The 144117-nt window shown below is 38.2% G+C and overlaps 5 protein-coding genes and 1 long non-coding RNA gene across 13 annotated transcripts in view; 4 read left to right on the top strand and 2 right to left on the bottom strand.

Moving 5' to 3' along the window:
- Window positions 1-11660: 11660 nt before the first annotated feature.
- On the bottom strand, window positions 11661-18086 carry LOC149023287 (uncharacterized). The gene is made up of 3 exons (XR_016171513.1): window positions 16816-18086; window positions 15930-16015; window positions 11661-15725 (listed from the first exon to the last, which is right to left on the bottom strand). It is a non-coding gene; the product is annotated as an uncharacterized LOC149023287 (long non-coding RNA).
- A 15413-nt stretch (window positions 18087-33499) lies between these two features.
- LOC149023286 (large ribosomal subunit protein uL4) lies at window positions 33500-36143 on the top strand. Its single transcript, XM_089143844.1, has 2 exons — window positions 33500-34681; window positions 36027-36143. Exons 1-2 carry the CDS (start codon window positions 33578-33580, stop codon window positions 36138-36140), a joined length of 1218 nt encoding a protein of 405 aa, XP_088999970.1. The 5' UTR covers window positions 33500-33577; the 3' UTR covers window positions 36141-36143.
- A 3487-nt stretch (window positions 36144-39630) lies between these two features.
- On the top strand, window positions 39631-89301 carry LOC149023285 (DNA repair protein RAD51 homolog 2-like). The gene is made up of 13 exons (XM_089143843.1): window positions 39631-39805; window positions 40185-40298; window positions 40385-40537; window positions 41906-42009; window positions 42093-42156; window positions 42242-42297; window positions 60990-61070; window positions 76577-76642; window positions 76751-76842; window positions 77437-77556; window positions 83765-83908; window positions 85435-85490; window positions 88313-89301. Exons 1-12 carry the CDS (start codon window positions 39722-39724, stop codon window positions 85476-85478), a joined length of 1122 nt encoding a protein of 373 aa, XP_088999969.1. The 5' UTR covers window positions 39631-39721; the 3' UTR covers window positions 85479-85490; window positions 88313-89301.
- A 12081-nt stretch (window positions 89302-101382) lies between these two features.
- Window positions 101383-108247, top strand: LOC149023284 (ethylene-responsive transcription factor RAP2-7-like). Of its 2 annotated transcripts, XM_089143841.1 has the most exons (10): window positions 101383-102828; window positions 102934-102959; window positions 103064-103094; window positions 103227-103314; window positions 103418-103563; window positions 103794-103838; window positions 103951-104054; window positions 104175-104311; window positions 105207-105323; window positions 106666-108247. In XM_089143841.1, exons 1-10 carry the CDS (start codon window positions 102254-102256, stop codon window positions 106912-106914), a joined length of 1518 nt encoding a protein of 505 aa, XP_088999967.1. In that variant the 5' UTR covers window positions 101383-102253; the 3' UTR covers window positions 106915-108247. The 2 variants fall into 2 exon arrangements, with proteins under 2 accessions (XP_088999967.1, XP_088999968.1); XM_089143842.1 differs by lacking the exon at window positions 103794-103838.
- A 5737-nt stretch (window positions 108248-113984) lies between these two features.
- LOC149023283 (uncharacterized) lies at window positions 113985-123958 on the bottom strand. 5 transcript variants are annotated; one of them, XM_089143837.1, is made up of 14 exons: window positions 123847-123958; window positions 122891-123003; window positions 122516-122643; window positions 122221-122374; window positions 121976-122085; window positions 121448-121531; window positions 121314-121362; window positions 121109-121200; window positions 119906-120041; window positions 119660-119739; window positions 117919-119579; window positions 115956-116066; window positions 115094-115869; window positions 113985-114821 (listed from the first exon to the last, which is right to left on the bottom strand). In XM_089143837.1, the coding sequence occupies exons 2-13, from the start codon at window positions 122981-122983 to the stop codon at window positions 115313-115315; spliced, it is 3255 nt and encodes a 1084-aa protein (XP_088999963.1). In that variant the 5' UTR covers window positions 122984-123003; window positions 123847-123958; the 3' UTR covers window positions 113985-114821; window positions 115094-115312. The 5 variants fall into 5 exon arrangements, with proteins under 5 accessions (XP_088999963.1, XP_088999964.1, XP_088999962.1 ...); XM_089143838.1 differs by having other exon boundaries at window positions 113985-114837; window positions 122891-122990; XM_089143836.1 differs by having other exon boundaries at window positions 122891-122990.
- Window positions 123959-128551: 4593 nt separating this feature from the next.
- Window positions 128552-144117, top strand: part of LOC149023282 (protein RETARDED ROOT GROWTH-LIKE-like) — a 45056-nt gene continuing 29490 nt past the window's right edge. For all 3 annotated transcript variants that reach the window (XM_089143835.1, XM_089143834.1, XM_089143833.1), the window contains exons 1-3: window positions 128552-129340; window positions 129425-129536; window positions 131829-131988. In XM_089143835.1, the coding sequence (XP_088999961.1) occupies window positions 128952-129340; window positions 129425-129536; window positions 131829-131988 (661 nt within the window). In that variant the 5' untranslated portion in view covers window positions 128552-128951. The remainder of the gene's footprint in view (window positions 129341-129424; window positions 129537-131828; window positions 131989-144117) is intronic.

Genomic DNA, 144117 nt, shown 5'->3' with positions numbered 1-144117 from the left:
GGCTAGTAGAGGACTCCTTCGAGATAACCTTTAGGTTATGCGATGATTATCCCTTCGATAATGATTATCCGCGTAGTCAATTAAAGTCTGCCATCATTAGGATGATTACCTAATCCATAAGTAGGATTAGGGCACGCTGCGGCGAATAAGCTTTCTTCTTCAACAAGCCATCTTCGGATCCGGATTCGCTCGGGAGCAAGTCGGACTCTCTCCGTCTCGACCGAGGTCGAGGGTCGGACAGTGAACCCGGTCCAGTCATAATCTCTCCATATCACGAGCCCCCGACCAAGCGTTCGGTCGATCCCGAGGCTTGGTTTTTGCCTGGTTTGTCGTCGGGGGTGATAATCTCTCGTGCTTCATTAAATGTCATATCACATTGTGTGGTAGTCTTTCCTTAGGCGTTGTGAGGTGTAAGGCCACATATCTCCTTGTAGTTGATCTGTCGTGGCTCACGTCATCCAAGCGACGATTTCGAAGCCTATTTCGGATTCGTGAGTTCAAACTTTCAAAACGTCTTTCAATCTTGATCGCTGATTTTGAATCCAATCTCGATCGTTCAGATTCCCGAACACTAGTGCGGGATTTTAAAAACGATTCGTTGTCCTCGTAGGTTTCATTCTTCTTCTGGAATTTGAACCTTTGTTGTGCCCTTCGCCTTCACGCTCTCAAGCTTCCGCCTCCTTGAATCGGTAAGTTTTACTGGTCTTTTTTTTTTCTTTTTGTAGTTTCTTGAAACAAGTAATGGCGGACGATAGGGCTTCTCTAGTACCCGGTGTTGGTAATAAGATGATGCTTTGCTTCTCTGCTCACGAACAGTGGGATAGTGACAACAAAACCCTAAGCGTCCTCGGCGCGAGTTCGCTGAAGTTTCTCAAAAAGGTTTTGAAAGAAAAACCGAAACTTCTCTGTCCTTCTCGAGTCTGGATCTTCCAAGATTGTCGAGTCTTCTAGGCAGCCTCAAACTTCCGGGTCCAATGGTGGACCTGGCTCATTCCCCTCCATTTACGATGAGGGGAAACCCTTCTTTCAGTTGTCCAAGATTTTGATCTTCCTTCCTCATATCGGGGTTAGGGCTCCCCCACCTGATGAGAGGGTTGATTCATCCCTTTCGGGTGAATTTTCTCTGTATATAGATGCCTTGGAAGCGGGGTTCGCTTTCCCTTTTTTAATCCTTTGTTCTCCGCGATTCTGAATCATTGGAACATTTGTCCCGGAATGCTCCTCCCCAATAGCGGGCGTCTCATCGTCGACTTCTTGGGTTTGTGTTTTGAACTGGCATTACGCCATCTCTTTCTCTCTTTGTACATTTTCATGTTCTTTCTATCTCCCATCCTCCCGGATGGGTTTTTCTGTCCAAAACGCAATAAAAAGTTGAACTTGATTGGAGGGGCGGCATCCTTGTCAAAGGAACTTGCCCTTCTAACCACAAAAGATGGCGCGAGCGATACTTTTACTGTCGAGCGCCTCCATCAGATCTTAACTTCCCAACCACCTGGAGGAGGTGTACTTCTTCTTCCGAGAATAACCGAGGCCTTCCCTTATCCCGAGAGAAGGCGAGGTGGCCATCGGGAAGATCAAATCCATTCCGTGGTATCAAGAGATACATGGATTTGAAGTGGAGTATAACTCCATCCTTGATCTTGGGGCTTGGCTCATTGTGAGCTTCTAACCACCATCCTTTAATTTGAGTGAAGTGATATGTTTTGAATTCTGACTCTTGTCCTTCTTCTTTGCGGTGCCTCCAAGAATGAACCACGAAGCACACGGGTGAAGGCCGCCCGGGGGCCGTTGTGACAGCCAAGCAACGATCGCCCGAGTCTTGGCCGTAGATCAAGAGGCTTCTCTTCCCTCTCCCGACCCCCTCTTATAGGGGTATCCGGGAATCTCGGGCATGTGCTGATGCTTCGGGTAAAGGGAAGAAACCGATGGTGGAGAGGTCTAATGTCTCTTCCTCACGCCCGAACCAAGAGGAGGCATGACACAATTGATGCTCCCTCCAATAAAAAATCCAAAGCTTCAACGGATGGTGAGGAGGTCTTCACCCCCAGTGGACCACTGAAGGCGACCGACGGGGTGACTCGGGATCCCGAGAAAGGCTGCAGAATGGAGCTCCCTCGGTCTTGCTCCTTCGATCGCCGGGAATTTGAAGCCCTGGATGACACCTCCCTTGTTAGTCAATCTACAAGGTACCGGTCTTCTTGCTTAGTTATTTTTTCATAATTCCTTATGACTTCTTACTGATATTTTCCGCCTTCCCGGGAATCTTGTGTTGAGCTTTTATCAACACATGGAAGCGTGAGCCGGGTTAGTGCACCAGCTCCTTGCTTTGCAAACTGTGAAGAGAATTTGGCGAAAGCCAATTCTGAAATAGACCAGGTGACTGCAGCTGCCCGTGGAGCTGCGGAAAAAGCATGAGGAAGAAGTGATCTCCCTCAAGGAGGCCCTCGAAGCGTCGAAGATTCGTGCCTCTGCTGCCAGCGCGAGGCCGGGAAGCAAAAAGCAGTTTGCTACCACGTTGTTTGGTGACAGGCTTGAATTCAAAAGTAGGGAGCTTGAAGAACATCTGAAGTTGGCGATCCCTAGCAAGCCCGAGCATATAAAGCCGAGCTTCGGAAGGAGTGTGTTCGGAAATACACGAGCAGGCGTACCTTTCTCCGAGCTGCTAGGTATCTACAACCTTCAAGCTTATCGCCTGGGGCAGAACGACGTTTGGGAGCGAATCCTCGGATCAATCCCTGCCTTCAACACTGCTCCTTTTCGTGAGGTGTGCCACAAAGAGGTCTTCGGGAAAGTTGGTATGGATCTCCCGGACTGGGCTCAGGAAGAAGATGATCCTTTTCCAGCTGACCCTCAATATGAGGCATACCTGGCTGACGAGCCGGCACTTCCAGAGGAGAAATCACAAGCCGAGTCTCAAGTTGCTGCTGTAGAGGACTCGGCCGATGCCATTCTTGAGGAAGGCTCTTCTCATGATCCTGAGAAAAGTCCTCCCGACCAGGGTCCCTCGGGCAACAATGAAGAAAAGGCTTAGGGAGTTATCTTTTTGTACAGATTTACCCTCTATTTAATGAATAGACATTTCTTTCTCATGTTGGCCTTTATATTTCCCCGTCTCCTGCCGAAATCTTGCCTTGAACATCAAAGTATTAATGATAAAACTCATCACTTAACTTTACATTCCTCACCGAATAATAATCTTGTAGAAATATTGTGAAGATGCGTTTCGGGAAGATGCATTAGTCTTCCCCACTACTTCATTTATTGCAAAGTCCGCACGTTTCCCTTCTGCGAAGTTCAAACGTTTTCCTGCTTTTGTATACCATTCACTGTTTCCAATGAATCGAAAATACATCCGTTATTTTAATGGCGGTGCGACGATTGGAGGTATCTCTGCATCAGGTGCTCGCTTCCACATGTTTCCATGTGGCATCCCTCCGACCGTTGATCTTGCTTTTTGCGGATTTCGAAGCGTCATTTCGATCTAGGTCGTCGGTTGTCCTTAGCCTTCAACCGTCGTCTTAATACCTGAGGCTATTTAAAGCCTTCGTGGGTACTCTCCATCTATCCTGACTTCTGCAAGTTAGATTTGCTAAAGTGCTAAAGCGACCTTTCGTCCTTCGGCCTGCTTCCGTATTCCTCGTACTCCAACAACAGCTCTATCAACTTCCGAACAAGTGAGTTTTTTGATTACTCATCTCTTTCCCCACTTCCCCCCTGAGTAAACTGCACAGTAGTTATACTTGGGGTTTAGTTTTTTGTTTTGTCAGAAGTGATAGAAAACTAGGGTTTCCCCCTTGTTGTTGTCGTTTGTTTCTGTACTGATACGGCTTGTTTCTTTGCATAGTGGCTCCCAAGATCAACCCGAACTTTATCAGAGCAAAATCTTGCAAGAAAATCGTTCCGTCGGTGGTGGTTGGGGCCAGTGCGGTGGTTTCAGCTAGTGAATCCTCCAAGCGTAAGGCGACTGCTGCCGGTGAATCTTCAAGTCAGATTCCCGCAGTTTCTATTGATGCCGTCCCTGCGCCTCCTTTGCCCGAAGTGATCGCTCGTCTTTCCCAGGAAGATCTTGATCACTCCGTTGCCGATGGTGCTGCCGGCGCCCCTGCTGGTGAGCCTGTTGGTGCACCCCCGAAGGAGACTCTTCGGGCATCTGAGGCAACTATGTTGGCGTCTGATGAAGGTGTGGTCCCAGCAGGTGCTGCTCCTATTTCCAACTCTAGTGCTTGTTTGGCATCCTCCTCCTCTCCTTCCGAGTTGGAGGATTTTGCCACTAGGAAGCGCCGTCGGGTGACAAGTGATGCAGCTCATCCTTCTCTTGGTGTAGCTCATCCTTCTCATCCTTCGCCTGAATTAGTGTCAAACGAGTTTGACAGAGCGTTGGAATGGTGTATTGCTGCTCGAATGACTTCTGAGAGCGCAGTTCTTTCCAAACTTCCAGATGAAGTCTTTACGAAGTCACTGGTGATGTAAGTCTTTCTTCATTATCCTCTGATTCTGAAAAATTACTTTTCTGCTCCTCGTTAACTCGGAAGTTGTTTGCAGGAGTCTTGCTGGTAACTTCCACAACCAAGTGGAAGCAGTTTCTAGGCTCAATAGGTTGAGCAATGAAGTTTCCAGGCTTCGGGAAATCTCCAGAAGCTAAAGATGTTGAGATTGCTGCCTTCGGAATCTAGCTTGGGAGGTAGCGAGGAGAAAAAAATTCGATGATTGGTCGTCTTCGGTCGGACTTGGATGATGCCGGGGAGAAGATCCGGCGCTTGGAGCGAACAGTTGGAAAGTCAGGAGCCAAAGGATCTGAAACGTTACCTGAAAGGCAAGCTGTCGTTCCTTTGCCCGAATCCCTTCCAACTGATGTTCGCAGAGCCTGCGTCTTCAAGTATTTACACAGTAAGCCCTTTGTTGATATGTTGAATGCTTATAACTTGCAGGCGTACCGGGATGGTGAGAACGAAGTATGGGAATCAATATTAAGGAAGGATCCTCATTTTGATACGACTCCCTCAGTCTGTTTGCCATCCTGAAGTATTTACCGACCTGGGGTATTCCTCCTCCCGACTGGACCAAGGATAAGATTGATCCTCCACCTTCCGATCCAGATATTATGCATTATCTGGAAGATTCTCCTGTTTATTCTCCCCTGGAAGAAGTCAATTATGACGAGCTTGTACTGAATGCGAGTTTGGTCGAGGACCATACTTCTCCTGGACAAGCTGGACAAAGAGTATGAAATTGCGGAGGATTTTATGCATACCGAAATATTTTTGTAATCCTCATTTCTTCTCTTCTTTTCCTTGAATCCCCACTAATGGTTGACTCATATGTTTGTTCTAGTAAAGTCGCGTCGATCTTGTATAACTTCTTAGCAGTCACCTATGATGACTTTCTTTTTTGACCGAAGATTGTATCCAGCTCTTGTAATTGTTTTGATCTCTGGCCTCTTTGGATCTTTTGAAGAAATAAGAAATTAACTTTTTCTTGAACTTTGCTAGCCACTTGAATCATTGTTGCATTAGGTCTTAGTTGTTTGAAACAATGCCTTTACTTAAGGATTTCCGGAGAAATACAATAAGTGCGAGAAGAACTCACTCGGGTTTTAACCGTGCCTGCTTAAGGATAATTCAAAGTTAATAAGTCTCGAAGGAACTCACTCGGGTTTTAAACCGTGCCTTTACTTAAGGATTTCCGGAGAAATACAATAAGTCCGAGAAGGAACTCACTCGGATTTTAAACCGATGCCTTTACTTAAGGATAATTCAAAAAATTCAATAAGTCTCGAAGGAACTCACTCGGGTTTCAAACCGACGCCTTGCAAAAGGAACTCACTCGAATTTTCATCCAGATGCCGCTTAAGAAAGTTCGAAACCCAAAGTGTTGAAGGACCCCACAATATTTTCATCCGATGCCTTATAGTTGGATCTTGTTCTTGAATGTGGTGTATGATGCCCCCCAATCAAAGATAGTTTGTTGAAAGCCAAAAATTGCATTGATTGAGTTGAAAATGATTACATCGCGAACAAAATTGAAATCATCCTCGAGGATAAAACTTTTGAGATGCCTAGCATTCCCGCGAACGATCCAGCTCTTTCTGGGTATTGATGTTCTTCGCCTGTAAGCTCCCTGAACCGACCGGTTTCACAACCATATAAGGTCCTTCCCGGGGAAGGGTCCAATTTTCTTTGGTGACGCGGGTCGGAAGCTAGGGTGTTTCTCAACACCAAATCTCCGGCTAAGTCCGACGATTCTTCACTCAGAGTATTATAATGAGACGCTATCCTTCTTTGATAATGTTGAGTTCGTGCTATTGCCTTTGCCGAACTTCGTCCAACAAATCAAGACTATCAAGCAGTCCTTGTTCATTTGCTTTTTCCTCGAATTCACGATCCCGTAATGTCCCCGCCATTATCTCCACGGTGCCAATGCTTCGGATCCATATGCCAACCTGAATGGAGTTTCTCCTGTGGGTGTTCGAACCGTAGTTCTATAAGCCCCAAGTACATTATGAAGTTCTTCGACCCAGAAGCTTTGTTAGCTTCGGAGTCTTCTCTTTATTCCTTCCAGTAGCGTTCGGTTAGTAACCTCTACCTGTCCATTGCTTTAGGGGTATGCCACTGAGGACATACGATGCTCGATCATATATGTTCCACAGAATTGCTCAAATTGTGGACAATCGAACTGAGTACCATGGTCAGTGACAATAATCTTTGGAATCCCAAAGCGATATATGATTGATTCAAGCACAAATTTCTCCACTTTTTCTCAGTAATTGCCGCGGTGCACGCTTCTACCCATTTTGTGAAGTAATCAATTGCTACTATCAGATATTCACGTCCGCTTTGATGCCTTGGTGAATTTGCCCATGATATCAATTCCCCACATTGCAAAGGGAATGGGTTTAGAATTGAAGTCATAGTTTCCGCCGGGGCGCTTCGAAATCTTGTAGCATGAATTTGTGAGTTACCACATCGGCGAACGTATTCCATAGCAGCCTCTTGGACCTTAGGCCAATATAACCCAAGTCTCAGAAATTTGTGAGCCAGGGCTCGGCCACCCATGTGAGCTCCACAAATTCCTTCATGAACCTCAGCCAAAGCTGATTTTGCTCCTTCGGGGCCGATACATCTCATAAGGGGTCCAGCATAAGATCTTTTGTATAGTCTCCCATTCTGAATGACAAATCTAGCTGATCGAATCTTGATCAACCTTGCCTCTACTGGATCCTCAGGTAATTTGTCATCCCTTAGATACTCGATTATTGGATCCATCCAGCAACGTTCTGCTTCGATATAAGAAATTTCTTTCTCATGATAACTTGGAAAAGTTATCTCTTCAATGTAGACCGAAGGGTCTAGATTCTTTTCCTTGGCATTGGCTAGTCGAGATAGCTCATCTGCCACTGAATTTTCATTCCTCGAAATCTGAGATATCTTCAAATTCCGAAATTGGTTTTGAAATGCCTGCATTATCTCTTGATATTTCTGCAAGCGTGGTTCTTTAATACCATACTCCCCCTGGACTTGGTTGACTATAAGTTGAGAGTCACTATAAATAGTAACATCTGCAATAGATAATGCTTTTGACAACCGAAGTCCTGCTATCAGAGCCTCATATTCTGCTTCGTTATTACTTGCGTCAAATGCGAATCTCAAAGCATATCGAATAATAAATCCTGCTGGACTTTTTAATAGAATTCCAGCTCCTGCTCCATCTTTATTACTCAAACCATCCACATATATCTCCCAAGTGGTTGGTATAATGGGATCCTCAATGGTGGGTTCCACTGGTGTAGTAGTTTCTACTACAAAGTCGGCTAATGCATGAGCCTTGATTGCAGTTCTGGGCTTAAAGCTCACTTGGAACTCGCTAAGTTCAACCGACCAGGACACCATCCTTCCGGACAAATCGGGTTTGTTAAGAACTTTACTAAGAGGAAAAGTTGTAAATACCTCAATTGGATAAGCCTGAAAATATGGCCTTAGCTTCCTGGCGGCCATCATGAGAGCCAGAGCCTGCTTCTCAATCTGTGAATATCTTGTCTCCGCATCTAGCAACACGTGGCTTACATAGTAAATCGGCCACTGTTTTTTATCTTTTTCCCGAACAAGTACTGCACTGACCGCCGAAAGGGACGTCGCTAGATATAGCTGTAATATTTCCCCCTTCTCTGGTGCAGACGGGATCGGTGGTTGTCCAAGTGCTTCTTTTAATTCCTCGAAAGCTTTCTGGCACTCTTCGATCCACTTTGCTTCCTTCGCCCTTCGGGTCTTTAAGTGCCTTGAAGAAAGGCAAACATTTTTCTCCAGACTTGGAGATGAATCGATTTAAAGCAGCAACTCTCCCTGTTAAACACTGTACATCCCGAACGGTTTTGGGAGCCTCCATATTAATCAGAGCTTGTATTTTGGCAGGATTAGCCTCAATTCCCCTCTGTGATACCATGAAGCCCAAAAATTTGCTCGAGGAGACTCCAAAGGCACATTTTTCTGGGTTTAGCTTCATTTGATGTTTCCGAATCTTGAGAAAACCTCGGTCAAATCTGCAATATGATTTGCTTTTGTAAAGCTTTTCACTAGCATGTACGTCAACATAAGCTTTAACATTCTTTCCTATCAGCTCTTTGAAAATCTTGTTGACGGCCCTACGATATGTTACTCCTGCATTCTTCGAGGCCAAAAGGCATGACCTTGTAATAATAGCTCTCATGATCGGTCATGAAAGCCGTATACTTCTCATCCTCCTTATTCATAAGGATCCGATTATATCTGAGTAGGCATCCACGAAACTTAAAGTTTCATATCCTCTTGATCGCATCTATCAAGAGGTCAATCCGAGGCAACGGGTAGCAATCTTTTGGGCAAGCTTTGTTAAGATCTGTGTAGTCTGTACACATCCTCCCCTTCCCATTCGCCTTTTTTACCATTACCACGTTGGCCAACCAAGTTGGGCACTCAATTGGTTCTATGAAACCAGAATTCTTAAGTTTTTCAACTTCGCTTCGAACGGCTTCATACTTTTCAATGGAGAAATTTCTTCTTTTCGTATCCTTGGTTTCGCCTTAGGGTATATCCAGGAGTTTGTGCTCTGCAATGGCCCGATCGATTCCGGGCATGTCCTCAGCAGACCATGCGAATACATCTTTATTCCGTTGAAGAAATAACTTCAACTCATCTTTAAACTCTTCCATTGTTCGGACCCGATATAAGTAATCTTTTTCTCATCCTCGGTACACAGCTGGATTTGCTCCAGCTTCTCCATTGGTTCGGGTCTTTGCATCTCTGTCTCTTCCCGATCATCTCGAACTTCTATAGGCAGGGCAGTTACCTTCCTCGGGCCCTCCTTGTCTTTTAAATAGGCAACATAACACTGCCGAGAGATCTTCTGGTCGGAGGAGACTTGACCAATTCCCATATCAGTCGGGAATTTTATCTTCGAGTGCTTTGTCGAAACAATAGCACCTATCTTGGATAAAGATGGTCGCCCGAGGATCATATTATAAGCTGGCAGTTCCCGAACCACCAAAAAATTGATTCGGACAGTTGTTTCCTTAGGAAAACTTCCAATGGATAAATCCAACTGGACCGATCCTTCCGCCACTGCAGATGACCCTGCAAAGCCATATAGATGTGTGGATGAAGGTTTCATCAAGTCCGATCCACCTTCAATTTTTGATACACTTCGTAGGAAATTAGGTCAGCTGCAGACCCTGTATCAATCAAAACTCTATGCACTTCCCGTCGTGCAATCTCTACCTTGATGACTATAGCATCATCATGAGGTAAACAAACATCTCTTTCGTCTTCCTCGCTAAAGGTGATAGAATCTTCACCATTCGGCTTCTTCCGCTTCTGCGTCTCTCCGGTTCCAACAAATTTGGATTTTGTTTTCAGACTCCGGAGTGATTCGGGCTCTGGTCCCCCGAAGATGGTAAGGATCGGTGACCGAGTAGCTTCAATCACCTCCTTGCCTTTCTTAGACTTCGGGGCCTCCTTGATCGTTCCGAACTAACCGAACGATCCCTTTTCGGAGTAGCCGCATGTGGCTCACGTGGCTCCTCCCCCTTCTTCTCGCTAACGGACCGGACAGATGTCCACCGAGATATCAATCTCTCGATATCCGCCTTCGATGACGACGGTCATTAGTATAATGACCATAGTCCTTGTGGAATCGGCAATACTTTTCCCGATCCTGCTGCTCTCCGGGTTTCAAAAGAATTTTAGGCGGCCACTTTAAAATATTTTTTCTTTTGAGGATATTCAAAATATCAGCCCGAGGAGCATTCAATGGAGTGTATTCACTTTTACGGGGGACCTTTGGCGCCAATGCTTGAGATTTTCCAACCCGATCACGAACATTTTTCTTTGACTTCTGCCTTCGCTCGGGAGCCTTTTGTTCCTTATTGGAGACTTTATTATCCCCCGGCGCGCATCTAGAATCTCCATGACTTCAGCCGCTTTCGGCATCTCTCGTACCAATTCGGCATAAGTTGCGGGCATATCCTGTAGTAATAACTCCGAGGAGTTTCCGATTAGTGAGTCCCGTGAATAGAGCAGTTCTGGCTACTTGTTCATCCAAATTTTCTATCTCCATCGTCACTTTGTTGAATCTTTTCAGAAACTCTCTGATTGATTCGCTCTTTCCTTGTTTGATAGTAAACAAGGTTTCTTCCGTTTTCTTGACCTGTATTCCACTCTGGAATCGCCCTATGAATTGGCGCGCCAATTCGTCAAAGTTTATGATCCTTCCAGAGGGGAGGTTCGAAAACCACTTTGTGTCTTGCTCCGATTAGAGATGAACCAAAGACCCCGCATAAAATTTCATCGGAATTACTCGAAAGCGCCATGGTCCGTTGGTAATAACCGATGTGAGCTGTTGGATCTCCGGAGCCATCGAATGTTGAGAAGGTAGGCAAACGGAAGTTATGGGGAAACCGATATCCCGCAATTGGCTTGGCAAAGGGAGTCTTCCTAATGACTGAGTAAATATCCTCAGTTATTCTTCCCTTAGCCAACTGCCCTAATTTCTCATTAATGTTGGCCAATTCCTGACCAATCTGGGTCGGGTGATCTTCAGCAATATGATCACGACCTCGATTAACACGATCATCCCGTGCTACTCGATCATCACGAACAGCCCGTCCTTCCCGAGCATTCCTCTCGTCGCGAACTACTCGATCATCACGAACGGTTCTTCTGACAGTGGGTGAGTGAGTTCTTACCCCTGTATCCAACCTTGTGTTTGAATCAGTTGTACTCTCTTGCGGTTTGTCGAACCGATCGTCTCGCCCTGGTTGATCATCGATCCTCCTAAGTCCTCGGTCTCCTTCACGGAAATTCTGATCGATATTCCGGTCTTCAACCAATCTCTGGTCACGTGGCAATGCACGTCTCCCTGAATCGCGCTGATCAGGCTCTTGTGGTGAAACCACTCGTCTGGTGAGCATGCGGAGTGCTTGGCTCACCTCCAAGAGTTGAATCTTTACCTGATCCAATTGATCTTGGATTGTATCGGGGAGGAGGATTACGTCCTCCCCTGGCCACCATCTACCTCGATAGGATTTTGGCTTTCTGGGGAATATCTGGATTATTCACTCCGGGGATACGAACACCGGAATTGCGTTGTGCGGCGTGCTGCTGCCGCTGCTGATCTATTCACCATGGCTTTTCAAGTTGTTTCCCACAGACGGCGCCAACTGATGCGTCCAAAATCTGCTTAGCCCTTAGATCTCCTCGTGATGTCCTGCAAAACGAAAGCGTCAGATGTGGCCCGACCGCTGGGGTCGGGAGTCCACCTCCGAAGGCTAAGTCAGTTGATGAACTTAATCACAAACGGCTCTGCTAGAAGCGCAGAGCTAAGGAATGAAGAACTGGGAAAGGTGATCTAGATAGCAGATCGCTGATAGTTTAGGTCTATCAGTGTGTATCTGAACCTGAGTCTCAGATAGTATTCTTTTCCATCCCCCCACCTTGTATGGTAGTGAGGTTTATATAGAGTGTACCTTCGAATCTCCTTCGTTGGATGCACTTGAGCCTTCCTCGGGTAGTCGTTGGATCTTATCAGTTAGATCCATTGAGCAATAGACTTCTACTAGTTTGGGCTAGTAGAGGACTCCTGAGATAACCTTTAGGTTATGCGATGATTATCCCTTCGATAATGATTATCCGCAGCCGTCAATTCGAGTCTGCCATCATTAGGATGATTACCCTAATCCATAAGTAGGATTAGGGCACGCTTGCAACCGAATAAGCTTTCTTCTTCAGCAAGCCATCTTCCGGATCCGGTTCGCTCGGGAGCGAGTCGGATCTCTCCGTCTCGACCGGGGTCGAGGGTCGGACCAGGTATGAACCCGGTCTGATCATAATCTCTCCATATCAGTAACAATCGGAACAAGTAAACAGTTCACAGACGTCTGAGTAATTGAAGTTTGTTGAGTTCAATATACAAGTACTGGTATCCAAGTATAATATAATGGCCCTGTCCATATTCCGACGTTATCATGAGTAACACTCATAACAAGTAAACAGTTCACAGAAGTATCAAACTCTCAGTAATTGAAGTTTGCTGAGTTCAATGTCCAACTACCAGTATCCATGTATAATATGATGGCCCTGTCTATATATGTGGAGTGAGTACAATAGAGAGACAAACATGAGAGAGGGATATTGACTTTGGTTTCTCTTTAGCAATCGGTGGCAGTAAGACCTACGTAAGAGCAATTTCCTTCTTCAAAGCTTTAAACTTCGGTGCTACATGAAATCTCCATACAACAATATGGACCAAAGCATGATTGGGATCTTTAAGATTAAAGAAGTTTGATGTTCCAGAGGGCTTTTGAGGGGGGGGGGAGAGAAGAAAAAGTAAGTCTCATTCAGATTGATGTGAAGCAACCCCCAAAAGAAAGAATCCAAATTCTTAAACCCCCGCTGGTTCTCAATAAGGGAAGCATCTTCAAGGCACTCAACAAGGGACTGAACACTGTCAACTCAATATTCCAAAAGCAATCTCTCCAAGTTCAAGCTTATTCGGGTATCTGACAAATAATAACACACCTCAATAGGCTTCATATTGGAGAACAAAATGTAAGAAACCTATCATGAGGGTAGTCTCACGACCCTCACCCATCAAATGTCCTCCCAAAACCAGGTCCTATAGCCCTTCCATAAATCACACCTGGTAAACTGAAGAAGGGAAGAAGGAAGCAACTAATGGATATTTTTTCAAGGCGCCTTAGAGATCTTCCTAGAGGGGTGTTGGAATCCACCAGCCAAAGTCATGCCAATTTTATCACAATAAACCAAAGGACTTCATCTTTTGAAAGCAAATATAATATTACATTTTCTTAGACTACATGCCCTGCATAGCAATCAGAACGAAATCATCTCTAACTCAACACTTTCACTAGTCCCACTACGGCAAACTGCAATAACAAGCAATACCCATGGTTTCAAGGATTTTGAGTAATTCGCCAGATCAAAAAATGTTAGTAGTCACCAATTGATGCAGGTGAGAAGACAAAGACTTATTCCAACCAAGAAAACGGGCATTAGGTACCCCTTTGAAGGCCCAGATAGGAGTCCAGCCCAGTCTGAAGGCTTATTAGTTTGTAATTACTTGAGTTTTTAAATTATTATTATTAATTTTTTTTTATTTCCTAGTTAAACTACTTTAAAAGAAATAATTAGAGGGTTTAGTTGGTCTATACAGAATAGAAGTAGATTGTCTTCTTCCCTATGTCAATGTCTTCTTTCCTATATCAACTTTGTAAGAGCCAAGGTCCTAGCGACTTGTTGAATTGAAGAATGAAGTTTTGCTCTGCAATACTTGAGAGAATCATCAAGGCATGAAACTATTCAGGTGGAAGCAATCTGATCCGATTGGGGGAGAGACCAGAGTTCTCTATAAATGTTCTCATACTCTGTTTTATTTACTCCAGGTACTGATTTCTTCTTCCTATCAATTACAAATCTCACCTTGGAATCAATTCAAATTTTCTCTTATGCACTATCAGCATCCTCTTGCTTTTATTTGACCCCTCTCATTAGAATCCTCTCAATGGGAATCTTATCCTGTTATTTTTAAAACTCTTCACCTCTTCTTTGTTAACTGGTGGCACCCCTGTTATTGGTTGATATTTCAGTCTAAACTCTTTGGAACACAGGCTGTCCTGTATATCAAAATAAGACCAACTTTTGGGGTTTTCAAGGGTTTCCTAGGAGTAGAACTCACTCCAAGTTTTAAGTAATTCTGAGGTACTCTTCTTCCAGTTTAAAATCTTATATTTCTGCAACTTCTTCATTTCAGATTTGAAAAATTTTAGATTATTCTGAATCCAGCCATTTGTTGATCCATATTTTTTTCTTTTTTTTTTGGGACGGGGAGCGGGGTACAACTTAGACTGCTGAACTGAGATCCGATCCAAGTTTCAATTTGTTCTATTGGTTTTATCATATTTAATTTGAGTTCCATTGAGTTCTGGTTTTCTAAAATCTTCTAATTATATCAAATCAACCTGTGAATCCAATCCCACCTTTTGACGGCCCCTGTACTCTGTATCTGTGATTGACTCATAGAATTTGAGCCTCATCTAATAGGGTTGAATTTCTGTTGATTTATCGAGTTGAGTTAGCTTAGGTCTTAACTGGTTAGTTATATCAACACCAGACTAGAAGAAATTAGCCAATACTAATTGATATCAGTAAGATATCAAAAAAATTGTCCAAACGATATCAGGATTTGCAGCCGCAAACCCAGCCTTCGATTGAAAAGGATGTACCTAATGCACGAGGCTCCTGCTTTTGCAGTTCTAAGGACAAGTCATTACATAGCATGCATGCAGCCTTACCCTTACTTTCATAAAGAGGCCCTGATCACTTAGTCACAATGGAGCAACCTTTAAAGTTGCAACAAGACCCAACCTCTTATAGCCGTTAAATAGTTGGATACTCCTCAATACTTAAAACAGTCCACTAGATCAAATGTTTTCTAATGAATTAGAGTCCAAGAGAAGAAGAAAAAATGAGAGCAAAATAATTGAAGCATATTGAAAAAGGCATATCTTAGTAAGCACCATGGAAAAAGTACATATATATACAATTGTCCCGCTGACGAATATACCTTACTCCCAACTACAGAAAACAAAGTTTGGAAGCGCAAGCTGATTTAGTTCACACAATCAAAACGAGGAAGAAGCCATCAACATAAACCTGTTGAGAATGTAAGTAATTAACTTTTTTCAATGAATTGATATGAAAAAATGGGCAAGCCCATTGTGCTTAATGGTTAAGTTTCGCCAATTACAACTGTCGGTTGCGCCTTTAAAATTTGGGAACAGCCTCCCCTACAAAGAAGGAGTATGGCAAACCCAACAGTAGCAGAAGTCTCATGCACCAGAATGTTCTTTAATGAATTGAGATTGAGATATAAAGCATACTGCAAAATATTGGTCAATTAAAGGCTCAAAGCAGTACAATTTATAGGAGATGTGGGCTGAGAAGAGTTAAACAGTAGAAAAAGGAAATAAAATCAAGAAACATAAAAAATAATGAGAACTAAAAGCCCGATACTGAAAGTGAGTGGTGAGACTTGGTGACCAAGTGTAAAACAAACTAGGAGATGTCTCTGTAAAATTCAAAATAACATACCATTTTTTGACCTCAAGACTGCAAATTGGGAGGTGGAAATCATGGAGCATGGCTGCTTTTGGAGAATACCATCTAACATTCCTCCTGTTTCTAGAATATAAAAAGAAAATTAACGCACTAAATGCCCATAAAAAAATTTAAAAAATAATTTGAAAACTTTGTATCTTTTTTATTGGACTAACCAGATTATAATCTTAAACTGCCAGGAGAGAAATTAGTAACTACATTCTTTAAGTTATAATTTTCTAAACATAAATAAAACAAATAAGTCTTCAGTAAATGAAAGAGAAAGACCTCATACAGTTATTGGTGCCTGGAAAATTTGAAAGCTGTAAGGTTGCATCCCTTAAGCAAGCACTATAGCTCTTTAGAGAACACATCTGTGAGACCAGTCAAGAGCGGTGTTAAATGAGATCCAACTACAGTATTCTGTGAAAACCAAACATAACAATAAGATAGTATTATAATAGAAATAACAATACAACTCTAGAGACATAGAAAGAATAATAATAAGGAACTCAGTTGCTTTAAATCCAAAGGCTTTAGGGCTTTACATGTGCTTCCTACAATTGAATTTTCTGAGAAAATTTCCCTCTTAAGTGACTAGCAAGAACTAAGAAGAAAAAGAAGAATGACTTATAAAATAGATAATTGAATCTCCATTAATTAAATTGAGAAAGATGAAACAAACAATCAAGCAAGCGGTGGTTGTGGAGTTCGAGCAAGTCTATGCATCATTGAGGTGGTGTGCCATAAAACAGAGAAGCCAGCCATGTCGATGTGAAAGAGCATTAAGTTTCCACGAGGATATCCAATTTGATAAGGTCAAACTATGGAAGGACAACTAAACTACAGAACTACCATTTAAGGATTGCAACTTAGAAGAAGAAGCCAGAGGATCTTCAGGATATTCATTTTATAGGTACAACATATATAAGCAGAGAAACTACACCGGATAATGACTTGCAAAGAGCACCAGTAACTCCAAACCAACAAAAGAGAAGCATTTGTAAAGCCATTTTTCCTTATGAAATGTGCCATCTTCAGATACTAAATAGCAGGGTGAGGAAATCTTATCATAAAACTTTAAATTCTTGCAGCATTGCAAGACCAAGTACCAAGTATGGAAAGACATTTCTGAATGGCTTGCAGCTAGAGGCAATAATAAGAGAAAAGATACCTGCAATCTGTTCCATTTTCGAGATCTCATTTACCATTTCAACGCATGAATTGTTCCATCCGACCTCAGCAGGTAAAACGAAAGACGAAATAAGGAATTGTAACTAATATTCTGATACAAACTTGAAAATATAAGAAATTGCAGGTGGAAATCAGAAGTGGAATGGTTGAATGAAACAACCAAAAAACAATCAGACTGATTTCTTCTAGCTGTTAAAAATTAAAAAGAATGACACTAATATTATCCAACGTCAAGTATATAGATACTGGAATTTCCTGTGACAAACTGAATTCAAGCTTAAACCGATTACGGTAAGAAGAGGATCAGAGATTAGAAATTATATAAAATTTAAGATTGAAGCAAATGAAATTTTTTTTCCGAAGATAGAATCTGAAAAATGAGAATAACAACCACCAATTTCATAATACTTCAGGAGAAGAGTTGGAAGTTGGAACTTACCTTAAGGAGTTCAGCACTGAAGCCTCCTCGGCAGCGAAAACCCTTAAGATATTTGTGCTGTATTCGTTTCGTTGACCGTTGAGTGTCACAGTCAAATGATTTAAAAAAGTTTATCTAGTTCATTTCGCATCTATTTTATGATGTATCCCAACATCACATTACCAGTCACATCATCACATCATTTAAAATGGTTGATTTGACTTATAAATAGATTTTAATCATTTGATATGATGTTGGAACACATATACCAGTTTTACAATAAAATAATAGTCATTTCGTTGACAAAAATAGATGAGATAATGGTCCAATGATTAAATAACGAAAGGGTTTTCATTTGAAAACTAAACAATACATCTTTCTTGTGAAATTTGGTTTCTTAACAAGGTCACGCACTTTTAACCACATGGCGGATTTGGATTAGCCGCTAAAATATGCACTTTAACCACGTAGCGGATTTGAATTAGCCACTATAAATTATAACTTTGTGAAATTGCGTTGTGAAATTGCGTATGAGCCATCAAAGCTCCCTCTGAGGATGTAATAGTGGTGCGCGCAAGCTGGCTTGGATGAACCTTAGACATACACACACACACACAAAAAGTGTCTGAGTTGTACGTGTAACATATGTCTGATTACAGAATATAACGAAAATTATCTTTCACTACAACCAAACCAAATATGTGGATGTGCTAAATGTGCTTTTAGCACAGCTGTAGCGGCCTCCTAGATAAAGGCATTAAATCCAAGGATGTGATGGATTTAAACCTCTTTCCTACCAAACTTTTTTCCTTCCCTTGAATGATTGGTGGATGATAATCAAAATAAAAAGAGCAAATTGCACTAGCACCCCAAAATGGAGGTCTTAAAGTATTGACACCCCACTTTATATTTAAAAAACACAGAGACCTTAAAATTGGATTTTTATTAGATATATTTATCAAATTTATCACTAAAAACAGTTAAATTACTGTTTATTTTAAAAAATATCCCAATAATAAACAATGTCGGAAAAGTTTTCAGTGAAAAATTGAACAAATATATCCAATGAAAATCTAATTTTGGAGTTTATATGCTTTTTAAATATAAAGTGGGGTGTCAATGCTTTAAGGCCTCCATTTTGGGGTGCTAGTGCAATTTGCTCAAATAAAAAATAACCCTACCCAATATTCACTCGAGCTTCTCTATTCATATTTTCACATTTAGTTCCAAAGATGAAATCTTTATCTCTTTCTCCCCCGTTATATTTTTAAATACCTAAATTACCCTCTATTTCAATTTTTTTAAAATTTTAATTAAGACTCTTAATTTGTACATTCTTTTTTTTCTTTTTTCTTTTTTTGTTGATATTTATTGTCCATTGTTGAGTGGGTTCACATTCTCTGCGGCCCAGCAGAGGGCGGCAATCGGGCGGCACTCAATTCGTGTTTTTTTCATCACCATGCCCATTTAAAGATTGGTAGCCTCCTGCTTCCCTGCCTTGTTTTTCTCTTGCAACTGTAAGCTTCAAATTCTCTGGAGTTTGGAACCTGAAATCAGATTTCAGCAGATGATTGGAGGGCTGAACTGTTTTAAGGAGCTTACAGTTGATCCATTCTTGGAGTCCATATTACTGCTGGATTGCTAGACACTCTCAGACCCACTATTTGGTGTCCACTTCATATTGCATCCATTAGCAATCAGGATTGGTTGCCTCCTGCTTGCTGGTTTGGTTTCCACGCACTAAATTCTACTTTCACCGTATTTTCTTATTGATGCAACCTAAATAGTAAAATAGGATTGAGTGCCAGTGGCTGGATCTCTAATCATCAGAACCAACTGAAATTGGGTAGAAACAGGGAATTCTTGAAATTTTGGTTAGGGCATTTAGGGCTGAAAACATGATCTTGAACAGGGGTCTGGAAGGTCTGTTGATATAGCTGATGGTCCCTACTTCCTTAAGGACGGTTCGTAGGTGTGGTGCATGCTCACCAAATTGTTGCTGCAGATGAGATTATCATTCAGGTACTGATGCAGCCCTGGTTTACAGGGCCAATAGGAAGATCTTTTCTAAGAAAACAGCAGGCTGTCTAGGGTTCAATTCCTTGCTGTTTGGGGTCAAATCTCAATGGATGACAGCAGTTTAGGGCTTGACATGTTGCTGTTCAAGTCCAGAATTCAAGGACAGCAGCTATATTGTACTTAAAACTCATAAGGAAACCCTACGGCGGCAAGGTCTGATTAGAATTAAGTCTGAAATTAAGAGGAAATATTCTGTTTTCAATGGGACTGTAACTGTGGAACTTTTACAAGCTAGGGTTTATAATTTTTTGGGGTTTTGAACTAGGTTAGGGTAGGGGTGGGGTTTGACGGTAGAGGGTGAATGGGGTGCTAGTCCTAAAAGGGTTTAGAATTGGGTTAAGGGTTAGAGATACAGGGGTTTTAGTGAAGTTGGGTTTAGGGTTTCTAGAGGAAGAAGATGAAATGCAGAAAAATTCTGCAACTACTGGGGATGGAGTTGTGTTAGGTATTAGTAGGAGAAGAGAGATGAGAGATGAGAGAGGTGCGAGTCTAGGGGATGGTTAGTAGGGGAAAGGGGTGGATTTATCTAGAGTTTTGAGTTTTTTTTTTTTTTTTTTTGGGGGGGGGGGGGGGGGGGGCTGCTGCTGCGTTAAGGAAGATGAAAGGCGGAGGCCTGCAATTAGGGTAGCTAGGGGGAAATGACTTTGGGAAAGAGGTGGGGGCTCCTTAGTGGATTAGGGGTGCTTCTTCGCTTCTCCTGCTGCAACTACCTCTCATCTATTTTAAAGGTCAAGGCTCACCAGAGAGAGCCAGGTGCTTTGATGAATGAATGTGGTAAACAAAAAAAAATATTAGTTATATATCGGGGACAAAAGAAGCGACGCGCTACACTATGGCCCGGGTGTAGTGATAAGTGGCCAAGGGTTAGCTAGGGCGTCCCCTGTAAGCGACGCGTCGCATTGGCGCCCGGATGCGGTGATAAGTAGGCAAGGGTTCCCGCGCCGTGGACAAGTGCGGGTAAAGAAACTAGTCCATAAGCATAGGATTAGATTGGCATCTTGGAACATAAGATCTTTAACTGGTAAGAACTTAGAATTGATTGATGTTATGAGGAGAAGAAGGATTAATGTAGCTTGCATCCAAGAGACTAGATGGAGGGGTAAAAAGCCAAAGAGTTGGATGACTTTAAACTTTGGTATACTGGCGATAAAACAAATAAAAATGGAGTGGGTATAATAGTGGATAAAGATTTAAAAAATGATGTGGTGGATGTTAAAAGAGTGGGTGATAGGATTATTGCTATCAAGCTGGTAATGGAAGAAGAATGCATAAATATAATTTGTGCATATGCACCTCAAGTAGGATTAGATGAAAGTCTAAAGCTAGAATTTTGGGAAAGTATGGATGGATTAATGCAAGGAATTCGTCAAGGAGAAAAGATTATCATAGGAGGTGATTTAAATGGACATATTGGAAAAGATCAAAGAGGATATGAGAGTGTTCATGGAGGATATGGTTTTGGAGAAAGGAATGAGGAGGGGATTTCAATTTTGGATTTTGCTACTGCTTTTGATCTATCTATATTAAATACTTACTTCAAAAAGAGAGATGAACATTTAATTACTTTCAAAAGTGGACAGCATAGAAGCCAAATAGATTTCTTCCTAACTAGAAGGACCGATAGATTGTTGTGCAAGGATTGCAAGGTGATACCGGGGGAAAGCTTAACTATACAACATAGACTTGTGGTTTTGGATATGTGCTTAGTCCCAATAACACATAAAAGGTCTAAGGTAAACTATCCCAGAATAAGATGGTGGAATTTGAAAGGAGAGTACTCTAAATCCTTCATTAATGAAGTAGTCAAACAAGGAAAATGGGATTTTAAAGGGGATACCAATGCAATGTGGAATGAGATGGCTATGTGTATTAAGAAGGTGGCTAAAGATGTTCTAGGTGAATCAAAAGGAAAGACTCATTCTTATAGAGAGACGTGGTGGTGGGATAGTGAGGTTCAAGTTGCCATTAGGAAAAAAAAAGCTAGTTTTAAGGCATGGCAAAGAACTAAAGATGTTGAGGATCTTCATAGGTATAGGTTGGATAGAAATGAAGCTAAGAAAATTGCAGGAAAAGCAAGGGAAAGGAAATATGAAGAGTTGTATAATAAATTGGGCACAAAGGAAGGGGAAAAATCTATTTATAAGATAGCTAAGATGAGGGATAGGAAGAGTAGAGATCTTGACCATGTTAGATGTATTAAAAATGGAGATGGTAAAGTATTAGTTTGTGAGGAGGATATTAAGAAAAGATGGGAAACCTATTTCTCTAGTTTACTAAATGAGCATTCTTCAAGCACTTATGTTTCGGACGATTACACTTTTCACCAAGGCACCAAGGTCCGAACTTATATACGTAGAATTTCGATGTCCGAAGTAAAAGAAGCTTTAAGGAGGATGAAACTCGGCAAGACACAAGGTCCTGATGAAATCCCAATTGAAGTATGGAAGAGCTTAGGAACCCATGGACTAGTTTGGTTGACTAAGTTGTTTAATAAGATTATGAGCACAGGGAAAATGCCAGATGATTAGAGGAGAAGTGTTGTGGTTCCAATTTACAAAAATAAAGGAGATATTCAAAGTTGTAATAACTATAGGGGCATTAAATTGATGAGCCATACGATGAAATTATGGGAGAGAATAATTGAAACCCGTTTGAGACACTTAACTACAATTACGGAGAACCAATTTGGGTTTATGCCGGGAAGATCTACAACGGAGGCTATTTACTTAATTAGGAGACTTATGGAAAGGTATAGAGAATGTAGGAAAGATCTTCATATGGTATTTATTGACCTAGAAAAAGCTTATGATAGAGTCCCTAGAGCGTTAATTTGGCAAGTACTAGAGAAAAGAAGTGTTGCAAGTAAATATATAGATATAGTTAAGGATATGTATGATGGTTCGGTGACTAGTGTTAGAACAGTGGGGGGACAAAGTAATGAATTCCCGATAACAGTTGGGCTACATCAAGGGTCAACTTTAAGCCCATATCTATTTGCACTGGTAATGGATGAATTAACCAAAGACATTCAAGATGAGGTCCCTGGTGTATGCTTTTTGCGGATGATATTGTGTTGATTGATGAGACCCAAGTGGGGATTAATACCAAATTAGAATCATGGAGATTAGCTTTGGAATCAAAAGGCTTTAAACTTAGTAGATCGAAGATAGAATATTTAGTTTGTAACTTTAGTCATGATCGGCCAGATGATGAGGTGGTGATACTTGACGATAAAGAGATTTCTCAGAGTGGTTGTTTTAGGTACCTAGGTTCAATCATAAGTAAAAGAGGTGATTTGGAAGATGAGGTTTCCCAAAGAATTAAAATAGGGTGGATGAAGTGGAGAGGTGCGTCCGGGGTCTTATGTGATCGGCGTATTCCATTAAAGCTTAAAGGAAAATTTTATAGGACCGTTGTTCGACCAGCTATGATGTACGGTGCAGAGTGTTGGGCTGTTAAAAAGAATCATATAGATAAATTCAGTGTAGCAGAAATGAGGATGCTAAGATGGATGAGTGGCAAAACTAGGATGGATAAGATAAGAAACGATCATATTAGAGTTGGGCTGGGAGTTGCTCCCATAAGTGATAAGCTTAGAGAAAGTCGTTTGAGGTGGCACGGCCACGTTCAACGGAGACCTATAAATGCTCCTGTACGGAGAAGTGATATAATCCATATTGAAGGAACTAGAAGAGCTAGGGGTAGACCTAAGATAACCTTAGGAGAAGTGGTGAGAAAGGATATGTATAGCTTAGGCCTTGTATCTAGCATGGCCTCGAACAGAACTGATTGGAGGGCAAGAATCCATGTAGCCGACCCCATTTAGTTGGGACAAGGCTTATTGTTGTTGTTGTTGTTGTTGTATCGGGGACAAGGAACCAGCCTAGTCAACTAGATTTCCCCTTATTTGTTGATTGCAGTCCCATGGACTTTATAAGTGTTTAGCGAGCAGTGGTCGGCTTATCCTTTCGAAGACATTGTGCGATTGATGGGTGAACCTTCTGCCGGTGTCGTGGAAGCTAGTCTCAGTTCACCTCTGTCTTTCGGACCTCCTTTATACCTCTAGGTCTGAGTCCTTGGTTGTCTTTAGCTTGGTACAACTCTTAAGAAAAGTATTGGTTGCACTAAAGACCCTAAGCCCATAGGGGTGTCAACAAGGGACGCTATGGCATTTGAGGAAGACCTGACCCCTAGGAATTGGTTTACTTGTGTGTAAGCCTTTTTTGAAGCATATACGCACATCCCATTCACTCGGTTATCTTCATACAGTCAAAACAAGGCGTAAAGTGTTCAACATTGTACTTGCTGAGGAGTGGATTGGTTCAGTCTAGAGGTGCTATTGTAGGAGAGGTCACGAGACTCGAAGAAGAAGGAAGTTCCATAAGCTTCAATCACCCAAATTGTTGAGTTCCTCCTTGGAACCCACAACTCCAAATATCCTTAGAATCACTCTTCAAATTTTATTAATCTAGTTTGCATTGTTTGCAAGGTGTGAGGGACTTTTTTTATAGTAGGTTCAAGTTCTCACTCTCGAGGGCAACCTTCCCCTTGAGAAAAAGCAAGATCTCACTTGAGATCTAGTATTTTTTTCTATGGCCAACTCAAATGAACTCGGAGGGCCCATCTCGGGGGAATTTAAGGGTCAGGTGGGCTCAAATTGGTTGCCTTATATTCTTAATAATACAACCCTTTGTATGAATTCTAACTTGACCCTAGGTTTGAAACCCAAAAGTTGTAGGAGTGAACATACAAGTTTATAAAACATGAATATAGAAGCATTTTGACATATAAATGAAAAGCAAGTGAGAAGATACATCAAATAACCTAAATACCAACAGAACTCCATCCATATGAATTTTGTACAACATCACATTCTTGACTTTGGAAATAGAATAATAGAACCATAACACGTTCATAACAAAAATGTTTTGTAAGGCTCATGTTCCACATTCTGTTGCTGACAACCTTCCGCTCGACACACATGGGATCCTGCTCAAATTTTGTGGGTAGGAAACAAAGAGGTTACATGGAAGATGTTTGAGGAGGAGTTCGATCGAAAATACTTCCCCCATGTGTAAAGAGACAAAAGACTATGGAGTATATGAATTTAAAGCAAGGATCTATGTTTGCAGTTGAGCATAAGAGAAACTTCTTGAGGTATGCACGATACATGGTGAGTATAAAAGAGATGAAAGCTTAAGAGTTTAAGCAAGGCCTAAGAGAGGACATTCAGAGATCTGTTTCTGTACTTCAGATGAAGTCTTATATAGAAGTACTTGACTGCTCCCAAATTTTCCTATAAAGACCTTATATCACTTTGGGCCTTAGGATTCCCTTTGCCCTTTGGGCTTGGGCCCATAAATAACTATTCTTGCTGAGGGAAACTGTTGATGAGAGGAGGCGACAATCTGGCAAAAAATGAACTTGAAAAACTGTCTCAACTTGTCTCGCACGACACATGGGTTTTAAAAGAATTGGTGGACCGAGATCTCGATTGAGATTTTGCATTTAGTGAGACTCGCCTAAGATCTCGTCTAGGGACCTCACAAAAGTGAGATCTGAGCAAGATCTCACAAGATCTTGAACCATATTTTAATCTTATTACATTGAAGGAATATACGACCATAATTTAATCTTATTACATTAAAGGACTATACATAGGGCTCTCTATAAGAAACCAACTTGACTCAACTTAGGAAACCTGTCACATCCACCCAATCGGTATTAAAGCTACCCGAATACCTAAGGGAGTGATCCACAGTCACAAGATTAGATTTATGTTTTATTATTTTCACACACCACACCACATAATAACATAATAATGAGCAAAAATCAATAAAAGAATCAAGTGTTCAAACTCTATTAAGAATCAAGAATGATCAAGGATCAAATGGATCTCAAAATAACGCGGAAACGAAGTCAAAACTGATATAACATCGGTCCAAAAATGGAAAGTAAAACTAAAAGAAAATCAAACTCCTAAGGTCTACATCAAGTATGTGTCTTTAATTAAATGGCATATATGAAACTCAAAGGACTCAGTTTCTCAGATAGTCTCCGTCTTCCTAAGCATAGGACTAATTTTTATGAACAATCAAGACATGCACACGTGTTACCGTGCACGTCGTCACTTCAGTAATCTGGTATGACGTACACATAGGTTGTTGGCGTCTTGTAATCTTGAAGTGTCGAGGCATCTTGATCTATAATGAAATTTAAAACAACATATCATGAGGGATGAGTTCAAAAGAACTCAGCGAGTAATTCAAGTATATATATTCACCATTCAAACATGTGAAAACTTAGGATAATATGATATGATATGCAATATAATGAGGTAATGCTCCTATAAGAACCAAGTCTCTATCTAGGTAGACACACATTAAGATACAACACCAACCTCCTCTGGGTAGTCTCACATAGACCCCAACGGCTCCGACCAAATTGGGCGTCCCGAAGTACTAGCTTGTGTCAGGGTAATACATAGCCCAATGCAAATCATCTAGTTAATCATGTCAGTCTAGGTTCAGATACCTCACCCTTGGCACCATACACTCGATTCAGTATCCTTCCTTATCTAATGTCAACTTATCCTATAGCCCCAACCGACTTGGACTATTCCTCTTAACCCTATTGGTCATCCACATATGATAGGGGCGAAAGCTCTCATGTCCTCTCACGGGTTGGTTACGGGTCTTGAGGGCCCACCACCCCCACACTGCTGCCACGAATCACTCTGCATTCGTACCCTCGCTGATAGGGTAATGACATGATGGGGTTACCTAACCATGTTCATCTAGACATGCATCCTAGAGACATCCTAGAAGTGCATCCTAAGCTATATATCCATACTAGGTTTCCTAGGGCAACGGTTATACCACAAACCTTGGTCGAGTTCATTTTTATTTCAACTAAATCACACCAATTTACAAATCAGAAAAGCAATAGTCGAACATGATTCTAGCAATTTCAGAATATTAAACAAATGCAAAAGCTATAAAACAGCAGTAGACAAATCAATATGCAAGTCTGACATCATTTTAGAATTTATAGATAAACATATATAAATGAATGTCCTCCCCTTTTAAGTAGTCTATAACCTTTTCAAAGTGAAATGAAAGACGGCTTAACACGTCCCCAATAGTCTTGTTTACACACTAGTTCAATGTTAAAATAACCCTAGAAGTCAAACATCGAAAGTAGAATCGAAAACCAGAATAACAGGGGGATGGGTTGCTCGAAAGGGGGTTGCTCGAGTGACCCTTGCCAATTGACCCTAGGGTAGGGTCACTTAGGCAGTGCAAGGGTGGGTCGCTTGGGAGACCCATGTATGATTGCGAACAACAACCGATAAAGTACTGAGATAGGTTTGAATTTTCTATTCCCAACAACTTCTAGAATGAAAAGGATTTTCTAAAAACTTTCTAAGGACAAGATCTAATCACAACAAACATTCAAAAACTCAAATCTAAACAATATTCTATCGAACCACAATTTAGGTCTCTCCAAAACCTATCTGTGAAGAAATTGGTTAATTAGAGTGATTGTAGAATCACTTCAGAGCCAAAAAAAAGAAAAAAAGAAAAAAAAAAAAGAGTAATTATGGATCTTTCCACAAGGTTCTACTTTCGGCAAAGAATCAAACAAAGATGAGCTATACTAATGAAGGAGTTAACTAACCTTAGAATTTGCGGTTGGTATATGGATAACTCTCTAGACGATCTCTACAATGTTCTCCTTCTTGACGTTATCTGACATTCTCTGACGGCTGAGCAGCATAATAATGTGTATTAGGTCGAAAATCTCATTAAATAGAGGTCAGAAACACTGAATCCCAAAGTACCCTTTTTTTACTAGCGGGCACCTAGATTGGTTGCCCGAGTAGGGTCGCTTGAGAGACTCATACCCAATAGACCCTTCCCTTGGAAGTTACTCCAGCCTCCAAGAGTGAGCTTCAAGGGCAATTTACCCGAGGCTCTTCATCAACACTAAACCCACATGTTAGGGGGTTCTTACCTGATCTTTGGAACCTTCTAAAAGTGCCAACAATGAACTCTTAATCCATTTTCCCTGTCCATTAGCGTTCGAGTCAGTTCTTCTTCCAAAACTTAGTAAAATTCCAGATTCATCATCCTCACCATCCACTTCCATCAGTTCAAATTCTAATCCAACGGTCTCTGGCCCACAGCTGTCTTTTACTCGCATTGTAGGTTCTTCGACCTACAGGGTTAGGATCATAGGGGATTTCACAAAACCTACTTGACTCAATTTAGGGAACCAATTACAACTCAACTACCTAAAAAAAGGCTCTCAACACAACTAGAAAAGGAGTCTTCTAGAGAACTCTTAAACAAAGATGACTTGCAAAATATGCAACCAACTTTTAGAAGAATCCTACTTGAAAATTTGGACAAGTACTCTTCAGTAACTAGACCAAAACACAACCAAATTTAAAAATAAAAATAGATGTAGACTCCTAACAGCATTCTAGCCCTATTGGGGCTCCAAAAGAGGGGCTAAATTGACCAAAATATCCCTAGTCAGATTCTGCCAGCCCTTAATGCTGCATGTTCTGGGGGCTGTTTTGGGTTCAAAAGTTGAAGTTTTCTATGCTTGCTGACCCTGGTTACATCAAGTACACCACAAACTTATCAAGGTAGGGATGGAAGATCTTGTTTATAAGAATGTAAAATGTGACATATACATTGGTTAGGCCAAATGGCATTACTTGGAACTCATAGGAATCATGTTGTGTAACTCATGTTGTCTTAGGATCATCTTCTTTTGGGATGTGCACATGGAATTAGATTGACCATAAGTCCAGCTTTTAGATGTACCTAGCTCTTCCAAGTCATTTCAAGCAATTGTCTATCAAAGGAATGGGGTACTTATTCTTGATTGTAACCTTGTTAAACACTTGGTAGTCAATGCATTACCATAGTGGTTCGACGTGCTTCTTTTGGAACAAAACCAGGGTGTGATGCCATTTTGGAGGAATCGAGTGTTTTAAAGAGATGGTGTATCAGAATTTGGGGCCAATTTAGTATTAGGAAATGGGTTCCTTGAGACCATACATGTGAGATCTTGCTCTCAAGCCAGATCTCACCTAGCCAAAAAACTGAGATCTGGTACAAAATTCTTGCTCAACTTGAGTGAACTTGAGGGCCCATCTTGGTGGGTTTTAGGGCCCAGGTTTGATGTGAACCAAATTCTAGGGTTTAGTTGTTGGGATAGTACCTTAGAATTGGGCTCATTCCAGTATCTTCTCTCTTCGGATCCAGCAGTCTTCTATAAGTGCCTTGTTTGAAGGGTTTTTGAAGAGTTTCAAGTTAGTGTTACGCCTAGAAGATTTTGCCCAGGCTTAGGATTTGAAAACCCTAGAGTTTAGATTCAAAGCAATGCTGCATTTCGAGTTTCAGATCTGGAATTTAGGTTTAGGGTTAGGATTATGGGTTTTAGGGTTGAGTTAAAGAGGTTTAGAGTTCGGCTGCTGCTGTTATGATATTTCAGAACTGAAAATTGAAGTTGGGGTTTAGGGTTTCACTTAGGCTAGAGAACGGGCTGTGGTTATTGTTTTTATAATTTCAGGGTGGTCCTAGGGGCTTCGTGATTGGTCCGAAGTATCCTACTTGGGTTAGGATTCTTAATGAAGTTGACTAGGGTTAGCGGAAGGTAGAATGGGGATGGGAGATGATAATCCTAAAAGGGTTTGAAATTAGGTTGAGAAATTTGGGAGTTATAGGGCTCTAGAGTTTAAAGATGAAATGCATAAAATTTTAAAACCTAATGGATGAAGCTCTTTTGATGAAACTAAAAGTAGGGCTAGTGGGTAGGGGTAAGTGTGATGCTATTGGGAAGGGGAGGGGTGAATTGGGGATGGGAAGTTAGGAGTTTAGAGGGTATAGGGTTTGCTGTAGGCATAGTATGAAATTTCAGCAAAACTTGCGGAAATTTCTGTCTCTTGACATATGGCGAAACAAAACCACAAGCGAAATCGAAATGTTGAAAGTTTCTCCAAAATTTTTCGAAATCTCACTAAAATTTCGCAGTAGTCTTTACCCTTGCTAAATAAAGGTTGAATCTGAATAAAAGATTCCAACATTTTGGCAAAATTTCCGTGAAATATTGTTGAAATTTCAGGGTTTTGGTAGTTTTGCTGGGCATCGGAACCCCTAGTTTCGGAGAAGTTTCGCACCTTGGCCCCAGATCCTCTACGTCATTTAGCTAACTCCAAGTTGTCAAGAATAGCATCCCCCACATGAGGAGTGGCAGCATGGTATCCAAGAGTCATTTAAAAAACAGATAATTTTCCATAAATGAAAATAGTTTTTTTAATATTTTAATTGAATTTATTAATTCTGAAATAAATAAATAAATAGCAACAATCATGAAAAAAAAAATGCTGACTACATGAGGTTGTAGCCTCTTCCAATGGTAGTACAATCATTTTCAAAATATAAATATTTTTCATTTTCTTTTAATTTTAATTTCTCACAAAATATATTTCTTTAATTTATAAAATTCAAAAATCAAATTAATACTAGAAAAATAATATTTTTCCATGAAATTGTAGATCAAGCAAACACATTCAGCATACAGTTAATCCACACTCAAACATCGAGTCTAACATATTATCTGAAAACAAATGAAATTGGGAAAGAAAACTCATTTTCCTTGAAGAATGGCTTGAAAATCTTTTGAATATTGTTGACTAATTTTTGTAGATGATCCAACTAGGATGTTGATGCAATATAGGTGAAGATCTGGCAGTTTTCTGACAAAAAATTTGGCCAAAAAGCAAGTAGCAGCAAGCAGGGGAAGAGTTGGGGTTGAGACAAACCGAGAGGAGTTGAATCGAGACTCGATGAGAGAGTGCATTTATTGAGGAATTCGAACCGAGATCTTGGCCGAGATTTTAAATTCTTCAGATTTCGCAGCCTAGCTTGTCTCGAGACTTCAATTTTCAACTGAGATCTCATGATACCTCAAACCATGCTAGAAACATGTAGAGTTTTAGGGTGTAGGGACAGAAAAACTAGCTGGTAGATTTCCAAGAATCGACTGACTGAATTTGGATGAAACTTGTATATCAACTAGAGTAGGGTATATGGGGATGTTCTGACGTTTGGAAGATCCAATGTGTGGATGGATTTTGATCCACTTTCTTGATTATGGAGTTGTTGTCTTTACATTTAAGGAAGCCTGTAACTTGGGTTTTGCTGGAGGGAATGGGTTGCTACCAGGATCAAATTTAACGGAAAAGAAACAAAGAAGAGGTTTTTTTTAACGAATTTTGAACATAAACTGATGGTTAAAATTATGGGAATTTAGGTTTTAATTTTAATGTTAGGTCGGCTCAGTGGAATTTCCTGGACTAAGAAAACAAAAAATTAGAGGGAAAAAATGGGGGATTGAGTGCTGGATCTCCTTACCTGATTGTGGTCTTCTGAAGGCAGCAGTCCTGTTGGGCACATCTGGTTCCGAAGGCTGATTCCATAACCAATAATTACAGTGGGGACTTTAAGCACCCAACACTAGAACTCCTGCTCCACTATAACCAACAGGGAAACAGCACTTGGACATGAAACACCCACAAATCAGTAATCTGGACTTTAAAGACCAAAAACAAACCGTCACAGAGGAGTCACAAACTTTTTCATATGATCCACTCTTGTCAGTTTTATGTGAATTAGGAAACTTTTAGATGATAATTTCACTGCCCAGCCAACTTTATCCCAAGGTGGATGAGAATCCCATCTCGTGCATTAAAATTTCAATCTCCATTTATATTTTTAGGTTCAGATGCCAAGTATTCTTCAATGTATCTGGTCCTTGGTTATAACAATTGATCTCGAGATGCTTGAGGAGTTAATGCATGTCTTGAAGTTAATGCTCCACAACTTTCATGGGAACCTCCTCCTAGAGGAGTTGTTAAAGTGAATTCAGATGCAGCTTTGAAGGACAACAAGGGAGGCTTGGGCATCATTTTGAGGGATCACTCAGGAGGTTTACTTGCTGCTGTCTCAATTCCTTCTTTCACTTCACCAATGGTTGGAGAGGCTCTTGGTATTCGAGAAGGCCTTCTACTTGCAGCTGCGGAGGGGATAGATTACATATTAGTAGAAAGTGATTGCCAAGAGTTGATCAAGATTCTAAAGTCTGAAGTCTCATCCCCTTTTGATTTGAGGAATATTGTGGATGATGTTAATCACCTTTCCTTGTATTTTTTGTCTGGTAATTTCTCTTTTATCCCTAGGGAATGTAACTCTGTTGCTCATTCTCTAACTGGGAAGGCAGTTACCTTGGCAGGAAGGACTAACTGGCCACTTTCCACCTCTTGGTTGTTGGATTTGTGTAAGTCTGACTCCATGTTTTCTTCCTGTCCCTTGGAATGAAACTTGTTTCACCCAAAAAAAAAAGATTTGATGAAACTAAGTTATTACATGGCATATAGATATATCTGTTGCAGAACTTCGCCATATGTTGAATTGTAGATCCTAAGGTAGTCTTTGTTACATTGCTGATCCCAACATATAATTATCGTACATGTTGAACTCATCTTGGAAATAATTGCCTTGATCACAATTTTGTGGTTTGTCTTCATTTTGAACTGTTTTGCTAAATGTCTTGTTATTGCTCTTCTGTAGTGTTGCAATGACACTACACAACACACAGAGCACACATATTTGGTATTCAATATATTAAACATTTCACTCATACGTAATGGAATAATTGAGATGAAAAAAATGATGAACTGAATCTGTAAGTTCTTTCATATATATTTCTTGCCAAATTTCATATTTTTGACCTCTGATATGTCAAATTTGTACATTCAGGCACAACAAATGAATGCTTCTGGTTATGAGAAAGCCCCTGTACGCGTACATGAAGATAACATGGCAAAGCTAAACAAGTTGTTGCAAGAACTGGAGATAGTTGAAGAAGCAAGCCGAAATTTCGAACGTGGAATTGTGAGGGAGAATTGAAGATCTAAAGAGAATAATACAAGAATTATCATAAAGTTTTACATTATTAGGGTCAATAGCAACATAAATCTCGTACATATGCAGGTGAATTTTTACTAGTACATATACATACATACATATATACGAAACCCTAAAGCACAAACTCAACTGGAACTTGAGATCTACAATCTGAAATTTTAAAATTTTATCAAAAGAAATGTTCTTCTTTCTCTCAATGTTAACTTCATGAATGATAAGCTGAATCGAACCTACCTACTTCAACAGTGTTAGTTACCTACAAGATTTAAAAATATAGACAATGCCCTATCATTGTTTCTAAGGTACTTAGTTTTCTTCACTACAGGATCATGAATAATTCATGATTTTGCTTGCATTGTTGACAGGAAAGATGACTTGTCAACAGTCTGGATTTGCTTTGATGGATTAATTTGATTGTTTAATTAATATTATCCAGCCTGCAGATATGGATTGACATGAACTTTACAGTGTCCTCCATGAAGGTGCACTACTTTAAATCGTTCCATTTTTGCTACTTGATTTCGAAAGTATAAGTAGGCCAAACAAACGGCTTGTAGATTCTCAATATTGGTAATGTTGGATTTGTTTATTTGGCAATGTACTCTGTTCTTCAATTGTTCTGTATTATTTACAAATATTTTGAAAAGAAGCCTGCCCATTTTGCGAAAAGCATGCGTTCATTCTGTTATTATTTCAACAGCAAAAAATGAGAATTAGGTCAATGCAAGGTTGGTAGAATGGTAAGATTCATACTTCTCAGTAAAAAGGTCATGGTTCGATACTTGTTGAGGATGTTATCAAGGTGCGCGTACGGATGAAATATTCTCGTTCATTATGACAATAAACCTTATTGATTTCCTAACCAGGGTGATGTCACTAATATATTTCCCCCCTACGAGGGTTTTAGGTAACTTAAGGGTGGGCCCCGAAAATTTTCCTTAATTGATGGTTTATGAGTTTGGTCAAAATTCGAAAATAAGATATAAAATAAGGGGTATATTAGCCATTACAGTATCTCAGGGACACATTGGTCATATTGATTTTTTTTCTCTCTCTTCAATGCCAAATGATAAAATATAAACCTGAAAACCCTTGATTACCAAAAAAAAAAAAAAACCTGAAAACCCTAGGAGGGTTTGTGCGTTCCATATATATATTTCATAATACGCCTTAGATCACTCTTACCCTCTTCTGCCTTCTTCTTTCCATCCTCTGCATTCCTCAACCTCCGTTCACCACCAATGGCCGCCGCCGCTAGACCTCTCGTCAGCGTCCAGCCATTAGAAGGCGACATGGCCACCGACGGTGGCAACAACCTTCCTCTCCCTGATGTCATGAAAGCTTCAATCCGTCCTGACATCGTTAACTTCGTCCACGCCAATATCTCCAATAACAGCCGCCAACCTTACGCCGTCAGCAAGAAGGCCGGTCATCAAACCTCCGCCGAATCCTGGGGTACTGGACGTGCCGTTTCTCGTATTCCTCGTGTTCCCGGCGGTGGTACTCACCGTGCAGGTCAGGGTGCTTTCGGTAACATGTGTCGTGGTGGTCGCATGTTTGCTCCCACCAAGATCTGGCGCCGCTGGCACCGGAAAATCAATGTTAACCAGAAGCGTTTCGCAATCGCTTCTGCCCTAGCCGCTTCTGCTGTTCCTTCTATTGTTCTCGCCCGTGGTCACCGTATCGAAAATGTTCCCGAGATTCCTCTTGTCATTGGTGACTCTGCTGAGGCCGTGGAGAAGACATCGAATGCTATCAAGATCCTTGAGCAGGTGGGTGCTTTCCCTGATGCTCAGAAAGCTAAGGACAGCCATGCCATTCGTCCTGGAAAGGGTAAGATGAGGAACCGTAGGTACATTTCTCGGAAAGGTCCTCTGATTGTTTATGGGACTGAAGGTTCCAAGATTGTTAAGGCTTTCCGGAATATTCCTGGAGTTGAGGTTGCTAACGTTGAGAGGCTTAATCTGCTCAAGCTCGCTCCTGGTGGTCATCTTGGGCGATTCATTGTTTGGACGAAATCAGCTTTTGAGAAGTTGGATTCGATTTATGGGACTTTTGATAAGCCATCGGAGAAGAAGAAGGGTTACGTTCTGCCTCGATCTAAGATGGTGAATGCTGATCTTACTAGGATTATTAACTCTGATGAGATTCAGTCTGTGGTCAGACCTATCAAGACTGATGTTAAGAGGGCTCAGCTCAAGAAGAACCCATTGAAGAATTTGAACACTCTTCTGAAGCTCAACCCGTATGCTAAGACTGCCAGGAGGATGGCGCTTTTGGCTGAGGCTCAACGCGTCAAGGCAAAGAAAGAAAAGCTTGACAAGAAGAGGAAGCCTGTTTCAAAGGTATATATTCTTCTTTGTATTGTTTATGATTATATATTTATTATTTTCATGTTATGGTTTTTTTCCCATGTAGAGCCCATTTTTGTTAGTTTGTGACTTTACAGTGAATTATGTTATATACTGTGAATGTACATCTATTCGTGTTGTTTGCTTCTATGCTTGTTTAATTGTGCCTGTTGATCATACAAAGCACACAAGTAAGCCCTTGACGGCATATTAGTAATGTCCTCAGAATTGGGTTGACTTTCAAATAAGTTATAGATACTGGTGATAGAATATGTGCATTTACAGTTTGTTAACCTCATGAAACAATGATGCGTTGCCATTTGTATCATCTGTGGTACCATCGATTGTGTTCTTCTCGCTGGTGTGTTTTATCCATCTTGTATCAGAGCATCATTGGATTGCTAATTTGGCTTAATTTACTCTGTCACTGGTTCCCCTGCAAGGCTAATTTCTGTGTCACTGTTATCCATTGTAACCTATATTATTTTCTACTTGTTCTTTTGTTAATCAGGAAACTGTAATGCAGTATACATCGCATTTCATTACTAAAATATTATTTCAATGAAACTGTAGTTGTTCATTCTCACATTAATTGATTGATGTTGGCAAGATAAATTACCTTGTATGTGAAATGTCTTGAGGAGTGTAATACGGATTAGTCCTTAATCTGTGCAGTAATTTTTATGTTATATTGGAGGATGCTTATCATTGTTGTTTGTGATGTACTGTTGTATTTGTTTAGTATTTCCTTTCTTTGGCTCTTTTGGGGCGATCCCCTCACTGGCATGTGCTGGTCTTTTGCGGTACCATGATTTTCATTTCTCATTCACACATTCTGTATTGTTCCTTACATAAAGTTAATATATGATTTGGGTCTTAGGATTACTGTCATTAGATTATTATTTACTTCTCTGTTTGGAACAAAGAGGGGGAAAAAATTTCACAGCAACTTCTACCAGATTATTTATTGACCATTGCATTTGCCTCTCACATGTCTACTTGTATACATTTTCATAATCGATATTTCATTTCTTTTCATAAAAAACTCTCTCTCTATCTTCCGTTTTTGCTGTTGGATTGTCATGTACCAAGTATGACCATAAATGGAGCTTACTTGGAGAGCGAGGGTCCGTGTGGCTTACTCTTTGTAGCTTGGTTAAGGCATGAGCAGTATTTATTTATTTTTGGGTGGTCCAGAGGAATTGCATCATAGTTGCCAAGCATTATAAGTTTATATTCACATATATAATATATAAAATTAGTATTTGTGGCTGTTCTGTTTGTTCAATCTGCATTTTGGTGGATTATATGTTTATTAAATATTCATTCCTTTTACTAGGAGGAGGCTACTGCCATTAAGGCTGCTGGCAAGGCATGGTACCAGACGATGATCTCAGACAGTGACTACACCGAGTTTGACAATTTCACAAAATGGCTAGGCGTATCACAGTAATGAGTGTTCTGTTGTTAGGTGGAAGCATTTGGAAGTCTCTGTTAGAACTGCGTTCTGTTTTAATTTTGGATTGCATCGTAAGTTTTCAATTTTTTTCTTATATTAGAACTTGCCCATTAGCGAGGATGGTTGAAGGCCAGAATAATTATATGATTCTTGGTATATTGGCTTTGCTCCTCCCGCTTTTTTGGTTGTCATTTTTGGTTGGAGAGGTCTTTATTTTATAGAAATGCACCTTAAAACAGTTTAGGAATCAGTAAGGCTTATCTTTTCATTCAAAATATCTCATTTACTGAAATTGGAAATCTGCACATCCCCCATTATACCATCATAATGTTTATTGCTAAAATTCCAGTATCTTTAATGTGTGATTGGTATCAGTATCTTTCATATTGGACTAGTTCATACTATTGCCTTATATTTATTAGAGGAATTGTTTGATGTTCCATGGCAAATTTGAAACAATAGAAGTCCATTCTCCTATTGTATTTGGTACTCCAAATTTCATGGCATATCTGATCCTTTCTCACCATCAGTAGACCAGATGCATGCTTCTTCTTGTCCTCAAATGGGTTGGACTCTATAGTCCTTCCGTGCCCTAAGCTTAGATATGATTTGTATTGGATATGGAGGTGGAGTGGGAATCAGTGAGTTGTGTGATGATTTTTTTCCCTGGATGGTAGTAGTTCTTGAACTGTTCTTGTCAATCATTCATCCATGTGCAGTTGCAAAATCCCTCTTGTTCGTTTCCTCTCGTTTTCCGTTGTCTTTCAGCCTTTGCTGGCACCTATCCTTCTATTGCCATTCCACAGAGATTACAAATACAAGTTGGATATTTGTTTCTTTTCTTTGGCAGAATGTACAAATTAGTTTTTATCACTCTATAGTTCTGCTAGTACGAAGCTATGATCGTTTTGGGTGATGGTAGAATTTGATCAACTTGAGTTTCATGTAACCTCATCGGTCAGTATCTTTCATGGTTTACTTTTGTAATTACCAAATCCTTAGTTTCATGTGAGAATCGTTCAATACTGGTAAAATGTCATTGATGTTTTAACAGTTTTGTCAACTGGGGATTGTTTGAATGGAGGGGCTGGGTGCAGTTTGTTAAATACAGGTCAAATCTAAGTCTGAATTCAAAGTTGCTTTGGGTTAAGTCAATCTTTTTCTTGTGAGTGATAAATTGTGAATCAAACTTTTGTACGAAATTGAAAATTAATTAAATGTCATAAATATATACTCTTTGTTTTTTTGGTAATAAATGTCTTAAATCTTTACACTTGTTGTGGGAGGATCAATCTTCCTCGCACTGGTTTAGGTTCATTTTAGATTCGGTTTTCCTGCAATCAAAAGAGAGGTGAGAGTGGGCTGTCTCTTAGGAAGGGAAATCACCTCTAATGATTATGTCAGTCTTCGAAGAAGAAACTGTGAATCATTCCTAGAGGAATAAATGCTCAAGGAGGATGTGGGAGAATAATGGAAAGAATGTTCTTGGTGGATTGGAAAACCTCCCTCTTTACTTGCGTAATCACTTGCTACTTATACCGCAAGCCCATATCCCTAGAGATCCCAAGATTTGTTTTTGGCCCTGCGATTGGGAATGTGGCTGTGATGAGCTGAAGTAGCCTTAGGAGGTGGCATGCGAAGCTCTCATATGACTTAGCCGTCGGAATGTCTTGTCAGCGAATGGCAGGCCCATCTTGTCTTACCGTTGACGTGACCAAAGCCTATAAAGGGGGGTCAATTTAACCACCGGCTCGGGAGAGAAGCCTTGAGTGTGTCAGACGTTTCTTTCATCCGCAGGAGAATAATGGAGATCCTGGGTGCATTTAATGCTGACCCTCCACGTGAGGACCTTTAATCTCTGTCAAGTCCCATGTTATCAAGAGGAAGTTTCATTAGTTCTTCATGCAGCTTCTCGGAAGAAGGGACCTCGTCGAGTATCCAAGCAGGGAAGTGCCCGATCTAGTCGCAATCTGCAAGGTTGATTCAGAAGCCCATCCTTTGGTCCATGAATAGTTGACTAAAATGCCGATAACAACACTGTACCCAGTTTCAGTCCGGACGAAATTTATCCACAAACCAAGTGTTATACTTTCACATTGTTCGTGGTCTCGTGTGACAACCAAAGTTAGAGGTTTGCTTCATCTCTATTCATTCGTGAGCAGCTTGTCAATAGACTCAGTACTGAACTTCAAGTTTGTTTGTCACTTAAAAATATAGTCTCCAACTTGTGGGGGTTTGTTAGAGATGAATTTTTAACTTAATCAAATCCTGAATTCAATAATATAAAATTGTAATTTGTATGAGTGCGAGTTCGATCAATCGTAATCTTATTGTAATCGTTTCAGTGTTAGGTAGATTATAAATCAAACTCGTAATTCAAAATCATGTTTTTTCCCTTTTTTTATTTATTTTTTATATCCAGATTGAGGGTGAGCAATATTCATCTAAAGAGACTTTTACAAACTTTTAAATCATAGATATCTTAATCATATTATTAATTCTCTTTTCGAGGAGTGTTTGCTACTGTTATCCAATCGTGTGCAATAAAAATTGGAGACTTGTCTGCAATAAAAGTAGTGTGGCTAATTGTATGTTGAAATTAGTTCACTAAGGGAACATAATGCTATGGTCATGTAAAAAAAATTGGACTTCCAACATTAAATAGGGATCCATTTATATTATTAAAATGGAGATAAAGTCTATAACATGACTCTATATTTATTTGTAAAAATGAAAGTTTCCTTGATTGCGATTCACAAATATGTTTTAAGAAGTATAAAACAGTCACTGGAGATTGAGAATATGAAGAATCAAATAATCCTATTTGTTAGGGTTGAAGAAGCAATGAATTAAAGAATTCTATCAAAGCATGGGATGTAACAACTTTCTCAAGTTTAGAATGTTGAATTCCATGAATACTCCTCTCTAAAGCTATTTCATTTCAATCCAATTAGCTAACTTTTGTTCTGAAAAACAGTTGTAGTTGCATCAATAGTGTTTTTTGAAGCACAAATTTTCATAAATTTTAATTTATGTGTAAAATAGTTTATCAAATGTATTTTAACAAATTTTTCTATTCCACACCAAAAATTGTTTTTCGGTGAGTTTATCATTTGAGTCTAGGTTTTTGTTTTTTTCAAATTCAGATTTTCTACTCTTATGGAGATAAATTAATCTACATAGATGGATAGTTGGATACTTAACAATTGTATTTTTTTAAAAACATAACCCTATTTTTTTAGGAAATTAACAAAAATAGATTATATCTTCATTAAGAAAAATGACTTCTTGAGTATACTAGTTATGATTTTTTTTTTTAAATATCCTGTAAAATAGGATTATTTAAAAAATAAAAAAATGACACTTGTCAATATAAATTAGTTTTCTTGTGCCAAGTGCACACTTAATTTGTACACACGTTTTTTTTGGGTTTTTATGACTTATATTTATTTACTTGTATGAGTTAGCCGGGAAAGAACGTAAATAAGCTTTGGAATTGGGCGGGAGGGAGCAGAGCAACCAAACAACTGTTTACGTCTTTGAATAATCGGAAGTGTGTTCGCATGCTTTAGAGAATGGCGAACAAGCTCATCAGCCAGATGGGACTTCCAAAACCAATTGCTAACATTTTTGCAGCTCGTAACATCTCAACCGCGAAGGTAGTCTTACCCATCTAACTTGTTTCTTTCTGCATATTTCGATACTTATTGAAGTTCATTTAGTTCAATGTTCGACCAATTTACATTTACTTCGTCTGGTGAAAATCCTAGCAGTTTATAGTGAATCAGGAGTGGAATATGAGCTGTAGTGAAGTTTCCAGTGATCTTTATTTACACATACGTAGCTGGAACCAATTTGATCTGATTGTAAAGGTTTTTAGAATCTTGGATACAATTTAGCTGATTTCAAATGCCTAATTGCAAAAATTAATTTATTTGGAGGCAAAAATGGCTTGAATAGAGTTGGGGTTATTGTTTTTCTTGGTAGTAATTGATGATAGTTCTGATATGATGTCCTTGACGATTGGGTTACATTCAGGATGCGTTATCTCTCACTGAATTTGAGCTAATGGAGTTGTTGGATGTGGGTTTGGCTGAAGTAACAACTGCAGTGGCGCACATCAGTGAAATGACATGTCCACCGTATCAGACAGTAAACCCTATGCGACTTTCCTTTATTGTAGGATCAACGTTCAATCCATTTGACTCCTTTGATGATGTTGTTTGGGCTGTGTGCAGGCTCTTTCCCTGCTGGAGGAACGAGTCCGAAAGGAATGCTTGTCTGGACACTTCCCCACACGTCTGAAGGGGCTTGACAATGCCTTATGTGGAGGAATACCGTTTGGTACTTTGACTGAGTTAGTTGGCCCAGCAGGTATTGGAAAAACACAGGTATGAAACTTTATTTTTTCCAGTTCATGATCTCATAGACTTTTATCTAAATCGAGTTGTGATATTCGTTAGTGTGTTTATTTAGAAGTTTTAACTTGGGAAGTCTACTCAGCCTCTTTTCTTAAATGGTTTACAGATATTTGTTTTGTTACTTCTGTTAGTTTATCTTAGAAATGGTTCTATTCAGAGCTAAAGATGTGTTTAATACTTCGCCTAATTATGTGGATTAAAACCACTTTAGTTATATAAAGAATAAAATGCAATTATACTTTGCCTATTTTCATGCCCTTTCATGTCTAGGCAAAGAGCCATGTGAACCATGTGACTTTAAGTTTCTTTTGCTCGAGACTGTTAACTTAATGAGTACGCTCCCTGTTAAAAGTTGACTATAAGAAAAATACCTTTGCCAGCCCTTTTTAAATAGAATGCCATGGTCAACTAGGCAATTTCTGAGAGACTGCCTTGCACCATGACAACCATGCAACGAACCCTTCTTATTGATTGAAGAGCTTCAAAATCAAAAGACATAGGGAAGAATTAATATAAGGTTGTCATGGGGAAATCAAGAAAGTCAATCAAATGATACTGAAGTGAAATTGGCTTAAAAAAATTAGTGGCATTTGGTTATAACACCTTTTCCTTTTTCAATTAAGGAGGTCATAGAAGTGGTTACTGGGTTAGTTTAATTTTTTGGTTACCACACAAACTACACACCAATCCCAAAAGATGAACCAAATATGAGGAATTTCATCAAGGTTTGTAAACTCTTCTCAAACAGTATCCGTGACCAGGTTGAAGTTCTCGAATCTTGACAACTTTGTGAATAGTTGTTTTTTTTTGGGGGTGGGGTGTGGTCTTGGAAAAATGCTTCGGTGTCATAGTTGGCTTCAAAACTATAAGGAAACTTGTTTTAGGCTTAATAGACTTATTTTAAATTCAAAATGTTTTAAAAGAAATCTAATTTGGTGATTTGCTTTTTTGTCCTTGGTTAGTAGTAAACGTCGAACCTCGAAGATAAAATTGCCTACTCTACGCGTGTTTGAGTGCTATTGGACATAATTATGCAATAAATATTATAAGACACATAATTAGTTAAGAAATAGTTGAAGACTTTAAGATCTTTGATAAACCAAGTGTTCACAGTGCACATTTAGGCACCCAATCCAAGTACAATGAATGATACATCAGTTATAGACACCTTACTTCCCTAGTCTTCCACTTCTCATTTCCCAATTCAACAATACAATACTCAAAAAGTACAAATATGCATGCATACATACGCACATATGTATGCATGAGTATGAATTTCTGATTCTAATCTAATTTATTAGATTTTCTCAAGCATGTGTTTTTTCAATCGTATTGCAGTTCTGTCTGAAGCTCTCATTATTGGCTGCTCTTCCTGCAAGTTATGGGGGTTTAGATGGTCATGTGATATATATCGACATTGAATCTAAATTTAGTTCGAGAAGGTACTTGGAATGTCTTTATGATATCCATTGCTTTATATGATTTGAGATGGAGAAACATTGTTGATATCAAATTTTCATGGCAGGTTGATTGAGATTGGAGTAAATAGTTACCCTGAGATATTCCATGTAGCTGGAATGGCACAGAAGGTTCACAGATTGTGTACTCATTTTTTCCATACTTGGTCTGAAAACAATTTTGTGTGTTTCAAATGTTTTGTCATTAGTTTTGCAGATGGCTGGTAGGATCGTGGTTTTGCAGCCAGCTTCATTGGCTGAATTCACTGAGAGGTGGACATTTCATACTTGGATTTGAGTAGTACATAACCCAGAAAGTTGAGAAATGCTTAGACCTTCCCTTGCTTGTTTAGGTTTTTTCTGATAGTGTTGCATGGATTTTTACTGCTTAATCAATCTAATATGTATGTTTCTCCATTCTGCATTATGCATGATTAGTCTGATAAAAACAAGAAAATCTGGGAAACTTACTTTTTCCTGGAAGATACTTTCAGGATTTGGAATTGTTTGTATTTGTGAAATATGTGCAGAACTGTTTCTACTCTATATAACTTCAGTTCATTTTGGACTCACTGACAAGGAACATGTACATATCGAGTCATGAAGTAGTGATGCATGGCAAACAAATGCCAGTTTTCAGCTTCTATACAGAGTGTTTATCCCTTTATTTGTCAAAACATGATTTCACCTTCATATTTATAATCACTGCCCATTCTTGAATCAAGGAAAAGAATTGTTATCAAAAGCAATTATAAACAATCTAGTCCTTGCACTGGAAATCGCTAAGTCAAGCTAGACTGAGGTTCAAACCGGACTTCCAAATCACACAAATATCAAGCCAAATGGGCATGCATTGACCCTTTAAACTTTAACTTTTCAGTATTATTAACTTACAAATTCAATTCCATGACAAATTCACTACTAAAATTTGTTTATACACTGAAAACTGGTTTTTTTCTATATGAAAGATACAAAATACAAAAGTTAGGCCATTACAAAGGTCAACAGGAACTTCTTGGGTTACAACTGGGTAGAGTTTCCTGTTGTAAAGTCCAAGATGACCAAATTTACCACATAGATCATACATGGGGTATTAGCGGTCACACAAAAAGAGGCTCTAAAGAAAGACATGGAGATGTCCATAAAAAATGGGACCAAATGGAAGGTCCATGGTCGCACAGGTTGGGGTAACCAGTGAAGCAGCTCATTACAATCAGAGTACATAAAATCCACCCCACATTGACAAATTAATGACTGTTGAGCAATAAAAAGACCAGAGATTAGGGTGTCCAGAAAGCCCCTGCGAAGTATGCCAAACTGTTGGAGCATGCAATGACCATTAGTAACGAAAAACCCACCCACCATCATACATATTGTCTTTAGAAAAGCCTGCAAATAGGAGGGCAGAATGAGAAAAGTATTCCACTGTGGAACAGAAATAGAGAATTTAGGCAAACAGAGTCAAAGGAGGCATTAGAAAGATTGGTTGAAAAACAAGTGTCTTCATCGTTACTAAGGGTCAACATTAAGAAACTTGAGCCAATAATTCATAGAGAGTATCTGCAAGAGTTGGATTCAGATTTTGATAGGGCAGCTTCCCAAATGTAATAGCAGGGAAGAATGAAGACTGAAAAATTCCAATTCAGTAATCTTGAATCCCACTGAAAACTGGTTTTTAATAGAAGGAAGTTTCTTGTAAGCTAGTAGATCTCTGTGACTGGTCAACACAACCTCATGATCCACAATCAGTGTTTGCTCATGTACTCTCTTAGTGACTGATTGATACAGGTCAACATGGTGTCTTGCTGTTGAAGGTGTGCCACTCTCGTTTTGGTGACCATGGTTGTATGACAAGAAGGAACAACATTAAGGGCACTAAAACACCAATTTCTTCGAACTTGGTGGTTTTGAGCTGACGTTTCTTACCGCGAAGGGTCTTCCAACCATCAAGTTGAAGTGGACCACAGGATCATTCCATCTCCAGCGATTTAACTCAAATGTTATCCAGGCCCCTGGCCAAACTTGATGGAGTTGACTTGTTTCTAGGGAGGAGAGTTGATGTAGTGGCATCGACATGATTGGACCGGCAGAACTCACTGTAGAAGCACACAAAAATGACAAAATCAGTCCAATCCAACTGAAGTTTCTCTTCACTGTAGTGAGGTACATGAAGATATAAAGTTCTTCCTCTTTCTTTCTCTCATTCCACTTTCTTAGGTGTGACATACTACCCCCTGTTCCGTGGTCATTCTTCTCTCTTCTCCTTTCTTTCTTTCCTTGTTCTTCTTCCCTCTCTTTTACCGTTATACCATATTCTGTTCATATCGTCTGCTGCATTATCCCCCCCCCCCCCAACAATATATATATATATATATATATATATATATATATATATATATATATATATATATATATATATATATATATATATATATATATATAAAATAAAAACCTGACTGGAGTATGTTGACTGATGTCTCTGATTTGTGAAATCAAGATCCAAAATGGTTCATGTTCTACTGCCTTAAATGATTTCAAGAATTGAATACTGTTTGTTTAGCTGAGGGTGGGAAACTGCTGTTGGCAGGATTTGAGAGAACTTTTGGTTAGCTATCTAATCCTTAAAGCTCGAGTCATTTGGTTCTATGTTGATTGAACTCTCTCCATTGAAACCAGTGAAGGTTGCCACTGGCTTGTCATTCTAGCGTGAGTGAAGGTTGAACAAGATGGTGATGATATTTTGACACAAATCTTCTCTTTTATTATTAGTTTATTACCCCACTCATATTTTCTTTATCTTAAATAACTATGATGAACTCTTAATTCTGAGGTGCTTATCCTCAAATTTGTTGTCCTTACTCCTTATTTTAATTTGCTTCAAGTTTACCCTTGCTCAGTTACTCTCAAAACCCATTTATGCCTTTTTGTATTTGCCACGTAACCCCTTAATAAATCTCGTTGGTTACCTAATTGAGTTGAAAGCTAAAGGGTCTTACTGAGAACAAAGAGAGATGGCGCAAGAAGGTTGAAGATGGAAGAGAACAAGAAAGGAGGAGATAGTGGATTGTTGTCTGGTGAGTATCTTCATAACATTTCCATATATTACTCACTTTACAACTTAGTACGAGAGTTCTCAATATCTTGCTTTTTCCAAATAGCGAGAGTAAGGAACAAATTTTGACTGAAACAGGAATTTCGACCTTGCATAAGGCCAAAATTTCTATGTTTCGGTCGAAATCGGACACTTTTTTTGGGGAATTTGGAACTTCAATTCCGGGTCTCATATGGACTCAAAATGATTTGGATTCTTGCATACTACCTATTTCAAGTATAATAAACACTATAGAACTACTAGTTTACCAAAAAAACCATTGAAAATGTAACATCCAACTATCCAAGTATATACTACATATGAGAAGAAGCGAGAATGTTACCCAATACCAATTACATGTCTACTTTATTCCATGTCTCCCTCTTCCATTTGCACCCCATACAAATGACAATACAAGTCCCATGATGTTTGCCCCATATAGTTGTCAACATAGTCAGTAATTGCAGCTCTGTACGTGGCCTCGTCCACATGCTTAAGATTTCCTGACGGTGGGAAGTTGTGAATCTCCGAATAAGGAACTAGCTCAACTGCATATAGAAAGGCTGGTTGTGGTTGTGATATAGAGGGGAAGATTTGCTCAACAAATGAAGGAGCACCCTGGTTGTCAGCATAAGGTCCATAATGACAATAAGGTTCCTCTAGCTGACTTCAATAGGTAACAGTGGGAGGGACACCATAAGCTCCATTACCATAAGGCTCCACAAGTGGCTGACCCTGAGCCTGATAGCCAGGAGGGACACCATATGGTCGATAACCATAAGCTCCATAAGTCGACCTAGTTGAACCAATACTCTCCACAACAGTATCATATGAGGACTTTGCAGGCCTATGCCATCCGGATTCTCTCTAGAGGTGGAGGAGTCTCTAGAATCATCAATGCTCATCGATCCCGCCAAGCTCTCGGCATCAGCTAGACAGTAGGACCCATATAATGGCGTGTCCTCTGTGGTATGATTGTGTTGTCTCCCCTTCCCCTCCCTCGAATATGTAGAGGAAACATTTTGGCCTCGAGATGCAGCTTCAGGATGGTCTGAATCCTGTGTCACGTGGATGAATTGACTCTCGCCTGTGAATCTCGGTGGTTGTCCTCCCACCTTGACTCTCACATATTGCTAGTATTGGTGGTGGTCTGTCCTTAGGATCAACTGAATCTTGATCACGAGTTCCAACACCCTCCTCATTCCCTCCATCATCATCATCATCATCATCACCATCGTCGTCATCGCGAAGGCCTGAGTCACATCATCCTCAGTGTCGAACCAGACAATCAAATCCTCACTCTAGGTGGATGCATTACGATGTGGCACGAAGGGACGGGCAGGCACTGCATGTGCACTCTCCTCCTGAGCCATGAAGTCCTCCACATCAGCCCCCATCTCCTCTGCAATTTGTCTACTGGGACGACCTCCCTCCTCGTCTAGCAATGTCTCTCCACTGTCCTTGATCTAGTCAAGTACTGGGTTATCATCATCATCATCCATCCATCTCAAATATGTTGGCCAACTCGATATTAGTTTCTCTATCCATCCCCTGTCTAATATGATCCTCCCTCAGTCTCATATTATAGTGTATGTAGACAAGGTCCTCTAGACGCTTCACACCCAATCAGTTGTGACTCTTTAAGTGAATGAAGTTGAAGGTGCTCCAATTTCACTCATAACCAGTGGCAGAACATGTCTAGGAGAGCACTTTGTTTGCAATCGCACTCAAATGGGGTGAGTCATGTCCAAATTGCAATTACCACTCAACTACAACAAGCATAGACTCCAAGTCATTTCAAAATTTCAATACTTAAATAACTAAATTAAAGATAAAATATAATAATTAAATATATAATGAAATAAATGAATGAACTTACCCCCATGGGCGAATTCCCGTCCTGATATGGCCACGGAATGACTGAAGCTCTCAATGGCATCCCTAAATGTCTTTATCTAATATATATAAAAAAAAAAAAAAACAATAACTAGTTACTAGGTTAATGACTTAGTATAAAACTATGAATTGTGAATATCAAATGATTCAAATCACTATCTCACCTCTATAAGGATGATTGCTTGTTTAGATGGATCTAGTTCCAACTTTTCCATTACAGTTTGGACGACATCCATCAAATCTTGCCTCATCCTATGTAAAAGTTTTATCAAGAGCACGAGATCACAGTGTGAAAGCAGGAACTTCTAGGCGTGTTACTACAATCGCTGTCCTTAAGACGTAACTCGCCCTCACTAAAATGCTATGAGGTACCGGCAAACCGTCTCCCAGGATACAAAGAAGCCCACTTCAAGTTGTTTTTCCCAAGTTTTGCAAAGCACAAACAAGACTTAAGAACAGAGAAAACTTCGGAATTTTCTTATCATTTGCTGTTGAGAAGCTAAAGGGTATTTATAGGCATTGAGGTGCCTCTACTGAACAGTTTATGACTCTATTCGTAAGGGTGCACCTCTCTGTAGGGATACAAATGCCTACGTTCAGATCATCCGGCCGCACAATCCAACGGTCCAAATTGAACCATCAAATAGATATTTATGGATCTACTTCCATCGCCCTAGATCTGCCGTCGATCAAAATACACAGTTCAGATCTGATCTCTCTCGGAGTGATGCAAGCATGCAAAGTGCTAAGTGCGTGCGCCAAAAGCACCTAAACAGCCCACTGCCCATTGCCCACACCACACGTGAGCGAGCACGCTCGGACGGTACACCGTCCTCGCTCGTACACTGCACATGCATTGGCATGTCTAATTATTATAAATCAAAGTTAATAGGCAGTACCTAATAATTAACTTGGATTCTAACATCTCGGTTTCCAATGTGGGACTATATAAAAAGCACTTTCCTAAAATAAATAAAGGAAAGTTTTCCACACTTATAAATCCAATAAAATGAAACATTTATTATTTTATTATATTAAAAATAATACAACATTCCCCCACTATTTTCAATATAATGAAAATAAGTACACAACAACTGGGAACCGAATGCTTAAATGGTAGGTGTACTTAGACTTGAACCTCCACTTAGTGAAATCCATCAAGGCTAATCAGAACTTATAATTCTATGATGACAAGTCTTTGAACTTATAATTCTATGATGACAAGCTGGACGTATCTCACACACTTGAATTCTTCTCCGAATACTCTCCAATAAGCGGACACTGATAAGGCCATATGTCTCTATCCCAGTATCACGAGTGCCTTAGAGTCTAAGCCCACACTCAAAAGAAGCGGTCTCACTTAATGCACTCACTTAGGTAGATCTATCATAGGTGTCCTGTAATAAACACCTCAACAAGAACTGTTATAGATATATTAAGAATACACAGCTCATCCTCCATCTACATTACAAGAACGAAGCACTCTTCTATGAGATGGTAGATAATTAGTGCTTGCAGACCACACCATACAAAGTACTTTACTCATTGAACTCAAATTTGATATCTTAACTATTGAGACGAGTTTCCTCTGTTGGTGATCTTAGGAAATGGGCTTAAGACACTCTTGCAGTATTTTTGACCAAATCCCTTGTAAGACCTTTTGTCAATGGATTTGCCAAATTTTGACTTGATCTTACAAAGTCGATGGTAATCACTCCATTAACTATCAATTGCCTCACAAAACTGTGTCTAAGTCCAATATGTCTTGACTTTCCATTGTAAATCTGGCTATATGCTCTAGCCAAGGTTGCTTCACTATCACAATGAAGCGATATTGGTGGCATGGGTTTTGGCCATATTGGAATTTCTATCAATAAATTCCTAAGCCATTCTACTTCTTTACTACCAGAAGCTAACGCCACGAACTCTGCTGCCATAGTAGAATCAACAATACAGGTCTGCTTCTTTGAACCCCAAGATATTGCACCCCCACCAAGAGTGAATATCCAACCACTTGTGGATGAGTGGTCTTCGCTGTCCGTTATCCAACTACCATTTGTGAGCCCTTCAAGAACAGTAGGATACCCACTGTATTGTAAGCCATAACTAGTTGTTCCCTTCAAGTATCTAAAAATCCTAAAGACAACTTTCTAGTGTAGGTTACTAGTGTACCTACTAAGTTTTCCTACAGCATATGCTATGTTTGGTCTTGTACTGGTCATTGCATACATTAGACAACCAATAGCACTAGCATAGTCTATTTGAGACACAACTCTTCCATCATTTGGTACTAACTTAACACTAGAGTCAAAAGGTGTACTAACAAGTGAACAATCTAAATGGTTGAATTTCTTTAACACTTTCTCAATGTAATGAGATTGTGTCAGCATTAATTCTTCACCATGTTTGATTATTCTAATGCCCAAAATGACATCAGCTTCACCTATATCTTTCATATCGAAACTAGCAAACAAATACTTTTTAGTAATTTTTACTTGTTCTAAATCAGTACCAAATATAAGCATTTCGTCAACATATAAACAAATTATCACTCCTTTTCCTCCAGAAAACTTGCTATACACACATTTGTCGGACTTATGTATTCTAAACCCATTTGACAAAATACTTTGGCAAACTTCTCGTGCCACTTTTTTGGTGCTTGTTTGAGTCCATATAGTGACTTCATTAACTTATAGGCCTTGTGCTCCTATCCCTTCACAACAAATCCTTAAGGTTGTTGCATATAAATTTCTTCATCTAATTCACCATTTAGAAATGTTGTTTTGACATCCATTTGGTGAATGACAAATTTATATATAGATGTCAATGCAACTAAGACTCGAACAGTAGCAATCCTAGCCACTAGAGCATAAGTATCAAAGTAATCTATGCCCTCCTTTTGTGTGAAACCTTTTGCCACTAACTTTACCTTAAATTTATCAATGGTTCCATCAACCTTTAATTTTCTTTTGAAAATCCACTTACACCCTATTGTTTTAGAGCCAGGGGTAAATCAACTAATTTCCAAGTATTATTTCCCATGATGGAGTCCATTTCATCCTTTATGGCCTCTTTCCAAAAAGCAAGCATCCGAGACGTCATAGCTTCCTCATATGTTTTTGGAGTTGTCTCTACATTTAAAGCTAATAAGGTTTGATTACTCTAAATTTCTCTAGTATCTTCAACTAAATACATAAAGAAATCTTGCCCAAAAGACTTTTCAGTCCTTTTCCTTTTGCTCCTTGGTTCTGCACTAGGCGTTTGAGACTCTTCATTCATATCTCTCATGGTTAAAGAACTTGTGGTCCTAGGAATGGAAGAGAGTCTGGTTTCATAAAAAATGGCATCTCTTGACTCAATAATAGTGTTCAACTCTATTGAGTCATTAGGTTCAATAACAATGAACCGATATGCTTTGCTATCCTAAGAAAATGCACTCAATGCCTCTTTCACCTAGTTTCTTCCTTTTTGGTTCTGGACTTTTCACAATAGCTCTACAGCCCCAAATCCTAAGGTATGCCAAATTTGGTTTTCGTTTCCTCCAAAATCCATATGGGGTCTTTGGGCTCTTCTTGAAAGGAACTCTGTTTAGTATATAATAGGCTGTTAATAATGCTTCACCCCAGAAACCACTACTTAAACCAGAATATGACATCATAGCATTCACCATTTCCATTAAAGTCCTATTTTTTCTTCCTGCCACGCCATTTTGCTGAGGGGAACAAGGTGTTGTAACCTCATGTACTATGCCCACAGTTTCAAAGTATTCAGGGTCATAGTATTCCCCACCCCTGTCACTCCTAAGACATTTGATGGTTGTCCTACAAAAATCTCAGACTCACTTTTAAAAATTTAAAATATTTAAAAACTTCATCTTTAGCATTCAAGAGATATACATAACAGAATCTGGAACAATCATCAATAAATGTTACAAAGTATTTCTTTCCTCCTTGAGTAGGGGTACTATGGAGGTCACAAACATCACTATGTACCAAATCTAAAATATTAGAATCTCTGTTCACATTAGGAAAAGGCTTCCTAGTAATCTTAGTCAGCATGCATGTTTTGCAATTATCTACATTATGGTTAACTTTAGGAATCAAGTCTTGTTTAACCATATCATTCATTTTACGAAAATTCATGTCCTAATTGACCATGCCATAAAGAAAATGAACCAAGCATGTAAGCAGAATTATTCACTTTATTCATTGAAACAAGAACAATATTTAACTTAAACATGCCTTCATACAAATATCCTTTCCCCACAAAGAAGCCACCTTTAGTCAGAATAAATTTATTTGACTCAAACACAAGTTTGAACCCAAATTTACTTAACAAAATTGTAAACACAAGGTTCTTCCTAACTTCTGGGACATGGTAAACATCTGTCAGAGTGAGGGTTTTTCCAGAAGTGAACTCAAGTTGCACTTTCCCTTTTCCTTTCACTATAGCAGTGGAAGCGTTTCCCATATAGAGAATACTCCTGTCTTTTGATTTATACTCAGAAAAGAGACTTTTGTCATTACAGACATGTCTGGTTGCACCAGAGTCAACCCACCAAGAAGTGTCAACACCAAGGACATTAGCTTTACAAATCATAGCCACTAGGTTCTCCTTATGGTTGTTCTTTTCATCTGATTTCTTTTTCAGAAGTCGACATTCGTTCTTGATATGACCCATCTTGCCATAGTGATAACAGGGACCCTTTTTCTTCTGATCATACTTCTGTTTCTTGTTGGGATTAGAGCTCGAGTTCCCCTTCCTTTTCATTTTACCTTTTTTATAATCTTTCTTCTCTTTAGGATATTTGCCTGCCTCCACTACAAGAAGGATTTTGTACTCTTCTTCAATTTGCATATCACTCTCTAATTCTGCAAGAGTGACATCTTCCTTCTTGTGTTTCAGACTTTTCCTGTAGTCTTTCCAGGAGGGAGGCAGCTTGTCTAAAATGGCTGAGACAACAATGCTTTCATCCATTTTCATAACATGTTGGGAGAATTGGTTGAGGATTTGTTTGATTTCAAAAAACTGCTCCATCACTTTTCTACTATCTACCATAGTGTATCGGAAAAACTTACTTGCAAGGAACTTCTTTCTCGTCGCATCTTCCCCTAGGTAGGTGTTCTGCAGAGCATCCCATATCTCTTTTGTAGACTGCTTCTCATGGTGCATGTCAAATAGAGTGTCAGACAAAGAATTGCAAATATGACATTTGCAGTAATAGTCATTAGTCTCCCACTTTTGCCTATTTCGTGTCTCTGTGACTGTTTCGTTCTCCTTTTCTTCTGGCTTGGGTGTCGTCAATACATACACCATGCTTAGTTGACTCAATAGGAAATGCATCTTCTTCTGTCAGCGCTTGAAGTTAGTTCCATCAAAACGATTCAATTTGATGATGCCCATGGCAAGTTGCTTCAGTGATTAAGCCGTCTCGAAAAGTAATTACATCTTAAGATTGTACAAGTTTTATCAAGAGCACGAGATCACAATGTGAAAGCAGGAACTTCTAGGCGCGTTACTACAGTTGCTATCCTTAAGACGTAATTCGCCCTCAATATAAAGTGCTATGAGGTACCGGCGAACCGTCTCCCAGGATACAAAGAAGCCCAACTCAAAGTTGTTTTTCCCAAGTTTTGCAAAGCACAAACAAAACTCAAGAACAGAGAAAACTTTGGAATTTTCTTATCACTTGCTGTTGAGAAGCTAGAGGGTATTTATAGGCATTGAGGTGCCTCTACTAAATAGTTTATGACTCTGTTCGTATCGGGGCTCCTCTCTGTAGGGATACAAATGCCTACATTCAAATCTGAGCTGTCAGATCGTTCGACTGCACGATCTAATGGTCCAAATTGAACTATCGAATAGATATTTATGGATCTACTCCCATCGCCCTAGATTTGCCGTCGATCAAAATATACAGTTTAGATCTGATCTCTCTCGAAGCGATGCAAGCGTGCAAAGTGCTAAGTGCGTGCGCCAAAAGCACCTAAACAGCCCGCTGCCCACGCCGCGCGTGCACGAGCGAGCTCGGACGGTACACCGTACTCGCTCATACACTGCACACACATTGGCGTGTCTTATTATTATAAATCAAAGTTAATAGGCAGTACCTATTAATCAACTTGAATTCCGACGTCTCAGTTTCCAATGTGTGACTATATAAAAAGCACTTTCCTAAAATAAATAAAGGAAAGTTTTCCGCACTTATAAATCCAATAAAATATAACATTTATTATTTTATTATATTTAAAATAATACAACATTCTAAGATTGTCCTTTGTAATGGTACTTGGGATTTAAATAGTATGTTGTGTAAGAAAAAGTATGTCATAAAAGGAATAGTTAATGCTTAATAGTGTGATAACATAATGAAAATTAAATTGAATACTAGACTTAACAACTCACCAACCTTGTGTAGTGGATTTTGCAACATAGACTGCCATCGAACTTGGATGATTTCGAGGACTTTCTTGTTGCCGTGTGGGTGGACCTGAGCAACTTGCTGCTTCATCCTCTCTACTGCAGCAAATATGTGTGGTAGAGTAGGTTTTCTCTGTTGATCTACCATCCTCAACACATGTACCACAAGCTCAAGCATCTTCACCACTATCCTCACATTATGCCAGAAAATCTCATCGAGTATGGTTAACTGTGCTCTCATTATTCCCACGGATGAAGAACCCTTCCAACTAAACCACTGCTTTGATGCAAATATGCTCTTAAGGCCAATCTTCCTACTCTCAAAGCTCTACAATGTATCCAATTAGTAGCAAATCTGGTTATGCTTAGCCTCACTAAGTCACCTTGACACTTGTCCCTCATCATCTTTACATATATGTGGTTATAGATGAAAGTGCTAACTTGTCGGGCTTGCTCCACAGTTTTCTTCACAAACTTGACCTTTCCGATGTCCTTTAACATTAAGTCAATGCAATGAGCAGCACATGGAGTCCAAAAGAGCTTATATCTGTCCATCCATCAAGGCATCAATACAAAGTCATAAAGTGTACATGTAATGTAAATATATGTATTTAAAAATGAAAATTAATACTATATGTTCTAATACCTGGAGTTCCCCTACATCTTCAACCCAACTTTCTTGTAGTTGAAGCCATTATCAGTCACAATTTGGATCACATTTTTCACTCCAACCTCCTTCACCACTTGCTTTAATAATTTATAAATATATTTTGCATCCTTCTTATCACCGGATGCATCTACTGACTTGAGGAACATTGTCCTCCCATCACAATTCAACATGAAATTGATATGGGACTGCTTAGTGGGACCAGTCCAACCATCAGCCGTCACAGTCACTCCATAATAAGCCCATATGAGCTTTAATCCATTAATATTCTCATTTAAGTCCTCCTTATGCTTAGGCAAATAGACATTATATATCTCATATGGAGTGGGTCCCTGTACACCACTCCCAACCTTGCCTATCTCCTCAACCATATCCCTATAGTAGGGCCATTGGGTTGTATATGCTGAAATACTATGGTAATAAGCCCATTTGGAGAAAACCATCCCCACTTTTTCCTTCACACTCCCCCATAAATGCTTCAACTTTCTCGGCGTATGCTTAGGCCTCATAAATAGGGCCGGATCATTGCGAAGAATCTCCAGATCTGGATCTGTAGGATATGCTGACGAAACTCGACCCCTTATAGGGGCCCGTGGGATATGAACCTCCTGCCTCACACTCAAACTCCTCCTCATAGGGACTTGGGAGCTGCCTGTGCCTCCCATACCTGCTGGCTCTCTAAAGGACCCACAACCCGGAGACCTCTGTTGCCTACTCATGTCATCAACCCTCTGTTGCTCCCTACTCATCATCATCGCCGTTCTGATCTGTTCGGCCTCTGGGTCAAGGTCACATCCATACTCTCCTGGCTCATCTAGACCATAATCCTCGGGATTTGGAAGGTCATCTAAGCATGCATCCTCGAACTCCTCCCTCTGTGTTCTCTTCTCTTTCCTCTTTTGCTTTCCCCCACTAATATATGAGGCCATTGCCTTCTTGACCTCTACGGGCACCTTTTGGTACTCTACTACGTCCCTGTTTCCACCAGCTAGATGCACCTTCAGTCTAGTGGCCCCACCTCCTCCTATTTGTTTCTTGCAGTAATTACACTCGCTCTTCCTCCTATCAGCTGTCAGTGGCCTCCTATATATATATATATATATATATATATATATATATATATATATATATAATAATTTAAAAATATATAAAATACACACTATCTATCTTAAAAAGCTCCACAACATGCTCCAAAAATTGCATACATGCTTCCACTAATACTCTCCTACTTTTAAATTTAAAATAGAAAATAATTATTTTTTTATAATATTCAAATATATATAAATACAGTAAAATTACATAATTAACAGAAAAAAAAATTGATTCAACACAATCACAGCAATATGGTCTCAACTCTCACATACATTAATTTGAAGCTCATACATCTACTATACATATACATCTTTAGCAATATACATAATTTACAAAATAATTTTTAATAACAGAAAAATAAAAAAATAGTAGGAAGAATAAAAAATTAATTTTGACACTACAAATTCATATGTCAACACTTTGAAGTAAACATACTTAAATTTGGAAGCAATCCAAGAAGATTTAAGGCACAAACAAAACAAAAAATAAAAAATGTGGAAGTCGGTTACTCACCTTGCAAGATTTGAGAAAATGCATAAATGGAGGAGTAAATCTACGGTTTGAATGAAATGGAGTTGTAGAAATTAGGTGAAAAGAGGGATGAAAACAAGAGAAATAAAAAAATAAAAAATTCAAATAGGGTCGAAACTATAAGGGTGATATTGCTAAAAATGGCCGAAAATGACGATTGGTCGAAAAACAACTCGAAAATGGACATTTTATAACTTACCATTGTGTTGTTTCGGCTCGATACTGTTTCGGTCAAAATATCATATCGTATCGACCGATATATTTCGGTCGATACGATACGATATGGTACATTTCGTGTGCCTATCCTTGTATTTCTTTTTTCTTTAGAAAAGTGCAGACATTTAGATAGAAATTTCGTTAATTTTGGTCAAATTTTGTTCCATGAGCGAGACGAGATGAAGGTGATACAAATGACAGCTGAAGTAGACTGAGATCTCAGTCAGGTCGAGAGTTTGGTTTGACTGAGACTGCATACCAACTTGATCCAATCTAGGATTTAAAAGGTCTTTAACTCAATCATAGTCCAGGTTTCGATCAAAACCTGAGTTTCGAACTCCGAAAAACTGAGACTTTGGTGGTCTCGACTAAAATTTCGGGGAAACTTAGTACTTCTTTCCTGCAAGTTTCAACATCAAGTTTCGACGGGTGTTTCAAGGTATTTTAGGGTGGGACTCTCTATATAGGCTAATTAAAGAATAAATAGCACATTGGCACATGCATTTTGCTAAAAAATCAATGTTGTCATTCGAAGTCATAGGATATGTTAAGAGGTTTCTGACAAATACACTATAAACAAAACATTCAATATATAACTTCTTAGTTCAAAACTTCAAATACAAAGTAACTAATTTTTAGCCTAAACACACATTACTTATAACCTACGGTATTCCCAAACTTTGCGATTTCTTTGCTAATTAAAGATATTTTTTATAATTAAATATTAATTATTAGTAATTATTAAATACATGAAACCAAAATGAAACAACCTAAGATTAATTTGGACACCATCATACATCAAAACAAAGCCAATACATTATGTATATATAAGTTAATTTTGAAAAATATAATTTTGCAGGTAATTTTTAACATCAGAAAAATAAAGAAATACTAGCACAGTTCAAAAATTAAATCTAACAACATACATTTGTAGATCTAACTACTAGAGAGTAGAGACAACATATATTAAATTCAAAAGAATCCAACATCATTTGAGGATGAAACAAAGAAAAAAATAAAAAATTTGGGAAATTTATGTTACCTTGCAAAAAACCATGAAATGGCCACCAAGAACTGTCAAAATCACCAAAGAAGGGAAGGAAATGGTTAAAAAATCACCTGAATTGGGCTCACAAAGCTAAAATCATAGGGGAAACAAATTGTCGAAACTTGGGGTTTTGCCTGGGTTCTATTGAAGCTCTGCAAAATGCAGAGTGTTGATCGAAATTCATGACTGAGTGAAAAAACCTGGTTGAACTGGTTGACCCAGGTTTAGACCAAGTTTCGACGAAATTTCGCAAGTGCCAATTAAAAGTTGTTATTTCATTTCGGTGTCCCCATGTTTCGTTTTGACCTTTTCAAAATGCGAAATTTCAACCGAAATTTGACATGTTTCGATCAAATTTTATACTATGAACTCAATCAAGTCGAGATATCTCTACTCAATCTCTTTGAGACAAAGAGTTTTCACACCAGAACACTTACCTTTGCTTGCTTCAACTTTGCTTCACTTATGAATGGATGGTCAGTTGTGATGATGGGATTATCATTTGAACTATGAACATGTGTATTGTGTAAGACTTGTGTGAACTTCGAACATTATTGTTAAAGTATACGTAAATTTGGAGTTTACTGTTCACGTTACTGTTCACGTGAACAGTGTTTTTTGGAGAGCACTAGCAATGTTCCTCTACAGGTTTATCAGCGAAGACATAAGTTGCCAGAACATATTGTGGATAGTAGAGTTCCTCCTAACAATATTAGCGGCTCTCCTTTAGTGGAGCCTGAAGCTGGCCCTACGGATGTTCCTTCTTCATCCTCTCCACTGGCGGATTCTTCTAGTGGAGATCCCACTCTGCCTTCAGATGACTTACCAATTGCTTTAAGGAAAGGTACTCGTACTTGCACTTTACACTCTAACATTGTTTATCCTGTTTCCAATTTTGTTTCTACCTCTCATCTCCCTCCTAGCTTTCGTTGCCTTGCTTTGTCTATGTCTGCCGTTCATATTCCAACCCATCATACCGAAGCTCTCAAAATTCCTGGCTGGAAAGCCGCTATGGATGTGGAAATGGATGCTTTACATTCTCGTCATACATGGTCCTTAGTCAACTTACCTCCTGGGGAAAGATGTGGTCCATTTGTCGGTGGGTGTATACAATTAAGTACCATTACGATGGTACGGTTGAAAGGCTTAAGGCCCACTTGGTGGCTAACGGCTATACACAAACATATGGTGTAGATTATTTTGAGACTTTTTCTCCTGTGGCAAGACTTAATTCTGTCCGTGTCTTGATATCTTTGGCTGTGAATTATGATTGGACTCTTTTTCAGCTTGACATAAAAAATGCATTCTTATATGGTGATCTTCATGAAGAAGTTTACATGGAGCAACCTCAGGGTATGTTGCTCGGGGGGAGGGCCAGTGTTCGTGTTTCGCAGGCTTCATAAAGCGATTTATGGACTCAATCGGTCTCCACGGGCTTGGTTTGAGAAATTTAGCAAGACTATGGAGTCTTTTGGTTTTGCACGGTGTTATTCGATCACTCTATGTTTGTTAGACGGCGGGGTGATTATGTTGTCATTATGGCAGTTTATGTTGATGATATTGTCCTTTCAGGCAATGATGTTGATGCCATCCATACAGTTAAGGCACACTTACAAAAATCTTTCCAAACCAAAGATTTAGGTGATCTATAATATTTCTTGGGGATTGAAGTGATCCGCAGTAAAAAAGGAGTAAGTTTGTCACAGACTCACAAAGAAAGTATGTGTTAGATCTTTTGACTGAGACTGGCATGCTTGCTTCTAAACCTAGTGACATTCCCATGGATCCTCAGTTGAAGTTAGGACGTGATGATGGTGACTTGTTAGATGATGTCCATCGTTACGGGAGTCTTATTGGGAAACTTATTTATCTTACTGTTACTCGTCCTGATATTTCTTATTCTGTTGGTGTGTTGAGTCAGTTTATGCAGTCTCTTAGGAAGGCTCATTGGGATGCAGCGATGAGAGTGCTTCGGTACCTCAAGAGTGCGCCCGGAAAAGGGCTCATCTATCGACCAAATCGGAGTATGGACTTGGTTGCCTTTTCTGATGCAGATTGGGCTGGATCCGTCATTGATTGCCAGTCAACCACAGGTTATTGTACTTTTCTTGGTGGAAATCTTGTGACTTGGAAGAGTAAGAAACAGTCCACCATTGCTTGATCTAGTGCTGAAGCTGAGTATAGGGCTATGGCCCACACCACTGCTGAATTGATGTGGCTTCGTTCATTGTTAGAGGAAATAGGATTTCCAGTTTCTACCCTATGAAAATGTTTTGTGCTAATCAGGCAGCCACTTACATTGCTAGTAATCTAGTGTTCCATGAGAGAACAAAGCATATAGAGGTAGATTGTCATTTTGTGCGTGATGCAGTGAAGAAGAAGCTTATAGCAACTCCTTTTGTGAGCTCTACTGACCAACTAGCTGATTTGTTCACCAAAGCTCTGTTCAGACCAAGTTTTCAGTCTATCTATTGCAAGCTGGGCATGGGAGATCTGTATGCTCCAGCTTGAGGGGGAGTGTTAAAGTATACGTAAATTTGGAGTTTACTGTTCACGTTACTGTTCACGTGAACCGTATTTTGCTGTTGTTTTGATTATATTTTCTATTTCTAATGTGGGAATCTTGCTACATAAGTTTTGGGAGTTTTTTAGAAAGTATAGTTTCTATTTTGGTGGTAGTTTCTATTTTCAGAACTTTATATTTTAGGAGTTAGGAAGTTACTAAAGCTGTAATATTTTGTTTCCTTCTTCTAGAGGACAATTACTTGTCTCTCAAGTTGTATTAGATTCATTAGAAGCTATAAATAAAAGTGCTCTGTGATTCTAGACTCTTTAGCTAAGAATCACAGGTCTTTTCTACTAGTTCTTCATCTCTCTTCTCTTCTTCTTCTTCTCTCTTTTCTTTGTTCAAGTTCAACTGCTATTTTGATTGTTTAAAGCTTGTTTTCTAAGAATTATTATATGAGTATATGATGTATTTATGCAATGTTGTGTACAATAGGCCATTTTAGGGTTTCAATTCAGCGTAGTGGTTTCCAACTTGGCCTTCAAAGTGAATGTCGCATTTACATTTTCTTTTCAAATGTGGGGTGTTAGTGTGTTTATAAGACCCTTAATACGCTGGACAGCAAGTTTCAGTCCGAAATGATCCCTGATACCCTTTGAGATGAAGCCTCGAGGGAAAAAAATCAACGGGCTCATCGAGATCTGGAGTCATCTTTCTGTTTTGTGATGGCGAGACTGACCCCAAGAGCAAGTTGTCAAAGTATGATTTACAAGAAAGAGACAACATACTTTCCCTCTCTATGCTAATATAAGACAGCTAAGGAAGGTAAAAGGTAAAAAGTTAAACAACACTATGTCTAGTTACAAGATGTTAGGCATGTCCTGAAAATATCTGTAGAAACACTTTAACAGATTGCCCCTACTATTACACGTTGACCTGCTTAGGCAGTTTGGTGGGCTTATCGCAAATCTAAAATGAGTCTTTGGACACAGGTTTGCATTAGTTGAGTAAATGTAGATTTGTCTCAATAAATGGTGGGTTACAATCTATTCAAAACAGTTATTCATGGACATCTGAACTTATCTCATTTAATGATTTCTCTCTTGCATCAATTTGGAAACTAAGTTCAGAACTAGGAAGTCTGAGCTGCCTGCTCAAGAAGTCCAACTGCATGGCATGGCATGGCAATATTGATTGTGCAATTTTCCTTTTATCCCCCATTTGATGTGAGATCAAATGTTTGTATTTTCATGGTCTTTCATTTATTATATTTTTGAAACACTTTGTTATATTATGAAGTATTAATAGTTTCAAGTGAAAGTATTTTTTGTTGGATACATAGTATGGTACCTTTCTCCAAAACTTGGATAATTGGCAAAAAGCCTTATTCAACAATTCTTCAAACCAGTTTCTAGTTCCTGTTCTAATAGCTATTGCATGCTTTATTGAGTATCTGAAGGAAAAGGCTTGTTAATGATTGACTTTTTATTTCTGCCAGTTTGCAGCAAATCAAATTGTCAATCCTCCAACATCAGGTGAAATTGCTCATCATTGACAGCATGGCTGCCCTTGTTTCAGGGTAGATATATCTGGCACTCTAAAACATTCACTATTGAAATAGACTGGGTGATATGATTTATTTATATTTATATTGAATGTTTGGTATTGTGAATTGCAAGTATGGCTCTCACTGGTGGAGGCTGTGGAGCTGATCCCATTTAGTTGTGATGATGCTTAGTTGAGCTGCATAAAGAATCCCTTGTGATTGAGATGAGGGAGTGTTTTAAAACCAGCATTTAGCCTCACACAAAACAGAGACCTTGATGCTGTAAGGCCTATTGACCCAGGTCCATGAGAAAATTGAAAAATCCTTAAAGAACCCATCCCATATGTTAAATATGAATAAGTCGTCAAGTTGATAATTTTGAAAATATTATGGTTCTATTTTTTTTATTTAATTTTTACTTCTCTTCCTGTTAGGTTGTATTGAGTGTTATGTTTTCCTTTCTAGGAGGTAGTTTTTCTTGCATCCTTGAAGCATAGTTGGCATGGCACCAAGGCAATTCAAGGTGTGTTTGGGCAGTAAAGTGCTTAGGTGGTAAGTTGCCAGCGAAGGCAGTGTTGAGGTGCTTATGCCGGTCTAAGTGTACATCCTCCCCCCCCCCCCCTTCCTAACTTAAATACATCATAATTTGGTTTGAATTTTTATCCTTTCGGATTTTTGCTTGAAATAGGGGACATTTTCTTATCTATGAATAATCCTTAAATAAATAAAAAATCTAAATAATATTTGGTATAAATAAGTGCCATAACCTGGTCTGATACCAATTAAACCAGTGTAGGGCACCCTACAATAAGGCAGTAGCTATCGAGGCTCCTACAAATCAGCCTGGACAACTAAGCAGTCCCTTGACAACTATGCTTGAATGTATGCACTCCATTTTTTATTTTTTTATTCCAAAATAAAAACTAGGTGATTTCCAAAATGAGCATGGACCAAAATAGCCTGATTCAGGTATCCTATGAAAAGCATGGGAAGTCTCCCGATGGAGGTGGAGCTGGGGTTGGGTTGGTAGAAGTTCAGCGTAAGCTTGAATTTAATAGAGAATGCTGCACACATACACTATTTAGAATTAAAAAAAAGAAAAAGACAGATGATACATTTCCACCCGTACTTATCACCTACTTTCAATTCTCAACTTTTCTTAATTATCTTATACAGTATAGCAAGAAAAAGCCAACTTTTTTCCCCTTCTTAGAGCTAAACTAGGTTGACAACTCTTATTGCAGGTAAGTAGCAAAAGATGGAAACTTCGAAGTAGTTTATGAGGGAAATTAGGTACAGTACAGGTTGAAAAGGGCTTTTACACAAAGAAAAGAGCACGACTTCGACTTCTATTTCAGTCAGAAGCTGCTTTAACGCGCGTTCTAGATCTAACAAGATGGGCATTGACTTGGTTAGGAGGCTCTTCTGTCTTATGCAATTGGTAAAGCTTAGTTTGGGATCCCCCTTCCATCTTTCAGTTCCCCTTTTGATTGGATTTATCAAATGCCTGTCTCAGGAAATGCGGCTAGAAGCCCCTTTGTTTACTTTATTTGAAGTTTAGCTTAATTCATTTGGCAAGTGGATCTGATCTATCTTCTTCATATGTGTGTGTGTATATATATATACACACACGTGTGAAGAAGATAGAGACACGATAATATACAATGTTCTTTTTAACAGTATAAGAGGAAGCCTAGCCAATTAGTATGTAAGAAGCCTGCCTTTAAGTTAAGGCTTGAGATTGCCCTTTTCATAACATTTGATTCTGCCTAGAACACCTAGCGACTATGGAATCCTCGAATAAGAAAGGTAGGTCTTTCGTACTTGAACTCATCTTCTTCTGCTTCAGTTGATCTTTCAGCAGATCTTTTTTAACTTCCTATCTGGGATTTTTACATGAATTCCTTTGCTTTGCCCCCTCTTTTGGATTATGCCCTATCTGCATTTCCTGGGAAAGCAGCCCTTTCTTGATGCTGTGGGCGAATCTTTTGATTTCCTGCCCCCTGGTTATCTCGGTTCATTTGCTTCTATTTATTTTATCTGCCTGCTTTTTCTTCATCCAATATGGTATACTTTTCTTTGGATTTAAATTGAGATGGTGAGTTGAGAGCCTTTCCCTAACCAAAAGCAAGGGGAAGGTCAGACTGCACGGCTTTTCAGATGCAAATGTGTGCCCCTTTGGCTGCTTCTCTGATTCCAAAAAAAAAAAAGACTAGCCGGAAACAGAAATGGGTCCTGTCGTTTTCTTTTTGGTTGAATATACAGGTCCTGTCTTTGTTTGTGTGCTAAGCCCAAAAGCCCTTATAGTTTGATTTTTATGCCATTATAGAATGCATGATTTTGGCTCACCCTTGCTTCTTTGGATGCCTCTCTTTCTTCAGCAGATTCTCCTTTTGCTATGGATGAAGATTTGGATACAGGACATCTGTCTATCATAAAAATGCTTGATTATGACCCCACTGGCAAAAAATGAGGCTAGAGTTATGAGTCTTCTCTTGAAGATCAGTCTAGCTGTATGAAATCCTTGTTTACGATCTTTACATCCAGAGTGTACCAGAGTGAGCACTAAATGTGTTGATTGAGTTCTATTAGGAGTTCAATTCTAGGAGTTTTAGTTCATGTAGTTTTCTATTTTTTGTTACCCAAGTAAGGGTATTTATGTAATAGTCTTCTTTCCACTTAATTATAAATAGAGGGCTTGGGATCACATTGATCCATTCAAGCCATTCTACCACAATCAATTTTTCTCAACATGGCATCAAAGCCAAAAATCAATTAGGGAAGAAACAAAAGAAGAACAAAAAGGAAAGAAGGGGAAAAGAAGAACATCTCGCCGATCTCTTGACGAAGACCTACATCCACCACCACTGCAATACATCTCTCTCTCTCTCTCTCTCTCTCTCTCTCTCTCTCTCTCTCTCTCTCTCTCTACATCTCACCTCTCTCTCTCTCTCTCTCTCTCTCTCTCTCTCTCTCTCTCTCTCTCTCTCTCTCATTGATGAAGACCACTGCCGCTGCAACCCAACATCTCTACAACTACTCTAAAATCTATTGCCGGCTGCCTGTAGATAGCCAACCGAACCACCATCGCCTCCTCCATCATCTCCTTATCACCATAGTTGTCACGGCGACGAGGCGATGCAAGGCGGTTTAGGCTAATTAAGGCGATGAGTCGACGAGGCGCCCTCCGAGGCGCTTTTGAGGCGGTTGAGGCGTTTTAAGTGAAATTTTTAGTGTACATCTCATTCACTCTATATCTATCATATCTTATATAATAAAAAAACTAATATCAGACTACCTCAAGTCATCCAACATACTACAAACCACACATAATAGGTCCTAAATAAAAAGTCGCAAGAAAAAAGGAAGAGAAGAAGTTGCTTGTCATTGACCACGCTTGGTCGGAGTGTCACTGCGGGAATGGAAGAGAAGAAGAGAGGAAGAGAGAAAGAGATTAGGGATTAGAGTAAGAGTGAGAGTGTGAGACTTGAGTCAAGAACTTAATCTCTTTCAATTTTGTTTGTTTTTATTTTTATTTTAACATTTGATCACATGTAGCGTCATTATACATATGCATATAGGTTTAAACAATAGATACTTTACAATCGGAATCTAATAAGTATTTCAATATATGCCTTCAATTAGGCATCTTTCTCGTGATTTAAAAAAGAAAGAAAAAAAAGCGGACGCCTTATTGCCTAAAAATAAGGCGACGCCAATTTAAGGCGCTCCAAAGGAGCCCAGAGGCCGAGGCGACGATTAAGCGGGCGACACCTTGACAACTATGCTTATCACTAGACTATCACTGCCTGAAAACCAACCAGAACCACCACTTGCCTGCAGAAAGCCAACCAGAACCTCCATCGCCTTCTCCATCATCTCCTTATCGCTAGAACCACCACCCGAAGGAAAAAGAACGCAGTCGAAGGAGGAAGAGAGGTGTTTTTATAAACCTAGACCTGACCGATTGAATCATGCGTCCTATGAAGATTTTTTTTTTTTGGGCCTTATAAGCCCCTCTTTTAACCTATAGTAACACATTGGCCCTTCAGTTTCTATTTTTTGCATTCTACCTTACCACTCAAAAAAAAAGAAGAAAAAAAAAAAAAAAAAGAAGGGCTGATGATGTCACGTACCCTATGAACCCTTAGAATCCTATTACTCCCTAGATTTGTTTGGGTGGTCCAACTATTCCATTCTGCAACGTTTCAGTTGTTTTGAAAGGGTGAAGACTGAAGAACTGCTGACAGTATTTTGACATGGCAACCACTGGTGGTAATGCTGCTCCCACTGGTTCTGAACATTACCCCACTTTTCCTTCTCTTTCAGTAAGATTTGATAGAACAAATTATTTGATATGGTCTTGATTTGCATACCTCATTATTGTTGGAAGAGGACTTGTTGGACACACTATAGGCACCTCTATCAAACCTACCACCACATGTGTTTCTCAAGATAAATGGATCTTGAATTGACTCCCTTATCATGTCTCCTTTTGAATTTCATGCATCCAAATATTGTCCTTAGATACGTATTACTCAATATTGCAACCCAAATCTAGAAGGCTACTACAGAAACATATGGACAATTGGGGGATATGCACAGGTTTATGAGCTACAGAAGAAGCTTCATGAAACTACCCAAAGCCCAGTATTATGCTAAATTGCAATCTCTTTGGCTGGAGTTGGATCATTATGGGAATTATCGCCTCACTAATTCAGATGATATGGCTACTTATAGGAAGCATGTTGATAAGATTTGGGTATATGACTTTTTGGTTGGCTTGAATGTGGAATATGATTAGTTCAGGACACAAGTATTGAGTTGTTCTCCCTTCACCACACTAGAGCAGTCTTATGCCCTTGTTCAATGTGAGAAAAGTTGTCGGTTAACCATGTTTCATGCTCCCATTGTGGAGAAATCAACCCTACAATCTGTTAGCACCAAATTTGATTCGACCAAGGAAATTGTCAAGTGTGAACACTGTCACAAACCATTCATACCAAGGCCAATTGTTGGAAGCTCCATGAGAAGCCTACTAATTGTGAACACAAAAGGGCACAAAGAAGGGGAAAATCGAAGGCTAACCTTTCTAAGACTATTCCTATAACATCCTCTGTAGACATTGGTTTTTCACAGGAGGAATTAACTACTCTGCGACATATTTTGCAGTCTTCTATTATTAGTGTAGCCTCTACCACTACTTCCTTTATTGCCCATACCACCTCCTACCTTGCTACTTCTAGTAAAATTTTTACAGGCTTCTATATTTTGTAGGTTTCTACTCATTAGATCATTGATACAATCGCTACAGATCATATGAAAAGTTCATCCTCCTTTTTCTTACATTATTCTCCGACTTCAGGAAAAGATAAAAGTTCGAATTGTTGATGGCTCTTATTTTGCTAGAAAAGGGACCATTCAGCATTCTCCATCATTTTCTTTGTCTAAAGTTTTGCATGTATTTCCTTCTCTACTAATTTACTTTCTATCAGTAGTCTTACCCATGACTTAAATTGTAAAGTGACATTTTTTCCATCCTACTGTGTCTTCCAAAATCTGGTAACGAGGAAGTAGATTGGACATGGTAAACTAGACAATGGACTTTATTTGTTGGAGCCAATTGGAGGATCTACTTTTGCTTTGGCTGCATCTTCTTATTAGGTCCATTCGGTAATGTCAGACATTCATCAATGACATCGTAGGCTCGGTCACCCCCTCTAGGAACTCTTAAGAAAGTATTTCCTGATTTAGTTTGTTTTGTAATAATGAAGATTTTTTTCTGAAGCCTGCATTTTTGTGAAGCAGACTTGTTCTAGTTATTTACCTTCTCTTCATAATAGAAACTTATTTCTTTTGTGTTAATTCATATTGATGTCTGGGGACCATGTTGATGTGTGTCTATTATTGTTGGCCATAGATACTTTGTTACTTTTATTGATTGTCACTCTCATTCTACGTGGATTTATCCTTTAAAACGAAAAAAATGAGGTTTTCTGATGTTTTTGTGATTTTCATCATATAACTAAAACTTAGTTCAATGTCACTGTGAAGATCCTTCTTAGTGACAATGGCACGGAGTATATTAATGGTGAATTTCAGAAATATCTTTCTAATGTTGGCATAATACACCAAACTAATTGTGTTGATATGGTTGCTAGAATGGGGTTGCTGAAAGGAAGAACCGGCATCTATTAGAGATAGCTCGTTCTATTATGATTGCTATAAGTGTCCTTGACGAATACTGAAGTGATGCCATACTCATTGCCTCTTACCTTTTGAATAGGACGCCTAGTAGGATACTTGATTTTAAATGTCCTAATGAAATTCTCCGAGGAGACTTTTCCTTTTTTATTCCCCTAAAGGTTTTTTGTTGTGTGTGTTATGCTAGAATCACAACCCACCAAAGTAAGCTAGCTCCCCAGCCTACGTTGCATATTTCTAGGGTATTCTACTACTCAAAAAGGGTACAAATGTTATCATCCTTCTTCCAGAAAAACTATTATGTCTATGGATGTAATTTTTAATGAATCTTACCCTTACTATACACCTCTCCAAGGGGAGAGTTCTAGAGGAGAGGTGTTCTTTCCAACTCTGGACCTTCATACCACACACATAAACTCCACACACCTCCACAACACAACTTAAGAGCTCAGGAAGAGTTTGACCTGGGTAGACTTCGGCCAGTTACCAAAGGATTTTAATTCTCCCCCTCCGTTTTTTGAACCATGTGAAGAACTTGGTCAGGGGGAGACCACTCCTATGAGGCACACTATTGAGGTCTTTCAAAACAAGTTTGATTAGAATAAGGAGATGCAAACTTATCAAAAGAAGAATTACAATTGGCCAAAGCAGGTGAAGAAAGATGACATGTTACCACTTCAATCTCTTGCTCCATAATCATATTCTACTATTCCCCCTGAGGTATCTTCTTCTGAGATTCCTATTGCTATTATAAAAGTAGTTAGATCTTGTACTTAGCAACCCATAACGAAGTATGTTCTTGTGTTGAAACTCTTTGTCTGACTCTCACCACGCTTTTATATCCTCTCTATCATTTGTTTATGTTCTTAGAAGTTGGTAGGAAGCCTATGCTGATAAGAGATGGAAGGTAGCTATGGTAGAGGAAATATAGGCAATGAAGAAAAATGATATTTAGGAGCTGGTTACACTTCCTCCAGGAAAAAAACCCATGGCTGTAAATGGGTGTTTGTAGTTAAACAGAATATTGATGGATCGATCAACAGGTTGAAGGCTAAACTAGTTCCAAATGGGTTTATCCAAACCTATGGGATTGAGTATCAAAAGAGTTTTGCCCCTGTTGTGAAACTAAACACTATCAGAGTTATGTTATATATGATTGTGATCAAAGATTGGAACCTGCACCAACTAGATGTAAAGAATGCCTTTTTGCATGGAGAGTTTGAGGAGGAAGTCTATATAGAGACCCCACATGGTTTTTTTTTATGACAATACTGCAGGAAAAGTTTGTCAGTTGAAGAAGTCAATTTATAGGTTGAAACAGTCTCCCAGATGCTAGTTTGGACGCCTCCAAAAGGCAGTGACCAATAAAAAAAGTAATGTTGGTTACACATTGTTTGTCAAGAAGTCAGTTAGCAATATCACACTTCTTATTTATGTGGATGATATTGTCATCATAGGGAATAATGGTGAGGAAATACAAAGATTGAAGGACTTTCTTAGCAAAGAGTTTGAGATTGAAGATCTATGGAAGTTACAGTACTTCTTAGAAATTGAGGTGGCTCGATTAAAAAAGGGTATATACCTATCCCAGAGGAAGTATGTTCTAAATTTATTATTAGAAGTGGGAATGTTATGGTGTAAAGCAGTTGATACCCCTATTGAGGTTGGATCTAAACTTAAAGAGAAAGAGGGAGAGGACAAAAGAAGATATCAAAGACTGGTAGGGAAGCTTATTTGCTTATCCTACACTAGGCCAGACATTACTTATGTCGTAGGAATAGTAAGCCAGCTCATGCATGATCCATGTTCAACCCATGTGAAGGTTGTTACTAGAATAATGTAGTACTTGAAGGGAACTCCTGGAAAAGGAATACTTTGTCACCCACTGATAATCTAAGGGTAGAAGCTTACACTGATGTAGATTGGGCTGGGTCTCTTGACAGGAAGTCAATTTTATGTTACTGTACCTTTGTTGGAGGTAATCTAATTACTTGGAGGAGTAAGAAACAGAATGTGGTAGCTTTATCTAGTATAGAAGCTAAATATAGAGCTATGGTTCATGGAGTTTGTGAGCTACTATGGTTGAAAGAGCTGCTAAAAGATATTCGAGTCCAAGTCCCAAACCCTATAATGCTATATTGTGACAATTAGGCTGCCATTAGTATTGGCAAATGCCGATAATCCTGTGCAACATAATCGAACTAAGCACATTGAAATTGACAGGTTTTTTGTCAAAGGAAAGCTTGAACAAGGGATCATATGCTTGCCTTTTGTGAGGTCCGGAGACCAAGTGTCAAATATTTTCACTAAGGGTTTGAAGGAAGGAGATTTCCTTCCTATTGTAGCCAAGTTGTGCATGACTAATATCTATGCCTTAACTTGAGGGGGGAGTGTTAGTTGAGTTCTATTATGAGTTCAATTCTAAGAGTTTAGTTCATGTAGTTTTCTATTTTTGTTACTTAAGTAAGGGTATTTATGTAATAGTCTTCTTTCCTCTTTATTATAAATAGAGGGCTTATGATCACACTGATCCATTCAAGCCATTCTACCACAATCGATTTTTCTCAACAAAATGAAAGGATTTAATCCACATTTTATGATTGTGGACGTTCATTCACATGCGAATTGCATCTTATTTAAGTGTTGTGCAATTCTGTTGTTCGCCTTCATATTGAAACCTACCTGGACTAGATCTTCCCACTCTCCCTTAAAGATGGATTGACGGGTTTCAAAGGAGATTGGCTTTCTCCTTACCTAGAGGCTTCCTAGCGCGCAGGAGTACGCTGAAATTTTCGCTAAGACAATGGAAGGCAACGTATGTACAGTCAAGGAGAGCTAGGGGGGTCTCCCTACTTCCTACTGGACAAGGAAATTCTTGCCCTGATTCTTATCAGATGGCTCGTGGGCAAAGCTGAATCAAGTCCATTCTCTCTATCCCGATATTACACGAGCTTAGGTTTCCGAATGCCTTACATAGGCAGAGGATCAGTCTGCAAGGAAGGCCTACTTATTTTATCCATGGGTTCATTTGCTTAAGACGGCTGTGCAGGTTTCTCGCAAGGGATGCAATCAGTATCACCTCTAAAGTTTTTTAGATGTTCCTTTCCCTGATTGGTTTTGTGTCAAGTGAATAGCAGAACTTCTTCCTATCAGGCAGAGCTTTGCCAAGTGTTCAATCTTTAGGTTGGTACTTATATGGAGTGAGAGGCAATTCACTCAGTAACCTACCAGACAGATAGAACAGACAGATGCATGAAGGAAATGGCGGGGAAAGTCTTGCACAGGTGTATGGTCACCGTTAGACCGCTTGGACTTCCTTTTTGGGAACTCCTTTGCTCAAGACTCCTAACAATTGCTAACTCTTCTCAAAGAGGAGTCATGTCGGCTAATAAGAAAAAAGAAAGAACAAGACAACCAAGGGCAAAGAATTGCGAGAAAAGGTTTGTGCGGACTGCAAGTACTGCAAGAAGAGAAAGAAAACATTTTTGTGCAGCTTTCACTTCTCCCATGAATACTTGCCGCATTCCAGGTCCACACAGCTACCTAATTGATCAATACGATCATCTAGTTATGATTAGTACGATTAGGTCAAGGTTGGGGGGGGGGGGGTGCACTTATTTATTCATGCGAGAGAGCTGTACCTATCAGCAATACTATTAGTGTGAAGACTTCCGTGGCATGAGGCGCTCACGTTTGCTAATCTTCCCCCTCAGATTTTCCTTTCTTTGCTCTACTCTTTCTTCTCCTTCTAAAACCATGTGTCTTATCAAGTGGGGGACACCTCTGAAAGCCAATGGGGCTCACATCCGCAGTGGAATTGAATCCAAGCAAAGAAAGCGTGGAAGACTTAAGCCATGCGACCTACCGGTCTCCTCATTTTGTTTTTGTTGCTCAAGCGGCTAAAGGTGAAAGCTTTCTTGCTAATGAGCTCTCTGAACTTGACTCCAGCTGGAGCCTCACTTCTAATGGAACTTATCATCTCCTTAAATTTATTATCTTGTGGGAATCACCATATTGCCCATCCCAACTTCCAATTGTTTGAGCTGTTGCTTGATAGAGCTCCGTTTCCACTAGAATGATGACTATGGAAGTATGATGGTATGCTATGTACCTAATAGGGCCCACTTGGTATGTGGGCACTAGATTGGTCCAGCTTAGTATAGGATAGGTTAAAGGGCTTGATTTAACATGTTCCATCAACTTCAGAGCTTTTAGGACATTGGTCAAATGCCTAACAATTATTTACTGAAGTTGTTGATGATTATCTCTTGGGTGAAGTTCTCTTTCAATGTTATCTGGTGATTGTTCTTGTTCCTTATGCTCAAGCTTGATCTGGTTGTTAGTATCTGAATTGTTATTACAATACAACTTAAGCCCCCACTTGGGGGGGGGGGGTGTCAAATGTTATTGATTAAGGGCTTAAAGCACTGTTCACATGAATGGTAACTCATGGACAATAATTTTGTTCTTTGTGTTATATTTCCTTTTTCCACTTTTAGCAGTTTCTACTTTTATGTTCCTTGCTTTTTTGAAGGTTTCTACTACTGTTTTCTGACTCCCCACGGGCACACTTTTTCAATATGAATTGTGGGAGGGAGAGCTGCAAATGAGCTGTGCCTCTCTAGTTCGTAACTGCTATTTGTCACAGTAACCTTACCCAGATCTTATTTCTAACAATTTGGTCACTTTGGTGACTTATCTGCATCATTGATTCAGTCCCTCACTTTATATTTACCAGATCAAGATGCAAAAAGAAAAATTCTGAAGATGGAAGCCTGAAAGGAATGCCTCCCTGCCGTGTATCACGTTTTCTTACAACTATGCTTTGTATTGGATTGGTTAACAATGTCAAGAAAAGCAATGGCATGATTTCGGTTTGTCAATGTTTGGTGAATAAAGCCTCTAGGAAGACAGCAAAAATATTATCTATTGCAGTCAATCTTGTGATTTTAGAATAATTTCATATCAAAATCCCCAAGGACTACTCTGAAGAAGTAATATTGACTATGGCAATTGTTGGATTCTATTAGGAGTCTAATAAGAGTTTGTATAGGAGTTAAATTAGAGTTTGCATTCATGTAAACTTCTATTCCTTGTAATAGTCTACTTTCCACTTTATTATAAATTGATGTACCCATGTGGTACATAAACATTGTAGACCCATGGTGCGCTCTTAAGTCTTAAACAAATACAGTTGGATTCTATTAAGAGTCTAATAAGAGTTTTTATTGGAGTTAAATTAGAGTTTGCATTCATGTAAACTTCTATTCCTTGTAATAGTCTACTTTCCATTTTATTATAAATAAAGGGCTTGAGATCATGGATCAATAAGCCATTCTACTACAATCATTCCTTTCAACATGGTATCAGAGCCTAAATTCGATTAGGATCTTTTTCTTCTCTTTCCTTTTTTTTTTTTTTTTTTTCTCTGCACTATCTTTTTTCGTCTTCATTACTGCTGCAAATTCGATTGGGTTTTTTTTTTTTTCCCTTCTCGTTCTTCACGCACTATCTTTTCTGTTTCAAGAAAACCACAAGAAGAAAAAAATATCGAAGAAGAGAAGAACCATCACTGCTGGTTCTAACCCATCGACCTTCTTTTCTTTCTTCTTTTCTGGCAGTTCCGTCCTTTTTTCTCTCTTTGTTCTTTGTTCCGCTGCACTACATAGGTTCGATTAGGGAAGGCCAAGAAAAAAAAAAAAAAAAGGGGAAAGAAGAAGAACAAGAACCGATTCACGGACTGCTTCCTACTGTTTCGCTGCTGCTTGCTACTTCTTTTGATTAGAAGAGAAATCACATCGCACACTGTTGAAGCTCCTAATTTTTTCAATACCATTGCCTCTGCCATCGAACCAGGTAAGTCTTCAATTTTTTCAGGTGTGAGCGTGTGAGGAAGAAGATATCGTTGGTTATTTTATTTGGTTGGTTTTTTGGGTTCAACCTCTGGTTCGGGTTTTTAGCTTGGTTTGGTTCAGTTCTTGGTTCATTATCCAAAATAGACAAACCATATTTTTCCTTTTTTGTCTCCGGTTCTATTAGCCAAAAACCAGTAGACCAGACCAGATTTTTTTTCTCTAGTTAAGCGACCAAGCGCAAAAAAAAAAAAAAAGAAGGAGAAAAATTACGAGTTGTTTGGCTATTGCATTCCCGCAACGTTTCGTTACTTGAAAGGGTGAAGGCGAAGAACTATGGGATAATTTTGTCAACATGACAACTATTGATGATACTCATGCCTCCCCACTGGATCCGAATATTTTTCCACTTTTCATTCTCTTTCGGGAAGATTTGACGGCACAAATTACTTGATCCGGTCTCGATCTGCTCCCGACTATTGTATTGAAGAGGACTAGTTGGATACATTATGGGCACTACTATCAAACCCACTACCGCGGTGTTTACTTTGAGATAAATGGATATCAAACGACTCTCTTATTATGTCATTCCTTTTGAATTTCATGCATCCAAATATTGTCCGGGTTACCTATTACTTAAATCTGCAGCCCCAAATCGGAAGGCTACTCTTGAAACATATGGACAATTTGGGAATGATGCACAGGTTTATGAGCTACGAAAGAAGCTTCATGAGACTACCCAAAAGGAACTAACTGTGGCCCACTATTATGCTGAGTTGCGATCTCTTTGGCAAGAGTTGGATCATTATGGGGATTATCAACCCACTAATCCAGGATGATGTGGCGACATATAAGAAGTACATTGATAAGATTCGAGTATATGACTTCTTCGGCGGGGTTTGAACGTGGAGTACGATCGGATCGAGTGCAAGTCTTAAGTCATTCTCCCTTTCTGCACTTTAGCAGTCTTATGCTCTTGTTCGGTGTGAGGAAAGTCGTCGATTAGTCATGCTTCATACTCCTATTATGGAGAAATCAGTTTTACAGTCTATTCGCACTAAATTTGATCCGGCTAAGGAGATTGTCAAGTGTGAGCACTGTCACAAACCATATCATACCAAGGAAAATTGCTGGAAACTGCATGGGAAGCCTGCTGAGTTTGAGCAAAAAGGAGCACAAAGACAGGGAAAACCAAAGACTAATCTTTCTGAGACAGTTTCCACCACACCCTCTGCGGACGTTGGTTTTTCACGGGGAGGAGTTCGCTACTCTGCGACGTATCTGCGTCTTCTCTGCCGCGGTACAGCCTCGACCATTGCTTCCTCTACTACCCCTACCAACTCCTACCTAGCTACTTCAGGATCTGGGGAAGGAGATTGGTCGTGGTAAATGGACTTTATTTGCTCAAGCCGATTGGAGGATCTACTTCTGCTTTGACTACATCTTCTAATCCGGTCCATTCGGTAATATCAGACCTTCATTAGAGGCACCGTAGGCTCGGTCAACCCCCTTTCAAATTTTGTCATTTTCTCTAGATTTGTTTTCCTGATACTTTTATCTTACCATTACAATTTCTTCCTTTCCAAGTTTCCCCATTGGAATTTCCTTTGTTATTATCTTCCCACGTGTAACGCTACGGGTGGGGGAGATTGAAGATGTCTACAATTCAAAGCCTTTCATGTAGACTTCCTTATGTAGAATTTGATCTTTGTTACCTTTGAAAGTTTGTCCCTTACCTTCGCAATCTTCCACTTTGGAGATCTAACATTGCTATAGAGCTATCTTTTTGACTGTGCAGAATTTGATCTCTGTTAACCCTGGAGATTTGCCCCTTAACTTGACATCTTCCCTTCGGAGATCTAACCTTGCAAAAGACTTGTCGTTTGACCTTTGCAGAACTTGATCTCTATTACCTTTGGAGATTGTCACTTATCTTGACAAATTTTCCCCTACCTTTGGAGATTGTCCCTTGGCAAACTTTCCCTTTAAAGATCTAACATTGCTACAAATAATCAAAATTTTCACTTTGGCTGTTTTACCCTAGCTATTGTTACCCCAAAAATATATTTTCCCTCAGATTTGTGCAGAAATTTAGTCTTCTCAACATTTGAAGATTCTACTTTTTTACTTGGGCGTTCTTCCTTGGAGACATAAAGTTGCAGTAAAGATGAGGACAAATCAAATGGAAGTCTATAAGGCAGACGTAATCTATAAATTTGAAGATCAAATTGCAGATGTTTACACGACCGGATGTTTTATACTTTTTTGGTCAAGTTGGACATGTGTGATATCCATGCCTGAACTTGAGGGGGAGTGTTGGATTCTATTAGGAGTCTAATAAGAGTTTGTATAGGAGTTAAATTAGAGTTTGCATTCATGTAAACTTCTATTCCTTGTAATAGTCTACTTTCCACTTTATTATAAATTGATGTACCCATGTGGTACATAAACATTGTAGACCCATGGTGCGCTCTTAAGTCTTAACAAATACTGTTGGATTCTATTAGGAGTCTAATAAGAGTTTGTATAGGAGTTAAATTAGAGTTTGCATTCATGTAAACTTCTATTCCTTGTAATAGTCTACTTTCCACTTTATTATAAATAAAGGGCTTGAGATCATGGATCAATAAGCCATTCTACTACAATCGTTTCTTTCAACAGCAATAGTTTTCAACCTCAAAGTTTTACCTTCACGATCATAGAGTATAAAATTCTCTGGTTTAAACATTCTTTAATGAAAATTTCAGCTTACTCTCTCACTAGGTGCGCATAAAAGAATATTATGTATAGCAAATGAAGCAATCATGTTTACTCTATATATAGAAGGCTTACCTAGTGCACGAGGCTTTTGCCATTATGGGGTCTGGAGAGGGTCATAACAGAAACAGCCTAACCCGCTTGACAGAGAGGCTGTTTCCTGATTCAATGGAGCAACCTTTCTGTTCCAACAAGGTCTGCCCTCTCAGGTTACCCCACATATGTTGTCTGACGTGAAGATTCCGAGAAAAATACAGCATTGTGTTTTCCAACTAAAAATAATCAAAATATTTACTCGCAAATTTGATTGCATCTGTCTCTGTTGAATTTGATTCTGATTATGGCCTGAAATCCTGGAGTAAGAGGAAGATAGATTTTAGCATAGTAGTCAGTTTTTTTTTTTTTTTTTATTTTTTTTTTTTAATTTTTTATGAGAGGTTGTATTTCCCACCCCTTTTTTCCGTGGGGGTGGGGGGTGGGGATGGTCTATCTAAGGTGGTTGTGCTGCAATTTTACATAGCTAAACACCATTTAGCATTTATTTGTGCAACAAAATTCTGTTATTGTATCAACAAATGTTTCTGTCAAAATGTTGTGTTTGGCTTCTTAGTATCATGCTTCTTATACCATTGTCACTGGCAATGTATGAAAACAGGGATATATAATACATTTTACTCCTCCTCGTCATGTTATTCAAGGAATGATGCATCTTAATATTATGATCAGGGAAAATGAGAGGGACTTTGGAGCATCCAGACAACATTCATTGGGTTGGCACATTTCTTCTATCAAGTAAGAAACATTATGAGGACCTTTTGATTATTTCTTGTAACCTTTTTACCTTAATGACTGCCTTTTTCATTTTGATTGTAACTTCTTTTTTTTAAATTACATTTCTAGGTCACTTGCAGAGTTTTCACGAATTCCTGTTGTGGTGACCAACCAAGTGAGAACTCGAAGTAGTGATGGATCTCACCAGTACCCCTTCCAAGGTTTAATACTGTTGGACTTTGCAGATTTTAGAGCAGTCCTTTTGTGGATAGGCATATTTAATCACAAATAAAATGTATCATGCTAATTATTATGGATATCTTTGCACAATAATCCTCGTGGAGAAGAAACAAATTTTAATTGATTTGAGTATAAATAACTGTATTGTATTGATCGGGTCGTAAGTTTTCCATTTTTATGCGTTATAGAAACCTATAGACATTGAGAAAAATATTTAAATTGTCAATAAAAAATTTGTGAACTAAAGGATGAATAAAAGTTTGCAATTTAGAAGGTGCCCTTAAATTGCCCAATCAATTTCAATTGAAGTTAGGGGATCCCTTATTAATTGCCTCTGTTGTCACATTATGGTGCTTCAAATCATTGAAGAGACACATTTAGGAACAATAGGATGACGGCAAAATTTTCAGAAAAAATACTCGTAGTCTTTTTTTTTATTTCAATTTTGGAGATCTCTTCCAAAAATCTTCATCCACTAGAGTTCATTATCCAGTGAAGAACCAGTATGAGAATTGAATTGCAGATATTACTGTTACTAATAAAAAACTATCTCTAACATGTCTCTTCTTCTGCAGCTCAAAACAAAGAAGAGAGTATGAAAGACCATGGAAGAGTTGAGTCTCATCTTGTTGCTGCTTTAGGAATCTTCTGGTCTCATGCTGTGACCATTCGTCTTGTCCTTGAGGCTAATTTAGGTTGGAATTTAACTTCTTATTTGTATGTGGGTTTACCATTTTATTGTACTTGAAACCAAATATAATAGGGTACTATCACTGTACATCCTTGAGAAACTACATAGTCGCTTTGTATTGTCTGATGTGTGCTTCAAACGTTGTCAGTACTATATGGAGTTGCATGACATTAAACTTTGGTTCACTTGGGATAAAAATAATAAAAGTGGAGTGTGTATAATAGTGGATATAGATTTATAGAACGATCTGGTGGATGTTAAAAGATTAAGCCACATGGTTAATTTATAAAGCTTGTGATGGAGAAAGCAATCATAAATGTAACCTCAAATAGGATTGGATGAAGTAGTGAGTTATGATTTGGGAACAAATGGATGGATTAGTTAAAGGAATTTGTCAAAGAGAAATTATTATTATAGGGGGTGATCAAAATGTACATATTGGGAAAGATCAAAGAGGCTATGAAAGTGTATATGGAGAATATGGCTTTCAATAGAGGAATGAGGAAGGGATCTCAGTTTTGGACTTTGTTGTTGCTTTCATATTGTCTATCATAAATACTTAAAAGAGAGAGAAGCATTTGATTACCTTTATGCATAGAAGCCAAATCGATTTATTCCTAACTAGAAGGTTTAATAGATTGTTGTGTACAGATTGCGAAGTCATATAAGGGGAAAACTTAACCGCCCAACATAGACTACTAGTCTTCTATGTCGTCTGTCTTGCTCCATAAACTCATAAAAGGTGTAAGGTTATCTACCCTAGGATAAGGTGGTGGAGCTTAAAAAGAGATCAAATGAAGTATTTCACTAATGAAGTAGTCAAATAAGGAAAGTGGGAATTTCAAGAGGCCATTAATATGATGTGGAATGAGATGGCTGTGTATATTAGTAAGGTGGATAAAGATGTCATTGGTGAATTGAAAGGAAAAAACACCATTCCTATATAGACTTGGTGGTGGGATGGTAAGGTTCAAGACTTCAAGTGGTCAGTAAGAATAAGAAAGCTAGTTATCAAATATGGCGAAGGACCTACTGACCTAGAAAGGTATAAGTTGGCTAGAAAAGAAGCTAAGAAATTATAGGAAAAGCAAGGGAGAAAAAATATAAAAATCTACTTAATAAGCTACGGATAAAGGAAGGGGGGGGGGAAACTATTTATAAGATAGCTGAAATAAGAGACAATAAGAGTAGAGATCTCCACAATGTTAAATGTATTAGAAGTGAAGATGCTAAAATGCTAGTACGTGATGAGGGGCTGGGAAGTTATTCTCCAACTTACTAAAGGATCTTAGGAGTTGGTAACCCGTTCCCTGTCTTTCTTTCTATTGCATTCTATCTTATTGTGAATGGCTCTTCAAGAGGTTCCAAGGCCGATGGCCTATCTATTCGGCTTCACGCCTTCTCTCTCCCCTTTTGGTGTATTGACCCCCATTCTAGTTGATTACCATTCAACTCTTGCTATCTCGACCTTTTACCTCGCCCCTTAGCTTCTATACTTCAAGTATTTGTCACTTGGAACGTTACACTATTTGCCATGGCACTAATTTTCAAACATATATATAGAGAATTATGATGTCCGAAGTAAAATAGGCAAGGCACAATGTCCTAATGAAATCCCAATAGAAGTATGGAAGAGCTTAGGAACCTGTGGGCTAGCTTGGCTAATCAAGTTGTTTATCGAGTTTATAAGCACAAGGAAGGTGCTAGATGAATGTAGGGGAAGCATAAAGATCCCAATTTACAAAAATAAAAAGATATAAAAACTAGAGGCATTAAACTGATGAGTTATACTATAAAATTAAGAGAGAGAGAGAGAGTACTTGAATCCCATTTGAGATTAAAAAAAAACAGTATTACAGAGAACCCATTTGGTTTCATGCCGCGAAGATTTACAATGGAAGTTATTTGAAAAGGTATGGAGAATGTAAGGAAGATCTCCATATGGTCTTTATTGGCCTAGAAAAGCTTATGATGGAGTCCCCAAAGTGTTAATTTGGCAAGGACCAAAGGACAAATGTTGCAGGGAAATATGTGGACATGGTTAAAGATTTGTATGATGGTTCAATGACAAGTGTGAGAATAGTGGGAGGGACAACATGGTGAATTACCAACTATATTTGGGCTTCATTGAAGATCAACATCAAGCCCATATTTATTTGCACTTCACATGATTTAACCAAAGACACACAAGACAAGGCTCCTTGGTGTATGCTTTTTACTGATGATATTGTTTTGGTAGACGTGTCACAAGCAAGGATTAATACCATCTTAGAATCATAGAGAGCAACTTTGGAACCAAAAGCTTTAAACTAAGTAGAATGAAGACGCAATATCTAATATGTGACTTTGGTCGTAATTGGACAAATGATGAGAAGGAGACTCCACAAAGTAGTTATTTTGTATCAATCATAAATAAAGAAGTTAATATACATGATGATGTTTCAGAGAATTAAAATAGGATGAATAAAGTGGAGGGGTGCATCCTGGGTTTTGTGTGATGAATGTATTCCTTTAAATGTCCAAAGGAAAATCTATAGGACCATTGTATGACTAGCTATGGTGTATGGTGGTGATGAATGTATTCCTTTAAATGTCCAAAGGAAATCTATAGGACTGTTGTATGACTAGCTATGGTGTATGGTGCAGACAAAGACAGAGGCGGACCTACACTTGGGCTCCCCCCCCCCCCCCCCAAAAAAAAAATTGTGTGAAAAAATTATTAAAATAAGCCTATTTTGGGTTTTTTTTGTTGCTATTTTTCGTCTTTGAACCCTCTTCTAGTGTGAAATATCAGCACTTGCCCGCCCCCCCAAACCCATATTGGGAAAACTTTTAAAGGTAAAAGCAATGGGTAAAAATGTCACTATGCCCCCCCCCCCAAATGTTGAATCCTGGTTCCGCCACTAGATATAGAGTGTTGGGCAATTAAGAAATATTATATAGATAAACTCAATGTAGCAAAAATGAGGATGCTAAGATAGATGAGTGGTACAACTAGGAAGGATAAGGTTAGGAATGATCATATTAGATTTGCTTTAGGAGTAGCTCTTGTAAATTAGGTGGCACAGCCATGTTCAACTGAGGCCTATAAATACCCCTCTATGAAGAAGTGATTTAATCCATATAGAAGGAACTAGAGGCGCTAGGGATAGACCTAAAATAACCTTTGGAGAAGTGGTTAGAAAAGATATGTCTGGCTTAGGCCTTCTATCTAGTATGGCCTCAAATAGAGTTGATTGGAAGGCAATGATCCATGTATCATACACCATTTAGTTGGGATAAGGATTGTTTGTGTTGTTGTTGTTGTTGTTGTTGTTATTGTTATTGTTGTTAATACATAAATATCAGACAAACTTATTACTCTTGGTATTCTTTCCATGGAGTTTGATTCAAGATTTGATACACAATTTACTCTGACCAACATATATAATTGAGTAGTTCATCTCATCCGTAAATGTCCTTCATAGATTTATTGGGGCTTTATTTTGCCAACGCCATCAAAAATATGAGATCATCCTTCAGTGCTTTTTGACAGAATGAAGTTAATCCTAGGATTTGAAGGAATAAATCATTTATGGGTCTCTTGTCTTTTCTGTGCTGACTATATAGAATTATCTGTTCATAAGATCAAAAGTTGTAGTTAAAAACGTAAGATAACTTTCCTAGACTTAATTAAATGAAGGTGACATATGTAGTAGCCTTTGCCAAATGAATTCTCATGTTCACTTGGCAAATATTGTTTTTTTTTTTTTTTGGGCATAAAAATGTTGCCATAGGCCGTGGTTTGTGGCCTGTGCCTCTGTAGGAGAGATTTTTGAAGATGATGTGAAGTACTCCGTAGAGTTTGTAATGATTTTGACAAGTACTGACTGGCTGTTCTCGTGTAAGAAATTTATTGGCTTAAACAGGAATGATAATATTTCAAGAAAGGATTCAAACTTCAATGATTTTGACAAGTGTTGACTTGTCGTTCACCTGTAAGAAACATTTTGGGTTAAATAGGGATGATTATATCTTCAGGAGGGATTGCTTGCTTCTTGATAACAATTTTCTGTTTGCAGTTTTTGGTGGTGTGTTTTGGATATATTACAAACTGTAACTATCCTTCTTTCCCAATGAAATGAAATGTTACTGCTGATAGAAAAATAAGCAGAGCTCTGAAACTATTACCATGTCAGTTCTTAATCTATTTGAAGTGACTTATTTGACTATCTCAATCTCTTTATTGATGAATGCCTCTTTTGCTAATGGATTTTGAAAAGCCTGAAGCAAAATATTACCGTCCTGAGTTTCTGTACTTTAGTCTGTACATGTGACTCAGCATGTGCTTTCCGTCATAAATAATGAGTTATTGAGTCCAGAGCTTGCTGTAGGTGTCAACAATGCCTATTCACTTCACTGAATTGGCTATCAAATTACCTGAAATACTGCAGTTTGGAGATGCTTTTTCAGGTTGGGGCATTCATGTATCCAAGCTTCATAATCCTTTAACCTATGATTCTCATAACTCATGAGAGCATTCCTGATTCTTTGAAGAGTATTGATTCGTTAACCTTTTCTTGACATAAGGAATACCATCATTAGCAGGATTTTTCGAGGTTGGATGCATGATTTTTGACCTGGTGTTCCTATCTTTCTTTAGCTTATGGTTTAAATGCATACATAAGGGTTCCGATTGCAATTAAAAATAAGGGTTCATGAGACTACATAACTATTGGAAATTTAACCTTATCAGATACCAGTATCATATTCGGATGTATTAAGAAAATATGCTCACTTCTTGCCTGAAGACCTTGTTGGTCATGTATAACTTGTGTATAATGTCTTCTATTAGTTTTATGGTGCTTCTGTTGTTTCTTCAGGATATGGCAATAGATTATCCATTTGGAAATAGAAGTTCCTTGAAGTAATGGACCTGAAAGGAAACTGCTGGTGATGTGTAAATTCTGAGCCACTAAACTTTCAAAGAATTTGACCAACATATATAAAATAAATTATAAAATAGATGTAAATTATTTTAGAATCCTTGAATTTGAAATTTATGTCAATTAGATAAAATAAATGTTTCATTATTATTCTTTCTATATAATGGCACCCACACCCCACACCAGACCTAGGTTTTTGACAACCTGGACCAACCACCCCTTGTAGGCTGCCTCGTAAATAGACAGGACCCATGGATCTTCACGGGGATATTGAACAATGCTTCAAATGGGTTGGGTCTTGTATTGGCTAAAGTCTGCGCCATGCATTGCTGCTGCTATCCCTAGATGTAAAGTTTCTCTTGTTGTGATCCTCTTTTTTTCTTTTAGTGGAGTGGTTTATGCTGTTATGATGTTGTGGAGTTGATGCTTTTTCATGTTAATTCAGATTTCAGAGAAAGAAAATTTTTACCAATTAGGTGCTTCGCATTTCTAATTTCTTTTAATGGCTTCGAATCTGTTTGTTTATGTTGTGTCATCCATTTCTTAGAAAATCTATATTACATCAGGGAAAGGCTGAGTATGCTAGTGGAATACTATATCCTAGCCAATGTGCGAAATTTCGCTGTCGCCATTTCACTACCCACTCTCAGTACCATACATGTAGTCAAGTATGCTATATTCTAGCAATGTGCGAAATTTTGCTGTCACCATTTCGCTACCCACTCTCAATACCATACATGTAGTCAAGTATATATAATTTATATCATGTAAAACAGTCAACAGTACAAGTGTAGGCAAGTAAATAGTGATCCCATCATCTCAATATCTACTATTGCCCTGTTTCAGCAAAATACTGCCCTGTTTGGCAAAATATAGCATTGTTTCGGCGAAATATTTCCCTGTTTGGGCGAAATATCGCCCTGTTTCAGTGATATATCCCTGACATTTTGTAATTTTGTTTTCACCAGGGGGTTTCATGTCGCTACTTACCAAAACACTGAGATATCACCAAGTTCGGCGATATTTCTACAACATTTCTTACCATGATTCTAGCACCCTATGTAGATTTCTCTCTTCCTCTGAAATGACTGCCTTACACTTTTAAAAGGGGGAAGGAGAGAGACAGACAAATAGGATGCTGTATACTATATACTTCTGGCATGCCCATCCCTTTCCTGTAACTTATTATGTCTTGGACCTCTTGGTACTAATGGAATGAAGTCGAGGTATGTACGACATGTCAGTTTATTCAACCCTGTTCATGTTTGTTTTATTTTCTGTGTGCAGGTCAGAGGTTCATAAAGGTGGCAAAATCTCCATTATCTCCACCTCTTGCATTTCCTTTTGTTGTGACTTCATCAGGCATTTCATTACTTAGTGATGATGGAATAGAAGTAATGGGGCCGGAGATATGCACAATCCATTGTGAAGGTCTGTTGAGATGCAGCCATGCTTATGACTCTTTCTTGCTTTTTTTCCACTCTTTGTGACTGATATTCGGAGGGAATTCCTTGAACCACAGTGAGTGAATAGAATTGTATGATAACCCCCATGGAGGAACATGCAGGGGAATGTCACACTGTATCCGCCATGGTAGCGCCTATGCTAGTCTTCCGTGTAAAACACCCACATCTACATCAAAGATTTAGTAGTTTTGAACAGCCTAGATGGTATTAGAGATGTCCATGTTCCACAACTCGAAGATCAATATAAAGAGAGTTATGATTACTGGGAACTTTGGCATATAATGCACAAGGGCAGGAGGTATGAACTAGTCATCTACGATGGAGGATGTACAAACCACCTAACCTGTTTTAGTTCAACTGTCTAAAAAGGGGGGGGGGGGGATTCATATTGTACATTTTAATTAATTAACTTATCTGATATGTGGCTCCTACACTTCTCTGTGTGAAGTTAAAGAGTCCACATTTCTTAGTCGTACTGTAAGTATTGAACCCACCACCATGATCTTTTGCACGACCAATTTACACAGTTCTTCCTGTTTATCTGGAAATAACCAGTTTACTAGGTGGGTGTGTTAGGGTTGGGATAGTCACGCAACTGAAAAATTCATCATGTTTAAGTTGGGTTTTATTTCACAGGATATGAATCTGGTGTGAAGCAACAAGACCTCTTACCACTTCTAGGTAGCATTATGTTTAATGGAAGTTTCTAGACATCAGGTCCTAACGCATGCATATGCTATCATGTTTTGTTTTTGTTATTTCCTTCATCAGAAATGTTATGTTTTGTAATTTAATAGGCAGGCAGCTTGTTTGTTTAAATTTTCTCATTATGATCACTAAATCTTAGTAACTTATTACAGACGCCTCTGTATTTTGTTTATATTTTATAGGACAGTTATATGACCAGCAATAATGTATGAAGCTGAACGTTGAGCAGTGAAATAACAATTTCCAAGCATATTGTAGTTTAGAACTATGATATTGAGATAGATGAGTATGGCCTTGTATTTAGTATGGCTTAAAATAGAGCTGATTGGAAGGCAAGAATCCATGTAATCGACCCCATTTAGTTGGGACAAGGTTTTCTGTTGTTGCTGTATGTTGAGATGATTGAGTGTTAAAGAAGAAATGTACAACTTGGAACTATTCAAAGAGTAGCTTTGATACATAACAAATTGCAAGAAAGCTATTTTGAGGCGGCATGGAGTCGTCTCATGTGTGACACTGGCCTTGGAAGTGATCTAGTGTGGAGAGATAATGTGCTTCATGCTAAGAAATCTAAAAGAGCCTAGGATAGGGATAATGGCTCTAGGAGAAATAATGAGAAAAGACATGCAAGCAGACGAAAGCGGGAAGGAGGAGAGGGCCAGGCGCATTGGGAGAGGAAATTTTTTCCTTTCTCCCCTTTTCCCCCCCCCCCAGCGAGTACTAGAATCATGAATATCCTTGGAATTGAAGGATATTCACAAGTTTATTTGGTGATAAATGCAGGACACAGTGATGTCATTGACTTCAAAGATGAGAGGTTGCCATGACTCTGTCGAGAGGTAAGCTCTATTAATCAGCTTCTGGTAATTGGACAGGCATCCTATGTCAGTTATCTAAGCTTTTTCTTTAAGTTCCTTGGTGCCCAAGTTGAAATGAAAGTTCTATAGTCAGTCTCCACTTTTGGTTTACATATGTTTTCTTTTTCATGTTCGAACAGAAAATGCTTTCTTATTTGAGTTAGTGCCCTTTCTATTCACATAACTATTCCAATTAACTGGCATTGTAGTTTGGTGGTAATAGTAGCAAATTTGGGGTGTTAAGTGCCCCCTTCCTATTAATTTGAACAAAACTTGGCATACAGTTCTTGATCATGGTAGAAGGAGGTTTCCACTCTTACTCTGGACTAGATAAGATATAATATTTTGTAACTCATTGGCTTACTCACCAGAGTGGAGGGTATATATGATAGTCACCTTGCACCCTACATGCACATGCCAAGCTTCAGCACTAAATCATGCCCATATGTTGTTTTCATTGTGATTCAAGAAAAACCAATGGAGATCAATTATTTGAGCTTTATTTAGACCATGAACAAGCAACATGAATGGGAAGTGGCTTGCCTATATGCACTGAGACCACCTCAAAGATGGTGGGAATATAGGTGGAACATATAGGCTCATGCTGTCAGCTATGGAACGTGGTGATGTAAAATAAGAAAATCTGAGCTCTTAGTACTATAAAACAATGTCAAGTGGAAAAGAGATAGGTGTTGGTCCACTTCTGATAAGAAGTTGGGCGAAATACAGAGTGGCATATAAAGTAGTTCTCTAAGAATTGAAAATATCAGCCTTCAACATAAGGAATATAGATGAGATTTAGGTTCCACTGAAGTCAGTACTGCCATGCAAAGCACAACCTGTTGAATGGATAGCATACATTTGCTTCCGTGATTCATATCTATTTTGACAGTGGGTCAGTATAGGTTTTATGTCCTTTGATTCCTTTTCAGAGATTGGGTTCAAAGGTCTTTCTTTTTCTTTATCTCTCCTTTTCTTTGGGGAGGTGGGGAGGGGGGGGGTGAGGGGGTGGTTTTGGGGGGGTTGTGCGGAGGAGTGTTGCGCTCTGACTTAGGGTGTTGTTTCCAAGAATATCTGTTGATTTTCCTGTTTTTGTCTCAAATAATGAGTTATTGAGTCCAGAGCTTGCTGTAGGTGTCAACAATGCCTATTCACTTCACTGACTTGTCTATCAAATTACCTGAAATTCTGCAGTTTGGAGATGCTTTTTCAGGTTGGGGCATTCATGTACCTAAGCTTTATAATCCTTTAACCTATGATTCTCATGACTCATGAGAGCATTTCTAATTCTTTGAGGAGTATTGATGCTTTAACCTTTTCTTGACATAAGGAATACCATCATTAGCAGAATTTTTCGAGGTCGGATGCATGATTTTGACCTGGTGTTCCTATCTTTCTTTATCTTCTGGTTTAAATGCATGCATAAGGGTTTCCTATTGCAATTAAAAATAAGGGTTCATGAGACTACATAACTATTGGAAATTTAGCCTTATCAGATACCAATATCATATTCGGATGTGTTAAGCAAATATGCTCACTTCTTGCCTGAAGACCTTGCTGGTCATGTATATCTTGTTTATCATGTCTTCTATTATGGTGCTTCTGTTATTTCTTCAGGATATGACAATAGATTATCCATTTGGAAATAGAAGTTCCTTGAAGTAATGGACCTGAAAGGAAACTGTTGGTGATGTGTAAATTCTAAGCCACTTATCTTTCAAAGAATTTGACCAACCTATATAAAATTAATTACAAAATAAATGTAAATTATTTTAGAATTCCTTGAATTTGAAATCTTATGTCAATTAGAGAAAATAAATGTTTCGTTATTATTCTTTCTATATAATGGCACCCACACCTCACACCAGACCTAGGTTTTTGATAACCTGGACCAACCACCCCTTGGAGGCTGCCTTGTAAATATGACAGGACCCATGGATCTTCATGGGGCAAATCCATATTGAACAATGCTTCAAATGGGTTGGGTCTTGTATTGCCTAAAGTCTGCGCCATGCATTGCTGCTGCTATCCCTAGTTGTAAAGTTTCTCTTGTTGTGATCCTCTTTTTTTCTTTTTGTGGAGTTGATGCTTTTTCATGTTAATTCAGATTTCAGAGAGAAAAATTTTACCAATTAGGTGCTTTGCATTTTCTAATTTCTTTTAATGGCTTCAAATCTATTTGTTTATGTTATCTCATCCATTTCTTAGAAAATCTCTAGTTATAGAGAACATCAGGGAAGGCTGAGTATGCTAGTGGAATACTATATTCTAGCCAATGTGTGAAATTTTGCTGTCGCCATTTCACTACCCACCAAAACCCTGATTCGCTGAAATATGAGAATGTTTCGGTGAAATTTTGCCCCCCTGGCTTCCGGGGGTTATTTGGGATCATTTTGAGCTGGTTTTTTGTGTCTAGCCTGATTTGAAGCCAATAAATACATTAAAAGTGTTATTTTTGCCTAAAACCTAACTTAAGGGGTGTTCTTGATAGGCACATGCCCACATGTATGAGAGCGAAATTGAAAGTCTGGAACATGAATTTAAACAAATGTAAATATGCAAATGATGCAAGAAAATGCAGAGATTTTCATTGAAAAGACATGCATAGCTTACAACTAGTAATAGCCATGGCTTTGAATGGAGCTGATGATAAAGGATCCATGTAGCAAACATCATTTAATTGGGATAATGCTGGAAATTTTTGCCTTTCTCCTTTCTCTCCCCCCCCCCCCAGCAAGTACTAGAATCTTGAATATCCTAGGAATTGAAGGATATTCACAAGTTTATTTGGTGATAAAATGCAGGACACACTGACGTCATTGACTTCAAAGATGAGAGGTTGCCATGACTGTCGAGAGGTAAGCTCTATTAATCAGCATCTGGTAATTGGACGGGCATCCTATGTCAGTTATCTAAGCTTTTTCTTTAAGTTCCTTGGTGGCTTAGTTGAAATGAAAGTTCTATAGTCAGTCTCCACTTTTAGTCTACATATGCCTTCTTTTTCATGTTCGAACAGCAAATGCTTTCTTATTGAGTAAGTGATCTTGTCTTAAAATCACCTTTCTGTTCGCATAACTATTCCTATTAACTGGCATTGTAGTTTGGTGGTGGGCTGGCTTTGCCAGTAGTAGCATATTAGGGGTGTCAAGTGCCCCCTTTCTATTAATTAGTTTTAAACTTGGCATATAGTTCTTGATCATGATAGAAAGAGGTTTCCAATCTTACTCTGGGCAACTAGATAAGATATAATCTTTTGTAACTCATTGGCTTACTCACCAGAATAGAGGTATAATATGATAATCACCTTCCATCCTACATGCACGTGCCAAGCTTCAGCACTAAATAAATCATGCCCATATGTTGCTTTCATTGTGATACAAGAAAAACCATGGAGATCAATTATTTGAGCTTTATTTAGACCATGAACAAGCAACATGAAACTGGAAGTGGCTTGCTTATATGCACTGAGACCACCTCAAAGATGGTGTGAAGATAGGTGGAACATATAGGCTCATGCTTGTCAGCTATGGAACGTGGTGATGTAAAATAAGAAAATCTGAGCTCTTAGTACTATAAAACAATGTCAAGTAGAAAAGAGATAGGTATTGGTCCACTTCTGATAAGAAGTTGGGCAAAATACAGAGTGGCATATAAAGCAGTTCTCTAAGATTTGAAATCTCATCCTTCAACATAAGGAATATAGATGAGATTTAGGTTCCACTGAAGTCAGTACTGCCATGCAAAGCACAACCTGTTGAATGGATAGCATACATGTGCTTCCGTGATTCATATCTATTTTGACAGTGGTCAGTATAGGTTTTATGTCCTTTGATTCCTTTTCAGAGATTGGGTTCAAAGGTCTTTCTTTTTCTTTATCTCTCCTTTTCTTTGGGGAGGTGCGGGAGGGGGGTGAGGGGGTGGTTTTGGGGGTGTTGTGCGGAGGAGTGTTGCGCTCGGGCTTAGGGTGTTGTTTCCAAGAATATCTGCTGATTTTCCTGTTTTTGGCATTGGAAAAGCTGTGATACAACTTCAGGAAGATCTTGGCACTGTACTTGAGCTTTCTTTTGTAAATAAAGTCCTGGTACTAGATCACAGCAGTTAAGATGTCATAAAGGGCCATTTCCCTGACATAATCCGAAGTCCATTTTACTGGTAAAAGTGGAATTTGGTCATGGTGCATGTTGCACAACCATGATACAGTTACCTTTGATTATATGCATTTAGATGCGATGAACACGCGTGTGTCATCCCATAGCCCATTGAGTTGATGATGATCAATACTCCAAAACAAGTTGGAGTCTTAGCTGTCGGGTTATCATATTACTTTGAACAAAGTATGAAAAATTGATGTCGTCTTTTGATATTGTAGGCCTGATCCTGTATGTTGTTCTTATCTCATTTGTTCAAAATCATCTAAAAGCAAATTGAAGATCAGTGACTGAAAAGTAGAACAATTACATGTGCATCATAGACCAAGCCAAAGCTCTTGGATTGCTTTCTGCAGTGATAGTTTGTTGGTGCAGTATCTGAAATCTGAATCATGATACAGCCTTGGGGCTGTCTGGGCCTACTTGTGGATCCACAAGGTTGGACTTTTTACCTCCACCAGATACCTCCTATGCATGTGATTCATGAGGGCTTCCTTTTAAGATTTGGCTTTTGGAGATTTAGTTCCTGATAATGATTATGTTCTTCCTTGATTTGGATTCAGTCATGGCTTGCAGCAGCAGTGAACAATCCTGGGTTTTCCACAGATTCTTTACTTGCATCCTTATTTTGTGGGAATAAAGAAAAGGGGGAGAGAGAAAAGTAGTTTGTGTTTCTTGTTGTTGGGTAAAGAAAAGGAGGAGTGCACAGCCTTCTGCTGAGGTTTGATAAAATAGTGGAAATATGAGGATATAGTCCAAAATTAGGCCGGTCACCATGATTTTTTTTTTTTCTTTTCTCTTTGTTTCTTTCCTTTTTAGTTTTAAAAAATTTATGTTTTGTCTCAGCACGTATAAGGTAGCTCCACCATCTTAGGCTTTTTCATATTAGAAATATAAAAATAAATATAATAAAACATAAAAATCTTGGAACCATGAATGTGGTAGTTGTCTTTCAAAGAATTGAGCTTTTCGTGCTTGTTTAATTTAAACTAGATACTTAGATTCAATAATCATGTTCATCCCTTAAGTTTGAATGGATTGATCTACCTTTGTTTATTATTGACATCTTAATCTCCTCGAATCTTTATAATAATGTTATGTGAAGGGAGAAAAAATAAGGATTAATAAAGCTTAGTACTAAGAAACCTTTCTTTAGTAAATTAAGAATTAAGAATTGGCAAGTGGCCTCAAAGGTAGGTGCCCCAACTCCTACTGGTTCTCTGCTTGTACTTTAATGTTGTTTTGGTTTCATCAAAATGATAGAAATATTAATGGGCAAGTGGCATTGAAACATGTGGCCAAGATAGTCAATTTGATTTTGTTAAAGCAAATTGAAAGCAAGTGGATATCAGAAATTAATTTAAAAATAAACCACTTTTGGTTTTCTACATGAAGCTCATTAATGATCTGGGTCCCTTAGAGGGAGAATATCAGTGAAGGGTGGTTGTCTCATTTGAATATGACATGATTCATTCACCTGCTATTCTATAAGAGAGTTATTTGGATGGTGAAGATATTAAGATTTTCTTTTTGTTTAAAGTCAACTAAGTGATATAATGTAAACAAGTGATTATAGCTATAAATATCTCTTCTAATTCTTACTAATGGGTTTCTTTGATTTGTTGTTGTTATTTTCCCTTGTGTTCATCATTTTCAAAAATGAGAATGTAGGTTCTTGCTGTCCATTTTGTTCATAATGTTATAATGTTTCTCTTGGTCTATCAAATCAAATAGTGGGAAAACAATATAATTGCATTTAAAATTTCCTAGGTGGTGCCTTTGATAGCTCTGCTTTTTCTATTAAAATTTCATTGATTCAAGCTGTACATTTGATCAATTCCTTACAAAATCTCAAGCGGATTTGGATGAAATCTAGGTGCTTGAACATAGTGAAGAGAGAGAAAATGAGAATGTAATGCTAAATGTGGAAGGGGTTAGGTATCTTGCATCATATGTGGGAATTGAGTGGCAGGTGGAGCATTTATAATTTAATGGGCGGTGGACCAGTAAACAAACATCATTCAATGAGGGACACAAAAAACAAATGTGATATAATTTAAAAAGAAGAGGAGAAAGTGTTGATTGACTAGGTGGGGAAGATGTGAAAAAAAAAATCAAACTTTCCATGAATGGAAAGGGAGCTTCCACGTCTCCTCCTAAAACGTGTAAACCTCGTACCCCCCCTTGCCGACAATTCACCCAAAATGGCAAACCCCTCTCTCTGTCAACCTCTCCCCTATGGCCCCCTTACCCTTTGCTTTAAGTAATTGCTTGCTTATTTCTCTAACCCAGAATGAAAATTTTATTGAAAATCAAAAGCAACTTGTCAAATAGAAGGTTTTGATTTCTGAGTTTGCATTGGTTTTATTACATTCACTATTCTCAATTCTTAAAACCTTGAATCTGGTATTGGTTGAAGTCGACTACTGACTACCACTTGGCAACCTTCAACTTAAAAATCAAACCCAGTTGAGGAAATGTTTATTTCTTTTTTCTTTTAGGGGAAGAGAGAGAAGATGGGCACCTCAATGTTCCCGAAGAAAAGGTCAAGGTCAAAAGATAAATGAAGAGGAAATGCTTCTCTCTCAAGGTTTGTCAAGCAAGAAAAGGTATGTCACTTCATTTGTCAAGGAATCCAAGGTCATAGCCGAAATGGGTTTAGGCTGGTTCCTCTTTTTGAATAAGCATGAAAAGGCTGACCTTGCTTTTCACATTGGTTGGTGGTGGATTTAACAATAATCTTGGGATTAAATGTGCCCTAGAATTCTCTGTTTTTTGCATTATTTCTTGTTTGTGGTGATAAAGTTAAAACTCACCTTATTTGAAGATTCCATGATTATCAGGAAAGCAAGTGTCACAAAATGATAGGTTGAAGGTGGGGGTTGAGTTGGCTTTGATAATGAGATGAGATTTTGGAATCTAGGCATTTTGGTAGAATGTGAGCAGTTCGAGTGGTGGGGGTTTAAAGGGATACTTGGTGAGGGGAAGAGGAGAAGTCTTAATCCTTTGAAGTTTCTCATGGCTAAGGTTTATGAGGAAAAAAAAAATAGAATCAAGAATCAAATCCATCAATGCCAATAGAATGGAACAAAATCTACAATAATCAATTTGGATTATCTATTTTTTGATTCGAATTGGATTTTGAAACAGTTGGTTATAGTTCATTCGTTGGGTTTTCAATATTTAATCCTACGTCTCTCAAAAGTCCACTTCATCCTTATGAAGCGAATAAAGATACATCAAGAGGTTGGTTCAGTTGACGAAGATAAATACTTCAGAATTAAGAAGGTGAATTCAAATCTTCTCAAGATCCAAGTTTTGCCTCGTATGTATTAAAAGTTATCCCCTCCTTGTATATAAAGCTATCTCTTAAGGATTAATTGAAATGCATGTAAATTAACTCAAACATCACTTAACTTATTTCGACCACTTGAATTTTCAAGCTATGTAACTTGGATTTTAATTACTCTACCCTCTTTGAATGAAGTTTGGTTTATCGAAAGAAGAAAAAAAAAATTAACCCAAACTCCTCAGTTCCAAATATGAAAAAGATAAAAGAAAAATCCATGTTGTCTTGGGGAGGGGGTGGTTTGGGACCTGTAAATTATTAGTTAGAATAAACATCAACTAGGCAATGGGTAGTTTTCAAGCACAATTATGCATTTATTTCCTCTTTTGGAGTGACTTTGATGGGTGAGGTAGTTGTGTGTAAGTGTTTTTGTGTGAACATGATAAAGACTCCTCTCTCTCTCTCTCTATGATTTTTGAGGAAAAACTGAAATGTCCATAGAACCCCTCATGTTTTTGAAATTGCTTTGCCCATGAAAAAGGAGGTCAAAATGATGATTTAGAAGACTAATTTATTTAAATTTTCCTTTCTATTCCTTCATTACCTTTTTGTTACATCTACATCTACTGGATCTGGTGGAAGCTTCTCCTTGACTTAGACTTGTGGTTACCTTCTTTATTGGTTGGAGAATGGAGAATACATTTAGTTATTATATTTGATCATGTGGTTTGTGTTCTTTCCTTTTAAGTTTGTCTTCCTAATCAACAATGTGAAAGTGTTTCTGTCAAAATCAAATCTGTATGATTTTCTCAACCAAAAAACAAAGAATAATTGTACTTGATTGAATCAGTTGTATGGTGGGAGACTCAAACAGCATTACACTTATATCTAACTTCTTGTCACCAAAGTGTTTAATCTATAGTGTTATTTTTTTGTTTCATTTTTAAAATATAATAAATGTTATGTTATTTAAGACTACTATTCCTCTTATTTGAGTTTCCTTTCTTCAACACTGTTGAAGATAGAATCCATTCATTCATTGATTCATGGAATAGTGTGAAAGAGATTTTGGACAACACATCAATAGATATGAAAGTATGAGGAGATGACAAGTTCACAATTTTGAGTCAATGCCGGGATGGAAAGGAAATGGAAGGCTGATCTATTTTGCGTAGATTTTTAAAATAATTGCGTATTATTTCCTTCTTTTTTTTAAGTGAGCCAATTCATGGTTGGTTAACAAATTATAATTTTATTTTATTTTTTTGAATGTACTTGCTCTTTATTTTATTATAAAAGGTTAACTCATCGGCTAAAACGAATTTTAGAAGAAAAAAAATTGTATAATTAATGTTAAACTAGATGATTTTTCATTGTTGTTGTTAAGAAAGTGAATAATATTAAAAGAACAAATACAAGAGAGTTCCAACTTATTCATTCACCACCCTAAACTAAGTCATGCTAAGTTGCATTCATCATATCTGATTTTTCATGAAATAACTATGACTCACATTCAGTTACATGCATGATTTTAAAGCAAAACAAGAAAATATTATATTGAAGAAAAGAAGTCAAAGGAGCCAACAACAATGATCACTTATATTTAATTTCATTTTTAAAAATTAATATAGATGCCATGATGAATATATTCACGAAATTTGTGCACTTCACATGGTAAAGATCTAGGGTTATACAAAGCAGTCTTTATCTTAAAATACAATGAAGGAAAGGAAGAAAAAAAATTTGGTCAAAAGCAAATTCATATATTGAAAAGATTTACAATAAACAATGGGAGTAGACCCACCAACCTTGGAAAATTGAACCCATTTATAATGTATTTGCCTATAACCTCATAAGGAATTGAGCAAAGGCTTTTTAGGCCTTAAATGATTCATCTCTGAGAATAATGGACAGTCTTGTTTAAAAATCTTTGGATTCAGTGAGGAAAAATATAATTTAAAAAGAAGGGCTGAGTTATATTTCTCTCATTTTTTATAAGATGTTAGTTAAGCTTTCTTTACTCAAAAGAGCCAAGGAAATCATCCATGTTGGATTAGTAAATTGGATAGTTGATGCAAGTGTCTTATGTTTAAAGAAGCAAAGAAGTCATCCATGTTGGATTAATGAAAGCTTGATTTAGTTTATTAATTGTATACTTGATGCAAGTGTCCTATGTTTTAGTATAAGCAAAAACAATGAAATGGTACCATAAAAGTGCATCTATAACCTTCAAACACAAAATCCCATTCCATTTATTTTATATTACTTTACTTCCCTCTCTTTGATGGAGTTTAAGGTATCGATATGGTATTGAACCTATTGAGTAATGTGGCTAGATACAATGGTATTGATACAAGTGCATATCAGTTTTTGTGTAAAATCAATTTTATATGTTTAAGTATTAGGTTTAAAAAATGGGCATTTGATAAATCCGTTCTAAAAATATTTTTCAATTAAATTCACAATATGAGATGTCTTATTTTCAAACAAAGACTCGATGCAGGAGAACAAGGGATGGGGGTGTGGTCTCGAAAGACTTCCAACTCTATAATTATTTCATCGATTAGGCATTTGTTTCTTTTATAGAACGTGTTTTACAGGTTCTGCAAAAGTCATTCTTCAAGTGATTTTTCACATTAGACAATACAGTCTAACAAACACCTACCACCTGTTATTTTCTGTTCGCCATAAATAAATAAACAAATATATTATCAAAAATATTCTCAAACAGCTTTTTATAAAATGGTAATATCTAAATTGACAAAGATGTTTGGGCAAAAAACATAAAACAAGATTGATATTGAATGGTTGGGTTGGTACAGTTTGATATGGGACATAAGGGCCACATTTCATTATGAGGACAAGATTCACAACCTAAGATGCCACAAATAATATAAGCAAGAAAAATTATATAATCTAAAAAGTCTACACTTGGTAGGTCATTTTATTAATAAAAAACACTGTACGTATTATAGGTGTGAATGATTTTTTCTCATTCTCTCTGCTACCGACACTTTCTTTTCTAAAGACTTTACTGTATCTTGAATCTTTTTTCTAAATATTATATGTTTAGGGATAACGATCACCATGACATCAATGAGATTATTTCCCTCGCCTTACACATAAGGAGTCGTAGACACTCTTTAAATCTCCATCCTCAAACAAATGTGGCCCCTACTAAATAAATATATATTGTTTTATTTCGTTGGTGTTCCAAAGAATAATCGTTTTTATATATTTAAATTTTTAATCACGATTAAAAAATAAATTTATTTATTAAAAGTATCTCCAAGACATTAGAAAGTAGGCAAGCACCATCTCCCTCTCTCTCTCCAATGAAATTATCTTCAAAAAAAACAAAATTGATTTGTTTTAAAATAGACAATAATAATAAATTATTTTTTTTAAATCTGATAATTTCTCTTGCATATTTGAAGATCATGAAAATATTTTTTTTTATGAGAAAAATAATTGTTGTTTTACTCACAAAGCAAGGGGTAATGATGTAATATCAAACGAGGTGAACCATAATTATAACGAAGTCACGTGTTTTACCCATTTAGAAAGAATCTTCAACACGTAAGAAAGAGAAAGCGAGGGAGGGCACATGATAATCATTTTTCTTTTCGAAGGAAACATTTAGGACACGTTGGGCATTTTTGAGAAACAAAACGACAGATTTGTTATAATATCTATTTGTTTCTATTCGTCTCAGAAGGGAAACTCAATTATTGACTTGCCTTTTTAGAATAAAATTAGAAATCACATTTACTCCTTTTTTTCCAAGGTAAGAATATAAATAATAATAATAATAATTTCTCTTTCTTACTTACCATGAAAGATAATAATAACAAAAAAAAAATGCTCGACAGCTGGCACCGTAGGAGTAAGGCCAATCGTCCACGTGTACAGTTTTATATTATTTTTTCCTTTTGAGTTTTGTCTTGTTTGGCACACGTAAGATATTCCACTTTCGTCCTCCTTCAAATTTTTTTTCCTGTCTCATAAAGTCCTTGTTGCTGTTTGGTTTGATTCCCTGTCAGTCCAAAAATAGCAAATTACGTGGAATCTCATACCCCAAACGCGCATATAAAAGATTGGGCTTTCCCTTCATGGACACTCAACATCTGACCTGCCATAGTCCATGCTTATCTTTGTGAATCTTTGGTTGATGGTTAATGATAGGTGGGACCACGGTTTTTACCTCGTTACGATATATTGTCAAAAGGCAGAATCATCTTTCTATTTTGGAGCACATACGGCTTTCATAACGCTTCTTTACACAAAAAAAAAAAACGCTTATTTACCATACAATATGTGTGAGGTTTACGTCTGAGTGCTGATAAATAATACAAATACGCTGCGTTGTTTGCAAATGTGGAGTAGGAAAAAAAAACATATAAGCCCCATATATAATGGGGTGAAAAATAATGAAAGGAAAAAAAGAAGAAACAAATTTGTGAAAAAATAATAATTGTGGGTCTCACTTTGAGTTTTCACATTTTTTCACAAAATTCTACATATTTTGTTAGATTTTAAAAGGCATTAGGTGGGAAAGTTAGTTTGTCACCTCACCAAACAAGTGTCCTTAATTTAAGAAAGTTTGTTTCTTCTAATTTCCCACCCTAACCAACCAAAAAAACTATATTTTTAGAATTTAATAGAAAAGTATGATTTTTCAAAATTTTTCGCACCCCGTTTTTTCTCACTTCACCTTTATTCCAGCAAACAAACGTAGCCTATATGAAATCACAATGGATCCTATATAAACCTCACCCCTACTATATAGTGGAGAAATATCACTAGATTAGCATGCTCTATGTACTCCCTGGCTCGAAGTGATTGTTGGATTTGAGTTAATATAATTTTCAATCAATCTAATTATAGTTCAATTATATTTGTAATTATAATAAGTTTTTTAATTACCTGTATATGGTTAAAATTGTATCTATATGAGGATTAGGGTTTTAGATTTTCATATAAATACCCTCTATTGTAGATTGGCCATTATCATTGTACTCAGCCATGTTATTTTTTTTTCAATGAAAGAAGCTCTCAGTCTTTTCCAAATAATAAATAAATAGTAAGCGGATAAGAATAGTGAAATTTTGTAGGTATAATAGAATATCTTGTTTGCTTTGATGTATATAAGCAATCTTATCTATCTACAATAAATTATTTGCAGTGGTGAGTGTGTTTTGCTTGTGTTCTTCGAAAAAAACATTATTATTTGAATCATGCGGGTTAGAATTGAATTAATCCGGTTCTGATTTTGAAACAGTTTGTCGGTAGGATACAATATTTTTAATTTTGTAAGAGGACAAAAAAATAAATGACAATATGGTCCCCACATACAAGGAAAGGTGCCATTTTTGGCACGTTCTAGTTTTTAGGGCGCAAGTTATCTCAGACCATGTGGGACCCACTTGCCGATTTTGCAAGATTTTGACCTACCATTTTGTGAAACGTGGCACCACACACTGACCGGTGACCGAATAAAAAAGAACGCAGAAATCTGTTTCATCACGTTACTGTTTCTTTCTTCTCACATTTCGATAAATTATTATTACTAGAATTTGTACGAAGGCAGATATTAATAAATGGATCGGGTCAAAGCCCGACATTAATCTATTTGGTCCTTTTGGACTTTTGCTACCTAAGTCGAGCCATGAAAACAAAATTTATCCGGGTCTGTTCGACCCGTACAAATGTGGGGACCACTTTTGATCAGTTGTAACTTGTAACCTAATATTCTGCCAGTGTGTCAGTATTTGACAATTACTTACAAAAGAGAAAAAGAGTAAAAATGTTTTTGATAATAAAAAAATAAAGGTGCCTTCAAAAATATCTCACCAAAATATAAATAAAATAACATCTGGTACCAATAGAGGTGGCCTTTATCCAATACCAAAGGACATTTTTTTTTTTTTTGGTATATAAGGTTCATCCAGCCAGCTTGCGCGTACCTTGATTACATCCTCAGGGGATGCTTGTCATCCACAAGGGTCGAACCCATGACCTCTTCCACTGAGAAGTATGGATCTTACCACTCTACCAACCCCGCATTGACATACCAAAGGACACATTGCTATTGGCCAAAAACGGAAGACATGAACACTAAGGATGTAGGAAGGGCAGCTTGGAATGCTTCAATGGAGTTCCTCAATTGTTATGGGCCAAGAGATATGTAAAACATCTGGGCATGCATCTGCCGCTTTTTTTGGTATGGGGAAAAAGCGCACAAAAAAAAAAACAAGAGATATGTAAAACATAGGGAACAAGTATTTTCGAACACAAGTAACACGCAACTTCCTTTGGGTATAATGAAGATTAATATAGATGTCGGTTTTGAAGTGCTCTCAAGGAAAGCAGGTCTCGGCATTGTTATTCGGGATCACAAGGAGTAGTGACCCTTGCAACATTGGTTCCTGGCTTCCTGTACTAGCTACTTCGGTTGTCATGACTGAAGCTTTGACTCTTTGAGAAGCTTGTCTCTGTACCATAGGAGAAGGAATTGACAGTTCTTGGTTCGAATCCGATTGCAGCGATCTTATACAGTATATCTCTGGTGATTAGTCACGACATGCACCAAAGGATATTACGTCTATTTTGGCTGATGTTTTCACATATTTAGTCTAGTTTTGTAATTACGTTGTAGGCTTACCTATGTTCCTAGGAATATCAACTTCCTTGGTTGATCGTTTGGCCTAGGAATCAAAGTCGATGGCATCCCTGACCGTATGGCCATCTTCCACTCCTTGGATCCAATCACGCCTCTATAGAACGCTTTCTTACCCCGGAAAAAAAAAGAGAAAAGAAGAAACAAAGAAAAGACATGTTGTTGTAAGTCACATGACTAATTCACTGGTGTCAGTGTCAATGACAATGCAAACACAAGCATCTATAGAAAGGAGTGAGATGATAGTCTCACTGTGCTATGACTTATGATAGAGCATAATGATGTTGTGATACAATATTCTTTTGACCCTCCTCTTTTTGTTAATGAAAATAAATTTTATGAACTAGCATATCCATATAGAATCCATTCAATGAGTATCTAGTTCTTTCATATGGTAAACTAGATTTGATTGAAACTTGCAATCACACAATGATCTCAAGGTTCCCCTTTCATATGTTCAAAATTTATGACATCTCTCTACAAATGCACATTGAGAGGAACCAAGTTTATCTCATTGGATGCATTACAGCTTGTTTGATTGACCTAATCTTAAATAGGTTAAGTTTTCATAATTCACTAGTATCATCAACAAAGTCTAACACCCATGGCTAGCTCTTTTGTGCATGAAAATCAAGATCTAATGAAAGCTTCTCTTTGTAACACAAACTTGCATTGTTGTAACCCTTGTGATAGTTCAATCTATTTTAGAATGTTTTCCTTGGGGGTGTGGGAATGACAAACCCTAACTCCTACTAAACAAAATGACCTAAAACTAATAGCTTGCTTCCCAAACTAGAAGGAACATGGAGGCAAGGCATGTAGCTTCTTACACTAACTAGTTCAAAAAGACAACATACACCACACAAAAAATGGTTGATGGCAACTTATTCTTTTTAACTTAGGATTATCTAAGGGGCCTTTCTCTAGAATTATTCCTTGAAATGTGCATAAATAGTAATATAAAAGGATCTTAAGAAAGAAAAGCATCATGACATCATAACAGGGGTTTGGATCCTCTCCAAGGATGATATCACCAACAAAGTGCCCAGTGAGCCTCAGAGAATGCCACGTGTTAACAACAAACCAGAAAACAGACACCGAACGAAACCACACAGAAGAGACGTGAAACGGAACCGCATTCGAAAATTCGGGGAACTGAAATCAAAAACAAAAGAGACATAAACGTTAAGAACTTCTCACAACAAACTCCAAGACTTTAAAAGAAGTGAGTTCCAGCTGAATCGGAAAAAAAGAAGATAACAAACCCCAAAGAGGAGATCTAATGAGACAAAGCTTGGGGAGACAAGTAGCAAGGTGAAGAAGACTAAATCGGATTTGGGGATACTAGTCGGGTTTTACAGAAGTGTCAGTAGGTAAAAAAAAAAAAAGAAGTTATTTTATCCTAGGCTTTATATTGGAATTGAACACATGGCATTGAGCTGTTCTTTTTTCTTTTTCTAATTTTACAATTCAAGAATTGATGAACCAAAACAACTCCTTTATTTTAAACAGTGAAAAAATATAACTTAGACAAAAGTAAAATATTCCCGCCCAAGTGATTATATCTTCTTCTTTTTTTTCTTTTGTCCTCCTTTTTTTGTTTTTTGGTAATATCTTTTTTTATATTATATCCTAACCACTCTTTTTCTAATGCTGTTCTCTTCTCTCAACCCTCTACGAGGTTCCAAAGAACAAATTAAAAAATAAATAAAATAAAAACTCTGTAATGAGGTTGGTTGGTTGGTGTGTAAAGCAAAATGCAAATATGTGGAATTCCTCTGTTCCTTCCCTCATCTCTCACCTCTGCTTTCTTATTCTTTTCTGTTCTTCGTGGTCTCTCTTCTCCCATGAGCAGCAAATACTAAAGTCAGTAAACAGTTAACAGACTCATCTTCATTTCTCTTCCTTTATAATTACCTCTTCCATCTCTTTCTCCATCTAGGCCTCGTAGATACCATAATCTATAACCTGTCATTCAGTCTCTGTATCTTAAAAGTAGTATTTAGCTGAGAAAAGGGCGTAGGTTTATCTCCACATGTCTGGGTTCTCGTCTTCTTCCTTGGAAGCCGACAGACGGCGGTGATTTCACTTCTCCACCACTGCGAATGGCCCTTTTCTTCAATCTATATAAATCTTCCTCCAGAATGCGTTTCTGTGGAGTTCTAGGACACTTGGACTAGGGTTCTTCTTCAATCACCTCACTTTCTTTCCTGTGACTACTGGGTTGTTGCAGTTTCTCGTTTTGGTCTTCTCTTCTATGGTATTAGCCCCTGTTCTTCTCCTCTTCTAATTGGTAACCTTTCCTTTTCATTGTGTGAGGTGGGTCGTTGGCTTTTGTGAAGTTCCCTGCTTCCGATCATTTTGTTTTTCAGCGTTTGATAGGCTCTTACTGTTTAAATCTTCCGCTCGATCGACCCATTTCGTCCCACCCTATGTAATTTACTCGGATATCAGATAAGAAATGTTTTATAAAGAGATAAATGTTTTTGCTTGCCTAAATAGCTAATGCTTCGTAGAATTTTCTCAGTATTGTCTTGTTAATACCTTTACCTGCTATAAACTGAAATCGGAAAGAGAGAAGAAGAGTGAGAAAGAAAAGGGAATTCAATTCAACTGATTTGGAGGAGGTATGCTGGATCTTAATCTTTTTTCGGCTGATTCCGCCTGCAATGAAGACGAGATGATGATGGACAAGCTTCCCGATGGTTCTGCAGGCCAAGTGGACGATTCTGGAACTTCAAATTCATTAGTCGTTAATGCTGAAGCCTCCAGCAATGGAGGCGATGACGACTCTTGCTCCACTCACTTTGCCTTAAACTTTGATATTCTTAAGAAGCCAAGTGACGCCACTGAAGAGGTTGAGGTCGACGACGATTGCGGTGAAGATGGTGATGAGGCAGAGAACGGGAATCCGACCACACATTCTGGTTTCATTACTAGGCAGCTTTTTCCTGTGGGTGCAGAAACTGGGTCCTCTGATGATGCTGTATTTTTGTCTGGATTGTCTTCATCTTCTTCACCTGGAGCACATTGGGTCGATCTCTCATTCTCCCAGGCCGCCATGATGAATCAGCCGGAACTGAAGGTTGCAACTCCCCCGCAACAGCGGGCGAAGAAGAGCCGGCGAGGACCCAGGTCTCGAAGCTCTCAATATCGAGGCGTGACGTTTTATCGGAGGACTGGGAGATGGGAATCTCACATATGGTTGATATTTACACAAGAGAATTTCATTCTTGCACTTGAATTCGATCCGTTGTTGGTTCCTTTGGTTATTAACTTGCTTTTCTTTCTGGTTCCTCTTTTTTGCAGGGATTGTGGAAAGCAAGTTTATTTGGGTGGGGAATTAATCTTCGTTTTGTTTCTTCGCTAATTTCTTTCAACTTTCTGATTGTGGTTGTTTTATTGGTGATTTGTCATTGTGATGGTGTTGATTTGTCAGGTGGATTCGACACTGCTCATGCTGCTGCTAGGTAAACCCCTTCTCTCAACGATGTTGATTTGTCATTGTGATGGGGTTGTTCTTTGTGAATGATATACCTTAATTCCTTTTTCTGTTTTTTCTTTCCCTGGTTGATTTAAACCTCTGGGTCTTGTGTTTGTAGAGCATATGATCGAGCTGCTATTAAATTCCGGGGTGTTGATGCTGACATCAATTTTAATCTCAGTGATTATGATGAAGATCTGAAACAGGTGCGGTGGGGGCTTTGGTAGACAATTGCTGAGTAAGTGCTGTGTGCGTATGAACAATGGTAGCTTGAATTTACGTTCGTGTATTTTGTTGCTTGCTTTTCAGATGAGGAATCTGACTAAGGAAGAGTTTGTGCACATACTCCGCCGCCAGAGCACTGGCTTCTCTAGGGGAAGCTCAAAATACAGAGGGGTGACACTGCATAAGTGTGGTCGATGGGAAGCTCGAATGGGGCAGTTCCTAGGCAAGAAGTGAGAGCCCTTAACTTGAAACCAAAATTTTGTTTCTCTATCATCTGTTTCTAGTTGTAGACAAAATGCCTGATTGTATGACCTAAAAAGTCAGTTTTAAGGACGTATCATTCCTGTTAAACATTTCAATTATCTGAGTTTACCTACTTTCAACCCCAAAAATAAGTGGAACATAAAAAGGAGGTTTGTGAACCCTGTTTTTATCAGTGAGAAACAATGCTTGCTTGCAGGTATATATATCTTGGGTTATTCGACAGCGAAATTGAAGCAGCAAGGTCTTACTGATCATGAATTTCACTCAACATGATTCTGTTTCTTATCCTGAATTCTCAACCTCAATTGGGTCCCATCCAACACAAATCTGCATTTTGGTTTTCTGGAACTCAGGGCTTATGACAAGGCAGCTATCAAATGCAATGGAAGGGAAGCAGTTACCAACTTTGAGCCCAGTACATATGAAGGGGAGATTATCTCTGTGGTGGATAATGGAGGTAGCATTAACACTACCCTTTTGTTTAGTCTTGGGGCACTTTTTTCTTGTTTACCAAGGAAATCCAAATTATCCTTTCCTATGACTTGATACATGATCAACTTCTAATGTTATGCTGCAGGCAGCAGCCACAATCTTGATCTGAACTTGGGGATTTCTCCCCCTTCTTTGGCTGATGGTTCAAATGGGAATGAGATTACAGGCAGTTTCCAGTTCGATGGTGGCCTTCATGACATGCCCAATGCTAGGGGAGCAAGGGTAATAATTATAATTAAGCATGAGAATGCTATCCTGTGTGTTCACCAGCCATGTCAACTATTAAGTTATTATCCTCTAATCAAATTCTTTAGTTCAATTATGTTTAGATTAGTTTAATTATTAGCTTGGTTAATGTTTGTTTTAAGAGAAGTTGTCAGTGCCACGACTAAGTTACCTCTAATATTAATGCCAACCAAAACAAATAAAAATATCAGCCAAACTTACTAGCAACATTTTTTTTCCTTTTTCAAGATAAAGTATTCATCCAATGATGTGAAGTATCTATTTACTGTTATGTTCTTTTAATTGGAAAAACCAATCAAACAAACATGAAATCAACTTGTAGAGAGATTGATCTAGGAATCATTGCCATAGTGTTAGTTTATTGGGTTGATGAACTGCATTTGTATTTTCTTCTTGGTCAAGGAATTGGCTTTTCTCATCAATACAGTATGATAGTACATAATTGGAGGGCCCTTGTTTTTTGTCTTTTTTTTTGTTAGAATATAATCTGTTGCTAGGTGCTCGGACTGATATTTTGATTTGTTTTAGGGGGTAACCCTAGGGGTGGAACTGCCTTTTATTTAACTGGTAGGTGCCTTTAGAAAATGTAAGTGGATGCTTAGTCGAAAAGGCTTTTTTCTTTTGTGCTATGTTTGGCAGCCAAGAAAAGAGAAGAAAACTTTTGAGTAAGGCAAAAATAATGATGACCCAATGATTGTCTAATGTGTCTATGTTTCTCCTCAAATTTCAAATTCTTTTGGAATCTTTCTTTTCTTTTCTTTTCTTGGCTACCATGTGCAGCCCTGTTTTACCAAAAAAAGTGCAGCCCTGTATCAACTTTTAAGATGATTAATGTCATATGGCTGTTGGACTCTTTGTCGTGCCACTGCAGTTGGAAAACCATAATTTGGCATCAGTGGGTGATCAAATGAATCATATCCCACAAATGGCATCAGGGCAACCTTCAATCTGGCCTGGCATGTACCCCAGATCCTTTCCCAATTTTGAGGTAATATCTTCTCACTGTCTCCATTTGGTTGCAAGGGAATAAAACAAAATTCAATTAACACAATAGAAACTTTTGTAACCATGGTTATGTAATTACCACTGTTGTTGACAGAATCCTTATTTACTTCTTAAATACAAAGAGTTTGACTGCAAATATGGTAATGCTTAAATTCTATACTTATATTGTTTTGAAATAGTTAATTGATGATGTGAAGTGATGATTATGATGTTTTTCAGTTTTGATTTTATGTCACTTCTCTTCCCATTTTCATTATTTCCCTCGCAACAAGGGGGTAAGGGGAGCCTTCAACGGTCATTTTTTAAAGAAATTTTGCAGGAGAAGGAAATATGTCCTATGGAGCTTGGCCACTACTTGCATAACACCATATATTTCACAAGGTAGCATTGGTGCGGCACTGTCTGAAATTGCTCCATTCACTGCCCTCCACCGCCGCCGCCCCCACCCCCAACCAAAAAAAAAAAAGACTAATAATAATACAAATATTAATAAATAACTGTATGACAAAAAGATACATACATTTTTATTACATTTATTTTCTTTAGGTTAAGTTGGTCTTCTTTTCTGGTTTGTGGTGAAATTAGGATTTATTTCCACTTCATTTGTCTTCTAATTACATTGTATGATTGTATTAACATGTCTTGGTTTTTGAATGGCTTGCTGAAAGTAGTCTCATTCTAAAGAGATTCCATTTTTATGACCTTTTGATTTGTGGCGGTGTTAAGTTTTTAATCTGCTGAAATTTTATTTTTCCAATTTAGTCTTTCCAACCAGTATGACAAGCAGAAAAGTCTTCCTATGTCAGTATCTTATTCCGTTCTGTTGTTTAAAATTGTAACAAATGATGAAAACTCATAAGTCAATGGTCCCCAGTGAAGGCCCCATTTCACCCAATTTGGAGTTAGTCTGGGGGTACTAGGATGATTATAACTTTTTTATTAGGGGGGGGGGGGGCCCCCAAAAAAAACCCCCAAGGGGGGGGGGGGGGGGGGGGGGGAATCAATAATTATTTTAATATAATGGTACAGAGGCAGTCTGAAAGGGGTACCCAAAGCCCCCGGGGGGGGGGAGGTAGAGACTCCTAACTGGAAGGGCATGCCCTTCTACCCATTGCCTCAAATGAATCGCGATTTTCATTGCTATCTTGAATTAGTCTAGCTCTGCATCCTTCCTTACTAGATTCATTGACTCACTAGGGAATTCTGAAGGGTTCCAACACAGCTCTGCTCTATCTTGGATTTTTCTGTCATGAGTATTGATGCTTATTAGTATGACAAATTGAATTTTCTCACTGATAACAGTACATCGTGGTATGCTGAAACAGGAAACAGCGACAGAGAAAAGAGTTGGAGCAGGTTCACCGGGACTCTCGAACTGGGCATGGCCAATGCATGGCGGTGGCGGTGCCAGCCCATTGCCACTTTTTTCTACTGCAGCATCATCAGGATTCTCTTCTTTTGCCTCTTCATCAGCCATACTCCTTCAACCACATACCAGTGCAACTCAACAATGCCATTATCCTTCATCCACAGCCTACCCCCCAAACGCTTCTCAGTCTTATTACAGAAAGTGATACCAACACCACCCATAAAGCCCAACCAAATATTCCTTTCTCAATGTAGAGAAGATGGTGGTTAATGGGAACCTGACCTTATCCAAGAGGTTTCTTAATTCGTCTTTTATATGGAATGTATAGGACCATATAATATTTCAAACATCCAGAGACAATGTTCCATCAATACTGGCACAGGCTTGCTAGACAAGTGTAGTGCACAGCCTGTTCATATAAGAAAATTTTGTAACTGGAAACAATGATCTGGTTACCTGTATATGTTTGGGAGATAATATTGGAATTGCTCGAGTGGTTTTGGCCTTCTCCCTGGCTAATTGTTGTCATCATGGGTTTTTGCCAGAGTTCTGATCAGCTATGTTAAAAGACTTGTTAGGCACATGATGTATGCTAGTTATCAAAAAAATTTTGGGGACAGGAAAGGATTTTATATTACTATGGAAATTTTTGTTGTCAACATGCAACAAATGCATTGTAACAACTGTGTTTTATGCTATGTGGAAGGGTGATTTGGAATTTCAATCTTTGAATTCTTAGAGAATGACCTTAACTGTTCATGCTTATTAGTCTCAAGTTAAATCATTTTTCATTTAATGTCATGTCAGCTTACCTCATGAATGTCCATGCACTCTTATTACATATTTGTAATCTATGGCTCTGTGCTCCCCCAAGTTCTTGATTTGTTCAGTTGTTTCATTCCATTGAGCTGAATCCTGTTATATGAACAGAAGACTTCAGGGTCTAGCTCAAAGAGAACTAGTATTCTCCTCTCAGCCTGTCTTGTACGTGATGGCCTTGCTTGGTTGCCTATGTTTCTTGCTTCCTGGATTATGCCTGGGCTCATGTGACCGGTGGCACACCTGTATGTTGTTCTGTTGTTTATGTGGTATGGGTCTTTGAAGAACAAATAATTGGTGGTTTTGAGTTTAAATGTCTGGGCGTGGGATAGGTATAAGTTATAATCACAATCTTGCATATTACATATGGGGATTGTTGCTTCTCTCTTTTTGGCTAAAGACTCACATTATTTAGTGCTTTTGAGTTTTGTTTACTGATAGTTGATTCAATATATACTTTCTGTTGTTGGGAGTTTGAAGGCAGTAAGTGCTTTTGAAACCTTCCTCTAAATGATCTTATTGAGTCAAAGACATTTAGCCACATTCTCCAATTCTTAGGTTTGTTCGGATTTCAAATGTCTTGGATTTGGCTTTCAATCTAGATTAAAGAAGAAAAAAAATCTTTGGGGGACTTTCAAATTCAAGTTGTTTCTTTTCTATTTTATGACACTAAGGCATCATTTGTTTGCTGCAATAAAAGTGGGGGTGAGAAAATGGATGGAAAAAAAATTTTAAAAAAATTCTTGTGAAATTTTGAAAGTGTGATTTATTTGATTCATGTGATGAGAAAGCTGGCAAGCTTGTTTGGTGTGGTAATGCCTTTTCAAAATCCTATAAAATAAGTAAAAGTATAAAAAAAAATGAAAGTGAAATTCATATTTAACACTTTTTTTACAAAATTCATTGATTTATTTTCTTCTCTCCACCTCATTATATATGAGACTTACATATTTTTTTCCCCCTCGTGTTTTTTTCAAAACCCCCCAGCTTTGCAAGTAAAGGGTGCCCAATAAGTGAGTAGAGTAAAAGCCAGGGTTTGTCCAGAAGCCCTTGGTTTTATTGGTGTTGCTAACAAAGAGATATTTTAAGGCATGTCCCGCGTATTTCGTTTGACTTTGTAGCCTCCCTTCAATATTATAGCGAAGTTTTAGGTATGATGATGCAGAAAGCTCTAAAATCGATGGAACATGTACAGTCTAAGTCTTTAAAGTCATACACTTGGCGACACAACAAACAGAGAAGAGAAAAGAGTTTCAGAACCATTATGTTGCCACTTGCCATTGATTTTTCAATGAAGCTGTTTTTATTGCGTGGACTTAGAACGAAATTTATCAAACCTTCTGACAAGTTTCAGAACCATTGTCTTCCCACTTGCAATTCGACTACTTTATTTCCTTGTAAAAAATGGAACATTTATTTTCACTTAGATTTATGGTATGTGTTCAAACGTCACGTTAAATGATATAAATTTATTTATAAATCATATCACAGAGTTATGATTAAATTTTGAAAGAAAAAAATGTGATTTATAAAAATATTCAATTTGTTGATGTGATGTTAAGACACATGTATCAGAAATTGACAGAATATTAGTACAGTTCGACCAAGTACTGGTTGAACCACTGTCGAACCAATATTTGCTAAACGTATGTGGTAAACTATTGGATAAAAGTAAGCTTCAACTAATCTTCTAAGTCTTCGGAATAAGTTCCTGGTCGAACAATAATTCTACTTCCACCTGGACATCGAACAATTAAATTGAACGATCACGAGAGGTCTACGAAGGATGGATGAGTGAACGATCAAGGGTTCTAATCAAGTTATGGAATTTGAGTTGCTTAAAGAGTCCCAGTTGGATTCAACCAAAACTCTCTAGGAAGGTAATTAACCTCCCAAAACATTATAAAAAACCATACCTTCGTCATCATCAAGTACGCGTTCTTGGGTCATTCTCTCTAGCATTGTGCGTTCTGCAAATCGTTTTCTTCTAACTAAAGATGTGTTCTTCCACCCAACTTGATCGTCGGAGACGTTTCTTGACCAACCTAATCGAGTACATCTTTTGCAGGTTGTTCATTTGCACTGCCGAATAGTTTTGGAGCAACAATTACATATATCATTAGGGAGGGTTGAACTCACGATCTCTTCATTAGGAGGCGTTGGTCATTATCAATCGAACAACCCTTTGATGATAAGTGAAAAATCATAATTATGGTGGGTTCCACTTGCACATTTCATGCATTTAAAGATCTATCATTTCAGTGGTCATTGTTAGGTACTTGAGTGGAGTCAAGCTCGTTACCGCAATCGTCATCCTTGAACCTAAAATACAACCACGCTTTCATAGTCGTCTTCCTTGACGTCCGAGTCAAGCCCTTAAACCTATCTCATACTAAGTTGGCCCATACACCAAATTGGGCCCCATTAGACACATAAAATACAACCACGCTTTCATAGTCATTTTCCTTGAAGGCCAAGTCAAGCCCTTAAACCTATCCCATACTAGGTTGGCCCATACACCAAATTGGGCCCCATTACGCACATAACATATCACGCTTTCACAGTCGTTTTCCTCAACGACTCTCACTCTAGGTTCACACTCTGATAGATTTCACTCTATTCCAGATTGCCTTCTCCTTGATAGCCGTTTAAGAAATTCGAACTATTGAAGTGGTGTCAGCTCTGATACAAAATGTTAGGTAACTTGACCATTGCATCAAAAGCTCAGAAGCTGATCTATTGCTCATATACCAAATTGAGCCCATTAGACACATAACATCGTCATTTTGAGACTTTGACATAAATACTTGTTAAAGGGGTTCTCCTAATGAATTATAGAATTTAAATCGAATGCATATTCTAATCCAAGAGATAGAATAAATCCAATAAATGCCTTTAAATTAGAATATAACATGTAACTGAAGTCATTAGTCATTCATTTGGACATTCTCTCCATAAAAAAGGAGCCAATTTCTCTACAACCCTTTCATGGATCTAAAATCAACAGACCAAACCAGAAATTTAACTCGGATGTGCCAATACCACTTGGTCGAACCACAACCCCTCCACTAAGAAGTATGAATTTTACCATTCAACCAACCCTGCATTGGCTTGGTGGGCACAAGATTTGAAAACTATATGCTTCTTCTTTTCATTGAAACAGTTGAAATTTTGATCTCATCTACTGACATAATCAACATGGGACCGTTGCACTCCCCTCGGTCGGGCGCAGTCGCAGCGCACAAGCTTTGTCTGTCCTAGACACACACACAAGGGTGAGCGAAGTACCGCATACGGAGATTGCAATGCCATTGTATTGTGCAAAGAGCCAACAGTACTGCATACGGTACCGTCTCTGGTGTGTGGCCATGGCTTTATTGCTTGTCATGCTCAATCTTGTGCATAGCATAGCATGTGCAACGAGAGAAATAGCTAAATCAAGGAGTCCTCTAGGTAGTTGAGGCTGGCTACTCCCATTAAAGTCTTCAGACAACCCACAACCTGCCTCAGAAAAGAAAAAGGGTGATGGGGGTTGGGCAAGGAAAGAATAGGAAAAGGACAAACCCCTACCATTTAACGCTTTCATGGGTTAGACTTTATGGGCGCAATGCATACCTGTGTTGTACTGCATGCCACTGTTGGGCTGCACTCCAGGTTACAGTGATGTCCTTACGGTTCCAATTATGTATAAATTTAATTTACTGTTACATGGAATCTAGCAGTTCATTTTCTAAAACTGCTACTCTATAAAGCTACTTTGTCAATTCAAGATGGGAAAGAATTATTCTATACGAGCAGATACGTCAGAGCCCTAGCCCAGAATGAATCCGGATCATCTCCCCGTCGGGGGAGCACCCCATGGCTTCCTGATCACAAAAACAAGTGGGTCCCATTGGTGAAAAAAAATTATTTTTTTCAAAAAATATTTTTCACCGTGGGCCCCACTGGTTTTTGTGGTCAGGAAGTGTCGGGAAGCACAAAGTGCTCTCCATCGGGGTCGCTGATCCGGACTCGCCCAGAATCCCCTTACCCAGAAAGAAGATGATTGTGTTTCATGTACACTCTTCCAACGTACAATAGGAGAGAGTCCCACTTTTGAGCATTAATAAAGTACATCATATATCTGGATCCTCTACTCCGGCAAGTAGAGAATTGTACTTCCCTTATATTCTTCTAACAATACATTTAGTAGAAAAAAACATAATACTTTACCCTGTTGCATAGACTCTCCATGGCATGATTTGAAATTGTATCAGATTGAGTTATTCCTATCTGAATCGGTGAAGATCACAAAAATTCAAAAAAAGAAAGAATTGACACAACTTTTCACAGCAAAGGATTTTCCCAAAATAAGTTTTTTCTTTTTCAATGCAAATGATGGAATATCTATAGCACAACAATTTACGAATGACACATTGAAGTCGCCCTGCAAAAGAAAAAAACATGAGGCTTTCAACTTTCACTTGGAGGTGAACGTATCTCACATCTTGCCTTTGCAGATGATTTAATTTTGTTTGGGCAGGCAACCAATGTTGAAGCAAGAACCTTCAACCGCATTATCGATGAATATTGTTCATTTTCGAAACAACAAATGAATCTACAAAAAAACCGAAGCACACTACAACCCAAGTACATCATCCAGCATCAAACGCTCTCTCAGGATTCCCCTTTTTCCTGGAAAGCTTAAAAAGAAACATTGTGAATCTCTTCTAATACGAGTCAATCATAGACTACAACAGTAGAGCGCCAGACTCCTCTTGTCAATAGGTAAAAAAGTCATCATCCAATCAACTCTGTCAGCTATGCCCTCTCATTTTGTCTTGTTTCCAACTACCATCATCAATCATTCCTCTGGTCTAATGGGAACCTCAATCATGTTCATACCATCTCTTGGGATGACATTTGTCAACCTTCCAGAGATGGAGGGCTCAACCTTCGAAAAACAGCAGCATTTAACCTCGCTCTTCTGGCTCAGAAGGCATGGGAACTACTCACTCCCCATAACTCTCTTTGGGGTTGTCTAATGAAGTCAATGGTTCGGGCCCGTGAGCTCCTTCAGCAGGGTCTTTTGCTTCAGAGAGGCAATGGACATTAGGCTAGCCCTTGGCATCTTAATTGGGTACCGGACCAACCACTCGATCTTGGTTGCTTTCCCGCAACCTTGTTTCCTTTAAAGGTCTCAGCTTTTATCAATACACAGTCAGCTTTGTGGAACAGGGACAAGGTGAACGCATGGTGGCCACCCGAGATAGCAAGAAAATTCTCAACATACCTATTCCCTTACAACCGATAGTAGATCGTCTCATTTGGAAATACACCTTCATAGGTACATTCACTGTTCTCTCTGCTTATAGATTAGCAACTAACTCCCCTGGAGTTCCTTCTTGTCTAGCCACCTTTAATTGGCTCAAACTTTGGCTTCTTCCTCTACCAACCTCAAATTTGTGAGGCCCAACAACATTTGCATCAAGCAATCGTAGAGTTCTCACCTTTAACTCATATCACACTACCTACCAAGCCACCCATGCTTATTCTATGGGAACCCCAGTCACCCCAACATCAAACTCAATGTGGATGGCTCCTCTTTCTCAAACCTCACCTCTTAGGAATTGGTGGAGTCGCTCGAAATCATAATTTTCAGGTGATTTTTTCGGGCTACGCATAAAATACCAAGAGTCTTTGGTTACTGAAGCACAAACCATCCCGAAAGGTCTTTCCTTAGCCCTCGATCACCACATTTCTCACATTATAGTGGAAAGTGATAATCAAACTCTTGTGTTCTCTCTCACCCACCCAACGGCGTCATTCCTTCACTCAATGTGGAAGATAGCTAATCTCGTCACTGATATTCTCCAATTGCGTCATTCCTTCACTCAATGTTCATTTTCTCATGTGCATAGCAAAGCTAACTTTGCAGCAGACGTACTTGCCAAAACAACAGTAAAGATTCAGAATTGGTTTGTGTACACCGCTCCCCACCCCCTTCTTTTATTGAATTTTGTTTTTTGAGTCTCTTTGTTGTACACTTCCTCGTAGTTTCATATCTATGCTTTCAACCGGAAAAAAAATTAAAAAAATTTCCATGTTACAAACAAAATTCATAAATACTAGTGGTGCCGGTGCAACTCCAAAAGAGCAACAGATTCTTAAGGAGAGGACGAAGACCCCCCAACGTTTGAAGAGGAGACTACTAATAAAACATCTTTAAGAGAATTATGCGATGAATCGGCTGGATTAGAAGATACTTTTCCACCTAGTTCTGAAGTCTTTGAAACTCATCTATCCCACCCACCCACAACAACAACAACAACAACAACAACAACAACAACAAAAAACCCAGAAAAATTACTGCCCTTCCAAAGGACCGAATTAAAGGAAAAACGTTTTACAGCTAGGGGATCGACATCAACCAACAGCGGAAAGAAATTAAGATCCCAAATGAGCGTTGCAAGAGAATTGTTAATGAATATACTGAGTATTATGTTCATCAGACACCCTAAATTTTGCTCAGTAGAAGCTGTCACGATCCCAGATGAGGATCACAATTGGAAGTTAAACTTTGTCGGACATTCGTGCACGTTCAAACAGTCACCAATTAGTCTAAATTTTTTCCGTTAACCACGCTGTAATTTCAAGCATTCCCGACCTAGACTCAGAGAAAACAAAAGAGAGGAAACCCAGATGAGTGTCGCATATCACCCTCCCCAACACCAACCTAAGAAATGAAAAACCCCACCTCCAACCCCCCTCAAAGGAGGAGAAAACACAGAAATTACCGCCCCACCTACAAATATGAACACCCAACAAATACAAAGCCATCTGATTCTGTAACAGCAATTGATCAGATCCCCCACAGAGCTGGTGTTGACAGATATGACATACCCAGTCTAACAGGACTAGCTAGCCATCTCTAACCATCTCCCTCGGATATGAAAAGAAAAATCACACGCATGATATGAAAAGAATGCATTACCAAAAAAGGAGGCGAAAAGAAAGAAAAAGAACCTAGTCTAACATATACAATTGTAGACAACCAGACAGGATGAACAAGGTAAACAGTATGCACATTTTTGCTCTCACTTTCCAACTCAAAATCTTCAAATCAAAGCAAATCCCCAAACCACCATATGAAACAACTCACTCAACAACAACTCCGGATCATGTTTCTTCGGTATGAGACAGCAAAACTTCTTTTTAAATCTGACCATTAACAATCCCTTCTGGAGGAAGGACCTATATCCCAGTTTTGTTCCATACCAACACCTTCAAACGATGACTCCCCTTGCAGTTTACCTGACCATCACAGACACTATATAGTTGCATAAAATAATATTGAGCACACAAAAAGTTCTGGCATTCAAGTAGAGCACTAAAAAAAGTAGCTACCCAAAAGCCAGCAAGATCAGTTGGGATTGTTCAATCTAATGAAGAATAGAAAAACGAACATTAGTATCCAACCAAACCTACATTTTTGCCCAGATGTTTTCATCCATAAACAGCCCCAACTCTTGACCCAATGCATGCTCCACATTTCAAAAGAATACCAGGTAGAAAGGGTAACTAACCTGCTGGTATCTTGAAACCCAACTGATCAACATTCTGCAACCAAGATGGAGGAAAGCTCAGTCAAATCTTCTTCAAGCCTCCTGTAACAGAGCATTAACTGCCCAATGTGATCAAGTATTTCAAATTCCAGAGAATAGATTGTTATTAGGCACATGGTCCACCTGCAGCTCCATGGGAATATCAGGCCAGCAAAAGAGAAGTTACATCTTGAAGGACAATTACATCCCAAAAGCTCTGTTGTACAAGTCACCACTAGGCAGTCTGTACTTCAAATCCTCATAACCGGGAAGAAACTTGTTGAATCCTAGTCTTTCATTTCTTAAAATCTCCGCCATACCCAGCTCATTACCAGCCTGTACCTCATTCCAACCGTCCCAATGGCCATTTTGAAAGTGAGCATTTCTGGATTGCTGTAGTGACAGCTGTGCAAAAGGGCTCAGGTTGCTAGGTTGTTCCAAAACCCGCGAAGGAACATTGTAAGGATCAGTCAAGGAAAATCTGTCCCCAACATGTTCCGCAAATCTGAGGTGCTGGTGAGTGGAGATGGACGGTTGCATCAACAACTGAAGTCTTGCATCATTTCCAGGAGCTAGCTGCTGTGTGAAAGCTGATCTAACATCTAATGCTGAACCATTTATCCCATTTGGCAGCCTGCCTTTGCCAACAGCCAATATAGCAGGATCAATAAACTCAACGTCTCCAGTGCTGCTAATGTTTCCACTTGGAGATGCCTGATACTGATTCCTCAGAGGAAGACTCTCAAGGAAATGATTCCCTGTGTTTGGATTAGAAAATGTGAAAATACGATGGCAAAACTAGATTGCTGAAAAAAAAATAGGATGACCTGAACACTAGAAATACCAGAAGTACCGTCAAAATACTGATCCATTCTCTCTTGAGAGGAAAAGCCAGGAGGCGGAGTCCTGCTCGGAACTGTAAACCCCGGGGGTACCGAAATCTGAGCTCTAGGAACTGTCCAACACAACAGCTATGAGAAGTGAGAAGAAGTTGAATTATTAAATTCGGACATTACACAGTTTCTATTTCCAGGGTATAAACTTTTTCTTTTCTTCTCAACTTTTTCCTACCTGTTTTTGGAGCATGTTTTGTAAACACAAACATGATAGTATAGCCGACCTTGGAAACTAATAATATAATACTGCATGAAAGAAAATGGACCCCAAGGTTCACAACTAGCATCTTGCAATACAGAAGACCCCTTTTCCATCACCATGTGGTCTCCTCCATAAGCTTTCATATCAAGTGAAGTGTAATTACCATCACTCAACTTATAAAAATTCAATTAAGAGACTCATACAGGAAAATCCTTAAGATTCCAAAAAGATAGATAGAATTAGCTCCCTGTATCAGCAAACTTGGAGTTTGCAACACAGGTGTAGAACTGTCTTTGTGCCCCTTTCAGTTGTTTAGGGAGTGCAGCTCCCTTGATTTCTTTAAAAAAGGTTATAGGGCCCATAACAAGCTAAGTTGATTGCACTGCATCATTGGTCCAACTGGAAATAGAATAACTGAAACTCGTTACTGCTACAGAAACCCTAACAGCAAAGATTAGGGCTGGTGATTGCAAATGGTTCCACCTCAAGGAAATCCCTCTCACATATTTCACTGCCAAGAATTCTTCCTTGTACAGTTTGCTTTAAAGAGCTACTTTCTCCAGAAACAACAACAGTCACAGCAGTAGCATTGGACAACCATTAGAGCATAGGATCATGGAAACTAGTTGATGGATACCTACATGAAAAGCTAAGTCAACCTGTTCCCACAAAGTATATCCTACACATCCAAAAGCTTCTCATAAGCTGTCCCAAATAAACCTTTAACTCTTGTCTACCTCCAAACTTTTTGGGTAGTCAGGTATTAGCCGCTAGGGTCTCTGCTACACAACAAAATGGCTTTTAGCTGTTTGGCATCCCATTTGTTGGATTTTTACATTCTTAGAGTCTGCCTTCTCTGAATAGCTATTTACGAATGTCTCACTCTGCTGCCAAGAAGTTACGCTATAATTATTTGAGGTCTTGGGACTATGCAGAGAATGCAGATATGATGAACTGATGGCTTCAGAAATTGCATCTGCACTGTCAGTAAAGCTATTTTTGCATGTATCACGGAAATTTCATCTAGGCAAATGATTTGATACCAGACTAACATCGTCATACACGAAATAATCAACCTGAAATCCTGTCTGCTGCCATAATCTACAAAAGAGCATGGATCCATCAACCCTTACCCTCTAAAACTAGTCTTCCTAGAACCTTCCACATTATTACTAGATGGTAACTTTACATCATTTCTAGAACATTCCCCCCTGAATGAATTTCTAGTAGTTGGACGAACAAGAAAACCAAAGAAAGAGAATGGGTAGACAATATAGTCGGGCCAAGGTTCAAAACAACTTGTTTTATGCTACCAAAACAAAGTACACAAACATAAATCAATTATCAATCAAGACAATTGATGCTACCCACCTTCACAAACCATTTTCAAAAAAATACAACAATGCCTAAATCATGATGTTGAAGAATATTACAGAAAGACATTGATGCAAGACTGGGTTCAACAAAATGCATCCTAGACAACTGGAAATTAGCTCACACCAGCTACAGGTGAAGACCCGCCAAAGAAAAGCATGGCACTGAACAAGATGTCATCCAGGAAAATAAAAAAAGCAGACACTAGCTTGAAATCTAATGTTGGGAGCCAGCTTGTCATTTAAAGAAATTAACTTCAAAATAAAACTAGAAAGACAGAAATAGAAGAGGATGTGAAAACGAATAAAAAGCAAGAATGACCAAAGCATACTCACCAGAATGCTTATTAGAAGAGACAGGTATATGGTTGCTGAGATAATTATCAGATTCCTCAAAAATGTCAGATGAAAAACCACTCCCCATCTTGCCAAATAAATGATCCCTGCTTTCAACAGAATCTTTGGGGACAGCATACTTCTTTGCCATATACCCAATTGCATTGTAAGGGGGCTCCACGATAGCTCCATCATTTGCAAAATCATCCTGTCTTGCAAATGAGAACCTTGATTGATTGCTATTTTGTACTTTCCATGAACTTGATGTTTTAAGAGAGCAATGCTGCTTATCAGTTTCAATCAACATTTTAGCTAAATCGTGTGGCAAGGTCAACGAGTCATCAGGGGAACCCAAGTCCATTGACAATATGTTTGAAATAATGCTGCTCTCTCCCATATCAAACGCTGGGCTCTTATCAAGACTAACTACATCATCATTGTTTATCCCAGAAAAGTTTCCTTTATCTACACTTGAGAACACTTGGGAATAATCATAAGTCGGATAAACTTCAACAGGGCCACCAATTTCATTGACATTGTATCCATTTAAGAATCTTGAATCACCAGATCTAAATGGAAACGAGACTTCATCAACTTTTGTATTTACATTCTTAGAGTCTGCCTTCTCCGAATAGCTATTTACGAATGTCTCACTCTGCTGCCAAGAAGTTACGCTATAATTATTTGAGGTCTTGGGACTATGCAGAGAATGCACATATGATGAACTGATGGCTTCAGAAATTGCATCTGCACTGTCAGTAAAGCTATTTTTGCATGTATCACTCTGCTGCCAAGAAGTTCTGCTAAGAGTATTTGCAATCTTGGGTGAATTATGCGGAAGCAAATATGGTGGACAACTAGTTTCTTCAGAAACTTCTACCCTATGGCTATCCAGAGCTTTTAACTTGTCCACTTCACTGCCTGTATCTTGCAGAAGTTGTGCAGGTGAATCCAATCTCCAATCAGGTTGTTCATCTGAACCAGATTGACCATCAAAAAATGCAGAAACTTTCCCTGATGGCTGCAAGGACAAAGGTTTTCTATATTGTTGATCAGAATGTTCTGAAACTTGACTTCCAGAAGATCTGAATTCTGCATGGTTTGAAACTGGGCTAGATCTTAAAGAGTTCGAAAGATCAAACCCTGCTTTGTTTTCAATGTTCCCAGACAACAACCTCAAGCATAAGCTCTGATCGGTTGCACTTCTAACTATGTTCCCATCATTAGCAGGAGTAGACTTACAGGACTGTGTGTCAATGCCTGCCGAGTTTAGCACATTAGGTAGCATAGAAATGACCTTGTCTTTATCCTTAAATGCGGATGTAGATAAGTGGTTGTTGTAAGTAGATGAGGCTGCCTCTTGGCAATCTGCAAGTGTATCCGACACAGGCCTACAACTATCTGTAAGAACAAATTGCTTAGAAGAGTCCAGCGATCCTGATCTACCATTAGGATGGGCCAAATGACTTTCTTCTGTTACCATGGATCTCTTTCCAAGATCTTTATGCAATGTAGAAGAGTGAGTTGCATTTGTAACCACTGAGGGATGCACTAATGAACCATTGACACCATGTTCTGTTTCTGGATCTGGTTCTTGTACGGGCCCATTTGAGGACACCAGGCCTGGAGCTGGAGACTGACAATTTGAAGCTCGCATAGCCCTGGAAAGCACAATGATACTACCTTTAGCAATAGCATTTCACAGAACAGTGGAAGAACTTAAACAAAATCAAATGTCTACCATGACGCTGCTGCAGGAAGTGCTACAGATCTTCCAGCACTACCACCAGGAGGAGAACCTTTGACCTGGCTTCCAGGATTCTAGCAAAAAATCAAAAACAAGCTGCAATCAGAGTCACAATGATAAATCAAGTACCTGAACCAGTTTACTCAAGTAATGAGTAAAGAACTCATCAGTTTATATCTACTCAGATTCCATGAAAACGTTATTTATCAAAAATGATTTAGCTAACATAAATTGGCTTACACTGGGGGCAGTTTTAATGATAGGTTTGCCAGAAGCAGTGTTGCTGTTACAGTAGTCATCTGCTGGAGGAGGCAATACATTCCCTGAACGCCTTTGTAAATTATAGGTGGCACCCGTAATTTGTTGAACCCTACTCCTTTAAAACCACTATGTGAGTCAACTAGCCATACCATGAAGCTACCAGTGAAGAAAATGTAAATTGCAAGTTGAAGTGCATAGCTAGAGTACTTCAATAAATAAATTGATATTAGGGATTCCTAAATGAAAGTCACGCAAAAAATGACCCTGCTTTTCCAGAACCCACCAAAGAAATCATGACAGAAAAAATTTGTGCAGAAGCATTCAGGTTGCAAGCCGAATTCATGAATCTAAATGCTTGCATAGATCAATGAATGCTATAAAAAGCAGCAACAAACTAGATTTATCTATGGTAAAGGGTTCAAAAGCCTACAAATTGCCTAGCGTAAAAGGCTGCATACATATGGCTCTCCCCAGAGCCTGCAGCCATGGAAGCCTCTTGAACTGGCATGCACATAGTTTATTCACAGATGTAAATGCTTACACAGGCACAATGCAATAACACATTATTCTTCGAAATACCATAAAATTTACACAACACACGTTCATAGGGGCAGAGAAGCATTTTCATGCTCAAAACTGAGCATACCCAGTGCAACAAAGGTAATAAAAAGAAGGTGCAGACGGATTCACAAATGTCCCAAGGGTTCAAAATGGGCATACCCAGTGCAATGAATGTCATAAGAAAAAGTTGGAAGATGACTTCACAAATGTTCAAGTTTTGAATCTGGAAACAGCCTCTATATAACCAGGGGTAAGGCTGTGTAGATTCTGACTCTTACTAGCACCTGCAGTGGTGGGAACTTCATGCACAGGGCAAACTGGATTCAAAAATATACATGCTTACACAAATGTAATGGATACACCATCACCCTTCAGAACCATAAGATTTGATGATGCTACAACCAGCAGTTCAGATAAAGGAGGACAATTGGCGTGTGAATTGGAAGCCGCCACTGGAGAAAACCAAGCCAAACCCTTTATACATGGATTTGACAACCTTACATGATAAGATTGATGATGATGACCAAAAAAATTAGAAGCAACCAACTAAAATATTCAAGGACACAAATCCATCGTCATGCACCATATTAGGATAGTTTTAAAATAGTTGCAAGAATATACCTTGTATAGGCTGAAATTATCTCATCCTTCGTGAAACTATCCTCTTGTGTACCGATGTCATGCAAATATAGACATTCTGGATTGGTGCAAGGCTGCACAAATGAAAAAAATTGTTCTCAGTAAGAGATAAAACAAGCTCCCCTGTTACATAAAGGAAACATGGGAAGAGCAAGTTTACGCTTCAACAGATGAACAGAGTTCATACCACATTTCTCAACCACGCATGACAGTATTTTGTGGTTCCAAAACATGCTCTGCAGGAGCAAAATTCAAGAGTGACTAAAAGATGTGACACCATGTACAAGAACTCAGTCTTTTTTTCCCTTTTCTTGTGCTTACCTCAATGGCCTGCCTTCTAAGGTAAAACCATGTACTGATTGAATACATCGAACTGCTTCTTCCTCTTTTGAGTAAGTAATATATCTGAGCAAAAAGTAACAAAATGAAACTAAAACAAATATTCATACATCAGTATGACCACCACATAAACCATAAGCCTAATAAATTTAACTCTTCTTTTTTGGGTAAAGACAATAAATCCCAACTCTAAAACAAGGAAAATTAGTACTAACAAAACTTCCGAAGATAAACAGCTTCAATAAGGAGCAAACAAATAGTAAAACACTTTTGGGAATCGACAACAACAATAAGGTAAAAGGAAATAGATGTCAAGACAACAAAGATTACTTTGAAATGTCATCTGTAAGTTAAAACAACTCAATTACTCTCATTCTCACAGATGATAAAACTCAAAATAGCAAGCACCACACTATTTAGGAATTTGAATCAATATAGCTCCCAAAACAGAAAGGGATGAAAGCAAGGCACCACCCAAATTGTAAAACAGTGACAAGAACTGGCACTTACACACTACAGGTATTGTTTGCAGAATGCTGAATAACACCCCCAGCTGTCCGAGAAATTGATACCTTTAAAACCTTACCATATTGCCCAAAATATTCCTTGTGTTGAAGAAGCTGTTCAGGATCATGAAAACCAGGTCAGATGCAACTGAAATAATATGAAAAATCAAACTGCAGATTCTTTTTCTGTTTTCAGACAGTCAAATATTCAACATGGAAAAGAGAATCGGATATGAAGAAAATACCCACATCTTCATCCGCTAAGTTAGAAGGTATTCCAATTATGTAAACCAGGTTCCTCTGGATTACTCTAACACTACTAAGGTGCTTCCTTCCCTCAGAAGTTTTGGGCCTTGCCTTATGTGACTTCAATTTTCTCTCAGAGCTGATTTCAGCCACCAGCCTGGCCATAAAAAGACACCCTGTAAGAATTCCAGCTTCTGCTCCCCACCTTGGGAATCCCACGCATAGACACTTCAAAATTTACTTCAAAATTTTATAATTATATGTATCAAACAATCAGATAACTAGAGGGCAACCAAACCTTTCACAGTTGGCGGCCATTCCTTCGATTTTTTCTTTGTCGTAAGTTGTGCGACATGCTGGACATCGTCCTTCTGTTTCATCTTTCTCAGCCATGTCCATTATGTGATGCCAGCACCATACACAAATCTGAAAAATAAATAAATAAATAGAATGTATAATATAAAATGAACGGGTAACCAATGAAGCACTGAAAGAAGAAAAAAACCGAGATGATTCAAATAGTAAAACCACCATTGAAAAGGAAAGTACCATCATTACCAGAAATGTTTCTGCATTCGTCCAGTGAGAGCAACCAATAACCCCCTCCCCCAATTACCAGAAAAGAAGCAATATGAATCACTTTATAAAATGGAAAAGAAATTAGGTTTGAAACCTCATAACCACATTTGCAGGGCTTCAACTGCTGATCTGTCAAGTCCATCTCTTCAGCGCAAAGAGGACATGTCTTCTCACATTCGTCACTCATGGTTCTCCTGAAACAAAAAGCTGGGATGGAATTTAAACTAGTATAAAAAAAAACTGCACCTTCTGTTTATATATTAATCTGGTACAGCCTCAGGCCCTCATGCATAGGATTCATAAACGCAACACCCAGATTTTACAAACAGAAAGCTTGTAAAACCCGCAGTAGTTAAACCCTTCCAATGCAGATTCTAACATATGGATCATGAAATGTTGGAAATACAGTAGTCACAATCATAAAACTCTTCGACATGCAAAGTTTTGGGCATAATAACAACACTAGTTTTAAGTTTTAACAGTGGGGTTTACTTCAGATTTGCCAAGTGAAAGAACCCAGAACCTAATACTCGACATTTAACTCTAATTTGCAGTATACTGGATGGGAAGGCAAAACAAAACATTTACTCGAACAAATCAGAAATCGAACCCTAGGCTTCATAATTCAACAGAAAAAATCCCAATTAGTTTCTTCTTTTTTTTTTCTTTTTTTTTCAAATACAGATATAATAGAACCGCAAATAGACAATCGAACAAAAGAGAAATACATATGAAGAATCCGTGGCGATAACATCCAAGATCACGATAAACACTCAGCTAAAGTAAATTTCCTCGATCCAAGATCCACTGAACGAAAAAAAAATTCAATACCTGATCGGAGAAAAGCCGATGGAACGATGCATATGGAAGAAGAAGAAGAATAAATGAACATGCAAAGCAATGATGAATACAACTTAAGCAGACAAATTCAAAACGGAAAAAAAAAATCACTTCCAATATGAAAAATGAGAGATCGTATTTTTTTAACCAACAATAATCCAAATGTTATAAAAGAAAATAGGGTTTTGAAATTCGAGGTCGAAGCCTTACGGTTGCAGATCGAGGAGTCAAGAATCTGTAAAGAACGAAGAAATAAGCGATAGAGGAAACCGAAAGCCCTGCGCTGAATGGAAAACCACAGGTCCGAGACGCTCGTTCTGGATGGATTTGTTGCTCTGCTGTTTTATGCGTCCTTGTCATATAAATAATGTCCAAATGTTCCACTACCCTCTGACTTTCTAATAACTACGAAAATACCCTCTCATTTTTCGTCGATAATATCAGATTTTGTGTCCACGACTTCAAAAATGCTCATTCCTTTTAGAAATATTTACAAAATCACCCCGAGCTACTTTTAATTAGACCCTCTATAAGTGAAAAATACATTAATAGTACCTTCTGCGGTTAGTAAATCAATCTTTAAGTGCTAATGTAAGTAAAACTGTTTTAAAATACAAGATTATCCTTAAATGAAAAACCCTAAACTCGACCGTCTTCGTCTTCTTCTGTCGTCTACAATCGCTCTTCTTCTTATGCCTAAGTTAACCCCACACCGCAAAGGAGAACACACCAACCACAAAAAACCCGGAGTCAGTGAATCCGGTCCAGCCCAAGTTAACCCCCTAATACTAATAATGTCACTCACGAGGTTATTCAATTAATCAATTAGACCTCCTATTGCTAACAACCGTTAATAATAGTTTTTATTCTTCCATTTAAATATTATCACATTCTAAATGAAGAAGATGGCAAAAGAGAAGGGGGAAATGAACATAAATCATGAATATGTAATAAATGATGATGAGAAATGGTTGCAAAAGATGTTGATAAGCAAAAGATGTTGATGAGTCAAGTGTAGAGTTTTTCCTTCAAGGGTGTTCATTTTTTTTTTTTTTTATTTAAAATGCTTACGTTAGTACTTTGATTTCCTAACATTGGGAGGTGTCATTTGTATAATTTTTTTCCTACAGGGGGTTTGGGGTGGCATTGAAAATTTCATTTTTTTTTTTCCTCTCCTTTGCCGTCATATGGGAAAGGAATAAATAAAACTAATTGATATTCACTATATTAGCAATAGGGGGTCTAATTGATAAATTGGATAATTCAAAGGGTGATATAAATATTAGGGGATAACTCGGGGGTGTTGACAATTTTCCCCTTTTTTATTTTTTAATCTATCATTTTTTATATGAGCCCTTTCCATAACTATTGGAAGCATAACACACCCTTCTAAAATCAAAATCTTACAAAAAAAATCCCTCCACAATTAATACCCTTAGTAACACAATACATGACTAACCTTTTAAATTCAAAATATCTTTTTAATATGACCATATTATCCCTACATGGTTAAAAGTGTCCCTTAAATTCTATTTTCAGAGTTGAACCTCCTCCCCCCCCCCTAACTATGATTCCTCAAAAATTCCTATTCCTAAGTAGTTACAAAATTTTCTATACCTTATTTAATTGCAACCCTCCAAATATGAATGGTTCGTGTATTTAAAAGAAAAAATGGCAATTACAGTGGAGTCAATAAAGTGATTAACCCAAAAAAAATTAATAAAGTGAAGATGTACAGCACACAAGCTAGACTTGTTTTAATCATTCTTTCATTCGTATCCTTAGCTATGCTTTGTTTGGTGCATTTGATTTCATTTCATCTTACCGTCTTAGGCTTGTACAGTTAGATATTTATAATTTATGACACACATAGAAGGTAATATGACATTTTGTGCTTATGTTATTTATTACTCAATTCATTTCAAACTATGATTGTGGATATGATGGGCTAGGAATTCGATGGTAAGGCATTACTTATATATATCAACCAAGGGTTGTGATACACTCATTACCCCTGGTGCCTTTACATTCGCTTAAATAACTATGCATTGTCAGTAGGTCTCTAGATGGATTGACTAACTCTTGATACATGCTACTAACCATTCAGCATGTGTATTGAAGTCAAGTGATCCGTAATAGCAGTGGCTTGGGGAGACACAACCCCACTGTTATCATGCATTAAGAAGATTGCATATGTGGAGAGTTAGGGCTCGTGGGGGTCCTGCACAATGTGTGATTTCCATGTGGAAACCATGAGAGCATCCACCGAAGCATATGTGGACAACCATAGGGTTACAAAATGTTAATCCAACACAATGAGTGGTTTTTTTGGGGAATAACATTCCTATGTGAGAACGATATGCGAACCAATAGAGCACTAGGCATGAGAGAAGGTATCCATATCACATGTAGTATGAAACATATAAGACTTTGCATTGGGCTAGGTTTATCCCTGACACACGCCATTACTAATTGTCAATGGTGTGGTGAGAGAGCGGTCACCGAACACCTTTGCCGCAAGGTCCCATCACAGTGTGTTATTTCGGTGGGGGATTAAAGTGACAAGACCTTCCTCAGAGGAGGCTGGTGTTGAGACTTAATGTGTGTCCGCCATAGAGACTCCTCTTGTTAGAGTTTATAAGCATATATTGTTTCATGTGTCGGATGTACAGTATGTGATTATGTTGACATCACTGAGTTATATGGAATCCACACCTTGAAAATGTATTTTCTTTAGATTCTATTGCAGGTTATGAAAACACCGTTTACTCGGATAGTTCACCATCAGTGGAGTCCTACGAGGGATCGGCGGGAGAGGATGCTAAAGCACGCGGAGAGTTGAGCCCTTGCTAGGACTGCTTCTATGGAGTCTAGCCATTTTGAAGCTTTGGAGATATTGTTTGGAAATGTAGTTGCCTTGGTTACGATTAATTACATTCTACACCTATTTGTTGGACAAGGGTGCTACTTTTACTCTTAAACCTTTTGATAACAACATTAAGACTTCTATTGTTAAACATTAACTTTTCATTTAACTCTAATTGTAACTTTGTTTACATTTTGAAGATGATTAGAATAACTTTGATAATTTGATATATTTGTTATTCCTTTGCTCTCAGATTATGCTATGTTGTATTGTGTGGTTGTGGATTGGTTGTGAACCTAGACTATGTAGTATTTATCACCTCTATGGGTATTCGAATAAGTCTAAATCTTGTTAGGAGGTGTGACACCAGCTCTTCGCCCTTAATTGTTGTGTCTCATTTTTCTTTGATAATAGAATGAGCTCTAATGATTTTTCTAAGAGATAAGTTAAGCTTATATGGTTTGGTTCAATCTTGACACAATTCAACCCATTGTATCCTCTTTAAACCATATTTGAATTGCACTCTTCAAGGAACCATCTCTGAACCATATAGGTTACTTTGGTCACAGCCCCATTTTAATCCCATTTAATCACTATTGACAAGACCTAGGTTGATATAACTAAGTCTTGTTCACAAGCTATAGGTCCACTTACCAATCCATTAAACAAAGTAATATTCCATTCATTTGTATTCCTTGGTCCCATGGCTTTGGCTTTATTCAATCCACTTTTCCTCTATAATCTAATAATACCACATTCAATATTATTAAAATAATACGATTTAATTACGGGGTGTTATAGTGGGGCTATGGCCTTGCACCGCCACCATAAACCAAGATTAATGATGGGTTTGCTTCCATCATAGATTTTCAACATTGGGTCATTCATCAAAATATGTATGTGCAAGACCATCTTCAAAGTTGAGTACAAGGATTTGAGTCACAACATAAAAAGGATGAAGAATCTTTTATCAAAACCCAATACTTTGTAGCGATTATCCTCAATTTAGCTTATTTAAGTAGGGACTACAAGACTTTGCATAATACAACTAATCTTGTTTTCTTCCACTCCTTCCACTACCCACCATTTCCCTTTTGGAGCATCAAAGGTAGAAACACAAGAGTTGTGAGATTGAGAAGCAAAAAGATGAGATTTTTAGATGATTAAACAACATTATTTCCTAATTCTTTTTGCCTTTAATTTTTTGAGGAGACCCTTCATTTATTGCAGCGAGTGTTTGTTTTGGGATTTGAAAGATGTGATAATCACAATTTATTTCCCTTTAATCGATGTCTATTGATCTTAATGTGTAGCAGGAAAAGATCGATCCGAAACCCCTCACATTAATCCATAGACAAAAAGCAAAAACTTTGGCATTTTTTAATTGAAGTATTAAGCATATTTATATAGTCTCAAGTATTGCTCCTCTTATAGAGAGAGTGATTATTCCTCTCATAAGTTGTACTAGCCTACTAGGGCTTCTTGAAGTCATTGTTGTACAATACAAAAGTTTCAAACTAAAACCCTAGATGCACCCCACAAGGGGTTTATCCATAAATATCTGGACAAAAGATTAGGGGAGAGGGAAAAATCATGGTGGGGAGGTATCATAGGGATATATTTGTTCATATCCATCGTAGTAGCAACCATGTCGTATGAGCTCTATGTAACATTGGAGTGAGTTTCATGTAATTTTTTTCTTCTTTGCCATTGTTAGCTAGTCATGGTGATTTGCGAGCCCACTAGCCCAAGGGGAAAGCATAGTTGGAGTGGAAGTTTAAAACCATGACTTCCTTAAACTTACTATCTCTATAAAAGAGACTGCCACCACCTTGTTATAAGTACATCCATAATCCCACTTAAGACAAGTGGAGTTTATCTTCAACGTAAAATTATTGAGGACCAATACAATGACAATCAAATTATTGCAAGCCAAGGGAAGGTATTGGGTTCGCACCCACTCGGCAGCATTAATACAAAGCTCCCCCGAGGAAGTAAATCACTTGGAAGAAGTGAAGAGCTTGCTATCATTGCTGGCGGTGTCGTTTTCTACTGGTTGAGGATTGAAACTTGGAAGACGGAGGAGAAGAGATTGTCTGTGTTCTCATCGATAAGCACAAGCTCTGCCTGCTCGGTTTCATCTGCCCATGCTCATTAATTTCCTTCGGAGGACAGCAATCGGAGTAAGAGAAGAACATCTGAAACTGAGATTACAAATTATGGACAGTGGAGAGGGTGGGAGTGGCTGTGGCATGAAGAAAACGAAAGGTGAGTCTAGAGGGTAAAATCGTCCAAAGAAATAACATGATACTTCTTGAACAATTTTGAAAATTCAAACCCTATTATTATTTTCAGCCCTGCACAATCCCTTCCTGTCTCATTCACAGACCGCAGTTCTTATTCCGAGAGCAATAGGAACGGGTAGAAGTTTGGGAGTGATTCAACGAGAATGTTGCGAAGTCGATCGATACTCAAGCAATGGAGCATGATGGTTCGATTATCTTCTCCTCCTTCAGCACCAACGCCTTCGTTTCTTGCCGGTCAATGCGTAAACCCCTGCCTTGTGCCGCCAACTTTTCCTCATTCTATATCCACTACAGAAACCCTGGATTTCCAGAGAAATATTATTCGTAGAAACTACAATTTTAGTTCCAATCGCTTTGTCTTCTTTACTGTTCGATGCCTATCGACGACTCCTTCGGCAAGCATATTGGACTGGAATGAGCCTGTTTCCTGTTCCGAGGTTGGGGATGGATATAAAAGCAAAGCAAACGACGATGTAAATGTGGAGGAGACAACGACATCCGTTCCTGTCAGAGCTTATTTCTTCTCCACAAGGTTTTGATCTTTCCCCTTAATCTGAATGTTAAGCTTTTTATAATGCTTATTTTTTCTGAATATTCTATGGTGAATTTGTTGCAGTGTTGATTTGAGAAGCTTGGTTGATCAGAATAAATCCAATTTCATTCCACCAACTTCCCGCATGACCAATTATGTGGTCCTTAGATTTGGAGTCGCTAAATTTGATGCAAATGTGAGTTTCTATCTTGTTTTTTCAGTCTTTAAAGAATACTCTTGTCGTTTGAAAATATCTTTTGAGAACACCTACATAGGGAATTAAATCAAGATGTCGTGTTCATAAGAGAGAGAAGGAAAGGTATTTTGCTTCATAAAATAGGAGGATGACATATGAATGGTGTTAATGGAAATATATGATTAACCATAAAGAAAATAGTTCAACACACAAAGAAGGAAAATTTAACGTGTTGCTGCCTAGTTTGGGATCAAACGCTATTGGGTTTTGAAAATTGCAGTTATGTTCCTGCTTATATTGCGAACCCAAGGCTTCCTCACAAGCAGAGCTGGGGGCGGGTACAACTGTGGTCGACCGACTACTGTGCCGAGGCACATCCATGACAACGCCATCCTCCTTTATTTTGACATAGATTAATGTTGCAAAGGACAGATGTAATGCTCTTTTGTTTCATTGGGTTCCTCTTGGCCTTTGAGTAGTTATATAATAGGTTGTGTGCCTGTCATGTTCTTGGGTTTCATTGTGATGGGCATGGGCCTAATCTATAAACCCATAAGTTGGGACAATTTAGTAGATTATAATACTTACTGGTTATATAGAGTGTTTAAGTTATTTATATTATTGAGCATGTGAGTGTGACTAGGACTCTTTTTATAAGTCGGTTTAGGGATTTTAGGTCTTTATATGTAATACCTCTCATCAAATAGTGATGATTTGAGTGAAGAATTTGATATTTTTTTAAAAAATTTCTAACAAGTTTTGGTGTGTTCGAGCATTGCGTACGGGATGAATACTGTACCTGATTTATTTTCTCCATTTAGTTTGATCAAATTAATTTCTTCCTTGAGTATGCAGTTGCTTCATTTTTCTGATATCTGATCACAGATTTGATCATTCACTAATGAGTCCACTTGCATCCAATTTTTATTCATCCGGATATTTAGATTGCACTAAAGCTTTAAATCAAGAACGTAATGGAACAACTTTGGATTGAATGCACTTGTATATTTTGCTAATTGCAAATCAGCTTTGCTGAACTTAATGAGATTTGTCTTATCCGAGTCTAAGATAACATTGGTAGGTTGCTTTTTCTTAAAGCCCAACAGGCGTTTCCTGGGGAGTAATATCTAAGGCGGTTCTAGTAGGTTCTTTGTGGTTTAAGTCCAAGATTCAGCTGTGGCCATGGATTCAGCATGCAGTATTATCAAATCCTTACCCATACTTGAAGACAAGGTCCTACTAAAAGTGAGCTTGACTATCTGTACTGCCCCATCCCCACCTTGGCCTTTTCTGATTTTTTCTTATCCCCAAACTGCCCAGCCGAACTACCTTTCCCTCCAATCAAGAAACCCTAAATGTCGTAACCAGCCATCAAACTTGACCTTACATCATACACAATCTCCGCACCATCCCCTTGACCTTTGATCCAAATCTCATCCCATTCTGATCATCCTAAATGTAGAGAACAACATTTTGAAGTTCAAGATTTTGAAATCCTAAAAAGCAAGAAACCTAATATTTCCTAAAAATACCCCTCCAAACCCTAGTACCCAACCAATGAAGTATCTCTTCTAGCCCTTAAACCCTAGGTTTAATCCAAGTTTTGCCTCATTGCTACATGGAAAAACTTTAATCCTCCGTCTCAAGTGTTCCCCCAAATTATCTCATCTCAAGAAACCTCCTACGCTTTTGTCTTGATTGCTTTCTAACCTATTACCAATCAATTTGGTTCTGTCTCTTATTACATATACTTTTCCAACAAAAAACTGTTACTGTTCCATCTGAAACCAACACCCCCCCTAAGGCATCTGTTACACTGTTACAGATTAACCTTTTCCTCCTACTCTGCTGGTTCTGTTACAAGATCTTGGTTAATTGGCTCTCATTCGACTATGGCTCTCTCAGTGTGGAGCGAAAGGTCTGACCTTTTATTAAAAGGTTTCTTGGTTTTTGCTATGTTAATTTGCTTATAGATAAGTGTAGAAATATAGCAAATTAAGATCCATGCGAATATGCGATACTATTTCTTTCAAAACTTCAGGGCTTTCTTTAAATTCTTAGCTTTTCCTTTACTTTCTCATTGGAGTGCAAAATGCTTCATTTATGTGCACTTTGTCATTTCACTGATTCTAATAGTGTATGATATTTCATATTGCATTCTCATTGATAGTCATTGACGTACATTTTGATAGATTGTGTACCATGAAGTTGCTGATTTTACCCATTCTTCTGAACTGTCCATGTTATTTGCATCCACTTCTCACTGAACTGAATGTCAAGTGCCTATTTCAGGGATCAGAGGCTAGCTTAAGTGAGAGTGACTGCTGTTATATGGTAGTTTTTCAGTATGGTTCTATAGTGTTGTTTAATGTACGTGATCATGAGGTTGATGGTTATTTGAAGATTGTAGAAAGACATGCTTCAGGATTGCTTCCAGAAATGAGAAAGGATGGTGAGTTCTTTTAGTATATGGTTTGATCGACTGACAATTTTCTTAGCTGTGATATTTGGCTATACTTTTCATTTAGATTTCTATTTCTCTGGGTAAGGGAGCCAAGTTATATGTGTGGTTTTGGAAATCACCAGGGTTAAGACTATGCAATTGGGTAACAGCTCCTTATAGTATATGTTTTCTACTTTTACTGTTTTCAGGTTCTGTATAATAGCATGTAGACTTAAATAAGAATTTTAATTGTTTATTGACATAAAATGAAATAAGCAGTTATTGAGGGGAACTTTCAGTGGGATGTTTTAGTCGGAATTAGAGTTGATGTAGACTGATATTAAACAATGTTTGACATATATCACCGAAGGTTGGAAGGTAATGCCACCTTTGTCAAAGTAAAGCTAGTATTCATAGCTTGAGTGACTAGAATAATAAATCTTGTGAAGGTTGTGCTCGATGTGTTGGTTAAGTGCTCATTTGTTGACTGCTTGATCTCCAGTTCAAGTCTTGGATACAGGCTTTCGGTAAATAGGGGCTAGAACTAATATTCAGACACCTAATTTGATTTAGAGAATGTGAGAAGGATTTTTGTATGACCTTCATCACTTTTTGGGGCTTATCTAATGCATGAGGCTACTGCTACTGTGAGGCATAGGGAGGGAAGTAATGTTTTGGGGATTCCCATATGGTATCTATGGACTAAGAAAAAGCTTTTGGTAGAGACCTTGAGAGTTAAGTTTGCAATTGCTGAGAGAAGAAAACTCATCCGAATTAATATGTGGACAATGTTAAGAAATATATAATGGTGTCGTTTCAACTGTAAGAAATGTGGGGAGGGCATAGCATTGATTTCTCAATTACAATTGGATCACAGATTTCCAGTAAGGATTAGGTTTGAGCCCTTTATTTGTCTGTGGTAATCAATAATACTAGATTAGCTGACTAGATACATTCAAGATCAGATTTTTTTGGTGTACGTGTTTTATAGATGTTATTGTTTTGGTGGGTGAAACAAAAGCTTGGATGGTTGCAAATTTGGTGTTACGGAGATCAATCTTGAAATTTAAGATAAGTTGGGAGGATAAATGGGAGAGAGAGTTGGGGGGAAAATGACTTGTGTCTCAAGAGATTGATGTGATGAGCATGGGCATCATCCGATTCTTGATGGCCTTGTCCCCATCCATGTCCATGAGAGAAAGGGGCGTTGGGACGACCATGTAGTTTCCAGCAATAATCCTTCGTTTGGCGTTCCTTCCCATAGTACTCACATATCACAGGAGCATGACCGAGGAAGACGGGCAACAGGTTAGAACAGGTGCATCAGCAGGAAGAACTCCATGGCCAATGTAAAGAGCAGATCGGTCATGAAGAAGAGGCTGAAGCATAGCAGTTCGGCAAAACTCCCCATGATGATTGTACATTGGGTAGTGGATTGCAATTGAGAACCCCATATTTTATGCGATCTGATCATGCTCTGCATTTAGACCAGCTAAGAAATCAGACCTAGATCCCATCTTCATTATTCTTGAACCCAAAAGCATTAGTAACATAGGTTGGCTGGACGGTCTTATTGAGTACGAGCTCTTGGACATAAGCTATGCAGCTCGGAGTAGTATTGGGACAAAGAGAGCTCACACTAAGTGATGTTGCGCAGATGCTTGTGTAAACCAAACGCCTGGTTGTCTTCCCGACCCTAGAATAGGTATCTTTTGTTGCCTTCCAGATCTTCTCAGCAGTATCTAGAAGAAGGTAGCAGTTTGCCCCAGGCAAGATTTGAGGTAGCCTCAAATGAATAATAATGGGCAATTAATTAAGATCTTTTAAGAGAACCAAGTCAAATGGTTCCAAGAAAGGGGTTCTTGAAATTTTGGTTATGGGTTGTACGCAATGTTTGAAACCTTGTTTTGTCTCGATACCTCGGTGGGGTTGAGACCACCCAGATACTGAGGTATTGGCCAAACTCGTTGAGACATTCTATGAGTTCTGCCAGGTTTCAATGGGTTTTGTGCATTTTTTGGGTATGGTTTCTTGGACGACCTATTTTAAGGCTATATCAGTAGGGACTACATGACATCTAACCACATCTCTCGAAGTCCCAGCTAGATGTTGTTTCTAGTGGACTCATAAGCACATTTATGTGTGAAATCTTAGGGCGTAAAACATGCATTTTACACACTTGGAGTGGAAGTACCTTGGGTTTTTTGTTGTTTTTGCAGATTTTAGGAGTTCAGAGAATATTTTGGATTTTTGGGTACGATACATGTAATTTTACATGTAAAAAGGTCCAATTCAATTTCTCAATTGCAAAGAGGACCCAATTCTAAGCATGATAGGCTAGAAGGGGATCGAGATAGGCTAGAAGGTGATCGAGATGCAGTTATGAGCTATATCGTCTCACTCCAAGTGTATCTTAGAAATACAAGAAGACAATTTTCATTGATGACTAAGATTACTTTGAAGTTTATTATTTTTAAAGAAAAAAATCCTAGTGAATGTATGTGATCCACAAGCAATCAAAGATTAAGATTTCCTTTCCCACTCTCATTAGATTACCTTTACCTTTATTTTTCTCTTCCTTTCGTCCATTCTAGTCCCATTACCCAACGTTTCCTTTCTATTTTCATTATCACTCTTTTTCTTTATTCTCTCCCGCCCTCCCTCTCTCTCTCTCTCCCCCTCCCTCTCTAGAGCCTCTCACTTTCTAAACTTTTTTTCCCCTCTTTTTCTTTTCTTCTAGACCACTTCTCTTTCTTCCCATGTTTTTTTTCCTTTATTTTATTTTTATGCGTAAAAAAAAATAAATTGAAAAGGAAACAAAAGCATTGGTTAAAGTGAGTTGTGGGGAGAAAGTGAAAAAAAAACACTTGGGAAGAAACAAACGTGGGTTGAGAGAAGAAAACAAAAAAAAAGGAAAATAAAAAGTGGAGAGAGAAAGGGGAAGTAAAGAGAGAATAAAAAAAGGAGTCATGATGGAAATAGAAAAGGAACTTTAGGTATTGGGACTAGAATGGAAGGGAGAGATTATTATTAATAATTATAATAATAATTTAGGTAATGGGCCCCATACATATACTTGGATTTTTTTTTCAACAAAAATTTAATAAAATAAAATTCTAACTAATCTCAGCCATCGATCAAAATTGTATTATTTTATGTCTAAGATATTCTTGGAGTGAGATGATTTAGCCCAAAGTAGCATCCTGATCCACTTTTGGCCCATCATGCTTAGAATTGGGTCCTATTCATAATTGAGAAATTGAATTGGACCTCTTTACGTGTCAAATTGCATGTATTGTACCCAAAAATCCCAAATATTTTCTGAGCTCCTAAAATTTGCACAAACATAAAAAAACCTAAGGTAATTCTACTATAAATGTGTAAAATGCATGCTCTATGCCCTAAGATTTTACACATAAATGTGTTCATCAGAATTCCCCCACACTTAGATTTTGCTAGTCCTAGAGCAAAGCAAAATGAAGAAATAAAAAGAAAACAAAGAAATCCTAACTCACTTTCTTAGGAATACCGGTTACGCTTGGTATGTGTAACAAGCCTTTAAGCACTAGGTTACCCCTAGCGAATGAGTTTTGTATCATGGGTGTTTGCTGTGAATATGCACCCAAAATTCCAGTTCAGCTCAAAATAAAACAATGTAGATTCTAACTTTGACAATAGGAAAGTTATACACGATCAATAGTTATGACAATTCTCCTCAGTCCTCACCATCGATTTAAGATCCCCCACACTTGAACTTTATTACCCCATATTAATTCTTAAGACCAAACATATATCTCAATAGGAGACTCACTTTATATCTTTCAAGTACATTTCTACTTTAGGCAAAACCACTTATAAAGTAAGGGGACCAAGGACTAAGGGTTTGGATTATTTTTGACAAAACATTTTCACCAAGGCATTAATAACACCCATATACATACATATATATATATATATATATATATATATATATATATATATATATATATATATATATATATATATATATATATATTTTTAACATTTTCACCAAGACAAAATTTTGCAATGTGGATTTTGTTGGCCTAGCTTGTTCAAAGATGCCTTTACTTACTTGCAAGGCATGCTCTTCTTGTCAATCTCTTGGAAAACTGAATAAAAGAAATATGACACCCCTTAATCCAATTCTAATAGTTGAGGTTTTTGATGTTTGGGGGATAGATTTCATGGGCCCGTTTGCAAAGTCTTTTGGAAATGAGTATATTCTGTTAGCAGTCGATTATGTGTCCAAATGGATTCAAGCTCGTGCTTGTAAGACCAATGATCATAAGGTGGTCATCCAATTCTTAAGACACAATATTTTCTCCTAATGTGGTATGCCTAAGGTTATCATTAGCGAGAAGAGAGAGCATTTTTGCAATCAACCTTTTGAGGCCCTAGTCAAAAAGTATGGCATCTCCTATAAGTTAGCTACCCCTTACCACCCCAAACAAGTGGACAAGTGGAAGTTTTCAACACGCAAATCAAACAAATTGTAAAGAAAACCATGAATCCCAATCGGAAGGATTGGTCCAATTGTTTGTTAAATGCATTACAGCTTTACCAAACTGCATATAAGACCATACTTGGTCAATCTCTTATCGTCTGGTGAATGGTAAAGCTTGTTATCTTCCAGTTGACAAGGAACACTTTGCTTTTTGGGCCATAAAAGAGCTCAACTTTGAGTTGTCTCAGGCTCAAACTTGTAGAGGACTCTAATTATCTGAGTTGGAAGAATTAAGAAATGATACCTATGATAATGCTGAAATTTCTAAAGAAAAGACTTAATGCTTTCCACAACAAGCACATCCTTGGGAAATCATTTACGCCTGGTCATCCACAACAAGCACATCCTTAGGAAATCTTTTACACCTGATCAAAAAGTTTTGCTATAAAATTCTAGATTGCACTTGTCTCTAGGAAAGCTTTGCTCCCACTAGGAGGGGCCTTATATTGTTCAGGTTGTGTACCCCCATGGTGCTGTAAAGATTGTGGATCCTACCACTAGAGTAAGTTTTAAAGTAAATGGACATAGATTTAGGCCATTCCTTGAGATGTCATGTGTTGATAATGTTGAGGTCATGTATCTTTATGAGCCTCTTTACACTGATGACTGAAAGGTATAACCCTCCTTTGCCATGTCCTTGTTTCTCTTTACATCCAGGCATTGAGGACATTGCTTTAATCAAGTATTGTCGGGGGGGGGGGGGTTAAGCTTCTTTGTAGATTTTGATTTTGGTACCCATCGAGAACACATAAAAACCCTATTGAGAGAAAGGTAACTCAGATGTATCTTGAGATGGGACTTCCCTTAGAAAAGTAAGAGGCCCTTGACTTAATGTATTGGACCATCTGAGGGTATTGTGGGTCCTTGTTCCTTTGGTTAGGCGTTGGACCAATTTATGTATGGCATGACACATAGAAAAGGGGGGAAAAAAAAGGAAAAGAAAAGAAAAAGGAAGCTTAGAAAATAAAAAAATTGAATTCCTTGGAACTAGACAAGGCACTCCGACTTAGGAATCAAGGTGACTTGATCAAAACTCTTAATAAGAGGATTATTGAAAATATCTCTAACATCACTGTCTATGTTGGCATATGCACAATAGGAAATTACAAAGTAACTTTGGTTTTTGGTGTTTGCTCCACCATGTTATTCAAGCCAATTGTGGTGGAGTTCACTACTCAAAAAGGGGGGAAAATGGAATGATTGAAAAAAGAATAAGTAAATGGGTATCATTAATGCCTTGGTGAAAATGTTTGGTCAAAAGTAATCCAAAGCCTTAGTTCTTGGTCCCTTTTCTTTATAAGTGGTTTTGTCTAAAGGAGAGGTGTACTTGAAAGATATAAGGTGAGTCTCCTATTGAGATATATGTTTGGTCTCAAGAATCAATATGAGGTAATAAAGTTTAAGTGTGTGGGATCTTAAATCAATGATGAGGAGAATTCGTATAGCTATTGATTGTGTATGTGTCCTTACCTATTGTCAAAGTTAGAATTATTTTGTTTTATTTTGAGTTGAACTAGAATTTTGGGTGTATATTTACTACAAACACCCATGAGACAAAACCTGTCCTCAAGGGTAACCTAGTGGTTTAAAGAGAACAAGGACTAGGCAGGAAAACTGAAATATTTCATAAATTATCAAAGGTCATTATTCCCTCTAGGGGGTATAAATAGAGTAACCTGCCATAAGGCTCGTAATAGAAATAGAGAAGAGACTCCTACAAAAAATAGAACCTGCAAACCTATTAGACCTATGATTCCCTATCAACTTGAATAATGACTAATTAATTAACATGCACCCACCTTAAGAAGGACTAATTAGATAACATACATTAGCCGTAAGGCCCTTAACGAGGACTAGTAATACAACCATCCATCAAATCTAATATGGACTAATTAGATACCATGTATCAAGTCTAACAAGGACTAATCATAAAAAAAAGTATTGGCATTTTCCATACTCAACTCATGTATCCATGGTCTAGGTCCATAAGTTGGCTGATTACAAAGGAAACCCACCCAATGAAGGCCTAATTCCTGTATGACCCCACCTTAGGCCTATTCCTTGGGGGGGGGGGGATCTAATTTGGTGTTAGATTTGCATTAGAATTGGGCTGCAAAGAATTGGTTAAAGGAGGCAATAAGAAGGTTGTTATTTCACAACCACTTCCCAAAGGTGCACCAGCCATTGCAGGCTTTGTAATAATGTAAGATCATGGCAAAGATTGAGACAAAACAAAAGTGAGACCATAGCTTATAATGGTTCCCATCCTGGTTGGCAAAGCTAGAAGGGATGTGGTGAACTTATTGTGATCATTACGACTCATTCCTTCAGTAGAGCCAGAGTTGGCACTTCTTCCATCTATCATGGTTTCAAGGTGAAAAAGTGTGTTGATCTAGGAAAATGCCTTGGGGAGATCGAAATTCTATCATGAAAGGGCAAACAGGGAGTTGATAGGGTAAACAAACTGGTAGAAAGTCTATCCAAGCCTTAAAAACATGATCAAGATATGAAAAACTGAGGAAGTAAAACCTTGCAAAAATGGATCTCGACACCCTATGAGAAATCAGGTAATTATTTCTAGGAGATATGATAGCCCATAAAGAAGTGGAAAGATCCTTAGTGGTCTCAGAATGGTTTTATGTAAGAAGAGAAAAGGGTGGGAAGATCCTAAAAGGCAGGAAAAAAAATGCGAACAATAAATAAATAAATAAAAGAGAAGTTATTCGAGTGTCAGCTTTGAATCGAGGGAAGGGGGAGTAAATGAGGATGACTTTGACCCTGGACCCTTTGCCGTAGCTTACAGTCCACCGATTAGGGGAATGGATATTAGAAAGAAAAAAAATGTGGAAAGTAAACAACAAAGCAATAAAAAGAAAAGGGAAACCTTAACCAAAGAGAGGCACGATTGTAGGCATCTTTGATCAAGGACCCAGGGGGAAAGGAGAACAATAAATAAATGCTGAAAAATAAATCCTAAGTTAAGAATATGGAGGGGTAGATAGAAGTAGCAACCGGGGGGGGGGGGAGAAGATTATTGGCAAAGGTTACATACTTGCATCTTTGAGCTCGAATAATAAAAAAATCTTGAACGAATGATTCAAATATCAACCAACCCTAACAACCAGATCTAGAATGATCTAGATCTGCAATTGTTAGACCCAAGGAAAAACGAATCCTCAAACTTGAAACTTGAACTTGAACTTAAAATTGAAGTTGCATTACATAGAAAAATTAAACCTAAACATTCAATCTAGAAATGAGAATCTCACAAAGCAATCAAAGATAAGTAGAGAAAGCCTAAATAAACTAAAGAGAAAGAAAAAATGTAGATGACCTAAAATAAACTAAAGAGTAAAGAAAATATGCTTATCCAAAGCTCCAAAAAACTTTCTACCTTGTTGGATTATGCTGTCCTTTTATAGAGTAATTTCCTAGATTACAAGGGATATGATTCTTGACATAGTTTGAATCAAACTCAGAGTTCCTATTTGACTCAACCAAGGAGGGTTTTGGTGTACTAATCGAACTGACTTAGAGAGATCAAATGCACAATTCCACCTTTGGATTAGAGGATCAAGAAGTCGTGAAGCTGTCCTCCAAAAATCAGCTCGATCAGACACTGGATGACATTCGATGAAGAGCTTGATCGAAACTGGACAGAGACACTCAAAAACGGGATTTTTCCCTCTTCCTTCTTTGAATAGGATTATTTTTCCTCTTTTTCCTTCTTTGATCAAGTTCCAAATATGAAATAAAATATTGAAGCATGCAAGGACTCCTTCTCTCCATGTTTTTGACTTGAGGAAGCTTTTAGAGTGCACTATAACTTGATGAACAAGACTTTCCTTTCTGTAGTGGAATACAATCCAACTTGGTTCCATTAGGACTCTCTTTAGAGAATTTTCCAACAATACATCTGTAGATTTGATTGATAATTTTTAATCTCAACCGTAGATCAAAATTTGCTTCTTTATTTTAAAAATATTTTGGAGTTGGCCCATAATCACATCTCTAGCACATCATGCTCCATATCAGGCCCATTTTCACACTTAAGAATTTGAACGGACCTCTTGACGTGTAAAATTGCATGCTTTATACCCAAAACTTCAAATGTTTGCTTAAATCTTGAAAAAATATGCAAAAACAACATAAAACCTAAGGTAGCTCTACTCTAAGTGTGTAAAATGCATGCTTTATGTCCTAAGATTTCACACATAAATGTGCTCATCAGATTTCCCCCACACTTGGACTAAGCTTGTCCTCAAGCAAGAATAAAAAAATGACAAATGCAAGAAAGACAATTGATGCAATAAAATAAAATCCTAACTCATTTTCGTATGAATCACGGTTACACTTAGCATGTGCAACAAGTTTTTAAACCGCTAGGTTACCCCTAGAGGATGAGTTTTGTCTTGTGGATGTTTTTTTTGGATGAATAAATAATATATTAAAAACAGACGCAATTACATCAAGCCCGAAAATTCGCAAAGCTAAAGGGCAAAAACAAAGCTAAAACGGAGGACCCAACGAAAAGGGCCGAACAGAGGCCAACGAAAACTATTTTGCAGAATCTTTTTTTTCTTCTTTCTTTTTCTTGGAAGAATTGACACCAACCAAGAAGTCATCACCAAAAGGGTTGTGCCCTTTGGAAGGACGATTACTCCTCCTACACTCAACACGATCAACATGATGCGTAGGAGAGGAGAGCGGAGAGTCAGGAGCAATTGAAAGGGTACGTACACTAACCAAAGCCAAAGATAAAATCTACAAAGAAATGCAATGTCTTCAATGCATGCATAAAAAGAAAAACAAAACAAAACAAGGATGATGCAAAGGAGGGTAGACCTTTCAGTCAGGATGTACTTATCATAAGAAGCTTTAGTCTTTTCTTTATAAATCTTTAATATTAATGTAAGATGGGGAAGACACTCTAAATAAGAAAAACCATGAATAAAAAAGTCATCCCTAAAGACTTCAAGAAAAATCTTTACCATATAAGAGAAAAATTCTCATCATACGTTGAGGTTTTGTAGAAGGTTTAGCATCCTTCATAAGATGAATATGATGTTGTACAATGGAAGAGCTTTGACCTTTGATATTAGTGATAGAACTACCCAATGCTTCTCTAATTATCATTCGACAGTGTGATCAACTCTTTTGCTTTGTCAAAAGTTTAGTTAGAGACAACAATGACAGGAAGAGTATTATCTTGTCACAATAAAGCATATTCAATTCTAGCTTAGGGGGTTCAATTATTGAGGGCTTGGGAATGGAGATGGAGATGGATAGGGGTTTAATAGGCTCCAAAGGTATGTGAAGACTTGAGACTTCAGAAAAGAAGGTTTCACTATCATCATCCAACATTTCATACATTATTGAAATTCATGATCAAAATCAATCTCAAAGTTGGTAATCAAAGCATTAAGAAAATCCAAAGATTCCTCAAGCATATTGATTTTTTTTCTTCTTTCTATATGGGGTTGCTTCCCTATCCTGAACATATTAAACTCCATAGTTTGATTTCCGAAAGCCAACCGTAAGAGGACATTTCAACAATTGATTAATGCATTACTAATAGCCAAAAACGGTATTCCGAGAATTGTTAGGATTTCATATTTGATTGAAAAAGGTTTAGTATGTATCAAAATGAAATCAACTGGAAAAGTAAATTCTGCCACCTTTAGTAAAACATCTTAACCATCCCTTTAGGAATCTTAACTAACCTATTTGCCAACTAAAGAATAGTTCTAGTTGCTTTCAATTTCCCAATCCTAGTTGCTTATAGACATGGTAAGGCAAAAGATTCACAATTGCACCAAGATCAAGTAAAGCATGCTCAATGTATGTATTGCATATGACACAAGCTATGGTAGGGCTCCATGAATCCTTATACTTGGCTGCTACAGGTTGAGTAATTATGGAACTAATGTTACCTGCCAAAAAAGCGCCTTTTTGGGAATGCTAGTGATTATTTTATGAGTGCATAAATCTTTCAACACTTTCGCATAGGCGGGGATCTGGGATATGACATTTAAAAGAGGGATATTCACTTCTACCTTTTCAAAGACATCAAAATTTTTTCTCCTTAGTTGCAGTTTTCTTCTTATTAACTAGACGGCTGGGATACGGGGTCATAAGAACACAAAGACTCTCATTTGAAATTTGTTATTTTCTCATAGTTTCAGATAGTGGTTCAACAAACATAGGTACTGCAAAAGGAAGTGGCTCATCCTCAACTTTTATGGGTTCCTCAAACAAACCCTTATTAGGAGATACTTGAACATTCTCCTCATCACAGTGTTCACTAATTTTGCTCTTTTCATTAACATGTGACTCACCTGTTAAATACCCTTTCACACTTCCCAATACAGACACAAAATTAATTGAAGCTAAAGAAGAAGGGGAGGATTCAACTTGGTTGACTTGATTTGGTTAATTTTATGGTTTTTGTTGAATATGAACCCTAGGATTCAACTCAGGTTGCCTAGGCATTTTACCTTTTTCTCGCTCAAACAAAGAATTTACAAAAGTGAAAATTTGTTTTCCATATTATGCATAGAAGTCATGAAGGTGCTGGAAAATACTTCCATATTCTTCTCTAAGGTAGAGAGACGAGAAAACTCCGGATTATTACCTTCGCTGAAACCAAGTGATGATTGATTTTGTGCAATGAGAGGCATATGAGGCACCCAAGACCATGAAAAGTTAGGATGATTCTTCCACCCAAGATTGTACGTGCTACTGTACGGGTTTGGAAATATTGAACTGACATTATCATGTTGACCTCCAGAATAGCTAGGGCATTATTCAATTACATGTGTAGGAGACTAACACCATGCACACATAGCAATAGATTTGTCAATAAAATGTGTTTGACTTGGTGGTGGTGGTGCAACTTTTACTACCAAAGTCTCTAACTTTTTCAAAAGACTATGTATTTGTGCATCCTTACGAACTTGGCTATCAACAAAACATCCCTTACTAGCTCTTTTAGATTCTTGGGTTGACTCACATTGTCTGGTTCTATCTGCTAAGTCTAAAAGAAATTCTCAAGCTTTGGAATCATCAGTGAACGATGTAAATCCTGTGGGGCACATAGATTCCAAAAGTTGCTTAGTTTGATAATCGATACCCTCATAAATTATTTGGCATATGCCATAATTCTAAACCGTGGTGAGGGCATTCTTGAAGGAGGTTTTGGAAAACTCTTCATTACATTAGCAAAGGACTTATTAGGTTTTTGACGAAATTGAAGAATGTCATTTTTTATTTTATTCGTTTTGGAAAAATGAAAGAATTTCTTTAAGAATAGGGCAGTGAATTGTTCCCATGTGGTAATGCCAGCCAGAGGTAAGCTATAAAGCCACTTTTTGCCTTGGTTCTTTAATGCAAATGTTATAAACCGTAGTCTTACGACATCATCAGTGAGTTGTTGCACTTTCATATGGACACAAACCTTCTCAAACTCCCTAATGAACAAATACGCATCTTGATCAGGTTACCCATGAAATTGGGGTAACATAGACAGATAATGAGGTTTACGTTCAAAATTATTACCCCTCACGTCAGGTAAACTTATACAGGAGGGTTGTGCCGATCGAATTGGAAAAAAT

Source organism: Hakea prostrata, chromosome 2 (genome assembly GCF_041222555.1).
Source record: "Hakea prostrata isolate BN-2017 chromosome 2, UWA_Hpros_2, whole genome shotgun sequence".
Classification (NCBI taxonomy): domain Eukaryota; kingdom Viridiplantae; phylum Streptophyta; class Magnoliopsida; order Proteales; family Proteaceae; genus Hakea; species Hakea prostrata.
Note: the sequence above shows the minus strand (reverse complement) of the source record. Positions and strands in the feature narration are given on the sequence as shown.

Excerpts from the sequence above, each read along its gene's own strand:
- LOC149023286 (XM_089143844.1), top strand. The coding sequence starts at position 33,578 with ATGGCCGCCGCCGCTAGACCTCTCGTCAGCGTCCAGCCATTAGAAGGC. Across the intron at positions 34,682-36,026 it reads AGAGGAAGCCTGTTTCAAAG|GAGGAGGCTACTGCCATTAA; the intron begins GTATATATTCTT and ends TCCTTTTACTAG.
- LOC149023285 (XM_089143843.1), top strand. The coding sequence starts at position 39,722 with ATGGCGAACAAGCTCATCAGCCAGATGGGACTTCCAAAACCAATTGCT. Across the intron at positions 40,299-40,384 it reads CATGTCCACCGTATCAGACA|GCTCTTTCCCTGCTGGAGGA; the intron begins GTAAACCCTATG and ends GGCTGTGTGCAG. Across the intron at positions 42,010-42,092 it reads TCTAAATTTAGTTCGAGAAG|GTTGATTGAGATTGGAGTAA; the intron begins GTACTTGGAATG and ends TTTTCATGGCAG.
- LOC149023284 (XM_089143841.1), top strand. The coding sequence starts at position 102,254 with ATGCTGGATCTTAATCTTTTTTCGGCTGATTCCGCCTGCAATGAAGAC. Across the intron at positions 103,095-103,226 it reads ACTGCTCATGCTGCTGCTAG|AGCATATGATCGAGCTGCTA; the intron begins GTAAACCCCTTC and ends TTGTGTTTGTAG. Across the intron at positions 103,564-103,793 it reads GGGCAGTTCCTAGGCAAGAA|GTATATATATCTTGGGTTAT; the intron begins GTGAGAGCCCTT and ends GCTTGCTTGCAG.
- LOC149023283 (XM_089143837.1), bottom strand. The coding sequence starts at position 122,983 with ATGAGTGACGAATGTGAGAAGACATGTCCTCTTTGCGCTGAAGAGATG. Across the intron at positions 121,201-121,313 it reads ATGCGTGGTTGAGAAATGTG|CCTTGCACCAATCCAGAATG; the intron begins GTATGAACTCTG and ends TCATTTGTGCAG. Across the intron at positions 115,870-115,955 it reads GTATTTTGACGGTACTTCTG|GGAATCATTTCCTTGAGAGT; the intron begins GTATTTCTAGTG and ends ATCCAAACACAG.